General features: G+C 41.4%; 1 protein-coding gene and 1 pseudogene across 1 annotated transcript; one reads left to right on the top strand and one right to left on the bottom strand.

Annotated features, from left to right (window-relative positions):
* The first annotated feature begins 35,018 nt into the window (after positions 1 to 35,018).
* Insc (INSC spindle orientation adaptor protein) lies at positions 35,019 to 132,774 on the top strand. The gene is made up of 12 exons (XM_070032065.1): positions 35,019 to 35,151; positions 58,880 to 59,225; positions 60,137 to 60,189; positions 61,263 to 61,386; positions 70,030 to 70,143; positions 77,219 to 77,344; positions 109,222 to 109,393; positions 113,836 to 114,014; positions 121,659 to 121,725; positions 125,083 to 125,238; positions 126,294 to 126,370; positions 132,251 to 132,774. Exons 1-12 carry the CDS (start codon positions 35,096 to 35,098, stop codon positions 132,377 to 132,379), a joined length of 1,599 nt encoding a protein of 532 aa, XP_069888166.1. The 5' UTR covers positions 35,019 to 35,095; the 3' UTR covers positions 132,380 to 132,774.
* On the bottom strand, positions 89,960 to 90,348 carry LOC138834103 (small ribosomal subunit protein eS25 pseudogene; annotated as a pseudogene).
* Positions 132,775 to 144,179: the final 11,405 nt, after the last annotated feature.

Here is a 144,179-nt window from a genome sequence, read left to right as displayed (position 1 = left end):
AGCCATTCTAACTGGGGTGAGGTGATATCTCAATGTTGTTTTGATTTGCATTTCTTTTATGGCTAGAGAAGTTGAGCATTTCTTCATGTGTCCATTGGCCATCCTTCTTTCCTGTTCAGAGAAGTGTGTGGACTTCTTATCACTCAGTTCCCAGAGCTATGAACCAAGGGCCTAAACTGTTCTTCAGGAACTCATGAAAATGTTTGAGCTTATGAAATCTCTTTTATTGGTTACCAAATATGTACATGGTAAAACAGATACATATTTGTTTAAATGTTACATGTCCTTTGGTTTACTTTAATTCAAATACTATGTAGCTGCATAAAAAGCAAATGAGGTTTAAGTGCATTTAAAAATGATGTGCGGTGAGGATTTAAGAAATAAAAGTGCAGGGACTTGGCAGCTCCTTCAAATAAATCTTCTTTCCCCAGTCGGTCTGGTTGGTTGTTAAGCAGCTCTTTTTCCACCAGATGGCGCACCAACCAGAGCTTCAGCTTGCTTTACCAGGTTTCCTTTCCCTGTAGGGTTCCCAGGCAGGTCTCTCACATTCAACTTTTAATCCTGCCTTGTCCCTGAGCTTTGGTTTTCTGGTTTGTATATTAGAGGTAATGATGCCTTTCTCTCACAGAGGTGAGGCGGTTTCTTCTCAGAAGCACTCAGGATTTCAGGATGGGGGCTGGAGCCGATAGTAATCCTTAGGAAAGGAGGAGGCTTACCTGGAAGGCCTTGGCTGAGATGCCCAGGGACTGACAAAAAGAAGGGGCAGCCACAGTGAGATCCATTTATATTTTAGTCTCGATTTCCCTCCAAGGACAAAGGCTGGGGCAAAGATAGTGGAGCATAAAGAGCATGAATGAACTCCTGTATTTTAACATAATATTCCTCTTCTTCCTGTTTGTCTTTCTTAAGACTTATTATTTCAAATTATTGTATGAACTCAGAGAAATCTTACAGACCTCATGATTGGCGTTGGGGGATGAGCAAAGACAAAAAGAAAGTTTCTTATTATTGGTGGAAATGGAAATTAGTTTAACCACTGTGGATATCAGCATGGGTGTTCTTAGAAGACTCAAAATGGAACCACTATATGATCCAGCTATGCCACTCTTCAGTATTCATCTAAAGAAATTTTAAGGCACTATGAATTAGAGATGCCTACATGACTATGTTTATTGTGGAATTATTTACAATAGCCAAGTTATGGAATCAATCTAGGTGCCCATCAAATATGAATGGATAAAGAAAATGTGGTGTTTATAGACCACATTAAGCAATGTAAAAGAACAAAGGTATGTCCTTTGTGGGCCAAGTGGACAGAACTAGAGATCATTATGTTAAACATAATAAGCCAGACTCAAAAAGAAAAGAATGACACGTTTTCTATCATGTGTGAAAAAGTAGAAAAAAACGATTATTAGGGAAAAGGTTGGGGAGAGAGGAGAGTAAAGGAAAACTCTGAGGGGAAAATAAAAAAGGTTTAGTGAAGGAATAAGTATTAAGCTGAAGGTTGAAGGGTTGGTAAAGGGATTTGTTGTTGCTTGTTTTTAGTAAAAGATTTGTTTTTCTAACTATAAAGCAATACATTGTAGTAGAAGTATAAAAATGTAGAAAAATTTAAGAAAGCCAAAAGAGTGGATTTCTTAGGTATTCCACCATCTAGAGAATCTACCCTTAATAGTTTGGTGTAATTGTTGGGTAGAATGTAAATTTCTGCATCCATTATGGGAAATAATGAAGGCTTCTAAAAAATTAAAAATAAAGCTACCATATGCTCAAAAGAAATGAAATCGGTGTGTTCAAGAGTTATTTGTTTTCCCATATTTGTTGAACTACTATTCCCAATATCTACATTATGGAATCAACTTAGGTGTTCATCAATGCATGAAAGTGCATCAAATGAACAATTATTTAAAAAATTAAAATATCTTAGCAGCAGATTGAGACTTGCAGAAAGCATTTTGAGAGAAATAGTTTGGTGATTTTTTTCTTTTATATTTGAATAATAAAATGTACCACACCAAAATTACTTCTTTGAAATCTACATTTTCAGTGTAGATTTTTCTATTTCACATCACATTGAGTTAATCTACCAAAATTTATTTAATCAATACTATGCATGCATACAAGTAGTTTCTAGATTTGATTATCACAAAACACTACGATAATTATATTTAGACCCAAATTTTACAAAATATTCATTTTACTTCCTTAGGTGAAATGAAAATGGACACAATCAGTGATCATCTTAATTTTGTCACATGTGATATTACTTTTTATCCTTTCTGGGAATGGGTTTGTATAACCAAAAGGTAACTAGCAAGTGTTTTACATTTTGCATTTCTTTTTTAAAATGTTTTTATTGTGAAAATACTGTACAGAGGGGTTACAATTACATGAGCAAGGTAATGAGTACATTTCTTATCAAGCATTGTTGCCTCTCCTTTGTTCACATTTTGCATTTCTATCTGCTTGATGTAGGAGTTTTGTTTCTCACAACATCAACCATTGGATTCATTGTCACATTTCTGGATAACTTTTGGATGAGCAGGATGAAGGAAATATGGCAACATAAGCAATAAACACCAGAAACAGAACCTCAGGTTCAAATGCAGACAGAAGCAATAGAAATAAATGTCAACTCAACATAGAGAAACACGTTCTCAATCATGTCTATTTAAAGGTAGCATGGAGTCTTTTTACTTTTTAGATCTGCAACCAAGACTCAAACTTGGTATCTGCTGCTTTTAACTCATTGGTTAGTTGTCTACTAACTGAGCCATTCCTGCAACCCCCACATGGGGTGTTAGCAGTGATAGTCCAGCTGTCACTGGAAGTTTCGGTGACTACTTTCAGAATGTAGAAGAGAATGTTTTAGCACTAGTTTGGCATCTGCATCAAGCAGATGCAGATTTAAGACTGAGACAAGCACACAGTCATATTGTCTCATTAAAAAATTTCTGAATCCATGACTATGAGCTATAATTAGGTCTTATTGCTACTGGGAAACCATCTTATCATATTATATGACCCCTCTCCATTCATTTCCCCATTTACTTCCAGACTGATATTCATACTTTTCCTTCAGTGGCCTCACCTCTGTCACTATCAGTATTTTTGGTTTTTACTTGACGGAGAGAAAGGCGTCTATTAGAAGGGAGTCACATCAGATTTTCTCTAAACATCACTATACCTATTGGCATATGAACACTTTTTCTCTCACTGTTTGCCATCATTGATTTTTCTATGCTCTTGGCTACAGCCATTGCTTTTATTTCTGCGCCATATTTCATCCCCTTCCACTCAGGGACACTGTTCCAGCTATCTGTCTCTGTATTTATCTTCTCCCTCTCTATCACCGCCTTGTTCACTTTGTGTTACCTATTGATCTTTCTATTCTTGCTTAAAAATCTAGGCATACTTTTGCTTGAGAGCCTTGGCTTTCTTTGACTGCTTGCCTGTGTGTGTGTGGTGGTGGTGGTGGTGGTAGTGGTGGTGGAGTACTTTAATCACATACAACTATTTACATAAACATAATTCTCTCATGTCCAATTATTTGGATTGTAATTTTTAAAATGTCTTGGCTGTAGACTTTTCAAAAGCAATCTAAAACATAGGAATATAGATTGGACAACAATAAAGAATGAAAAACACTATGGCATGTGAACGTCAACCAAATGGTAACAGAGTTACATTAATTTTAAATAAATTCGACTTTAAGGCAAAAAGCAAAAAAGAGACAGTTCTGTCACATTTTAAGAATTCCAAATGTGTATGCATATATATACATTCTTATATATATATATAATATGTATAATAGTAAAGCAGAGATTTAGAATTACAGTGTTAACTTCTCTTGATATGTAGCTCTTTATGTGGAGTGGTCTATATCTTTCTCCACTACCAGGTAGTGAGCATCCTAAGGAATTCTAACTTAATTATAGTCATATCCTAAGTGATGTGTACCATGACAGACATGGGGTGACCTTCATTTATTAATGTTTGCTGAACTAAGTTATAATGTATAGGTTGTGTAGTGTATAGTGTATAGGTTACAGTGTAGTTCTGGTGAGGTCATCACGTTCTGGCATTGCATATTCTTTGGGTATGGTCTAACTCTTAGATTTAAGTGTTAACCTATCTCTCTCTGCTTTATATCCCTTACCCTCCATCCTAATGGGGTTTTGGCATGAACAAACTCTGGAAGCCAGAACTTTAAAACCATGGTAGTGTTAATAGCAGGCAATTTAAAATAAATCAATATCTTCTTTCGTACCACGTCCTGGACTGGATATGGTTTCTGTTACAAAGATCCTTTCTGGGCAATTGCCCATCCATTCTCAATAATGTATCCTGGGGTGGCATTAAAGCTTTTCAATTATTCAAATTGTAAGGTTTTTCCATCTTTCAGTGAAACTTTTCTGAGTACTTTCACTGTAGCTGTTACAAGTACTTGATAGAGCAGAAGCTTCTGTCTTGGCCAAACTCTTAGCTGGAAGTCTAGGTGTATCATTATGGAAATTGGGAAGCTTTCCAAAGAGTTCAGTACTTCTACAGGCAGATTAAAGAGGGAGGAAGCCGGTGGGAATTGAGAGAGTTTGTAGGCCTTGGTTTTTCTCTGGGTGCTGGTGTTATCCATGGTGCACTTTTTCCCGAAGCTTCTCTTTATATTGCAGAGACCACATCACCTGAACTCCGTTGTTCCTGGTTAGATTCAGACTCCCTTGTTCAGATTAGATTCAGAGTGCACTGGCTGGAAAACAAAGAGAGAAACAGCACATTTAGGGAATTTCTTCCCCACTTTCTTCATGCTGGGTAGCCAAGACTATAGCATCTATGGGGCAGCTTTTTCCATGGTTCTGGAGGTTGAGCCTACATTCATTTTTCTCCTTATAACCTTGTTTCTTCCTTCTTTTTTGTCCAGATTTTTACTTTTTGTGACAGGGTCTTTCTATATAGGCCAAGCCAGCCTTGAACTCAAGATCCTCCTGGTTCAGTTTCCTGAGTACTAGAATTAAAGGTATGCACCACCATGTCCACCTACAGGTATCTAGACCCATTGGATAGCTTGGCTATTGTGAGTAACACTGAATCACACTGCTTTAAAGATAATGTTCAGGTGTCTGTATGTTGACTTAGATTCCTTGTCACAAATAAAATATCTAGGTCTTCTTTTAAACTAAAAGACCCTCCATCTCTCATTTCCATAATGACTAGACATTCCCACCAATAATGTTTATGAGTTCCTGCCTGCCTCCACCCCATCATGTGCTATGGCATTAATCATTCTGATTGGAGTGAGATAGATTCTTAAGGTAGTTTTGATTTCCATTTCCTCTTTTCTAACATGGGGAGGGGGGCTAAGGGACTTTGGAGAATGAAATAGCATTGGTTACAAGATGTAACCAATGGAACAGATAGGAATAATAAGAGTCCAGGCTTAGAATAAAAACCATACATTTGAATGAAGCAAGGGAGATCAGTATACAGAAAGCAGTCCATAGTGACTTCAGATCTGACTCTGGCAACAAGGGCTGATCCAAAAGAGTATAGGGCCTGCAGATAAGTGATCAGGATGGGTACTTGGGTATCATCAAGGTAGCAAGAGCCTGTCAAGGGAAGAATTTTCATACTTGGGAAGTGAAACAACTCTGGAACTGCTTATAAATTTGAATAAAACAGGTCATTTAGTGCCATGACCTTGGTCTTGTTTATCCAAACAAAGACCTGAGTCATCTTTTCTTTCTCTTAGCTCACCATCCCTCTCTATCCATGTACAACAACCACTTGGCCATCTGTTTAACTTCAGATTTGTCTTTATAATTTCTCCCATTTCCTGTCTTTACTACTACCATCCTGGTCCTGTCTGTTATACCTGTCTGTTATACCTGGACCTCTATGTGGAATATCTGAACTAGCTACTCTGTCTCTATTTCTGCCCTCTGACTTCCATTAACTGCATGATGCCCTGAGTTAATCCTTTAGCAATGAGAATGAAATCTGGTCTTCCCTCAACCTAAAACTTTTCAACGGCTTATGATTGCACTTAGAATAAAAATAGCAACCCCTTTACTCTTGTTCATGAAACTCCCCATTAGATTTTCAGGTCACAGTGTCTTCCCTAGAGATATTTTTCCCTAGCCTGGAGAGAATACTCATCTGTCATTTTTCTGTGAATATCACTTGCTTGAGTATGTCCATATATTCACACATACATACATATGTACGTACATACATACATTCATATTCAACATGGGAAGTGATACTGGTATCTAGGAAGAAGTCAGTACATGTTAATGTTATTATGTTGTCTTTTTCTTTAAGACCTCTTTTCTTCTTTTGCCCTCAAATCCTACCTTTCTCCTTGAAGCTAGGGAGCATGGGAGATAGAGCAAGCGCTGGACTCGGGATGCTAAGGTGATTTCTAGAATCAGGCCGTTGGCAGGTCCCTTCCAGGACACCAGAAGCTACTTGAAGGCCCTGGGAAGGTTCACAGTCTCCCCCTTGCTTAAGCACCAAGGCAGTGTCAGAAATAGTATGGCCCTGCTGTCTTTGCTAAGATGCTCCTGCTCTTTTAGGAAAGGTATTGTCCTTGGCTTTGAAGAAGACTCTGTTTTAGCTCAGGATACATGCCCACCTCCCTTATAATAAATCAAAACTTGTTCAGGTCAGGAAGGAAAGGTCATGATGGTATAGCCCACACAGGCTGTGTGTTGAGTCATACTCCTTCCTGTCTACCTCCATGTTCCTGAAGAATCCCACAGACCAAGCAGCAGCCATCACTTTAGTTAAATATAACTTACTTGAGTTTCAAACTTCACAATCTGAGATGAGATCTGAGAATTTGCCTGTTCCCATAGGGTACTAGGTATTGCAGGAGCCGCTCCAAGACCACCCTGAAAACACTGCCCTGGAGCATTACGCATTTGCACAGTAGCCCTCCTTTGGCGTCCTGTCTGGGAAGGGCATGATGAAGGGAAAAAGAGAAAGACCGAAAATCTTGGATTCTTATTTTCACTCACATGCACTGTGATTGCAATTCTCAAGATTTTGGTTGCATGGGAAAATAATCTTGTTACTTCAAGACTGGGAATTCATTGTCATCATACTAGGGAATCTCTCAGAATTGAAGAAAGAAGTGAAGAGCCGGGTGCCTGTGGCTCAAGCTTGTAATTCCAGATACTCAGGAGGCTGAGATCTGAGGATCACATTTCAAAGCCAACCTGGGCAGGAAAGTCTGAGAGACTGCAATTAATCACAGAAAAAACTGGTAGTGGTGCTGTGGCTCAAGTGGTAGAGTGCTAGCCTAGAGCAAATGAGCCCAGGGACAAGGCCCAGATCCAGTGTTCAAGCCTCAGGACCAGCAAAAAAAAAAAAAAAAAAAAAAAAGAAAAAGAAAAAAAAAGAAAAAGAAAAAAGAAAGAAAAGAAAGATGAGAATAGTTTGGGGAAGGCAGGGCAGGTTCTCTGTATTAAGTATATCAGTCAGATGACTCATATTCTAAACGTTGATGAGAGATCATGTGTCCACAAGATTGTTCCCTACTAGCCAGCTCTAGTGTGATGGAGTGGATACAGGGAAGAGTCATGTAAGCAGACATGGATGCACCCACTCTCCTATAGCCTTGAATTGAGCATCCTTGATTGCTCAAAGGCCTACTGCAGTGACCTTAACCAATTCTTCCTCTTGCTAAGCCTTCGTTGCCTTATCAGAAGAGCTTGAGTTAAAATTTCACGACTAGATCATTCTCTCTTAAGGTAGGCCTCAAAATTGTTTGGGATGCTTGGCAATGGAGAACCATGGGTCCTATGCTGTGCTAGTAAATGGTTAGAGGCTTTCCAAAACAGAAAAGAACAGAATGAAACAAACCCCCTGATCCATAGTGTTTGTACAGTTTTTGTGATGTAAATAAATACTCTCACCCTGGCCAAGTTCAGGCCAACAATGAGAAGCTATTGAACTTGGCCTTGGAGAAAGAGGTATACATGGAATCCAGTATACCACCCACATGCCGATTCTGAGCCTCCAAGGGGGTCCTGGAACTCTGCATTTCCCCTTGGGTGATTCTAGTCAATACTAGCATTTCAGAATGTCGGTGCCCAGAGATCTCATAGGGACTTTGCATTTATCTATTTTAATTTTATTATAGGTTCTCACACAGGATCTGAGAGTTACAGAAAATTTCTGCAACTACAGAGCAAGGCTAAAGAGATGCAGGGATCATGGCCCAAGTGAGTCAATGGTGTATCTGTACCAGCATGTGACTAGATTCACTTTCTTCTGTCCTTACCAGGACCCTGTCCTTTCATAACTCCTAGAAGCAGGGCAGCATCTCAATGCACTCATCTCAGGGATACAGGATAGGTGAGGACATAAGGTTACAGCTTGGGGGGCCTGGGATCCTTGCCCATTTTACATCTCTCTGGGTGGGGCTGGCATTATGGCTCCTGTTATCATGACCTTCTGATCTGTTATCTCCACCCTGGGAACTGAGCCTGTCCAGTCTCCAGCTATTATGTGCATGTTTCTTATCATGTTTACTTTCTCTATGCAGGTGGAGGGCAAAGAGAAAGATGCTACTCCTTCCTTGAGGTATGCTGAGACAAGAAGTCACCCCAGAGCTTACAGGAGACCCACTAACACACAGCAGGGGCCAGTGGGTGGGAAGTACAGAGCTAAGAAGATGGCTGGGCAAAGGAAATAACAGACTGCCAACATGACTGGAATTTCTTTGGGGAACTTTTAGGAGAAACCATTTCTATTTGAAAGTTAGTTTGGAAATTTTGTTTCAAACTGGATTGACTCTTGACTTTTTCTTATTCTAGAAGGTCGTGAATCTCAAGTTTGATCTCCAGACCAATAGTATCATGTGGAAACTTCTTAGAAATGTAATTTCTCAGGCTGAGCAGTCTGTCTCCTACTTCGAGCCATTGTTGGAACCATCACGATTCTAAGTTCAACTGTGTGTATGGGAGGGGAGAAGGTGGGTTAAGCACTCTTCCCTCAAAAACTTCTTTTCCATCTTGTTGCCTTCTTGGCTGCCATGCTGAACTGTCCTTGGGCTTTCCAGTGCAGCATTCTTTTGGAAGGTGAATGCTGCTTGGAGATGCTTAGCATAGCGTAGACATTTTAAGCAGGGCCTAAGGTTCTAAACTGCTAAGCTCTTCTGATCTTGCCTTATGTGTGTCTCTTCTCTCAAATTCCTAAGTATTTGCATATTTTTATTTACTTATTTATTGTGATGTCAGGGTTTGAATTCAGGACTTTATGCTCTCTAGGTCAATATACTACCCAGGTATCTAAGCCCTTTTCATTCTTCTGATTTACTTTTTAGATAAGATCCCATTTTTTCCCTAGGGATTGCGTTGGATTGTAATACTCCTACCTATACCTCTTGAAAATTTGGGTTTATAGACATGGCCTGCCACATCGTGGCTTATTCTTTGAGATAGACTTTTGCTAACTTCTATGCTCAGCCTAGCCTCCAGCTGAGCTCCTCCCATCGTTGCCCCCTTTATTACTGGCATGTTCAATCATGCCTTGTTTCTCTCAACATTTCAAGGTCAGCTTATACTATGGCCCATATTACAGCCAGGGCCCTGCTCCTCCTATTCTACCAATGTCCTACCATCTGTCTGGTATTATTCTTCCCAGTGCTGGCCCTTTTGTGGCATTCCTTGTCCCATGGTTTCTGTCTAATCTCACCTGGGCCCAGAGGTCAGGACCTATGGAGGTCAGGATCTCCCTTTGGCTAGTTCTTGGGGGGTGGTCTCTCAGAGTCTCTGAAGTGTACTCTATATATTCTATACCCTATGTATGGTTTGTAAGTCATTGAGAAAGAGGTGGCTGAGTCTTTTTCTCAGGGAAAGCTGAATATGGTTGGGCAGGTAGAGGGGAGCAGCTCACAGATGGGCGCTGCAAGATCTAGAGTTGCTGTGACTGACACTGGAACCATGAGACAGCCCCTAGGAAGTTGGATTTGAGCTGAAGCAGGGGAGAGGAGAAGGAACTGATTCTAGCTTTGGCTCAATGGGCCATAAACCAGCAGGCTTCCCTCTATTAGACCTGAACTTGTCCTTGCTGAAGTGACATGAAGTTGGTGGATCAGAGATAAGCCTGAACTGAATTGAATTTGGCGCTCATACTTACTGGGTAAGAATGGCTATTGGGGAAGATAGGTCATGAACTGAGTCTGGAGACTGCTACAGATCTGGGCCATTTCCACACTCTTACTTTAGGTAGCTATTCACAGTTGCAACAGAGTGGGAACATGTGTCTCCTCACCTGTGTGTTTCCTTGTGCATCCATGAAGGGTCCCAGGCAAATCTGGGTAGTCTCCCTTCATCTCGTAAGCTGTGTGGCTACGTAGATGACCAAGAGCACATAGTAACAAGTTACAATGGTGGCAAAACGAAACAATGCTCACAGCTCCTATAGCCCATGAATGAGGATATTAATACCACATTTCATGGGAGTTAGTAAAGCTCCTCTCACCTCACTTTCCTCCTGTGCAAAAAGAATCCAGAAGCCACTGGCCCCCAAAGTGCTCAATACCATATGACTAGAATGCTGCTTATCTTTCATTTTCTGGGTAAAAATCTTTGTGTGTGTGTGTGTGTGTGTGTGTGTGTGTGTGTGTGTGTGTGTGTGTGTGTGTGTGTGTGTGTGTGTGTGTGTGTGTGTGTGTGTGTGTGTGTGTGATTATATGACCAGGCAGGCATCTTCTCTCTGGGTGGAGTTTGCTGTTGGCTCATGCCTGGACTTCCTGAGCCGGCTAGAGCCTGTTCTGGGGATGGAATTTCCATTAAGAATTAAGCAAGACAGCACCGAGGAAGCCAGGCAGGCCGAGAGGAGGGGGTCCAGGTGATGATGCTTCATCTCTGAGCAACTTGGGCTGCCTCAGTCCTGAACTGTATTGAAAGCCTCTGCCAGCTTTCTCTTGAATCACAGGCATTCCCAAGGCCATGGCCCGAAAGGGAGAGAGTTGTTGCTCACAACAGCCTCTGTAAGGAGAGCTGGAGTTGTTCTAGGCAAGACAGGAGCCATGAGGCGGCCCCCAGAAGAGGCTGCCAGGGAGGGTCCATGCGGCTGGGGCCTATGGAGGGTCCAGGAGTCCCGGAGGCTATGCTGTACTGTAGGTATCTATAGGTGTGTGTGTGTATGTGTGTGTGTGTGTGTGTGTGTGTGTGTGTGTGTGTGTGTGTGTGTTGGGTTATTGGGTGTGTAGGTCTGGGAAGGTGTGTGGGCATGTGTTTATTGTGTATGTGTGTATTGAGTGATAAGATTTTCAAGGGAAAATGTAGCACACCAAGTTGTTCTCTTATTCTGAATGCCACACACAGAATTTTGACCTAGACAGAAAAGACCATTGACATTTTTTCTTTCCTGCTAATGTTGCTACTGTTTATGACTTAAGATTTATTCCATTTCTGGCATACAAATACCAGCGTTCCTGGTAATTTTATATTCTTGAATTTATTTTATCTTTTTAAAATTTTATTTGTTTTGCCTGTCCTGGGGTTTGAACTCTGGATCTGGGTACTGTCCCCGAGCTTTTGTGCTCAAAGTTAGTGCTCTACCACTTAAGCTATAGCTCTACTTCCACTTTTGGTAGTTAATTGGAGATGAGTCATATGGACTTTTCTGCCCAGGTTGGCAGAATCCTCAAATCTCAACCTCCTGAGTAGCTAGGATTACAGATGTGAGCCACTAGCACCCATCTATTTCATACTTTTAAAACCTTAAGAACAGGCAAAGATTATTATGAGCTTGAATCTCAGAGAGGTTACATTCAGAGAGGTTGAGTGACTTGTCCAGGTCACACAGCTGTAAAGTTCTAAAGATAGGATGCAAAACCAGGTCCCTTGGAGGACAACAATCCAGACTATTGTTAATCAGACCAATGGACCTACCAGAAATAGATGAGAGAAGGTTCTATTCCTTTGAGTAGAATACCCACTAGATGTAGCCTCAAGGCTCCAGCTCTGTTACTAATCCCTATGGAGACAGGATTTGAACCCTGTTTCAATTAGTTGGGGGGAGGGTATAAAATCTGGCTGTCTAGAGGGAGGGAGGCTGAGTCAAAGCTGGCAGGGGAATGATGTGGCCAGTAGAACCTGGAAGAAGGAATCGGGAGCAGTAGCATCAAGGAAGAGAAAGCTGAGTGACACCTTGTAGTGGGCATGGTGCCACAGCAATGACACTGATCTCCATCCTGAACACAAAATGGGAGCAAATTGACATCTTTTGCTGGTGAGGGCTTTCGGTTAGCTGCTGGAGAGCTGCCTGCCATTGACAGGGTTCAGGCTTTGGAACAGAACCCGATGGAGGCCAGGGCTGACTTTTCTTGGTGATCTCCATGAACAGGTCCCATCCTGCAGAGGTTGCTAACAGTGGCGGAGGGTTTGGAGGGAATCGCCTCCAAGCTTCCTTTCAGTTTAAGAATGTAACATTTTGGATAGAAATCAGGCTCCTCTAGTCTTAGCTATTTGACATGAGTCTGGAGTTGGGGATGGGTATGTCTGATGTGCCTGTGATGGGAGTTGGTGCCACAGCCTCCTGTCTGTTTGGCAGGTCTGTGGTGCAGAGAGTGACTTCAATGGGTAACTCAGACTCCAAAGGGAAGCACCTGCAGCCCGTGAGCCCGGTCACATTCCTGGCATTTGGGGGCAGCTCCTTCCTTCTGCAGAGCATGTGAACTGCACCCAAATCCCTCCTTGTTTTGTTTCAGCTCCAAGTACATTCCCTGCCCCTCTCCAGATGTTGGCACGCAGGACCACATGTGGGGGCGCCCCGGCCCTGGCCGGCTGGCTCCATGGATCCTGGTGACTGCCAGCCCCCGACTCCTGCGCAGCCCAGGGGTGAGCCAGGTCTCTAATTCGGCCTGACCAAGTCTCCATTCCAGCGCTCCCACAGATGACAGCGCGCTGTTTCCAGGGCCAGACACACACGAAAATAGTTCTCTGGGCCCAGCTGAGATTCAGGGAGCAGTGCCTGACGCGCGGGACAGCGGTTTGGCCCGGAACTGCTGTGGGACTCTGCAGCAGGCCGGAGGAGGGGGAGGACCGGCCGGGGCGGGGGGAGGGGCAGGGGCAGTGCCGGCCTCAGCCGCCACTTTGCGCCCAGCCTCTGGAGCTCCAGCTGCACCGCCCTGCCACAGCTGGCACATCAGCTCATTCCTTCACAGAATAGGTAAGCAGACACACTCGTTCCTCTGACGGGACTCATGGGCCGGTGCTGGATCTGCTAACCTAGTTGAGGCCACAACAGGTTTGTGCGTACTTGGATAGTGTCAGTGTGTCCGTGTGGGTGCTTGTGAGTGACTGTGTGCGCCTGTGGGAGGGAGTGTCTGACCTGGGACAAAGTGGTTATAGAATGTTCTAGCGTGTACTCCAGGATGGATGTGTATAGGTGGATGAGTGTGTCAGTGTGAGCACACTCTCAGCTAGGTGTGTCTATGTGACACCTAACCACCCTAGGGTTGGCATCTCCGTCTCTGGAAGTGTCTTTGTGATGGGGGGAACATGGGCTCAGCCTGACCATGTGTGAAGGATAGATAGAGGAGGGTGAGTCCCAGAGTGCAGAAGATAGGAGATATTGTGATATCTGAATTCATGCTTTCTCTGGGTGTGACCTGATTTGTCCCCAGCTGGAGTGTCTTGTCTGTGGGTCAGATAGCTTTGGTTTCTCAGGGTTTGGAGCAGAGCTCAGAGTCCTCAGCCAATGCTGGGGTGAATGGGGTTCTGATGGACTCCATCTGACTGGACAAGAGTGTTGGGGACAGCTTGAAAAAGCCCACTTTGATGCCAGGAAAAGGGGCAAGAGGGGAGGGCACTCATGGGCTCTCAAAAGACACTTTCGCATTTGTGGGCTTGCAGCAGCTCAGGTATATGTCCTCCTGCCCTGTGTGTCTGTCCTGCACACATGTCCTTACAGGCAAACCATCTCACATGCCACACTTGCCCAATAGCGTAGGGATGGAAATGACACGTCCACAGAGATGCAGCTAGAGTGCAAAACACATATACAAAACCACATAGCCTTGGCTTGCCCTCTAACCCCTTTAAACTCCCTGTAGCCTTTATGTGGTTCCTCTAACAATGGGTCCAAGAAACTGACCTCAGTCGTGATTATCTTAAATTAGGGGCTTTAGCTGGGGGATGGAAGTAGTGGCCTGAAGGCTTTTGGATATCTCATTTTTCTACATGGAGGCTGTTCACAGAGCCCAGCAACATAGCACCTTTGGAGCCTTAAAGTCTAGTATTTAGAAGCAGTATATTTTCTTTCAGGGGTGAAAAGTTGTCTCATAAGGCTAATTAGTTTAGATAAGGATATGGAGCAGATTCAGCACCTGTAATTTACTCCAGACTCTCTCTGCTTCAGAGAAGCAGTGAGCCTTTGGGGCTCACTGGATGGGGATGGGGAGCCTTAGTAAATATTGCTCTTCTTTGGTTTCCATGGAACCTGTTGAGTCTCCCATCTGCAGCTGATGGAAGGTCAGCCTGCAGTCTACGCCTCTCTTCTTTCCCAGTGGTTATAGGATCTTCTCCTCCATAACTTTCTTCTCTTGGAGATCACTGGAGACACTGTAAACAGTGCTTGGGAAAATAGGTATCAATCGTTGGTGATGATTATTGTGTTGTTCCTCTTTTATTATGATTTCTAGACTTCTCTCATCCTGGTCATCCTCTTCTGGATAGGTTTATGTGAGGTGTCCTCCCTAAATGTGCTTCTTGAGCTAAGAGGTTAGAAAGACTTCTTTCTTAGTGTTGGTAGTTGGTCTAAAGATGTACCATTAACTCCCCTAATGGTCAGGGGAGCAAGTCAGATGTAATCACTTCCCAAGGGAAGTACTAAGGTCTATCTTTCTTGTTCTAATCCTAGACCTAATTCTTGTGGATGGTTAAAGGCAGGTGGTGGTCGGTCCAACAAGCTTCCTGAAGAGTGAAGATGAGGGGGAAGAAAGTATTTCCTTCTTGTGGTTTACTTCTCATTCTGGCTGCCAGGATGTTCTAGTGTATCAAATTTCTCCATTCTAGTAATTGTTGGAGCCATGACTTTGACCTTTAATTTCTACTTAACTTTATAGACTATATATCTTTAGCTGCAGGCTCTCTCGTCTGTTATAGAGGGAGATCAGAGCAAAGAAATGAGCAATCAGTAGCTAGGCATCCTGTTAGCATTTGAGCATTGGATGGATGCTTTTTAGGCATCCCCAATTTCAAACATTTCATCTAATTTTCAAACCATATGTCTCCATTGCAACTTTCATATGTTTAGTGACCCTGCTTGGTGACCATGTCTTGGACCTTTTTTCTTAGTGATCTGAAAGATAATGCCCATCTGTACTAACTAAACAATGGCGATTGTTGAGAATGAATGGAGCCATTGACCCACACCCCCAGCTCTGAGAGCTTCAGCTGCTAGCTCCCCTCTGTCTCAAAAGCTTAAGTGTCTGGATACCCAAAGGAGCTTGACCCTTGCCCTAAAACTAGCCTTAGCCCCAGTGCCACCCCTTGCTCATGTGACCCCACCTAATCAGGGGCCCTGTTGGAAGGTCTGTATGTCTTGGGCCTGAGTCTTGCCTCCCCTAACATTGACAACATTGTCTTTGGTTAAGACCTTGTGGTATCAAGTTTAGAATGAGGAGATTGGAGTTTAGGCACAGGAGGGGAAGTTCTGACTCCTTCCAATTATGTCCATTCAAAACCCCAATTATCACCTCTTAGGAACAGAGGTGCAGGACAGGACTCTAACCATATTGCAAAGTTGGCAAAACTTGTAAATAATTTATTCCAAAACATTATTTTATCCTACCAAAGTCATCCAGTGCTTGTAAAGGGTTTTGCAGGGAAACAATGCTTAGTTAGCCCTGAGTGATTACAGTATACTCAAGACAGGCTCACAGGCACTGCGTTGGGGACCTGCTTCTCTGTATGTACTAGGTCAATCCTAGCTGGTGGCGGTTGCCTGTCATTAAAGCTAATCCTTCCAGAATCATTTGACCACAAAACCAGGAAGTGGAAATGCCTAGGGCCTGTTACTGTGTGAGTGAGGAGTTAGTTTGCTCCTTCCTAGATAAAAGGGAACACTAAGTTTTGAATCACTGCTGCTGAGGATTCATTCTGTTTATAGTCTGGTTGTTTCCTGAACTTCTGATCCCATCACAAAGAAAACAGGCTTAATATCTAGCAAGAGCATCCACTGGACATTGGAACTCCATAGGAAAAAGCAGCTAATTTCCCTTACATTTATTTTGTATCTATTAAAGTATCCCTCCTCACTGTTCATTGCTCTTTGCATCATTTTCTCATGAAACGTCTATAACAACCTCTTGTAATAGATAATTATTTTAAACTCAAGGAAACTGAAGCATAGTGAGGACAAATATTAAGTGCAAGGTCAGCCCAAGTGACCATTCTGACTCCAGCATCCATGGTAGATGGCCATTGGCCACTGAAGGGGACTGGGAATGTCTCCAGTTTGAAAGCCTAGAAAGCAGGTTAAACCTACTCCTTTAACCAAACTAGGGACAAGGCTAAGAGCTCAACTTCTCTATCTGATTCCAGAACTTGACCTCATGGGCATCATTGGCTGGAAAGGCCTCATTGTCTTTGCCAGTGTCTGATGTGGATCATTGCTCCACAGAAAACAGGGATGGGTTGGAGGGCAAGGCAGGGAAGGCCTTGTGGGCTGGGCAGGGATTCTTCACCCAGCACTATAGGATGGGCAGTGTTGGACTTCTGAGGCTTCACTCTTCCCTGAAACAATCTCTGTCCTAAATACCCAGTCTTCACCACCCAGGCTCTGTGATCCAGCCAGCACAGCCTCCCCTCCTCCGGCTTCAGAGTCCCTTCAGTGCCAAGCTCTGGGGGAGTTCTGGATCCTCTAAGGACATCTCTGGGCAGACCAGTCTCTGTTCAGCATGATGCAGTGTCTGTGGGCGTCAGCAGTTTGGCTGGATAATTGTGTATAGTGTTCAGCCTGTGCTGGAGAAGTGGAGGTTTTTTCTTACAAACCAAATATACTGGTTTGGAAACCATGTGAAATGTGGCCTGTGGTCTGAGAGAGCAAGTTGCATTGTGGGCCGGTGTGCTGTGCCAGTTTAATGGACACTGTTGTGGGATGGAACATTCCATAAGGCCTCTAATGGAGGGTCAGAGGTGGCATTGCATTCTGGCACTGTGCAGAGGAGAGACATGGGCTTTGCAGACAGATGGATGTATCTAGGAAACCCCAGCTTTCTTGTCTGTAAATGAGGTTCCTCATAATATAATGGTGATGCTAGAAGCTGGAAATTTATTAGAAGTGTAGTTTCTGGCATAGAATAGACAAATCATGAAAGGAAACATCCTTCATTCCTTTCCCACTCATCTTTATTTCCAAGTTCTTTTGTTTCCTAGCTTTCTCCCTTATCTCCTCTTTCTTCTTTTTTCTTACTAAAGCCTTATGTCTATAATTAATTAAATGAGTTATATCAATTGCTCTCCTTATTTTATTTTGATGTTTACATTGTACCTGATTCAGTCAGTGGGAGGCTGTACTGGTTGGCTTCTGTGGCTTTCTGACTTGTCCTCATGATGCTCTGAGTTTGTCCTTATTAGCTGCTAGAGCAAGAAGTTGCAGGCTCACTTTGTTCTTTCCTTGACTCAGTCCAGGAATTAGATAGTTATCCAAATAGCCCTGGATTCTGTGAGGAAAATGGCATTTTGCAACCAAGATCTGGAGGCTTCTTATTATTGATCTGCCTTATAGTTATGCCCTCTTAACAGAGCTAGGACATACATATCTATCTACTTGTATAATGAATAGATATGACACATTGTCATTTCTTTTTATAAGAAACAGCCCAAATATCTGAAGAGAGAGAGAGAGTAATAGGGCAGGATATGTCATATGGGTGTAAGGTGCTAGTGAGGATCTATTTCAGGAGATGATATTTACAAAGAGTTAAAGTGGGAAATGGATAAATAAGAACAGAGAGCATGGAGATTGTTTTAGTTCCACAGGCAATAATTACAAGGACCCAAACTGAGTCAGGATGGGGAAGAAGTGGGGTCAATGGGACTGATCATTGCAGAAAGTTGGAGAAGTAGAGTGAAGGCAACTCTCAGGTTGACATCTCAAAGGTCTGCAAACTCAATGTATTCACTAGAGAATTCCTGGATGTCTTTCTTAGCACTCTCCTACTTATATATAGCTGGGTCTCATCAGAGGTATCTCAGACCTCACTGGATGGCTTTTCATCTGGGCACAAGTCAGAGAGATCTGGTAATCATCCTCAGCATCTCTGTCCTCCATGCTCAGGTCCAGCCATCTCCATGTCTTGTGGATGGAAGTTAGTGTGTCTCTTAGGCCCTTAGGATGTCTGCATCCTCCTAGTTCCAGGTACCATTTTCATCCTTCCAGAATATGTGGGCCTTTTAAGTGGGCCACATATATCCATGATGGATGCTCTCTAGTTTGTTTTCCATTTAGCTGCCAGACTACATTCTAAAACCTTACTCTGTTCATGTCACTTTCTTCTATGAAAATATTTCAGTGGCTATAAACTGATTTTCTAAAATAATTCAATAATTTCAAATTAGAATTATTATTATTAAATAGCTGTACAAAGGAGTTTCCTTTTAAAACGCAGTTTGTGAATGCAAAGTATTTTGATTAATGTCGCCCCTTTCAACAGCCTCACTCATCCCTTCCCTATCCATCCCTTCCCTCACTCATCTTAATTTTGTAAGCCTATACATTGGGTTCTTGTCTGCATCTCTCCCCTGTTTTCCTCATCATCTATTTACCCTTTTCCCTTTGACCTTCACCCTATCCTTTTTGAGTACCTGCTTCCTGGTGTTTTATTTTGACTAAACTTTGTTTTTGACTTTCTAACGAATTACACTATTTGAGATCTCCCTTGGGTACTGTATTTTAGCTAAATACATTTCTATACTCACCCAATGGATTTACTTAAGAGTTTATAAGCTAAATCTAGCTTCCACATAGAAGGAGAAGCATAAACATGAATCCTTCATCTCTTTGTGCCTGACTTACTTCACTTAATATATTTTCCCCAAGGAAATACAAATCAAAGCAACATTGAGATTCTGCCTCATCCCAGTTAGAATGGCCATTATCAAGAAAACAAACAACAGTTGCTGGCAAGGATGTGGTCAAAAGGGAAACCTAATATACCTGTTGGTAGAAAGCAGTTTGGAGGTTCCCAAAAACATTAAACATAGAACTAACCCATGATCCAGAAACTTCACTCCTGGGCATTTATCCAAAAGATGACAAACCAGGATACAGTAAAGCTACCAGTACAACTATGTTTATGGCAGCCAAGGTATAGAATCAGCCCAGATGCCCCTCAATGAGCATGAATGAATGGGTAAAGAAAATGTGGTATGAAGTTGTATAGTTCACACTCATCTGTGTCTCCTGAGCTCCACGGCTGCACTTTTTCCTCCTTTTCCCTCGAGTTCTGTACCCTCTCCCCAATCCTTCTGAAGATGAACACTGGAATACCATATATAAGGGGAAAAAAACAGAATGAATCAAAAACTAAAAACTAAAAGAATTAAGATGTAATAAAATAAAGAAAACAGAAAAAAAAAGAAAATGTGGTATGCATACACAATGGAATTTTACTCACATTAAAAAGAATGATGTTGTGCCATTTGTAGAGAAAGGGAAAGACTTCCAACTGATTTTAAGATGAAGATCACACTCTTGAATAAGTCCTGCGAGGTCTTGCTTGTCTGCCATGTTCATCCATCTTACATCTTCCCACGTACCCTCCCTCATCCATCCCTCAGGCTTATTGGACTGCTTCCTACCACAGGCCCTTGTGTCCCTCTTTCCTACAGTCCTTATAGTCCAGAAGCCTGGGTAAGGAACCATCAGCTCTGGGGGGGGGGTGCTCCTGAGGTGATTAAGGCCTGGGCCACATGGGATTGTGGGGTATTAGGAGGAAAATTGTTCAGCCAGAAGTTCAGTCCTTCTCGTTGCTTTCCTAGTCTCATTTTCATGAGAACTTGGGAGTTTGACTCCCCAAGGTGGTAGCTGGAGGGATAGAGTCTCAGGCCCCAAGGAGAGAAATTTTGCTCCCTTTGGACCTTACTGTGAAAATAAGATGCTTTTGTCTTCATTTTTGGCCACAATTACCCTTTAACCTCGTGGAATTTGTAAAGAGGCAGGAGGGAGGGTGGGAGAGCAGTGTTTTTAAATGTGGCATTTAGAAAGCATGCAGTGGGCTAATCTATCCCCACCCTGCAGAAGCTGCCCTTTAGTTTTCTGAGAGCTGTCATTTACAAAGAACTGCAGAAGGCATGCTGTCCATCTGCTGTGGCAGCAGACAGGGCTGGAACTGAGCAGACACAGGATAATGGGAACTGCATCAGATAAGTGCATCTTGGAAACATGCCTGAAGGTGCCAAGGGCCTCTGTTACAGACTCATTTATGCATTTGACAAATATCTTCTCAGTACCTACTATGTGCTGTGTATTGCATACAATGCATATATCAGAAAGCGAAGATGAACTCTGTATTCTTGTGACATTTGGTTTTTGACTTGAGAAGGCAGAACATAAGCAGTATCATGCATAGTATGCAAAACTGTGCTGAGTGTTATGGAGGAATATAAAGAATCCTATGGGAGCTTCAAGAGTGGGAAGGGTTTGCATGCTTATAAAACTTTCAGCAATGTAGATATTTAGGCAGAGGCCAGGAGTGAGTGGAAGAGTGAGCTATGTGGGCATTTGGAGAAAGAGAAGTCAAATAGAAGAGAGTAAAGACCAAGGCCCTGATGTGTGTTTGAATCATATGAATGGAATGAAGGGAGAGATGAGAAGAACAGAATGAGTTGAAGTCAGTACAATGGCAGGACAAAAATCATGAGGGCTCTGGTATGTTATTTGAAGACCTTTGACCTTAAGTCTGAGGGATATGGGTGAATATTAGAAGGTTTTTTTGAAGGTAGTATTGTGATTTGAACTCAGGGCCTCACACTTGCTAGGTAGGCACTCAACTACTTGAAAAATGAACTAAAATCTGGTTCTAAAGCCAGACTTGTATATGCTACAAGAAGAGACTCATAAAGAAATGGCCTCCAGCTCCAGGGAAACACAGGAACAGATAAGTAGTTCTAGGGAAGTCCCAAGAGGCCCAGCCTCTCCTATTGTCCCTTCAGCTGGGCAGTGGCTATTGTCTCTTTTAGTGGCATGGGGAGTAGGCACACCAGCCCTTCAAGACCCCCGCCCTCTTTCCCAGAAAGTATATTCCTGGCAGCAGGCTGCCTCTTCTTTTTTAGCCACCTAAGTTCATGATCACTTCTAAGTGATCACGGCCAAGGGCTGTGAGTATAACTGAGTGGAACTGGTAGTCACATCTGACCATGAATACAAAGGGACCCAGATCCATGCTTAGTCTCCACCCACAGGTCTCTTTTCTCATCCCACATCCTGCCTCTGTCAAGATCAAGAGGAAAGAGAGCATAGCCCTGTGGATTAGCCAGAGCAACTGCTCTGCTTTAAGCTATAGCTAGAAGATAAAGATGGAGATGGTTTAAGCAATTCTCTTCATAGCACGTCCTTTCCATTGACAGAGATGTGGAGATGTGTAAATGCGTAATTAAAAAACATTGCCCAGCGTGAGTGCAATAAGATTCTTGACCTTTCTCTGCTACGAGTAATTGCTCTATATGGCCTTAGGGAATTTATGCCTTGCTTAGGCCTCCAATTTCCCATCTGGCTGGATTAGCTGGGCTCCTACTCTAGATGTCAAGTTCCTATAATCCGATGAGCTCCTCCTCCATAAGCTTCTGAAAGAGTCACTCATAACCAGCAGCCAGACTAAACCTTTCTCCAGCCTGTTCTGCCAGAACCCAGGCTGTTCTGTATCCTTCGCTCAATGGCAGCTTTGAGTTGCAGGAGACATCTGTATTCTGTCCCACTGACAATCACTCACATCTGCTGACAGTGGCAGCTGCCATCTACATCACTGCATGCTTCGCTACCACACATCTAAAGGTCACCCCAACAAAACTCTTGCTTCAAGTCTGGGAGGGCTCACACAGGCCACTCCATTCCTGCCCTTCTTCAGGCTGATGTCAGTTTCATCCTCTTAAAGCACAATTCTCATCGAAACATCCTCTTAGAAGCCTGTCCTGTGTCCCTACTGGTCCAAGCAACTCAGTTTCAGCGTGACCCTGTACACTCTGTTCCCAGCACATGGGTCTCTTCTGTTCAAGCTTCAGAGGCATGCTCTACTATCCTTACAACTGACCTGTCTTCCTCTCATCCTCATCCTTCTCCTCACAATCTGTTATCGTCATAGTAGGCAGAACATCTTGTGTTTCAGCTAAAAATGTTCTAATAAAGCCTGGCACACACAGTGGCTCATGCCTGTAATCCAAGTTACTTGGGTGGTGGAGATTGGGAAAATGTCAGTTCGAGGCCAGCCCAAGCAGAATAAGCTGGACCTCCTTGTTCACAGCTGTAATCCCAGCTACATGGAAGGTAAACCTAGGAAGATTGTGTCTGAAGTTAGTTTCAGGCAAAACATAAGAATCTACATTAAAAATAACAATAACTAATGGCAGAAAAAGTGCTGGCAATATTGCTCAAGTGGTAGAGTGCCTACCTAGCAATTATAAGACCCTGAGTTCAAATTTTAATTCCATCTAAAAGGATTTAAAAACCTTCTAATATCCATGTACATCATTCAGATTAAAGGTCAAAGGTCTTCAGATAACATACCAGTGCCCTCATGATTTGATATCCATTATTGAACTGAACCGAGGTCCTAAATTTTACTCCAGGTGTTGATATCTAGGTCTGCACTTGACTTGAATTTGTTCATTTCTCATCAACTTTCTAAGCTTTATTATTAAAAAATAATTTATTTGTAGATACTTCTGGGTTTTCTACATAGATAAAAAGGGTGAATTGCTTGTTTGTACTTAATTCTTGTCAGAATTAGGGATACTTGGTGTGATCAGTAGAGCACAGGTCTTTACCTGGCAGACCCAGCCCTGTACAGGTATTAGGCTGGGTGAATTTAGCAGAGACTACTTTCAGCCTCCACTCACTCCCTTGACTATGCGGCTTGCATCGCTAGGAACATAATGACAATTTGGATTATTACCTTTCTTACATATTTCTTTCTATCTTCTCTATCCAGGATGTCTAATTGAATAATGTATAGAAAGAAGTTGGTAAAAACAAGGCATCATGCTCTGATCTCCCAGGAAATGCTTTAAATATGTCATTCAGTATGTTGTTTGTGGTAATTTTCTCTTTTTATATAGTAGATGCTGTTTAATTCATTTAAAGAGTTCATAAATTGGTCTGTTCTACTCCTAGTTTTCTTAAAGGTTTTATTGTGAATGACTGTTGAATTTTATTGAATTTTTCTTTATTGAGACAATAATAAACATTTTTCTACTTATAACTTTTTTTTTGTCAGTCATGGAGTTTGAACTCTGAGCCTGGACACTATCCCTCAGCTCTTCAGCTCAACACAAACGCTCTACCACTTGAGCCACACACCACTTTGAGTTTTCTGGTTTTCTGGTGTTTAATTGTAGATAAGAGTCTCATGGACTTTGAACTGTGATCCTCAGATCTCAGATCTCAGCTAAGATTACAGGTATGAGCCACTGGTGCCAGGTTGCTTATAACTTCTCAATGTTGTGGGTTTAATTAATTTACTTACTAATGTTAAAATAATTATGTGGTTTTAGTCTAAACCAAATGTGATCAAGCTGTATTATTTATTTATTTGTTTACTTAGCTGTACTATTTATTTATTTATTTACTTAGGCTGGTTCTGGGGCTTGAACTCACAGCCTGGGCGCCATTTCCATGCTTCTTTGTGCTCAGGCTAGTGCTCTACCACTTGAGCCACAGCTCTACTTCCAACTTTTTTGGAGTAGTTTATTGGAGATAAGAGTCCTTTGGATTTTCCTGCTCGGGCTGATTTTGGACCTTGATCCTCAGATCTCAGCCTCCTGAGTACCTTGGATTACAGATGTGAGCCACTAGTGTCCAACTGTGTAGCTGTATTATTCCCTTCCATATGTAGCTGGATTTTGTTTGCTAATATTTTGCATAATGAATTTTCCTCTATGTTCATATATATGATCATTCTGTGTAATTCCTTTCTTGTGTTTTTGTTGTCTAGTTTGAATATCAAAGTTATGATTGCCTCGTAAGATCAGTTTTTTCCTTATTCTCTAGAAGAATTTGGGGAACTCTATAATTCTTTGAATGACATAAATTCCTCTATGAACTTCTTTTGGCCTGGCATTTTCCTTATAGGAAGATTTTTCACTACTGATTAGTTTAACTATTTCTCCTTGAATCATCTTTGTTAAGTTGTAATTTTCTGGGAACTATCAAGTTCATTTAAGGTTTATGTTTTCAACGACATTCTCCTATTTATGTTTTCAATAATATTTTTATCTGCCTCATCTATAAAAATAAACCTCTTTCTTTGAGAATATTTTTGTTTTCTCTTTTCTTCTTTATCTTACTAAATGCTTGTCTAGCTTATTTGCATTTTCAAAAGCCAACTTTAACTCTATTGGTAATTTGTTTGCGTGTTTACATTTTGTTTTATTTCTCTCATAATTATCTTTCTTCTATTATTTTGAAATTATTTTATTCTTTTTAAAGTTTCTTTTATTAGTTGTTAAAATACTTCTGATTTTTAGAAGCTATAGAAGTGTAGTTTTTGCTCCAAATTCTACCTTATTGAGGTATTTTTAAAATGTGTATATTTTAAATATTTTGTAGTCAGTTTTGCTCTCGTTTCTGATATGATTTTTTTCTTTAGCCTATGACTTCTATGTGTAAAAAAATGTATGAGAATGTTTATGTGGGGGTAGAGATTGCAATCTGTAGAATCTGTAGAATGACATTTTTTCCTTTTTTTTTTTTTTTAGTTGTATTTGGGTATGTACTCAGGGCTTGGTCATTTTTAGGCAGACACTCACTTAAGTCACTCTAACAGCCCCTTTTTGGGTCTGTTGTTTCAGGATAGGATCTTACTTTATGCCAGGCCTAAACTGGACTTCTGTCTTCCTATTTGTACTTCCCTATGTTACTGGGACAACAGTCATGGCCAGTCATTGGTCTAGATGGAGTCTCTCAAACTTGTTTCTGCCCACACTGGTCTTGAATTATAATCCCCTGATCTCTGCCTTCTAAGGAAGGATCATAGGCTTGAGCCCCTGAGCCTGGCTGAGACTCTGTCAATCTTTTGATATTTATGAGACTTGCTTTAAGCTATTCCCCACCCCCCCCCATTCTCTTCATCCTCCTCTTATCTCTGTAATGCAGCACTAGTAATCTTTGCTCATAACTTACTGGTTTGGTTATGGTTACTATTATACATGGATGTATCTTTTTCTATACTTTCCTATTTCGGATTGATTTTTTTTCTTCTTAAATCATTTATTTTTCCCCTTGGAAGAAGTATTTCTTTCTCTATACTTAGGCTTTTACTTAGTTATCTTAGATATTATAAAATTAATTTAAAAAACCTAATAAGCTTAACATTAATTCACATCTCTATTTTTCTCCCCATGCAATACAGGAAATGTAGCACACTTACATTTATTTTAATTATGCCATTCTGAATTTATATACAATATTTAGACTTACTTTTTTCTTACCAATGAAATACTATAATGGTTTCTCATAGTCAAAGTTTACTTGGATTTATAGTTTTGGTTCATATAAATGATTTGTTTATTAGTGTGTGTGTGTGTGTGTGTGTGTGTGTGTGTGTGTGTGTGTGTGTGTGTGTGAGTTCCAGTCCTGGGGCTTGAACTCAGGGTTCAGGAGCACAGCCCAGAGCTGTGTTCTTTTGCTCAAGGCCAGTGCTATACTATATTAAGCCACAGCTTAATTTCCAGCTTTCTGGTGGTTAATTGGAGCTAAGATTCTCACAGATTCTCCTGCCCTGTCTAGCTTTGTACCTTAATCCTCAGATCTCAGCCTGAGTAGCTAAGATTATAGGCATGAGCCCTGAGCACCTGGCCATTATGTATTTTCCTATATCAAATCTTCTGTTTAAGATTGCATTCCTTTCTACTTAAAGAAAATCTTCCAGAATTTTTTAAAATAAGTTTTTTATTGTGAAAATACTGTACAGAAGGGTTACAATCACATGAGCAACAGAATTCCTTCTAGTGTGAAATTTTTTTTTTTGGTCAATCGTGGTGCTTGAACTCTGAGCCTGGGCACTGTCCCTCAGCTCTTCAGCTCAAGGCTAGCACTCTACCACTTGAGCCACAGCTCTACTTCCTCTAGTGTGAGATTTTAATTTTTCTAAAAATGCCTTATTTCATCTGTGTCCTCACAAAAGAAACAGAACTTCAGAACAATTATTTACAGCCATCAGTTATTTTCCTGATATTTGCTGAATTTCATGATTGCTATTTAGTAGTTATCACTCAGTTTAGTTTGCTTCATCCTTCGTAGGGTTTTCATTTTTTTCTGTCTTCAATGTTCTTCAGTCTCAGGAATTGTCTAGTATGTATATATGTTTTATTTTTATCTTGATAGTACTCATTGATTTTTGGCTTTGAAAGGTGTTCTGATTGAATATCACCTTCTTCCTATATTTTCTTTTATCTTCTTTGGAAATATGATACAATATTTGTTAGATTAATACTATGCTATATTCCTTGGTATTAGTTTTTTCATGTTTTGTCTCTCTTTATCAGAGAGAGGGCTAAATGTTGGGTGATTTCTTTTGTTCTGTCTTATACCAATCCATCTTTTTACTGTGGTTAATGTGCCCAAGGGTTTTTTTCATTTTAATTATTTTATTTTGATTTATAGAATTCTATTTGATCCTTTCTCACATTTTCATGGCTATATTTTACAATCTTTGTTCAGTGAAAATCTTTTCAAGACTCTCTTGCATTTCTTGACACTAAATTCTGTAACTGAAATATAAATTCAAGCCATGGCTTCTACAAGAGTCAGACAGTAGTTATCAATTCTCAGCTTTCCTTGGTGATACTCCAGGTAAAATGGTTCATTCGCCATTCACTTTTACCTTGAGCTTTTGGTCTTCTGGAGTCCTAGTTGATTCCTTACTTTTAGAAGTCCCTAGGTTTTTTTTTTTTTTGGAAGTCCCTAGGTTTTATCTCCTGTTCTCTCCCTACCCTCCTCTTTGTACATACATAAGACAAAAGCTTAGAAAATAGAGGATTCTACAGACATTCTCAGAGGAAAAACTGCCTTAACTCCCTGTGGTTGCTTCTGTTTGACTTTTGACCTCTTACATTTTTTTGTTAGTTCAGTGATATATTTTAAAAGCCAATAAATGCTTCTTTATGTTTTAAAGTTGTTCTGATGGAGAAATTTTGAAGTATCCAATCTACTATTGGATGGAAATAAGAATTCCATGTGACTTTTTTCTGTAAGGAGAGGACTTGGTTGTTGACATAAAATTAATGGCTGAAAAATAGTAAAGTGTGATAGATGATCTTAAGGAGGGGCTAGAATCTTCATGCTTAATTTATTCATCTACTCTCACTCTGGCTAACCATTTCCACATCTTTAAAATGAAGATACTAGTAGTACTAATTGTTTTAAACCTTTAAAAAGATAAATACATTCATGTATGTGAAATATGGCACATAGTTAAATGACTAATATCTTACTTCACTAACTTTAAGGTGCAATATATTGTAAGATGCCTTGATACTTCATAAAAAGAAAATGTTGTTCCATTTAAACTAATACACAGTACCAATATGCCATTGGTCGAAACACAATCTGTTAAAATATGCAACATACATTTTAGAATGACATGACTATAGTAAATTGTAGCTATTTTTATGAATGAGTACCTAAGAGTGAAGAAGGTAGTGGCTTAGAAACAGAATCTTACTCTTCAAAGTGATAAGGCTTTAATGCTCATGGATATTTATTCTAGTCCATCATCATACTTATTAAATGTCAACATTGATCTTTGGATCTTTTTTTTTGGGGGGGGGTCCGGTCGTGGGGCCTGAACTCTGGGCCTGGGAGCTGTCCCTCAGCTCTTCAGCTCAAGGCTAGCGCTCTACCACTTGAGCAACAGCACCACTTCCGGCTTTTTTCTTATGTGGTGCTGAGGAATCGAACCCAGGGCCTCGAGCATGTAAGGCAAGCACTCTACCACTGAGCCACCTTCCCAGCCCATGATCTTCGGATCTTTAGAACTCCTATTTTATTCCTTCCCTTGGGAAGTCTCTGGGCTTTATGTTCTGTTTTCCCTGTTCATAATACAGAACTCACAAATTACAGCATTCCGTGATATTCTCAGGGAGAAAATCTAGTCTGTTAGGGACTGTCCAAATGTTACTGTAAGACATTAACATACTAGATAAAAGATGAGTTTTAGTAGTGCAATGTTCTGTGAAGGGGCTGTTATTCATGTTTGATACACTTCCAAATAGTTCACTGAATAGCAAGATGTAGACCGTGTGGTCCTTGTGCCTGACACCTTCTCTCCCTCAACTTAAAGAATTCTTAAGCTGAGTGTGTTATGACAATTGCAATAAGATTTGTGGAAAATGATTGTGTTGTGTTGGGTTAGTCTGCTTATAACCCTAGAATGGATGGATTTTGTGCTGGCTTTGGTTTCTTTCATTAGTAAGCTAAGAAATCACCAATATTATGACTGAGACAAGATTCTGGTTCAGTTTGGATATGCCTTTGTATGTCCCAAATTCTTTGCCACACAAAATGTGTGCTGGAATGTCAGCTATTTTTTTAGATTGTTACTAATCATATAAAATGTGTTAGCTTTTTTGTCTGGGCTTATTGAAAACATGCTTTCATTCTTCATCTGTTTTGTGCTACTGTAACAAAATTCTACAGTGTCTATAACAAACATAAATTTATAGTCTATAACAAACATAAATTTATAGGCTCTCACTACTGTTGGTTAGGAACTCCAGTGTCAAAGTACCAGCAAGTTCTGTGTTTGGGAAGGCCCTTCTTCCAAATTAATGTCTGTATGTTGAATCCTCTGATGAGCAGGGAACCTGGATCCTTTCATGGTAGAAGGGAAAAGTGAATAAAGTTTAGGTCAGCCCTTTATATGATGGAATTCATCATAATATCTAAGTACAGAGTTTTATTTTTAAAATGATATATCCTATGTGGAAGACATTGCCTCTTTCCAATATATTCAATGCATTCTGCTTTCTTTCTTTCCAATATATTCTATTTTTTCTCTGATGACAAACAGCACTTTGAATCTGATATCTGGGTAAGATATGTACCCACATTAGGTGCAAAGAGGAATCTCCTGAAACTTCTTATATAGTATCATTAATTCACTTCCTGTGTTCTAGTAGCTTCTCATATTATTATTTGGCTTGTTTTGAAGATTCATAAGGCTACATAGCCTTCGATGGTTCTCACAATGCAAAATAGATTCTATCCCAATTTTACCAAGAAGCTCAAGGTTAGAAAGACCTAGTAAGAGGTGGAATTGTGACTGGAATGGCTTTTGGAGACCTCACTGCTATGCTACCTTCCCAATGTTACTGAGAAAGCTGCAGTTTTGGAGAATCTGGAGAGGAAATAAAATCAGAGAAGATTAGATTGTCATGGTTGTTGATGTAGCACTCTCATCTGCTCTTGGCTTTAGAAGTAAGAAAAAAATTATACTCATGAGATACAAGATATTTTTTATTCTTCCTCCTGTGTTCTTCAACCTGGGTTCTCGTCATGACTCAGAAGGAAATAGCTTGCCCAGTGTGACCTCTGAGTGTGATTTATGAAATAAGATGTATCCAAATTCTCACCACTTGGAGCTATTCAATTTTCTCTAATGGCCTTTATCTGAGAGTGATGTCTATTCATGGCAGTCAAAACCAGTAAGTCATTAGCTTAAAGGATAATGATTGTTAATTTTAGCCCTGTGGGACCTGGGCCCAGTGAGAAAAGTCTCTTGCTTTTGCAAATTGAAGCTATGGAACATTCCAGAAATTGGCTAACATTTCCATCAGGGAAAGTTAGAAAGCAAGAAGAGATTAAAATTTAAAGAGGAAAAATTAGTTGGAGTTGGAATTGAGAAACAGGCAGACTGGCCTCTGTCTGGCTCCCTCTCCACGGTTAGATGCTAGCCATTACCTAAAGAGAAATGGAACCAATCTGAATACCAACTACCAGTGTGCAGCCCTCCACATACATGATCTCAGGGACATGCATGGAATTCAATTCCAGTTTATTATTATTGTTATTATTTAGTCTATTTCACAAAGAAACCTGTCTAAGGTCATATATATATATATTCTAATAACAGATTTGAAACTGGGTAATTTGACTCCTGCATCTATACTCCCTTTTTATTTTATTTTTGTCAATCATAGAGCTGGAACTCAGGGCCTGGGTGCTGTCCCTGAACTCTAACTCAAATCTAGCGCTCTACCACTTTGAGTCACAGCTCCCCTTTCGTGTAAGAGTCTCACAGATTTTCCTGCCTAGGCTGGCTTTGAACCGCAATCCTCAGATCTCACCTTTCTGAGTAGCTAGGATCATAGGCATGAAGCACCAGTGCCTGGCCTGAATCTATACTCTCAATCAACAGGGTTCTGGTTGAAAGTACTAAAGGGCCTAGCCAGGTTCCTTTTATGAGGTTAGTCAGTCTACTTGTGGTCTTAAACGTCTGAGTAGCAATTACTTACCTTTGACCTTTAGAAACCCTCTAGCTCTGCAGCTTCCAGGATGCCAAGAACTACACTTCCTATTCAACTTCCCATGCCCAGGGGTTAGATCATCTATGGGCAGCTGGGCAGCGCAAGGTTCCTATGAGGTACCTCCTAAAACATACCTATGAGGTGGTTGAGCTTCTTCTGTCACAGAAGCTTCCAGAGAAAGCTGCTTGGTGGTGTAACTGGACAAGTTGGAGGCTTTTGGAAGACACATGTTTCTATAAATCAGGTACTGGGGCACATGGGCCTCAGTGAGATAGCCCAATCCTAGCTTTTCCCTCACACTGACTGGAGATTCATAGGCACTGATTAGTCAACCTGCCCATCCCATTCCAGGGATGACTTATCTAACAAGTACTCTGAATTTCCCTATCCTCTCTTTACTTGCATATACTGTGTGAGAACAGCAAAGGAGAAAAAGCACGGCAAGAAATTCCATCTTTATAGCTGGAGAAAGAGGCCCTGTTGATTTATGACGGACCACTGGGAGGCCCTGGTCTGTCTCTCTAGGCTTCTGCTAATCAAAGCTACCTTGGGCTTTCCCAGGGGATGAAGACTTATAGAAGTGACAAAGCTTGCATGTATGTCCCAAGTGTAACTCAGCTTGCTGTGTGATCTTGGGCAGTCTGTTTGCTTTGAATGTTTCTCTTCATCAGTCCGTGTTAACCTGTGTTCCATTTCCTCATGCAAGAAATTGGGACAACACTAGTATCCTACCTCACAGAGTTATTTTGATGACTAAATGTAAAGCATTCAGAACAATGCCTTCTACACAGTAAACACCCAATACATGTTTCTTCTTTTCTTCCTCTTCCTCCTCCTTGTTGCTATTGCTGTTGTCACAAGAAAGATAATCTCTGAGGCTCCTGAAAGTTGAATGCCCTAAATGTGTGATGTGTGCTCCTCCAAGAAAGCTGTCTGAATTACCCTGGGCACTATAGTATAACCTGTGTTAATGTTGTGTATTTTTATACCTGAGATTCCTATACTTGTCTTCTAGGGCAGGTCCAGAAGGTAGCTGATGTATCCAGATACTCAGGCACAGGCTTAAGTCCTTATCTGTGCTTTGCTGAGAATAGTTTGGGCTATGTGGCAAGAGTTTTCAATGCCCGAAGGGGATGAGATCTAGCTTTGTGAGACCTGAGGTCTGTTCTGCCTGTTCCCTGGACTCTGTCGCTTGACAGCTGTGAGGAGCTGTAGGGGCCTCCTCCGGGGAGCTAGAGCCCTCTATATTTCATGAGGCTCAGTCTATTGGGCAGGGCTTTGTGGCAGCTTGCTTGGTTTCTTGTACCTCCCCTGGGAATGAGAATTCTTAAAGGATCTGATTGCCACGGGATGCTAGCCTTCTCAGCTCGCAACATGGAATAGCCCTGATGTCTGTCACCACCTGCATTGCACAGGTCAAACAAAGGCCCAGGATTGGGGAGGCAGCTTAGTGTCATTACCTCCAAGAGCTCTTCATGTACTTTCTTTCTCCCCCACTGTCCTTACCAACTTGACATAATTCTAGTTAGCTAATATGACATCACTATTAAGTTCCATAGCGGGAGATATGGAGGGGTAGTATAATGAAGGCCTTGAAAAAATCCATAGATTAAGGAAAGCTGCCCCCACCCCCAAAGCATGGCTTTGTGGAAGCTTGGAAGGATCTTAGGGATACTTTGGAGAGAAGAGGTGGAGGTGAAGCTGTGGTGGGAGAAAGGACCGCTGTGAAGGTGGTTGGCAGGGAGAGGTGAGGATGCTAAGTGAATGAACAGCAGCCAGAATGTCTGGAGGGCTGAGGGTGACAAGCATAGAGGGTAGCAAGTAAGGCAGGGGCCAAATCAGTGTGAGACATGTAGACCATGCAGGGTCTGGCCTTTGTCTAGCAGTAGGAAGCCTTTGATTGGTGTTGTACTTCTAATCACTCTGGTATTTTTATGGAGAATGGTTTGGAAGGGATCAAGTGTTGAAGGGAAGAGACCATGAGGAAGCTCTTGCAGAAAAGTGAGAGCACCAGCGACCTGGGAGACGGCAATGGAGATGAAGGAATAAGGATGAGGGAAATGGATGAGTTGGGATAATTCTTAGGCTGAACATCCAGAATATAGCCTTGTAGACATCATTTCCATGTGTAGGGCCATTCCAAAGTGAAGGCTGCATGCTGGGTACAGAAGGACCTGATTCTCCTGCAGTCACATCAGGACCCAGAAAGAAATCTCCAGTTTCAAGCCCTTTGTACCTCATTGGTGAAACCTAGGTCAGGAGTATTTCTCAAATATAGGAAATAGGTTCATATCTTAAGAGGTCAGAAGCATATTTTACACATGAATTATCTTTTTTTGAGGGTGGTCTGGTTGTGGGGCCTGAACTCTGGGCCTGGGCGCTGTCCCTCAGCTCTTCAGCTCAAGGCTAGCACTCTACCACTTGAGCCACAGCGCCACTTCCAGCTTTTTTTTTTCTACTTATGTGGTGCTGAGGAATCAAACCCAGGGCTTCAAGCATGCAAGGCGAGCGCTCTACCACTGAGCCACTTTCCCAGCCCCACATGAATTATCTTAATGCCCACAATAATACAAGGTTGCCTATTCCCTCTTCCCCCATTTTGCAAATGAGGAAAATCCCCACTTTTTATCCAACGAAGCAGGACACCCAAGAGCTCTTTTAGCTCATTTATAATGATGGCTGGACCACTCTTTCACTCCTAGCTTTTGTACTCTCTGAAGCCTTGGAGAAAGGAATCAGAGCCATGGTGTTTGGTCCTCTCTGCTTCTCTCCTACTAGCTCCTCTTCCCTGGCCCTTCTCTAGCACTGCTGCTGCTGCTGCTGCTAAACTACTTTCTACAATATTTCCTGTCTCTCCTATGTCGATAGCCCTAATGGACTCTGAAAATTAAACAACCTAGCTGAGCCTTGAGCAGAGCCCATATTGGCCCATTAAATTATAGCAGAAAACACCATTGTTGTTAGTTCTAATTGAAAAATATGGCTGTAAATAGCCTGCATTTCCTGCACATGGCCTGTCTATTTTGCTAAATGGGAGTGAGCAAGGGCTGCCTTTAATGGGATACGGGAGTGGAACAGAGTTGTTCAGATGGAACTGTTGTTGCAACAGGTGTTGAATTAAATATGAAACAGTCAAGGCTTTAAGTCACTCAGAAACTAACTGCTCCTAGAGGAGACACAGCCTACTGTTCTAAAAAGCAAGCCTGAGCATCCATGGTGGAATTTTCACTACATTAAGACTTCCGGCAAGTGACAGAGAGTTTTCCTCTTCCTTGCTCATTTTCACCTCTCCTACTGAGCAAAGCCGCAGCCCTGCTCTGAAACAGATTTCTCAGCTCCTCCCAAGAGGAGGCAAGTGCCACTTTAGAAACTTCTTTGAGTACTGTTATCTGATTCTTGTGAAACTCCTGGTAAGTGTAATTGAGGAATACACTTTCACAAAGAAAGGGTGAGTTAGAGTTAAGACTTGAACCTTTCACACTCCCAAGTTCAAGTTTTTTTTCTTGCCCATCAGGGAGGACACAGGTATAGCCTTGAATGAATTCTTGGCTCCCTGACATGCTGCATAGCTCTGGAGGGGTTTTACTCTCTGAATCTCTGCTCAGCATGGTGAGTTAGACTCAGAGAAGTGGGATGGGGAGGAAAATGGGGCTTCACTACAGAGCTCCTCTGAGGGCTGTATGCTGGCAAAGGTCTCTCTATAAAAGCTGCTGACACTGAGACTCTAGCTGGGGCTAGAGTTGCTACTAGGGAATGAAGTCAGGCTGCTTCTTTGCAAGAGCTGGGAATATTTTGGTTGTTCGTTGCTGTCATTATGTTCATTTGGTGCTCTCTAATCCCAAAACTTGTATACTAGTGCTCCATTACTTAGTAGTATATACTATCATTTGTTACTATGAATTTCTTACTGAATTTTGGAGGTGTCATCTGTAACCAAGGGGTGATGATCATATTAAATAAATTAATACTATAAGAAGCATTTAGAACCGTGTCTGACAAATAGTATGTCATCCATAAATATTAGCTGTTGATCCAGTATATCCTATGCAGAATTTTCTGGCCTGTGTAGCCTAATAGTTGGTGCATACCAGAGTGAGTAAATATTTGGCAATGGAGTGAAAGGAAGAGGTTACCAGGGGTTACCGTGTTAGGGATTTACAACAAAGGTCAAATCTATTTTGCCTTATTTGTGCGAAGACAACAGAGTCTTGGTGCAAAAGAAGAGGAACATTGGTAGATCATTCCTGCATACCTGCCTCGATTCCTTCTGGCCAAAATCTGAGAGAGAAAGCAATGTGCGCTCTCTCTCAAGGTCCTCATTGACCCATCCTGCCCTGTGTTTTCAGGGTCCTGACCGCTGTGGGCAGGCCTTGCTGCAGATTGGGATCAACATGATGGCATTGCCTGGAGGCCGCCACCTGGACCCCACTCCCCTGCCAGGGCAGCGGTAAGTCCTACAGCTATTCTCAGGACTGGTGGAGAATAATAAGCACCACTTGAGTGTTACTTATTTGAATTTGACAGAGTGGGCAATGGGAAAGAAGGAAGTGCTTATAGTAAGCAGAAGTCCAAGCCCAGAGAAGGTGAAGAGAAAGGATTGGAAATGTTTTGTTTTAAAGAAGAGGGAGACTTGGGGCTACCAGAGATGCCTTCATACAGCCAAAGGTTTACATGGAGAGCCAAGTGCAGATCTGACCCAGTGAGTCCTAGACCTGACCAGAACAAGAGGTGGAAGTCCAGGGTGCCAGATCCGTGTTGGCCAACTCCTTAGGTTTGTCTGGAACTGTCGTGATTTGAAACGAAAGTTCTGTGCCCTTCTGGGAGCTCCACTGTCATGGGCAACCTAAACAGTTGGTCACTCTTAGCTGGTTTAGTCCTCAGAAGAGCTATGCAATATGAATGCTCAGTGCTTCTGCTCAGCTGTTTTCTCCGTTTTGGCTGAGTCATTTCGATGGGGCTGTTTTGAAATGTTGTCTTCTAAGTAACCTTCCTAATATTGTTGTTTTGTTTTATCCATTACCTACATCATTGCTATTTTACCTTTATTTGGTTCCTAACAGTTGACCTATAAACTTTAATCATTTCCATACGTGTTTGTGTGTGTGTGTGTGTGTGTGTGTGTGTGCGTGTGTGTGTGCGCGCCTGGTGTTAGGATATGAACTCAAGGCCTTGTATTTGCTAGGCAGGTTTTCTACCACTAGAGCCACACTTCTAGTCCCTTTAGATAATTATTTTTTAAACAGGGTCTTGTTTTTATGCCTAGGCTGGCCTGGACCCTAATCCTCCTATTTAAGATTCTCATGTATCTGAGATGACAAATGCATGCATTATATCCATCTTTTTATTGGTTGAGATGGGTCTTGTGAACTTTCTTTTGCCAGGATTGGCCTTGAATTGTGATCCTCCCAATCTCTGCCTTCTGAGTGGCTAGGATTACAAATGTGAGCTTTGTCTTTATTTTATTTTTATTTTTTTAGTGTGCGTTGGTTTGCATTTAGATTCAGAAAAAATATTTGCTAAACATTTACTGAAAGGGGGGCTCAAACTATATGATAGTACCATATGTCCCACAAAGCTATGATTAGAGAGAGGTTTGAGAATGAGACATATGCTACTAAATGTCCTGAAGGACTTAGCACCGTTACAAATGTGAAACATTTCCTGTGCAGTCGGAAGCTGACAATAAGGGATGACATGGGACCCATCATCTTGGAACACATTGTATCTAAAGTAAACTCAGAGATGATGTGTGTACTCAGATAGAGCTTGCCTTGGCCTAGCTGGTGGTGGCCTTTCCTGAGAGGAGCAAGAGTGGTTAGCTTTGGACCTATGACTGCCTGGCGTTCAAACATTCTACTTCTAGTTGTGTGGCTGGGGCAAGTTCCTGAGTTTCGTGCCCTCATGCCTCATGTCTGTGGCTGGTTGCAAGTTCCTGAATTCCTGTTCTCATGTCTAGGATAGGGCTAAAGGTGATACCTGCTACAGAGGGCTTCTATGAAGTTACATAGGCAAAGTGAACTTTGTCTAGTGCGTGCTGCATGACAGGATTGTTTCATGTAGGTGACCTTAGGGTACTTACTCTGCCCAGGTAGCCAGATGGGCAATTGCTCTGGCAATGGGTCTGGAGCTGTTCAGATCTCAGTATGTTCTAGGCATGGAGAACCATTTTAGAACAGTGGTTAAGAGTCCAACCTGTGTCAGTTTGATTCTTGGCTCTGCTATTTATTCAGTGTAACTAGGGGTTTCAATTTCTTTTTGTGTGAAGTGGGAATGATTCAAACTTACATTGTTGATGGTAATAAGAATATCAAATGGTATGTAGAAAACACTTGCCAACACATAGGAACTGCTCATTGCGAACCCATTCTTCAGATAAGAGGTGGGAACTCTGAGTAGAGCGTGTGGGTGAAGATCAGATCCTGAAAGAATTATAGGCACTCCTGGGAACTCCGGATCATTTTTCTCTTCAACTTCCAAAACCCTCAGAATTAGTTTTACAGGTAAAAGCAAACTAAACTGCATGAAAATGATAATAAGTAATTAAAAGATGATTGGGGGGCAGTTCTGGGCTTTTAACTCAGGATCTTCCATTTACTAGGCAAGTATTCAAGCACTTGAGCCACAAATAGCTTCAAACTTTTTCCCTGGACACATTTGGTTTATTATCCTCCTATTTATACATCCTGAATAGATGGGATGACAGGTGTGTGACACCTCACTCAGGTTTTTATTGATTGAGATGGGTGAACTTTTTGACTAGGCTAGCCTGGAACTGTGATCTTCCCAATCTCAGCCTCCCTGAGTAACTAGAATTACAAGCATGAGCATGCACCTGGATTTCAAATGATAGTTCTTTAAAGGCAGGATAGGATGTTTAATTCATCTTGCCTTGCAAATATCTTGGAAAGGAGAACTTCCAAGGAGTTTCTGGCTGACCATAAAAGTTGCAGTCCATAATAGATGAGACATAACATGTCTCATTCTTCCAATTCTGGCAGATCAAATGGGCTTCTGGGAGAGGACAAGGTATTCTTTCATAAGAAAGGTAACTACCAGGTCTAATCAGAATACTGGGGAAATACAAGATCTAGGCCTATAGACTTGTCCATTATCTGCATTCTAGATCATATACACAGACAGTGTTCTCATAAATACAGTGGGATTAAGTTGTTCAATTGTATGCCTAATAATATCAGACTATAGCAGCAGCTCTTTTTTCTTCAGTTCCAAGTATCAGAAACTTCTCTGGTAGAGAATAACACCACAGTTGTTGTCTACACATAAATGATTAACAAGGTGTAATTGACTTCTTTCTGTTATGTCCAACTGAAATGAAATTTTATTTGCAATGCCATTGTTCATGTCATTATATAAAATAAATACTACTGGCAAGTTACATGGGATCTTATCAAGCAGCCTGGATAGACCATATAGATTAGACCAGTGGTATTTGATTCCCTTAATTAAAAAAATTAAATAAAGGACCATTCTAGGTTCAGCCTTCTGGAAGAGAGGAGGGCAGGGAATAAAAGTCCCATAGGCCAGGGATTGTGCTAAACTGGCATGGTTCATGACAGATGGAATGATTCTGGTTCTCAACTCTGACTACATATAAATCTGCTGAAATGATTTTATCAGTAAAAACAATAAAATAAGCAAGAAAAAACAACAAAGAATCTTTTCCTAGAATCTTTAAGTGAGCCTAAATGGCTGAAAATACCTAGGACTTAGAATCTGACTTGAGTTCAACTTCCAGGTCTGTTTCTTACCAGCTCTTTGTAGCTATTTACTCTATTTGAGCACCAGGATTGTCTTGTGTACTACAGTGGCTGTGGTAAATATTTATTTATTTATTTATTTTGCTGGTCATAGGGCCTGAACTCTGGGTCTGGGTGCTGTCCCTCAGCTCTTCAGCTCAAAGCTAGCACTCTACCACTGGAGCCGCAGCGCCACTTCCGGCTTTTTCTGTTTATGTGGTGCTGAGGAATTGAACCCAGGGCCGTATGCTTGCAAGGCATGCACTCTACCGCTGAGCTACCTTCCCAGCCCTGTGGTAACTATTTATAAGGTTGTGTAAGTGATAACCTTCTGGAACGAAAGGCCTCAGTGTGCTTTGCAGTGTCCAACTCTTGCTTTCTCAAGCTATACTTACAATAGCAGTAAAAACAGAAGCACAGAAACAGTGGGACAAAGGATGAACCAATTTAGCAGTGAAACCTACTAGATAGTATGTTGGAAATGAACTATACAACTTCATGAGGAGGGAGGCCAGGATGGGAAAAGCTGGGAGAGAATGACAGAGGGGGTAACACTGCTCAAAAGGAAATATACTCACTACCTGAGTTATGTAACTGCAACTCCTCTATACATCACCTTTAAAATAATTTTTTAAGGGCTGGGAAGGTGGCTCAGTGGTAGAGCACTTGCCTTGCATGCATGAGGCTCTGGGTTCGATTCTTCAGCACCACATAAGCAAAAAGAAAAAAACCGGAAGAGGCGCTGTGGCTCAAGTGGTAAAGCGCTAGCCTTGAACTGAAGAGCTGAGGGACAGCGCCCAGGCCCAGAGTTCAGGCCCCACGACCGGACCCAAAAAAAAAAAATAATTTTTTAAGCTCAGGTCTAAGGACTACACTAAAGGATCAAGGATTAACTGGAGAGAGCAAATAGGGCTTCAGGGGGCTGTGGCTGTCACGCTTCTGGCTCATCTTCACGTGTTGCTTTGTCTCTGGGTACCATCATTGTGTTGACTCTCCTGTGGGATCTGAATGTGGTGGTGGTACTGCTGGGGCCTAGCCACAGTGGTCATCCATGGTGCTCATTGTATAGGCACCAATCTAAAGCTTGTGGAGTTATGCCCACCTGCCAGCCTGGCCCTAATTTTTTCTCTCAGGATCCTGATGTTCCAGTCCTTTGATTTAGCTGTCTCTGTGGGGCGGTTTGTGGTGGGGTAAGTTGGAAGCCAGGGTCTACATAGGGCCATCTCTACAAGTCTCCTTCCTTCCCATTCCTTCTTCTTTTGCCCACAGATTGAACTAGGACATCTTCACATTTATTTGTGTGTTTCTGCTCTTGTGAAGAAGCAATATCTCCACTATTACCAGAGGGCTGGCCTTTACTAGCCCCCAAGATAGGGTTGGCTGATACTCACAAGTACTTCCTATGGCATGGGTACTTGGAGACATAGCACTTACTTAGTCTTCTCTGTGGCCCACATATATCGTTATCTCTGCTTTGCAAATGAGAGCGTCACAGGTCAGGTTCTCTGAGAAGCAACCTTTGAAGTGGAGTTCAGAGTTTAGGGTAGTGATTGGGGAATCTCTTTGGGATCAATGTTGTGAAGGAAGAGACAGTAAGTAGAGCTAGGACGAAGGTGAATTTGAACTGCAGTGCTAGCCAAACCACAACTCAGCTGACCTCACAGGGAAATTTGCACTCAGAGTTATTCATTGGTAAAAACATCCATAGGCTTTAACTCTCACTTTCATTCGTTATTGGAAGGTATTAAAATCAGTTTATAGAAACCAGTGGGCTGGTACTGCAGCAAAATGTTAAGCAAAGTGGAGCACAATGTCCATAAGTTGAAAAAGGAAACCCAAGTACCCTCTAGCTTGAGTCTTTCTACTCTAAGCAGTAAAGAATAATTTTGTCTTCTTGAGTTCAACCTGAAATATAGCTCTATGGATCCCTTTTGCTTCTGAGTACGGCTAGACTCCGGAGTAGTTCTTTATTCACATAAATGCTGTGAAATGCATTTCTCTATTAACAAGTGGGCAGCGCCTAGAAGGTCATGGCTCTAGGCAAGGTAGCTTTGAGATCATATCTGGAGGTCTTGAGATCTGAAGACTATCATCCAATGGCATTTCAGAAGTTGAGTGACAAGTCCTTCTGTTATGAGGAATGATCAGAGCCGTTCTTTGCAATATACATCTCCTGGGGAAACTGAGTCTTAGGACAGTGAAATGAATTGCCCAAGAATAGAGCCAAGCCACTTTCTGTCTTTCCTGTGGTATTCTTGGGGGCACTACACAGACAAATAACTTATTCTTTTATTCATTAGGCCTCAACAAAAGTATTATACAAGTATTTACTGAATAAAGATCACACATCTTAAATGATATTGTATGCTTGAGGACATGTCAGTGACCTGGTTGGACATGGTCCCACCATCACAGAACTCATATTGTATCCCGGTCACTTCTTTCTTGGTCTGAGGAGATCTGGATTTGTGGCAAGTACACAGTTTGGGACTTTAATCTCTGACCTTGCACTGTGAGCTATTCCCTTTGTCACATGGTTTCTGTTTAACCAGGCTGAGATGAGCCAGAGCTGGGTGCTGTGGTAAGGTATGATGAGAGGCCTCCCGGGTTTCCTGGCGTGTCTGGGAGACATCCAGCTTCCCTGGGCCAGTGGGGGCCATTGCCGGCAAGCCTGTCTCCAAGTCAATAATGGCTTACATGTGTGCACCCCTGGTCTGTGGCTGGTTTTCTGCTGCTGGGTCATTTTCTATGTCTGTGGTGAAATGCTCAGACTATAATTGTCAATGGGATAATTGGCCATTTTTCTGTTGTTTAAGCCAAAAGGCAGGCCAATCAAAGCTAGAATTATACTCTTTCCCTTCTCCTATTTCCCAGGAGAAATCCACAGAAACTGAGTATGACCTTGAGAAGGCAGCTGATGATTCAATAGCTACTTTTAAGAAGAGAGGTTGTATTTAAGTTTCTCTACTGTGCTAGGACCTGGGATCATAGGGCAGGGAATGCTGTTGTGGACATTTCCTCAGAGCTCATCTGTGTCATCCCTTCATTTAAAGTGGGAAAACTGAGGCCCAGAGAAGGGGATGGAACTGTCATAGTATCCTTCAGGCCCTATTCCTGCTTTGCAGAGTTCTCTTACTTTGGGCTGTTTCCTAGGCTCATTCTCTCACTCATCCTCCAGGAATCTCCTGGAGCAGTGCTCTGTAATAGACAAAGAACTTCATTCATTCACTCATTCATTCAAGCAAGACTTAATTTGGACTAAGACTTTACTTTTGATCCAGGCCCCAGTGTGTTATCTTCTCTATTCCATAATTAATGTCCTGAGGACTGAATTTGTATCAGATCCATAGTGGTGTTGCTCTGATTAGAATGCACATTTTAGGAGTTCAATAAGTGGCTGTTGAATGAATAAATGTTTAACAAATGTTTGATGAATGAAGAACAGAATCTAGGGAGTCTCAAGGAAGTAGGGAAGATTAAACAGCTTGGATTCTGTTTCTTTCATTGAGATAGTCTTTGAACTCCAGAAAGCTATCCCTTCCCTATGCCTTCTGACAGAAAACTTCTGTTTAGAGAGAAAATGTACGTTAGGGATTTGTTTAGATTAAGATTTATCTTGAGGGGCTGGGAAGATAGCTCAGTGGTAGAGCGCTTGCCTTGCATACCTGAGGCTCTGGGTTCAATTCCTCAGCACCACATAAGCAAAAAGAAAAAAGCTGGAGTGGTGCTGTGGCTCAAGTGGTAGAGCTCTAGCCTTGAGCTGAAGAGCTGAGGGACAGCGCCCAGGCCCAGAGTTCAGGCCCCACACCGGACCCAAAAAAAAAAAAAGATTTATCTTGAATGGGGGCCACATTTAATTGTTTGAAGGAGTAACAGTTGAACCACTTTGTCCTTGTAAAGAAGAATAATTCAAAAATATGTTAGGTTTGCTTTTAAGTTCACTGGGGGGAAAAAGAAGTCTGTAGTTTCATCATGTCTCTTGTGGGAGACAATAATACAATGGGGAGCAAGGATTAGAAATCAAAGGCCCACCTTCCTCCAACCTGCTGTGCAACCTTGGTTAACTTTTCTCCCTCTCTGAATTTTAGTTCCTTCAGCTAAGGAAGAGGAGGTGAACCAGAGTCCCCACTTACCTTTCTAACTTGAGCATTCTAGGAGTCTATGAGTGAGTTTTGGATGTTCTTATCTCTTTGCTGGACAAAACTATCCCATTCGAATGCTGTGGATCTGAGAAAGCAATCCCAATGACTAGAACAAGATCTTCACATTCTGTATTGTGAGATGCACAGAAGAGTCTAGTACTTGTCCTGTACCTGATAGAACATTGTAGATACATGAATTTGGGAGTCCTGCCATCTGAGTATGAGTCCTGTTTTGGTTTTATGGATACCCTGTGGTACAGTCAGAAGTGCTCTGGGGGAGGTATTCTGCTTTGACGCAGTACAGTGTAGATAAGTCCATGGAGCCTTGTAATTCAACAGGCTTCAGGATTTGACCTGGCCACTTTCAACTTCACCTGTACCCACTCTGGCTACTATGTCTTCCCCTCATGATTCCATGCCTCCACTCCTTTGCTTGTGGTGTTTCTTCTGTGTGAGACTGTCCTCTTCTATAGGATGCCCAAAGGCATCCTATAAAGATCAGGCTCAGAAGCCTACTGAGTCTCCTTAGTGTGGGTTAAAAATACCTTGTTTCTGTGTTCCCAGCATAACTTAGGAGTGCCATGAATAGCAGAGTGAGCCGTAATTACTTCTTTTTTTTTTTTGTCGGTTGTGGGGCTTGAACTCTGGGGTTTGGCACTATCCCTCAGCTCTTCAGCTCAAGGCCAGCACTTTACTGCTTGAGCCACAGTGCCACTTCCAGTTTTCTAGTGGTTTTATTGGAGATAAGAGTCTCATGGACTTTCCTTGTCCAGGCTGGCTTTGAACTGTGATCCTCAGATCTCAGCCTCCTGAGTAGCTAGGATTACAGGCGTGAGCCACCAGCGCCCGGCTCATAATTACTTCTTTAACAAATTCCTACTCTGTAAATGTTTGTTGAACGAGCTACTATAGGTAGAAGGAATTTGTCAGTTGTCAATTAAAGGTGTCTCCTATATGGAAATAATATCTCAGCACCTCCATTGTATAATCAGCAATCAGCCTAATGCCTGACCCATTAGAGTGTCATGTTAAAATTTGAAGGCCATCTTTCAGTGTTTTGGGTATAATATGGCATTGCTTTATACAACGTGAACTTCACATAGCAGATGGCAAAGAGCAATAAATTAGCAGAGAAATCCATGTTCCAGAATTGTGATGAAAATAAATTAAAAAAACAAAGTGGGTATAGATTTCTACAAACTCTTGACTGTAAAGTTGGTGTGGAGGAACGATGCTGGATGCCAGACTACCAGCAGAAGCTGTGAATGAGAAACTAGTACGACTAGCTGGAGGCCAGGCCGGTTCTGCTGAGCTGAGAGAAGCATCCCTTTGGCATTTTAAAGGTCAACCATAGTCATCTTTGTCCAGTGGTGGGCTTTGAAGAATGAAGGGGACCATCCAACAGGCAAGGGCAAAGGCAGAGCAAGGCCAGCAAGGGGCTAGAAAGTCTTGTCTGAGTCCCCAGAGGGGTCACTTCCCTCATGTTATTGTCACATGTCGCATTCGTTTCCCTGCTCTGGGAATACATTTGCTGCAAATTCATCAGTGATCTGTGATAATGAGACTAGGTTCTGCAGCTCTGCCCTGATTTCAGCACACGTATTCTCTCTCAGACAGAGAGAAAGGCAAGGCTTTGAGAAATTACTAGACACACCATGGAATTTAAACAATCACAAGCTTCACAACAGCGGTAGTATACCCCAGAGTAGAAATAGCTCCAGCTTTGATCTGAGGGTTTGACTATCGGCTGAACTGCTGAAGACCAAACAATGAGCATAATAACTAAGAACAAGACTCAGGAGCTAGACATTTTGGTGGTTCATACCTGTAATCTCAGCACTCAAGAGGGTGAGATAGGAGAACTGCAAATTTGTGGCTAGCTGGACTATGTAGAGAGACCATGTTTCCAAAAAACAAAAAATAAAAACAAGACAGAGAAGTAAACTAAAAGGCTCTTAATTACACAGTACCTGGATTTTTGTTTTTATTATCCACTGTGTGATGTTGCTCAAGTCACTTAACCTACCCATTTGCAACTACCTTCATGGGACTGTTTTGAAGGGTCACTGAACAATTCAGATTGAACTGAGGACTAAACACTGTACCCAGAATATCTTACACTCTCAATCAGTTTTAGCTTTCTTATTGTTGTTCCCCGTGAGATCTTGGATGAGTTGTGCAATGGTGCTAAGCCTCAGTTTCTACATCTGTAAAATGGCCAATCTCCTACCATAAACTGTTGGGAGAGCTGAAGCAGAGGGAGTTAAGAATATAGAAGCAGCTCTATAATTGGTAATCTTTCCTGTTATATGTGGGCAATTAATTCCTTCTGACTTCAGAGCATTTCTGGGGAAATATCTTAAGCAGTTCATTGTTGTATGCTGATTCCTTGTAATGAGTTTGTATTACTCCTTTCCTATTCCACTTCCAGCCTGGATAGTTCTATTTAAAAAAACAATCATCCAACCAGTGGTCTAGTATGTGGAGCTGTTTGGAGCGACCCCTGGATTCATGTTTATAGTCCAGAATTCATGTTTATAGTCTAGACTCCAGAACGAGGGGCTGACCATTTCACTCCAGAACACTAGGAAAGTCTCCATTGGAGGGCAAAAAGCAGGGGAATTTGGGGAGCTGGCATCTGCTGCATTCTGAAGGCTCCTCTCCCTGCTCCCCAGGCCCAGGGGCCATTTTTTTTTATTGTGAAAATATGGTACAGAGGGGTTGCAATTAGATGAGCAAGGTCCAGGGGCCATTTTTCTAACAGGTTTCTGTTGTAGGTCACCATGGAGATGGAGGTAGTCAAACCCCAGTTCTGGCCCCGGTGCCCCTAGCTCCTTAGCCAGAGATCCTATAGGATCTTTTTGGTGATTTTCCACCATGAAGGGACTGTGACTCATTACTAGTCCATCTGTCTTGACCTCAATTTTCAATTCTCTTCCTCTGTGTGAGTAATAAGATCCACTGTCTGTACTTGCGAAGGACAGAACTCATGAGATGAGATGGCAGCTCAGAGTTCATGCCTGGGGACAGTTGAACTACTGGGAGTCGGGCTGGGCAGGGGTAGCAAGAGCCCCTGCCACATAGTTTGAACTGCCCTGTTTAATTAGATTTTCTTTTATGTTGGGGTCAGTCAGCAAATCCAATAGGGTGGAGCCCAGAGAAGCAGAGAGCTAATGACAGAGAGTCAGGCAAGCTATGCAATTATGGGATGTTTAGGGCTAACACAGTCCAAACCTTAATGAGCCACAGTCCCTAGACTCCAAAACTGAGAAGAGCAGTTTATTATGTGGCGGCACAGTGACCAAGGGTTGGGCCCATGGTGGGGCAACATGAGGTTCACCAAGCCTGCTCTTCTCCCTGGGAAATCCTAGAACCTCTTTGCTGTACGACTCTGCAGGGCCTGGACCTCATCACTTCTATAGTGGCCAGAATACCTCACTTGTCAAACAAAATGAAGACAAGCTCCTCTCTGGATGTCTTTCCTGTCTCAGCAAGAGCAAGTGCAATCTTCCAGACCTTGTACACAGAGGTCAATTTGGATCTTTTCTTCCCTCATTACACCTTTTACCTCCCTCCAAGTGCCCTATTTCTTCCCTTCCCACGTCACTCCCTTCGCTCTCTATTGATCATTATCATCTTTCAAGGAGTCCCCTCTGACTGGTATTTAACCCTGCTTAGCTATTCTCTCTTCCTACTGACTCACAACACCAATATGTCACTGCTGGGCTTGAAAATGCTTTCAGTAGCTCCAAATTGGCTTCAGGACTAACTCCAGTTTACCATACATGGCATTCAAGATATATAATCAGCCAGCCAGTCTCTTTTCAGACCCCTTCCTTGTCATCATCTCCTGTGCTCCTGATGTTTCAGTCTATGTTGAAATATGAAACTTCCTGCCATATTACTGTCTCTCAGGAGTAGGGCACCTCTGGCCCACTGTCTACAAAGACCTGCAAAAATCATATGGAATATGATGACAGACATCTAATGCTTTTCATTGGTTGTCTGATGCTTGTCTGCCTGTTGGATAACCCTTCATGAAGAAAGATTTCTTATGCCTGTGAGAGTTTGTACACAGTGTCCATTCTGTGAAGTTTCCTTGTCCTTGTCATCCTGACAAGCTCCTTTCTTCTAAGAAGCAGGGCGAATGTCATTTCCTTTATGTAAATATTCCCAGGAAAAGTTGGGCTTCGTCTTCTGTGATCCTGGGCTTCCCCACTCACAGTTTCTTGATGGAAGCATGGTGTTTCATTAAGCTCAGCCTCTGGAGCCTGGAGGCCTGGGTTTGCATGATGGATCAACCATGTTCTCACCATGAGACTCCTCGTTTGTAAATAGACATTGTAACAGCAGTTCTTTCACAGGGCTGTGGGAGGATAAAAGGATCCAATGGATGTAGAGGGCTTGGAACCTTAGTTGGCTTTCTGCTGAAACTCAGTACAGTAGCTACTTTTCTAATTCTTACCTGATTGGATTGTTGATGTTTTCTGGCCTGTTTGGGGTCTTGATGAACTTTGTAATGGGTGATACTATCTCCTGTTCAACTTTTTATCCCCAGATCCTAGAACATGGCTGGGTAGGGCAGACCCACAGAAAACACCAAGTTCTGTTTGTCCTGGCCTTGGTGAGGCAGCAACTTGTCCTGGCTGTAGCTTGTAGCCCTTTTGGAGGAGGGAGATGCCAGGGAGTCTATCTACACCTGAAGAGAGAGAATCTGTGTCAGGAGCCTGAAGCTTTCACCATGGAGGAAAAGAGTGCATGCAGTAGACAGTAAGCTGATGAGTTTTCTGGGGTCTGCAGATAATGCCGTGATGGGCTTGGGGACCACTCTACTGATGATTTCTATACTGTAAGTCCCCATAAATGTTCCACAGTGACAAGTGGAAAGCCATTTTAAGGCAGGGGGAAGAACAGAGCAGGAAAGACTCAGCTAACTCCTTTTCGGTATGCACATTAAGTTCCATAGGACCACCATGAAGGTTGAGCACACACTCAGGAACAGCTGGCTTTGTGCATGTGGAAACGCATGTAGTTTTACCTGGTAGTGCTAAACTTGATCTTGACACAGAGTGCAGCCTTTCATAATGAAGTTTAGACAGCATTTAAGAATACCGTGTAAAGTCTGAAGCAATGGTCTCAGAGACAAACTTGGCCATTTATGCTGTACAGTAGGCCATTTGACCTGGCTTAGTTTCATTTTCTTCATTTGTTTAAGTGAGAATGAGATACATTTGGAGCAGTCCATGTGATCATTGACACAGGGCCTCTCCTCAGGAAATGTTTCTATAATGAATATGGACGGTTCTTTCTGGCCTCTCACACCTCAATGAGACACACTGTACAACAACACACAGTCTATTGTCATTTCCATCTGGAAGATTTTAAAATGTAATTTCATTCCATAGCTACCCATTGGGTATATTCAGTATGTCACCTCAGTATTTGAGGTGCATGTAGGAGACACAAGCAGGTCCTGCAGATGGTGTAATAGATAAAACAGAGGTTGTAGGTAGTTAATCATTTAGTCCTGCCAGGGAATGACAGTGGACAAAGGGGGTGATGCAAACACATAGGACATATGAGACATAGCTAGAGCTAGAGGTAATTCTTTTAGAAGAAACTTTTAGGTCAAAACTTCAAGGATGTGTGAAAGTAAGCCAGATAAAGAGGAAGTGGGTGAGAGATGGATCAGCCTCTCTCACTGAAAGGCTGGGTCTCACAGCAGAGGGACGGAAAGAACTCAGTATGATTGAGACAGTGGTTGGAAGTGAGGAGGAATGGACAGGTGAGGGAGCCAAGGCTCAGAGTGGACAAGTGTCATATGTGAGGATAAATAGCTGTTGTGAGGAGGGAGCGGAAAGTGAGCACAGTTGATGGTGTCTAATCAGGTATTCTTGCTGCTGACATTATTTGCTGACACCCATACTTATTCTGACAGTGCCTATACCTATGTTCCCTTAGAACAGGTTAAGAAATAAGTTGCATATGAGTTATTGAAAAGCCATGGAGTGTTATATTTTGTCTTCTTTATATCAGAGGGCAACAAAAATGACAGTGTTGGACAGAGTCAACCAGATGGGGCTCTTTGTGACCAGAAAGAAGGCAGCTGTCAGGTGTCCACATTATCTCACTGGACTTGAAATAGATACTGCAGCCAGACTCAGCCTCGTTGGCTTTCTGGAACAGAAACTGCAAGGCCCCAGGTGGATGCTGGGCAAACTGGAGAGGAAGGTGGTGGTAGGAGAGGTCAGACTTCAGCATCAGATAGACTTGGCCTTAAATCTTAGCACTGTCATTGATCAGTCACAGAAGCCTCTCTGAACCTGGTTGTTCTCTTTTCTGTGAAATGAAGACAAGAAGTAGCTGTTGTAGCTTGGAGCAGAGGATCAATTCATGGGACAACACAAAAGTGCAGAGGACACGAGGCCATTTGCCCCATAATAGGTAGATGGAGGAGGCCTTATGCCATATCCATGGAAGTAGAGAGAGCCTCTACATTTCTAGTCCTGCTCAGATGCATCCATGACAAATTGGAAGCAATGCTGCTCTAGAAGTTCAGCATTGTTCACTGCCAAATGCTCTCTCTTAGCCAGTGAATTTAGAGTTGCTAGAGATGCAGTCTATCATTCACACAAAACTTCAGTGCAGCTCAGCCTGAGATTCAGAAGCAGATCAGAAGTAGGGCCATAGAAACACTAGAAAACTTTAATAAGATTAAGTAGCACCATTACTTTTAGTGTCACTTGGCTTGGACTTTCCCAATGCATCAGAACAGAGGAATTCAGAGTTATAGCCCTGACCACACTGTAAATTATTTATAGCTTGTTACATAAATAGTTATACTTACATACACTGCTTAATAAACACAGTATAGCTCCCTGAACAACACAGGTCATATCATTCCAAATTAATCTATGTGTTGTTTTTATAAAACCTTGAGAGTCTTCCGTATTGGATTGTAGAGAGGTTATAGACATCTGTGACAAGATTCCTTGGAGGATTAGGGCTTTTCTCTGTATACTCAGAGAAATCCAAACTGTTTACAGTGTCTGCCAAAGCTACCTGTGATCTGACTCAATCTTTTTTTCTATATTACTTTTTGTTGTTATTGTTGTTCATTGTGGGGCTTGAACTCAGGGGCTTAGATGTTGTCCCTGAGCTTTAGTGCTCAAAGTTAGTGCTCTACCACTTTGAGCCACCCTGCCACTTCTGATTTTCTGGTGGTTAATTGAAGATAAGAGTCTCACTGATTTTCTTGCCAGGGTTGGCTTCAGATTTTGATTCTCAGATCTCAGCCTCCTGAGTAGCTAGGATTATAGGCATGAGCCACCAGCCCTCTGCTTTATCTTGCTTTATAAAACATTTTTATATCTTTTATTTGTATCTTTAAGCAGTTGTACATAGGTGTTGCCATTCAACAAAGCAGTACATGAATACAATGAATCATTCTCCCCTATCCTTCCCACCCTACTCCTTCCCTCAGTTTTCTTAATTTTGTAAAATATACATTGAATTTTTTTTTTTTGGTCAGTCGTGAGGCCTGAACTCTGGGCCTGGGCACTGTCCCTCAGCTCTTCAGCTCAAGGCTAGCGCTCTACTACTTGAGCCATAGTGCCACTTCAGCTTTTTCTGCTTATGTGGTGTTGAGGAATAGAACCCAGGATCTCATGCATGCAAGGCAACCACTCAATCACTGAGCCAGCCACTGCATTGAATTTTATAAATGAAATTTCCCATTTCTCTCTTCATTTACCTTATCATCTCCCCTTCATCCCACTTCCTTATTTTTGAACATCCAATTCCTGGTGTTTATTTTGTTGGACTGTGAGTTAGTCTTTCTAAGGAATTACATCATTTGAGTTCTTCTCTGAGTCTACCATATTTCTGGTAATACACTTGCATATACTTGGTTGCCACCCCAAAGTGTATATTTATATATTTATAAATTAATTCTAGCCTTTTCTGCATATGTTCCTTCAATATGTCATTTTCTTGTCATTTTCTCTTAAATTTTTAATTTCATCTTTAAATCTTTTCTTCTGTTTACACTTGGTTTTCTTTGTGCATTAAATCTTATTTACTCTATTTCAAAATTTACTATTATTTCCAATTATTTCCTGAGTTAGGATATCTCCTTTGTGAGGACTTATGCCTTTGTTTTATGTTTTGCATAATTATCTTACAATCTTAAGCTTATATTGAAATAATAAGTTATAGTTTTTATCCATCTTGCAAAATACATTTTCCTGGCATTTTCTCAGTGTAAGTACAGTCTTATGTTCTCTGTTCTCTTTTGAACTATGTACAGGTTATGACATATAATTTTGCATTGCCCATTTTTATGTGAAATCAGTTTCTGTGGACTTTTGGAGACAGGCAGTTCAGTAAGGCTCTTTTGGCTTCATAGAGCTTCACTTTGCTTTGTTTTTGTATGAAGTCCCATTTGCCAATGTTCTTGAACAGATTGGTTATTTAGTTTATAAGATACACAGCAAATGGCAGAGCTGGAATTTGAAACCAAGTTAAAATTCATGCTCTTGGGAGAGCATGGATACCCAGCAGAAGCCCCAGTCTTGCTTAGTGGCAGTAGGATAGTAACTACAGAGGGTAGCAAAAAGAGAAGTGGCTGAGTTGCCATGTAAGGTTGGTTCACTCAGCATACCATAAACCAGAAGGAAGGGCAGTCATATGGGAAGCACATGGCTGGGAATAGCACTAGAGCACACCCAGTATAAGAGGCCTGAATGAACACAGGATGATAGATTCATCATAAGAAGGGGTTGATATATGAGATGACCTCTGAGAATGATCTCTTGGGAACACTTGAGGGCATTTTATGACCCCTCATGATGGCATAAAAGCAAAGCTGGGCTTTGTGTTTGTATCCGTCTCTTACATTAGATTGTGTGAACTTCCTACAAACAGAAGTTCCCAGGACAAGGTTTGATACACAGTTAGCATCAGTAGTGTTTCACTGAACCATGGTGGCCAGGATTGCCTGAGAGATAACCACTTACTATTTTAAACCTTGTAGAACTGGTTGAGAATACATTATGTTTGTTACTGGTATCATGTAGAGACAAGCACTTCCCCTGAGAGATCAGATGTCCCTTCAGGCCCTGCTTCTTAAGGACTTGAGTATATGTATCAAATCCCATTGGAGCATCATTTGCCTGTGAGTTTAGGGCAGATTCAGAGCATTGGGACAGTTGTTGCTAAGGGCACAAGTTCTATCTTACCAGATCTGGAATATTTATAAAAATGTCTTGTACCAAAGGTTCTTCTGATTCTATAAGACCTGCTTTAAGTCTTTCTATTAAAAAAATGTAATTATTCTGTCTTTTGTGGGATCTACTTACTTGCCCAAGTCTTTTTAGCAAAGGACAGGAAACTTATTCATTCTTTGTTCCTGTAAATTTAGAATATATTCTCAGCTGGCCTTGCAAGGTTTATCATCTATGTCTTCCTGGCTTACTTAATTAAATTGCATATTTTTTGATATTTACCATATGTCAATCCTTGTGCTGCTTGCTGATGACCTTGAGATGAATCAGGCATTACTTTCTCTTGAAGACACAGATTGGAAATTGTTCACTACAGCTGGGGGGTACATAGTCTCTGATCAGGTTGGCTATGTGAAGTTCTGGCTCTCTTAAGTCATATAATGCTCTTATGCCTTGGAATTTCATCTTTAAGATAGAGACAATAAGACAACTCACCTAGTCTGGCTGCTATAAGAATAAAAGAATGCATGGTAAGGGCATAGTCTTTGGGGAACTGTAAGGGTTTAATAAATGCTAGTTATTACTGGTGGCTTTTTTCTGATTTTCCTTTCCCTATGACTTTAGAACTATTTTTCCACCTAGCCCCTTCAAATTATACACCACTACATTATGAATCCAACTTGGGCAACTTGAGTGAAAAGCATTCTGGGAGAAGTCAGGCTGGGTTAGTGAGTCTTGAGCAACCAACTCATTTTGTTTTTCATCTGCTGAGGGGCCAGAAATTTCGGTATTCTCACTTTCCTGGTCTTCTCAGTATAGTCTACTTGGGGAGAATGAGTGCTAGTTTTCAAAAAATTCTCTGAAAAATATTTGAGAGTGTTCCTGTTTACTGACTTTCTCTAAGATGATTTACATCTTAGGTTTGTCACAACTAAGGAACCAGTACTCATCCATTACCATTGACTGAACTCCAGATGTAATTCACATTTTAATAGTTTCCCAAAACATGTCCCTTTTCTGTTTCAAGGTCCCACCTAGGATACCATATCATATGTAGTCATCACATCTCCTTAGTCTCTTCTTGTGTAAGACAGTTTCTCAGCCTTCCCATGGTTTTGGTGATTTGTCAGTTTGAGGGGAGTATGGGTCAGGCCAGTCTGTCAGCTTATTTAGTTTGGGTTTACCTGATATTTTTTATCATGTGATTGACACTGCATTTTTGGAGCAGAAAATTCTTCTTATTATATCAGTGGCACATGCTGTCAACATAACTTACCATTGTTAAGGTTAACCTTGATCACTTAAGGTAGTGCTAGCTTTCTCTTCTCTAAGGTTACTTTTTATTCCCCTTTCTTTGTCTTTTCTTTGGAATTGAGTCACTGACTGCCCATACTCAAGACCCATTTCCTCCATTTTTAATCATCAAGTTTATGTGAAGTGATACCTGTAAACATGCACAGGCTGATCTGAGTATTTATGCAGGCAGAGAAGCAAACCCACAACCAACACACGGATGTAAGTGTCTAGAAAATATAGACACCAAGATGAGTTCATCTCCACAAACACAGACACTCATAGGCACAGAACCGCATCTGCTGAAGAAATCAATAGTTTTGTTATTCTACTTTTCCTCTTAGCACAGTGATGAATCGACAAGGATTTAATTAACTTTCTGAAATCTCACTTGCTAATTCATATAGTTCTTAAAGAGCAAGAGCTGAGTGTGCTTCTTGTGGAGAATGAGGGTGAAGAACTGGATAAATATTTGATAGCAGGTCAGATTTAAGCAGCCCCCAGGGTGGGGCTGAGCCCTTTGGTAGGCTTGAAAACTTTTTTCTCCACTCTTGGCTTTTTCCTGAAAGCTGGGTTGGATGGTCTTTATCCTTGTTATAACTTGGAGGTTAAATATTCTCTGAAGGCTCAGATGTTGAAGGACTGATCCTGAAGTGCTGTTAGAAGGTGGTAGAATCTTCAGGAAGTGCTACCTAGTAGAAAAAAGTAAGATCACTGGGGCTGTACTCTTCAAGGGGATATTTGGACAATGGCCTTCCTGTTCTTTCACTTTCTTTTGTTCCCTGGTTATCGTGAGATGCACAGATTTCTCCAATCATAGATTCTGTGCTCTACATCTTCACCATAGGCCCTGAAGCAACAAGACCAAGCAACCATGGACTAAAACCTCCCAAACCAAGAATCAAAATAAATCTCTCCTCATAGGTTGATTATCTCAGGCATTTTGTCACAAGCATAGAAAGCTCCTCTAGGCCAGAGGTAAGGAATATGAATGTGTTCACTTGCAAAATCCCATAGCTTGCCTTCAGGAAGATGTGTTGAGGGTGGATTCCCCAGCACGTGGGTTTCCTTTGTGCATATGCTAGTTCTAGGTGCTATGATTTCGCTGTCTTATAAACCTCACCGCTGTTACATTGCTCTGTTACCCTTAAGTAGCTTCTTGGAGATTTCACTGTAAATGTTTGACCCCAGTCTGGTGTTCTTGACTTTTCAAGACCAGGAACACAGGCCATCACTCTGTTGTTCCTCCTAACTGCTCCTTTTCCTTCAAGATACAGATACTTATTCATTTATTCATTATCTCCCTGACTGACACATGTTGCCATGACATGTCTAAACTGCAGCTGGCTTCTAAAAACACCTTCTCAACTTCCATTGGAAGGAATAGTTTCCTCCCTTGAATTTTCAGAAGATGTATACTAGAAAGGGGTGTCACCAAATAATACTACAGACTTATTTGTGTACTTGTGGTTTAGAACAAGTTATTTGTGTCTACTGTCAACAGACATTAACTGTTGGATTATTTTTCTCTCCTTCAAATGATCCTAGAGTTCCTTTCTTATGGAGCCATGACATTTGCCTTCATTAACATGGCCAATGGACAACTCCAGTTTCTATGACTCTTGCTCCTAAGTGTTGAAATTTGGAGAGGAAATCAGATTTCTATAGCTTGATTCACAAGCTTTCCTCTAGATCAACCTCCACAGTGGCCATGAGTGTTTTCACTGAGCCAGACATGAATCCTGGCAGTATCCCTTAAACCTGGCCAAGAGATCTTGCCCTAAAAAGAGGAGGAAGCAGAAATAGTCTGCAGCCACCACAAGAGGTCACTAATAGAAGAAGGAAGAAAGAATGCTAGAAGAAAAAACAACAGATGTCCACTACAAAGTGTTTATGGAATGAATGAGTCATTGATTCATTCATTTTGTTGCCTCTTAAAAGCCCCAGGTTAGTTTGTCTCTCAGTTCTATATGTCTAGATCAGAATGCTTGTGTTTTTCCATGGTCTGTGTCTCTTTCCTCATCAGTTAGTCTTGGGGCACTCAGGGTGTTCTATGTGGGGGAGACACAGGAAGTCCTCTGCCTAAGTAGCATGTATAGCAATAAGTGCTTCACCTTCTGCCACTGAGTTGTTACCATACACGAGCTGAGTTACTAGTATACTCTGTGCACTGATAATGAGCCAGATACAAGGGGTTGTTCCTCAGATGACGTGGATAGTTCAGACAAACACCAATTACAGTATTGTCATTGGTGCTCCACTGTAGCATTCAGCAGCCCTCAGCAGGGACTCATGAGCTTTGGCTGAGAGTTTTTTTTAAGGAAGTAACATTAGAGGTCTTTGGGATAAATAGGACTTTTCCAGGTAGAGAAGAAGGAAAGGGGAGATTTAAGATTGTGTGTGGGGTGCTGAAATAGAAAAAGTGTAGGGGAAATAGGGAGGATGAACATGCTGAGGGTGTGTCTATGGGAGGAGTGCCAAGAATCGAGGAAAGACTGAAAAAGGAAGATGAATGGGGAGGGAAATGGGAAGCCAAACCATGGAAGCCTCCTGTCCTGTCCATGCAAGGTTTGAATTACTGGAGGGCATGACTCTGGGGGACACAGAGAATTTGAGTAGAGAGTTAACATATTTTAATATTTATACAGAAAGTTCTAATACATCGTTGGGAGAACGTGAAGCACTGTTGCTTTGGACACCAATATGATCATATCTATTGAATATAATTCTGCTGGACTGTGTTCCATAAAAATTAGGATACTGATATGTAATGACATATAAATGCAGATGTTTATTAATACGTTGTTTGTGGCAGTTAAGAACTAGAAGCAAAGTGGGTGCTCAGAGTGGCCAGTTAATTGCAATGAATGTGCAACACTGAATAATTAGACTTTGTAAAGAATGTTTCCAGACTTAATTGGAACACTTGAAGGAATTTCAGTGCTAAATAAGAAAATAAGAAAATGTAGCAAGATGTATTTATTTATAGTCATATTTAGGAAACAAACAGTGTAATAAACTAGATAACATAGATAGATATAGATATTAGTATAGCTATAGTTCTGGGTAGGATGTATGAATCTCATGAATGTGAAGACAAATATGGAATGCTACTTCTGAGGTTACCTTGGATTGGCCAAGATGGGAATGAGACAGGGGTGAGCAGGTATATAATAAAGTGTAGAAGATTAGGCACATCTATGATCACTATATGAGATCTGACTGCACTTACATAAATTAGAGGAGTTTAGGAAACAGAACGAGGATTGGAGCACTATGACTTCAAATGCCAGGACTCTCACATACATACACATACATGCAATTAGCTATATATTCAAATTCTTGACAAAATAAAATGTCTATTTTCATTAAGGGTAGGGGATAAAGAGAGGTCATTCATTGTGAGTTTCTTTTTTGTTTCTAGAAATTTGAAAGGCAATTTCCTATAGGAAACCACAAATACAGTTTCTATGGTTTCACACGATAAGCTTGTGGTTAAAAAATACATTTAAAAGCATTAAGTCAAATAGATGCATATCTCAGAAAGCCTTGCTTTTCTCATGAAAGAACTGTAAATGCAAAGATGATTTAACTTTGATACCTGGAAAGCATCCTTATTACTTTGCTTATATCTTTATATCTTTATATCCTTATATCTTTGCTTGAACAGGCTGGCTCCACTGGTGTCTTTAATTGCCAATATGAACAAAAATCAAAAGCCAGGAACATACCTGTTCTATACAGCCCTGCCCGCATCACATTTAACCCCTTACCTCCTCATTACTGTCTTCACCTTTCCATCCTTACTGATTCTTCACTACTCTGACATTCTTGCTGCTCCTCATATATCTCAAGGCATTTCTGACCCAGAACCTTTTTATTTACTGTTCTCTTGCCCTTGAACCATTTATCCTCAGATATACTATGGCTTTCTCCCTTATGTCCTTCAAGTCCTTGGACAAATGTCCTATTTGCAGTGAGTTGTCTCCAGTCCACTTATTATTTTTTTTGGGGGGGGGGTCCGGTCATGGGGCTTGAACTCTGGGCCTGGGCGCTGTCCCTCAGCTCGTCAGCTCAAGGCTAGCGCTCTACCACTTGAGCCACCGCGCCACTTCTGGCTTTTTTCTTTTTGCTTATGTGATGCTGAGGAATTGAACCCAGGGCCTCATGCATGCAAGGCAAGCGCTCTACCACTGAGCCACCTTCCCAGCCCACCAATCCACTTATTTTAATGCCAGTCCCCTCCTACCTTCTCAGCACTCTAGAATGTCTTTCCTCCTCTTTTTTCCTCCTAGCATCTACTACTTCCAACATAATTTATACCTTGTTCATTTATTTTGCAACTAGACTGTCCTGTCCCTTGGATAAGGAAATTGATTGTTATTTGTAGTTATAGCCCCATTCTTACCACATTGCTTAGCACAGGGAGGCACCAAATACATATTTGTAAGTGGGTGAGTGGATTGTGGCAGGTGGCTTGAGGCCTTCTCCTCGGAGACCAACAGGAGACTTTTAGAAGGCAGAGGGCTTTAAACTCATTGTAGGTGCCCAATTGTGCACATCTTCTTAGGCTATGCACTGATAGTGAAACTGGTCATTGTTTCATCCCACTTGCTTCTTAGGGCAGATCCAAAGCTCTTCGAGCATGGAGGTTTGATATCTTTGTGTCTGCTCTCACCACCCAGGGCCTGGAATTAAATATAAGACACATGTTTAACGCTTCATTATGTATCTGATATTACTGACTTGGGTGACTAAGTGAATTATAGAATGAATTTTATTTGATTAAGATCTTAGGATCTATCTAATCCATGTTCTTATGCTGTGGTACTAGAATGATATCCAGGCTCACCATATAAAATTTGGAAATCAGGCACTGTGGCACAAGCCTGTAATTCTACCTACATGGAAGACAGAGTTAGGGGGATCACTGTTCAAGGCTGGCCTAGGCCTCTTCCAAAAGAGTTCCCAGACTCCATGTCCACTAATAGCTTGGTATGGAGGTCTGTTTCTGTCATCCTCTAGTGACAGGGGAAAACAAATAGGGTGGTCACAGTGTAGGCCTGCCTGGGGAAAAAGCAAGATCCTATCTTGAAAATAACCAATACAAAAATGGGCTGGTGGAATGGCTCAAATGGTAGAACATCTACCTAGCAAGTGTGAGTGCTGATATCAAACCCTGGAGCAACAATAACAACAACAAAGGAAATTAGAGAAAAGTGTAATAAAAGAAGAAAAAAGAAATCTTTTAGTTTCCCAGTCCATAAAGTTCCTTCAGTTAAAATCTTTCCTTTAAATGCATTTTCTAGATACATTATCTTGCCATTGCATTTTCTAGATACACTCTTTTGCCATTATTGTCATAATTTTGTGTGTATTTGTATTTTTGCATTGTTGTCTTCCCCATTTTATGAGCACACATTTTTCTTTGCTATAAACTCTCTGTAGAGCATGATACAAAGTTAAGAGCATACTGTATCACTTTATGTATCAATACCCTGGCTCACTTATCATCACAGGATTTGATAGTTAGACTATACCAATTTCCTTTAAGGATCATCCACTGGCTACTGTCAAGCATCAGTGCTTGTTGCTTGTTAGTCTGGTCACTTGCTGCAAACTTCATGTCCATTAGCTGGAGATACGGAGGAATAACTGAGGATGACCTTCAGGAATTAGAGAAACATTGCTGAGGATATAGTAACTGCATAGTAAATGTCCAGTAGCCTGGGGTTAAACCCTTTGTTTCTGGGTTTCAGGCTGGGCCTAATGCAGGTAGACTCAGTCCAGCGCTGGATGGAGGACCTGAAGCTCATGACCGAGTGTGAATGCATGTGCATCTTGCAGGCTAAGCCCATCAGCCTGGAGGAGGATGCGCAGAGTGATCTCATTTTGGCAGGAGGTCCAGGGCCTGGGGACCCCCTGCAACTGCTGCTCAAGCGGGGCTGGGTCATCAGCACGGAGCTGCGCAGGATCGGGCAGAAGCTGGCACAGGACCGCTGGGCACGTGTGCACAGCATGAGTGTGCGTCTGACTTGCCACGCCCGCTCCATGGTCAGTGAGTACAGCGCAGCCAGCAGGAGCTCCTCGCAGGAAATGGGCCAGGTCAGTTGATCTGGGGTAGGACTGAGTGGGAGTTGGGAGTAGGTCTTCCTGAAGTATAGATCTGCATTGCATGGAGTCTGAATCTTTTGGTCAACAGTGTCCCTCCTCTTCTAATAAATCAGGGAAGACTAATAAAGATCTTAATATGTATGTACTGTATCATAGGTCAAACATATTGCACAAACATAACCTGCACAACTGTTGAGGGAGCCACCACCATTGTCAACAGCTGTACAGTAGTTGATGTAACAATTTTAATTCCAAACTTCCTGAGTTCAAATGTTAGCTTTGCTGTGACTTAACTTCTCTGCATACCATTTCCTGCATCCAAATAGACATAGGATCATGGATTTTACAGACTTCTTAGAGTTATTACATGTAAAACACTTAAAGTATTTAGTTAAAAATGTTAGAATCATTATCTTCACTTTGTACTTGAGGAAACAGAAGATCTAAAAGTTTAGCCACAGGTGGAGTAAGTGGGGCTCAACCTCATCTTTTGATTTCATAGCCCATTTGAATTTTCTTCCCACAACCCACAAGGAACCAATGAAAATTCTCCCCAGATGACCGCTCTCCTCTCACACTACTTACCTTAGTGCTTTACTCTATGTCTCAAACCTTTCCTTCCTCCACTGTGTAGATAGCAGGCTTCTACTTATCCACTGAAACCCAGCAAACATGCCCCTTCCTTGATTGAGAGCTTCCAGCCTCACCTGCCACTTGGTTGTACTTTTTTTGTGCTGTCAAAGCACTAGGTGTGATCACTTTTGCCACATATAATGCAGTGTAATAAAGTTTATGGGCTGGATTCCTTCATTCTTCACCTTTGTGCCTCTCAGTGCCTGATATGGCAGTTGGCTATCAATCAGTGTTGGTTGAATTCAATAGCAGAGTTCTCTTTTCTATAGGTGGAGAAGTTGCTAATGGAGAAGTGCTCAGAGCTCTCTGTGGTCACTGAGAGGTAAGTCTTCACTGAGAGGTAAGTCTGTCCTGGGAAGGGAAATAAAGGGGCTGGTATCTCTCCCAGCGGAAAAGTAGGAGTGCAGAGGCCTGGGGGTGGTCTTGAGTTATTTTTTCTGGCTTATATCAGAAACATTAAGAGATTTCCTTGGATTTTCTACCCTTAGGATCAGATAGCAGGTAGAAAAGAGGCCTTGGCACTGGAATAAAATTGACTAAGTGCTGGGAACAAGGAAAAGGGTTCCTACAACTTTGGAAAACCCCCCTTGGTGCTCTGCAAAGTTAAGGCAAGAGTCAAGACAAGGTGAAAGCAGACATGCACACTATACACACACATACACACACAATCACTTGTTATCCACAGAAATAAACACATTGTACAATACCAAAATCACAATCATACTCTCTTCCCTCCATTGCACATTCCTAAATATGCACCCATTCTCAGAAGTACACATACACTCAGCCTCATGCACACACACTTAGTGTATGTTGGCAATCCTTGCCCCTCCCGGCCTTGAGTGTCCTGGTCTTGGTACCCTGGGGCTTGGTGAGATTTCTTTCTTTCTCTGGGTGAATAAGAATTGGATCCCATTCTGGTCTTCCTGGCTTGGAAGAACATCCTCCAGGCTGCTCTCAGAACCCTACGGGAAGCCATTTCTGCTAGGGCCATGGACATTGCCTCATGCCCTCAGAATGAGCATGCCAGTGAACCTCTTCCCAGCCTTCTACGGCCTGCCATGACCCTGGACATCACTGAGACCCTAGACTTTAGTTGTAGTGATAACTGGCTCTCTACAAGACAAACCCCAAGAGCTATGTTTACTCAGATATGATGGCCTTATTTCCCAGTGTCAAAGCTTTTGATGTGTCCAGCACCTCTCTGCAAACTAAAGGACCAGGAAATAAGCCAGGTATAGAAATTTCATCTCTGACTTCCTTGGGACTGATGCCTTCCTCCTCATCTGTTCTTGCCACATGCCCAGCCTCATGCAGGTCATATCTGACCCCAGTAATGGTTCTGGGGAGCCAGGGGCCCCATTTCACAATGCTCCCCATGATTCTTCTTCCCAGGTGCCTGCAGGTGGAGAACGAGCATGTCTTGAAGTCGATGAAGGCCTGTGTGAGTGAGACCCTGAGCACGTTAGGGCAGCACTTTGGGCAGCTGCTGGAGCTGGCACTGACACGGGAGGTGCAGGTCAGTGCAGGCTGGTCTGGAGGGTGTCCATGAGAAGGGAAGAGCTAAGGAAGCAGACTGGAGAAAGCTGCCACCCGTCCTTTCTTGGGAGATATACTCTTCCAATCACCAAAGTTAACTCTATCATCTGTGAGACAGGAGTGTCTGAGCTTGAGAGAGGCTTCCTGAGCACTTAACCCAATTCTGCATTTTCCACTTATGCAGACTAGAATCCAGAGAGAGGAGACTTATTCTGGGTTGCATAACAGGATGGTGGCAAAAGCTGGCATCTCCCAACTACACTTTCAGCTTTGTTTGTACCACCCTGAATCTGTTGAGTTATTCTTCATGGGTCACATAAAGGATTTTTCCTATCATGACAGGCTTAAGGTACTTCTGGGAATAAAGCAATTCTGGAAGGCTTGGTCATAGAGAAGGTTTGAGAAAGGTCAAATGCAGTCTAGTTCCCCCACTTTAAGATACACTCAGGCTGGGTTCTAGAAAGAGGGAGGGCTTTTGGAGTCGGACAGATCTCCTTTCGAATTGTGGTTCACCATGAGATGCTTGTCAAGTTCCTTAACCTCTCCCAGCCTTGATTCCCTCATCTGCGAGGTGAGAAGCCTTCCCCAGAAGAAAAGTGAGAGGACCAGGCTCAACACAGGGAGGGGACCTAGCATAGGGGTTAAAGATATGTGACTTTCCCTTCCTTTGCTATTTTGAAAGCCTCCCAGAACAGCAGATTCCATGAGGTTTTCATTATGAAAGGTATTTACATGTTATTTATAGGTACAGAAATATTATGTTACATATTTGCCATTCTTTTCCCACCACCAAATAAAAGCTTCCCATAAATAACGAATCTCTTTCCAGGTCCCCTTTCTCTCTACACCCGACCTCTCTCCCGAGCACAGAGCTCAGAGATCCTCTTTATTTCTTTCCTATTTGTGGCTCATTTTGTGCAGGGCTTGGGCTCCTCTGGCCTGAATCACCTGCTGGTCTTGCCTAAGTCCATATTCCTTGGTCTCACAGGGGCTGGTCCCTCTGTCTTTGAATCCTTGAGGCCGCTCCATGTGCATAAATGTTACATTTGTTCATTAAGTCATTTAGCTTAAAATATTACATTTTCTTTAATAAGACTGATTGGAGAACTAAGCTCTGGCCCTGAGGATGACTTGTTAAAACTTTATATCCCAACTAAATGTCCCAGGGCAGAGATGGAAAGGCCTCAGCTGAGGAACAAACAACTATCTGATGACCAGGGTCACACCAGAGGAACTTTCTAACTGAAGGGAAGATGCTAAGCTGAACATACTCAGTTCTTTCTTCCACACTCATCCATCAGATGACTCATCCCTTCCCTCTCAGCAAAATAACTTAGAGAGGTAGGAAGCCAGGTAGAAGTGGCATTGCCTAGAGGAGAGGGGAGACAAGGAGAAGGGGAGAGAGGGGAGGAGGAAGGGAGAGAGGAGAGAGAAGGAGATTACTGCTGTCCAGATAACCTACATCAGTGATTTGTGCTTCAGTTTTGGAATTTCTGCAAGAGACTTGATTCCTCGTAGAAAGAAAGTGGGTCAAGACCTAGATGTCAGATGTTTTAAGCTAAGGCCAATCCATACCACAGGTTGTTCTTAATTTGATGTTTGGAGTTTTGTTACTGAATGCTATAATGAGAGTCTAGCAAACTTTCCTAGCCAGGCTGGTCTTGAACTGAGATCTTCCAGAGTAGACTACGGGTGACACAAGTATGGGCAGACAGGGATGTGATACAGTACACTTGGAAATGATTGTGGCTGGGCAGCACTGTGGTGGGAGAAGAGATCAGTTGTCTGTGGGATTGTCCATGTCCCCTGTCATGAAGCTATTACCTGCAACTAAAATAATATTTCTCCTTATGGCTCCTTTTGGAATCATGGCAGCCATCTAGATTTTCCTCTAGAGGATCAGAAACAGTTCCTAATTAACTCTAAGGTTATTCTGAAACTCCAGCTAAGTCAGTCACATTGTTCTGGGCCAAAGCTATATTCCTCAATCAATCTTGGTAAAGTAAGAGAGTGATATTTTAACAAAATAAACTAACATGGGCATTTGATACATTTTTATCTTTTTTGTAAAGTCAGAAATGTGCAACAATTTCACATGGACTTACTTGATCTGCATTCTTTCCCATTCTTTCATCATATTCAAATATCTTAATTTCTGGTTCCTTCTAAATGCTGTACTTATGCTACCCCTACATCGATTTGGATTTCGTGAAGTGACCTAGACCCGTGATCTTCAAACTGCTTCAAATACATTGCATTTCTCAGGTTCCCACAGATTTCTCAGGAGAAATAAAAAAATAATATTTTAAGGAAATCTATTTCTAGATCTTCAATTTTCATTTTCTTCTTTCCCAAAATGATCTTCCCAATAATACCCTGAGTTTTTGTTAGGCATTCTATTACTGCTCTGAAGAAAGGCATACTTGTCACTCACCCTATATCTTACAGTGCTCTACCCAGCCATCTAGAAAACTAGGTTAGGAATGGAAAATCAGGTAAAGCAGAAGCCTTCATTCAGGAAGCAAAAACCCCATAGGTCACCACAAATTGCTTCTTTTTTTCTCTCTCTTTTAAGTAAATTTCTGCTGAGAGGGGAATTAGAAAGTCTATATCTTCCTCAGTGAAACCAAATATATGGTAGAATATGAGGGTCTTTTTGAGAAAGGTTATGAAAGTTTCCAGTTATTGTATCTCTTCCAGTCACTTATTCTCATAGTATGTAGCTCTTAAGGGACAGTCCTGTTGGATTAAAGCAAAAAAAAAAAAAAAGAGGACTAGCAGGATACAAGTCCTAAAAATAGCTTGTTTTAGGCACACATTTAAATGAAAGCAATTCCTTTCAACTATATTTCATATTCATCCCTAGACTGTGACATTAGCTGGAAAGAAAAGTATCTTTGAAGAGCCAAAGACTCTAAAGGTTAATGATACCGATTATTCTAAATGTAACTGGAAATGTTTTTGAGGACACACGTTTTCAAGATATATTGGATAAAATGCACATATATTATATTTTTCAGAGTTGGGTCACATTATTTAAGAAAGCAATTCAAGTCTCTTGTCAAAATATTCTTAAAATATTTATATTGATTTTTATTTTATATCTTAAGAAATTAGTTGTGAAAAGCTAGACTAAGAAGATTTATTGTATAGAATATAAATTTTCCTTCTTAAACAAATTTGAACTGATACCTACCAAAATTAACTGAATTATTTCTAATTTTAAAAAATTTTAGTTATAGAAATGTACTCATTATCTTGCCCATGTAATTGTAACCCCTCTGTATAGTATTTTCACAATAAAAAAAGAAAAAAAATTAGTTATTACTTGATTTTTCCAAAAGTTGAATACCAATAGTTCAATATTTTTAAATCCATTTACTGAAAAAATGCTGTTTTTATGATATTCCTAGATTGTAATTAATTGTGTTAGCTATGTATTACTTTACATTAATACAAATTCAGTAAGATGTTTTAACATGACTTTATAATATATGCAAATAAGTCATTTTATTTTAGATGTTCCTTATTTTAGTATTGTCAGAGATTTATCAACATTTTTCTTAGAGAATTATCTTCATAATTACTTGACAGTAATTTTTTAGCATTTGAACAAATCAAAGCATTTTTTAGTTATTAAAAATGAATTCAGGGTGTTTAGGAATTATTAGGTTTTAGGTGTTATTAGGTGAGTGTTTGTAGTCAGATAAAACCATTATAGTTTTAAGGTTTTGATAAAACATACTTGATAGCTGGGAGCCAGTGGCTTACACCTGTAATCCTAGCTACTCCGGAGGCTGAGATCTGAGGATTGCAGTTCAAAGCCAGCCGGGAGAGAAAGTCTGTGAGACTCGAATCTCCAATTAACCACCAGAAAACAGGAAGTGGCACTGTGGCTCAAATGGTAGAGTGCTGGCCTCGAGCTGAAGAGCTGAGAGACAGCACCCAGGCCCAGAGTTCAAGACCCATGACTGACAAAAAATAAAATGAAATAAATAAAAATAAAATAAAACATATTTGAAGCACAGAAATATTCTTTTAAAATAGTTATTGAGATGAGCATTTTCCCAGTTCTTTCTGAATAAGCTGGGTACCCAAAGTGCTCTCAATGAAGAAGTGATAGATATAATTAATAGTTATTTGATAAGAACCTATGGAATTTCCCCAAGACATTGAAGAAGTGAATGCAAGACTCTTATAGTTGGGTAGCAAATGCTGTTGCAAGCCCAGTGATATGATTCTTTTACTAATTGAGAGGTGGAGCAAGTAAGGGAAGTTTTCAGGTGCCAGATTATTAAAAATAGCGTTGATGATGGGCAGATCTTATATAACTTAGTAAGTGCTCAAAGGATTGACCAATTGTGGTTATACAAATTCCTCCTGCTCCCTTCTCTAGATGAGATTTTTCAGAATTTACACCCAAAAACATAGCAATAAATCAATGTTAAATCATGGTCACATGAATGAATTATAATATCTAATAAAGATAAAAAGCTCCATTTACCATCTTTGATCTGTCAAATCTGCTTTCATCTTTATATACCTCCTTGGTACAGATGGGTGCTTTTCTGTGTCTAACTGTGGACTTTCCATCTAAAGACTCAGGGAGAGGCTTAACAATATTTTCCTGCCTCTTTCCAAGAGGTGCTAGTGTCTCATGCCTATAATCCTCTTCTCCCTTTTTCTGGATCTTATAAAGCTTATTATTACATTTATTTTATATGTGCCTGGTCTGATTTTAAGAAAACATTTGTTATTACACCTGTTTTCCTTTTGTCTTCAATATTTCACTACTCCTCTCATAATATATAGAAAAATAGATTTTGGGGGGGGGGAACTTCTATGGTTTCTCCTTGATTTCCTGAAAAGAAAAACCTTGGTTGTTTTAGAAATATGTTAGTGAGGAGACACTAAGGGAGATAGATACCCAATGCCTGAGGAGGAAGGGGAGGAAACACGTGAAGGCCTGGAAAGCCATGTCTTCAGTCTGACATGGAGGAAGGATTGAGAAGGGAAGAGAGGTTTAGACAGGGAATCAAGCTGGTAGTAGCTCAGGGAAATGTGGCCTTGGCCACAAATTAGTAGAAGATCTAGAGGGCAGCAGCTGAGGCTCCTTGTTACCCTGCCTCCTGTTGCAGGAGCTCTGGTGGTCTCACAGTGTTCCACCGCTGATCAGAAGCCAGGATGCAGGACCACACTCTTGCTGGTGAGAGCGGCTGAGTCTGCTTAGCATCCTTGCCTTTGCCTTTCAGCTTCACTAGTCCAGGTGAAGAACTACCCATGTAAGAGATATTGTTAGATATGGAACCAACCCAGATGCCCTCAGTAGATGAATGGATCAAGAAAATATGGTATATATACACAATGGAATTCTATGCCTCCATCAGAAAGAATGACATTGCCCCATTTGTTAGGAAATGAAAAGACTTGGAAAAATTATATTAAGTGAAGTAAGCCAGGCCCAAAGAAACATAGGTCCCATGGTTTCCTTTATTTGCAATAACTAGTATATGTGTGAGTCAAGCAAAAAAGGTCAGATCAGCTGATGTTGGGGGAATGAACCCCAAGATAAGTATTCAAATGGTTTTTTCCTTTCATGCAATTGTTTCTAACATATTTATAAGATGATTTCTTTGTTGCTTTGTATGTCCCTCCCCCATGGTATAACCCCTGCTTTCACTGTATTTGATGTTGGTATAATTTGTGGAGGAGAAGGGCAAAAACAAATCATTTAACTAGGGATACAGGTGGACCCATTGCAACAATGAGATGTACAAGTCGTTATGTCAAAAAACGAACTTTACAACTTTGGTGGGGGTGGGGGGAGGACCGGGTAGAGGGGTGGGGAGAGTATGGGAAGGGATGGGAAGGGGAAACAAAGAGGAGGCAACAAAGTTTGATAAGAAATGTACTCGTTATCTTGCCCATGTAATTGTAACTCCTCTGTATGGTATTCTCACAATTTAAAAAAAAAAGAGATATTGTTGCTGACCTGTGAAAATAGACAAACAGACTCACAGGGAACAAAGTCCAGCCTCCTCTGAACCACATGTGTGACCTTACTTAGATGTGTGTGTGTGGTGTGTGCATGTGTGTGTGTGTGGTGTGTGCATGTGTGTGTGTGTGGTGTGTGGTGTGTGTGTGTGTGTGTGTGTGTGTGTGTGTGTGTGTGTGTGTGCACGCACGCGCGCCTCAGTTTTCTCAATTGTAAAATATGGGTTAGATAAAAGGCCTTTCCAATCATTGCCTATTGTAATATTTAGGGTCTTGAAGATTCAATGCAGAGGAACAGATTTTCTCCTATATTTCCAAATTTATGCTGTGGAAAACATGCTTACAACTTTTCTTTGTAAGAGATCTGATTCACTGGAATATACCTGGGGTATAATTACTGTATATATGTATATAGATATTAGCATAAAATTATTCTCAGACATAAATGGTCTAATGTTAGTAGCTGATTGCCAAAGACATTGGGTTTGAATTGTTTAATGTAATGCTAATTTGTTTCAAGTGCAAACACTAATCAGGAACATTAGGTAATTATCATTTAGATATAAGACCCCAATATATGAGATCTGAATTTTCATTGGAGCCTTTGTATCACATTGTGGATACTGGATAACAATGGGGAAGGTTTCTAAGATGTATGCTCATTACAGAAATTTGTAGTGACAAATTTTGATTGTCAGTATTACCTTTTGTTGAATCTCTGACAAGAAGTCTCTATTAAGTCTTAGAGAATAATGTTTATATTTAATGTAGTTTGATTAAATTCACTAATCCAAAGCTTCTTTATGTAGAAATTAGTATGCTATGAATTTGAATAAAGGAACAAAAAATGAACCATTGAATTTGATCCTAAAACTACTTTAATTTCAATCATTTTGTAAGTGGGAAAACCAAGTCCCAACTGACCCAAGTTAAAAAAATAATAATTGCAACAATTTTATTTAATTTTTATCTATTAAAATTTGTGTTAGTTTATGTTAATTATACAAAACAATGGATGCCATTAGGACATTTTCATACATGTATAGAATGTACTTTGATTATATTCACCTCCATTATTGTCTCTTGGCCCTCTTGCTACTCCGACGTTTTCCTTTCTTCCCAATAGTTCCCCTTCTACTTTTGTGTTTTTATGTTTTTAATATAAATTCTGCATATGAGAGAAAATGTCATATTTGTCTTTCTGAGCCTGACTTATTTTGCTTAATTGCATTTTTTGCAAATGAGATAATTTCATTTTTCTTTATGGCTGAATAAAACTTCATTACATATATATAATACTTTCTAATCTTATAATTTGGCTATTGACAATTTTCTTTTGCTTCCATGTGCCAGGTACCTTTAGAAGTACTCAGTATATATTAGCAAACTTAAGAGATGGACAAAATCACCAGAAGAGACTGACTTTGCTGTTTCTAACATCTTATACTCAAGGAAACTAAGACAAAGAGGATAAATTGAATTGCATGCTTTAGGGGCCATAAGCAGAAGCAGAACAGTCAGGGTTCAAATCCAGACAGCTTGGCTCCACAGCCCATGCTTCCCCTCCTGCATTTTAACGTACACTCCAGCATTGTGTATGAAAGGCAGGCCAGGACTAGAGCTCAGATGTTTCTTATTCCCTTCCAAGTGTCTTTTCCATAACACAATGTTATAGAAACAAACCCATTGTAGTAAAAATAAACATGATCATTGAAACTGCACAAGGTGCTGCTCAGAGCACCCAGATCTGGAAGTCTTGGTCTCTATGAGGTCCTTAAAGGATCTGATTCCTGATCTCCATTTCCACTTCTCCCAGGGGAAACTTGAGCAACTGACATTAATTAGCAGGTAGAAATCATTTATAATCAATGAATCACATGCTACAAGGCTAATGGCTGGTTTTTAAGATTTATAAAGAGCTTTTTCCCAGAAATTAGCTACATTCTTCTAGGAATATATATAGTCTTCATATCTTATTTGCAAATGATTTTTCCATTTGCTTTCTAGCTTGGCCTTTTATTTGGTTATTTCCAGCCTCTTTCACCAGTACTCTAGAGGCTCCAGCCTGTATGATCAGTATGCATTACTCACTGAGTTATTCACTGGTTGACAGAATTCCCAATGTGGCTACTTGGGCATGGCTATACACCAATTCAAATGTCCACTAAGCAGTAAGCTACTGTAGAGTGCGTCTCTCAGCGTCACCCCTGAAGTCATTGCCTAGCTAGAGTTCACCAGTAGCCATCCAGACATTAGCAAACATTTTGGTCTTAGTTGCAGCAACTCTTTTTTTTTTCCCAACTTGATGTTTATTTAATGGTTTCTAATTGAGAGTCAGGAATACAATACTATGCTATTTGCTTAGCCCATCGGTATTGAGAGCTGATTTTCTTATGGATTAGAACAGGAAAAATGTGTTGCCTATATCCTAGTGCTTTGAAATGGTCCCACATTTCTGAAATGTAGCTATGGCCTCACTGAAGGATAGAACCTTGTTGCCCCAACAGTGGGCAAGTGGATAGATTAAGATTACAGATTCCGTGGGGGCTATTAGGAGCATTGGCCCACAGGTATTCCATAAATGACAAGTAAATGGGAGTCAATCAGCTGACTTTTCTCTCTCTCTTAGGCACTGGTGAGAAAAATTGATGCCTCGGACAACATCTACACCACAGAGACCACCACAGGGAACCTGTTCAGCCTGACCCAGGAGGGGGCTCCATTGTGTCGCATCATAGCCAAGGTGAACATGAGGGTTTCAGACCAGAGTGACAGGCCTGAGGAAAGGAGGAGACAACACAGTTGTTCAGTGTGTGGAAACAGCTGGCCTGGGAGCTCTGGCCTCAGCATTTGCTTGCTGTGTGCCTGTGGAAGAATCACCTCTTCTAACTGGCTCTTGGTGTTTCTATCTTTAATAGGTAGCTAGCCTCAGTTACTTTCTACTGGAGACACAAAGGCAGTGTCCCCAGAACCTCTACCATCTTTCTTTATGCTGTGTCTTTTATTTTTTTATTTTTGTTGTTTTTTATTAATAAGTTTTTTTTATTGTGAAAATACCGTACAGAGGGGTTGCAATTACATGAGCAAGGTAATGAGCACATTTCTTATCACGCATTGTTGCCCATCCCCCCCTGCTGTGTCTTTTATAAATATCAACCTCCCTTTTCTACTTTACCCAGCCTTCCCTAGTGTCCACAGGAAGATGTAATGAATACAAAGACTATCTGGCATGTAGCATATGGGAAGATCAATTAACTTTCTATGACCTCCTGGCATCATAAATGCAGGAAATGTAGTGTGTCTAACCCAGTTCAAAGAAAAGTTTTTAATATTGTCTTGTCTATAGGTTAATGCTCATCTATGTCTCCTAATCCTTTCATTATATAAATTTCTACCCCATAATAATTAGCAACAGGACAAATGGGAGACACAGGTTTCCAAACAAGACCTTTACTCAAATTCATGTGACTCATCCAAACATATCCCCTTACTCAGCCTCTTGGCTGGCTCCCAGAAATGCTTATAACAACCCCAATACTATGTGAGGCTTAGAGAAACTCAAAAAGGACATTGTTTTAATTAGTGCCATAGAGATTGCAATTCATTAGCTTCATGGCTGATTTGCCCTTGATTATAGCCAACAAAAACTTAGTAAATGTAGACAATTGATAATCCTAGAATGGTTTCATTCTTCTTTATCATTTTTTAAAAATTTTCTTTAAAAGTCATTTATTTTTGAGACAATGTCCATGGACAGCAGCATGGGGCCTAAAGGTGTTTTATGCTTTGGAAGAACAGGCCATAGAGTTTCTGGGGAAGGGGACTTTGCTGTGCCTAGGTTCTGAATGGGTGTTCTGTTCTAGAGCTGGGCACTCAAAGCCCAGGCTATGTGCTGCTTGAATGTCAACAGCTTCTCCTATTCCTTTTCTAGAAAAGCAGAGAGAGGACTTATATTTGGGTGTGAGCCAAAGACGGTGTCTGGCCTCCTGTAGATTTAATTTTCTCTGAGGACTGCGACTCACCTCTGGTTAAATATTGATCACAAACATTTCCAGTGGTAGAAAGTAGGGGAGAAAGGCCTGAGTGGGGATCAGTGGTAGCTCTTAGTACTGCCATTAGCACACCCCAGGAAGGTGGTCATGCCTCTGTGCATTAGCTTTCCCTTGGTAAACTATACAGTATTTTAGAGACTTTCCAAATCTACCATGCTGTCTGACTTTCTTTTTCAGGGTTTAAACTATAGCCTGGTATTTTTATTTATTTTTTTATGTGTGTGTGTGTGTGTGTGTGTGTGTGTGTGTGTGTGTGTGTGTGTGTGTGTGTGTGTGTGTGTGTGTGTGTGTGTGTGTGTACATGCATGCGTCCACATGTCAGTCCTGGGTCTTGAACTCAAGGTTTGGGTGCTATCCCTGATTTTTTTTAATAACTCAAGGCTAGCACTCTACCACTTGAGCCACAGCTCCATTTCTGGCTTTTTTTTTTGGTTGTTAATTAGAGATAAGGGTCTCTGAGACTTTTCTGCCTGCGTTGGCTTCAAACCTTGATCCTCAGATCTCTGCCTCCCAAGTAGCTAGGATTCCAGGTGTGAGTGGACAGCACCTGGTAGGTGTCTTTATTTTTTAAACAGAGGGCTAAGGTGAATTATTTCCTACATTTAGTCATCACTTCTGTCATTTCTCATCACAGGGTTCATATCTATTCTAGCCCTTCTCAGTGACTCAAATATGCCCAATGTGTGTAACTCTAGCCCTGAACAATCACGAACCATTGTTAAGTATTCAAAGATTTTTTTAAATGAAGACTAGGCATAGCAGTGCATGCCTGTAACTCCAACTCTGCAGGAGGCACAGGTAGGAGGAATGAGGTCCAGGCCAACCTGGGCAAAAACCACAAGATCCTATCCAAAACATAACTAAAGGATAAAGGACTGTGGTTGCGCTCAAACAGCAGAGGGCCTGTTTAGCAAATGCAAGAAGCAAAGTTCAGAAGCCTATTACCTTGAAAACAAACAAACAATAACAAAAAACAAAAACAGTTTGCACTGATCCTTTGAGTGTTACATAGGCCATAGGCCATGGCCCACCAAAGCCTGACCAATGGAAGACATGAGTCCTTTTGAATTTGAATAGCAACACTGGTTGCTGGTTATTCCCCAAATTCCCCTGTATTGGTACCTTTCTTTCTTCTTTTGGTTGTGCAGAGGATTGAACCCAGGGTCTTCCATGTGCTAAGCTGGTGTTCGCTGAGCTGTATCCCAAACCTTTGTACTGCTGCCATTTGCTTAGTTGTTGTATCTTGTCCACCTCCTTGCTTGTGAGATGGATATTAATGACCCTGTTGCACAGATAAAGACTCTAGGACTCACAGTGGTTGAATATCTTAAGCTTGGGACACTTGAAACCAGATTTGTCTTTGGAGCCAATACTCCTTGCATTTCACTAGTTCAACTGGCTGAAATCTAGAGTCCTTCCTTTTCCATGCTAACCCCTACATAGTACAACAACTCCGCTTCTGTCTTAATCAAGATTTCCTCTGTCTTTACTTCTGGTTCACTGCATAATGATTGATCTACACACTCCAGATGGGAGATTGAAAAAGGCTAGGACTGAGTGATGTTGGTAGGAGTGGGGAGAAATGGGGAAACTTGAGACTTCTAAAGGTGGAAGTGGTTCACTTTGATGATGGTGGTAATGATAGATGAACTAACAGTAGTAGTGGAAAGAAACCTCAATATTCTCAGAGCACTTAATTATGTGCCAGACAATGTTCTAAGTGATTTATATATGTTAATTTGTTTAAACCTCCTCTCAGGTCTGTTTAGTGGAGCTCCAGGGAGCTAAGATAGTGAGATCATACAGCTAGTAAATGACAGCTAGTAAATGTATCTAGCTACATACATGGAATCAAATGTGATGTTTTTGTTTGCTGTTTTGAACTGCCTTTCTGTAGCCCTTCCCTTCCCTCCTACCTTCCTTCCCTCTTGTCCTCTTCTTCCCTTTTCCCTCCTTCCGTACGGCTTTAAGTCTGTTACCTTTTCCATGCTCAAGCCCTTTTAACTTTCCATTCACTAGCTCATCCCATGCTCCAACAGAGTTTAGATGTGATAAAATAATTCTCACCTTTAAGATTAGGTAACAGCTGAGTATGCATATCTCCTGCCTATAATCCTAGCTACTCAGGAAGCTGAGATAGGAGGATCTTAGTTCAAAGCCAGTTTGGGCAGACAAATCTGAGAGATTCTTATCTCCAGGTACCACCAAAGAGTGGCAAATGATTGAAGTGGTAGGGTGTCAGCTCTGAGTGAAAATGCTAAGGGATGCCTCAGGGTCCCTGAGTTCAAGCCCTCCCCCACACAAGAGGGAACATACATGTTCAGAAAGAAGTTAAGTATCTTGTTCACAATTGTGCGCATTGAAACAGAGCTAGAATTTTAACCAAATGTACTTATTTCAATCTCCTTGGGCTACAGCAGACAGAAGGTTGAAGCAGAGAAAAGAGTCAGTGATGGCTCCCATCTTCCCAACATGGAAGAAAGCAAAATGAGCTCTTTCAGCAGACTCTGTGTGGAGATGTACAGTCCCAAAACATTGAAGATGCCGGGAGTCCCTGGCATTCCCTGCCCAACATCTTTACCTCAGAAGCTCAGTAAATGTGCCCAGCATTGTCCGTGGGAAGTCCCATAGACTTCCTTGTCCATGTCTTTGGGACTCACTGTGGTCTTTTGTTGGATTATCCATCTATCTGAGCTGTCTCCAGAAGAGAACTTGGCAGCCTGTCTGAGGTCTGTCTTCCCAGTCTCTTGGGATTCTCTGAAGACCAAGTGAAGAGCCCAGTTTTCCCTATAATGATGTGACAAACCCCATCCTATCCCAGAGCAGAGCACACACAACTCCCCTGTGCTTTGTTTAATTGCCCTCAGTTTCTCTGTTATTCTCCACCACCACCAGCTTGCACACTCCACAGTGGCCTTTGCCAGCTTTATGACAGCTCATCCCAACCCTGTCTGAATAATTCATACTGTTATGTAGCTGGGCTCAGAGCCCAGAGCTTTCTATAAAATTAACCAAGCTCCAGCCAGCAGTGTGATCTGCTAACTCAGGCAATCCTGTTTTGTTCTCCTAGCCTGATGGGGGCTTCAGCAAGGTCCATGAGATAATCCCTCAAAATTCCTCCAGGTCCTCCTGCCTCTTCTCCCTTTCACATCTTCCAGCCTGTGGTATATCTATCATGAGGATATTAAGTAAGTTTCCAACAAAAAGGCCTTTGCATTCTGAACCTCCAACTAATGCCCAGAAAGGGAGCACCAGGTCCTCCCACACACATTAACTCAGTTGCTCCCCCTACTGCTCAGACATGGAGCTGTCATGGCCAAAGCAGAGGTAGGATTTTAAAGAAAATTCTCCTTAAAATGTGACTCCAGGCATTTCCTCTTTCCTTTCCCAGTAACTGAAAATGCTAAGAAGGACATTTTTCATAGGTTTGGGAAACGATGTAATGAGAATGCAATGCAAATTCATGCAGGGGCTTAAATATAGTTGTGCTGGGCTCAGTGCCTTCTGAGCCAAACTGAGGCTGCCATATTCATCTTGGTTTTGGCTTCATGTTCTTTGACACCATATTATCATCATCTGCTCCACATGTACCTTCTATTAATCATCTAGCTATTGAAATAATGTTTATACAACTGAGATGATTCAATGCAAATAAATACACATATAAATATGCATTTCTTTTTTTATTGTGCATTTCTATGTAATGCTTATATATGTACATATATCTCTAGTGGTCAGTTAATGACCCAACAGGGGTGGTTGAAGAAAACGTGGGTCTACTATTTGTTCGCTTGTTCACTTTATAGAGTAACTTAATTTTGTTTCATTGACTCTATAAGTAGTCTTTATGTAGAACACATAGAGATGTCCCCTGAGAAAGCAGGAAGGCAAAGGTGTAAAGGATTATGGGACAAGAAATTACAAGAGTAGACACCTTATCTCATGCTTGACTTATTTTTATTAGAATAATGCATTTAAAACCAGGGTGCTTCTGTCCTGACCCTTCTACAAATCTATTCTAAATTGAGAGGCTCTGGTACTCTTTCCCCTCAGCCCTTCTTTAAGCACCAATTCATTGAACTTCTATCCAGCTTTGAACATAGTTTTAGAGTTTCCTGTCCTCCCTGCCAGGCTATGAATATAGTATGAGTAGGACAGTCTTGCTCAGTGTTCAGCAGAGTGTTTAGCAGCTAATAAGCTGTTACTATTTTTTGAATGCATGAATAATTTTTACCAGCCCTAAGGTATATATTCTTGTCCTAGCAAATCAACTACCCCAGAGGGAAATAGAGATGAAAAAGTTTGTGATCAGCCAACTGATTACAAATGTCAGATTTTATCAACTTTCCATCATTGTATACCTTCATCTTGGTCTCTGTAGTGAGCATCTGCAAAATTCTCAGAGTAAAAAGAGCCCATAGGCCTAACTTTATCAAATGGAAGGGAAGGAAAATCCAGTAATGAGTTATTTCAATGCACCTTCCTACCTTCTTTCCTTCTCTCCCTCTTCTTCCCTTTGTCCTCAAGCCTGTACCTACTGTGTCAGGCCCTGTTGCATATGCTAAGGATAAAATCGTGGATAGTCAAAAGGAATGAACAGGTAGAAAAAGCAATGGCCACGATAGCCCCTGGCAGGTGCACTGATGGCCAGACTTCTCCACAATCTGACAGTGTATTTTGCTAAATTTATCTGCTAATGACATTTTATTCATTTGAGGGAACAGGTGCAATGGCCTTAGTTAAACCCAGGAATGATGAGGTTCAAGGTGAGTGTCTTGAGGGCTCAGATCAGTTGATCATGCATTAATTGCTGTGACAACCTCTGGGCCTCTTCTAGTCCTCAAGGACAGAAAGTGGGAGGTACAAAGACTGATGGGGGGCCCCCAATTCTTCTCTGTAAGTGAAAGGCCACTATACCAGAGATGAGCTCATTGAGGAGTACCACTCCTTTGCTGGACATTGGGCTGACTGTCCTATTTTCTGGGGGTGCTTTCACTCATAGAATCATGGGGCTCCGGTGATGGTTACAGAGTAAGTGTGATCAGTTGGCAGGGTAGCTTGAGGATGAATGTCTCATGCCCAGATTTTTTTCCTGGAGGTACACATGCTATTGGGCAATCTCCAAGAGATATAAAAAAGTTTTCAGAAGGACAAGGAAAAAAGACACATTCATATTCAAGAGGTAGATAATTGTGATTAAAGGAATGTGTTTCTTTTACAAATAGGAGAACAAGGATTGCAAATGAAGATGCTATGGACTTAGGGTGGATTGCTTTACCCATCTGGACTTCTGTGCTTTCCATCTGAGTGGAAATATAACTGTAATATAAACAAAAACTTCTTTCTGTCTGCCTTCCACTGCAGTCAGAAGTAACATGGTGATTGATTGGTGGTAAAGGAGAAGTGGCAATGGGCTCCTATCTTCCCTTCTCTCTATATGCCTTCAATAGACTTCAGTCTATTCCCCAGGAGCTTCTCAGGAGGTGTTGAAGCATACTTGGAAAAGTATTGAACGGTGTTGATCTTTGGATCTAGAAAAACTTCACCCCCAGCTTCTTCCCCAAGTCCTAGAAGCATTTGAGGAATCCCATGACCAACTTGAACTATCAGGAGCCAGCACTTCACTGTGCATGTGTGTGAGTGTGTAAGTGTGAGAGGGTACGCATGCTGGGAAAAACACCTAAGAGCTTAACTGCTAAGCACCAGAGATGTCAGCCCAGGGAAGGTCACATGTAAGATCACGTGACATTTTCTTCTTCCTGGCAGGAAGGTGGGGTTGTAGCACTCTTCAAGGTCTGCAGACAGGACAGTTTCCGGCCCTTGTACCCCCAGGCGCTCCGTACACTGGCCTCCATCTGCTGTGTGGAAGAGGGTGTTCACCAGCTGGAGAAGGTAAGAATGGCTGGTTGGGGTGGGGCTGAGGTTCCTGATTCTCCTGAGCCACTCAGATGAAACTGTTGGGGGACACTATGAGGTTTAATGCAGAAGAAAAGGAGAGAAGACACTCAATACTTCATAGGTGGATGACCAATTGAAAGTTGAGTGGGTGGGACCGCAGAGGGCAGGCAAGTTGGTGTTGAGGTTTGGAGTGGCTGGTCCTTCACTCAAAGCAGGAAGGGGATCCAAACCAAGAACAGAAGGCACTGGGTACTACCTTAGCCACCTTTCTCCTGCTGTATATAATGAAATACTTGAGAAATTCAGTGTGAAGATGGGAAGATGTATTTGGGCTCAGAGTTTCAAAGGTTTTAATTCAAGGTTGGCTGGATCCAAATTTGAGTATGAGGTGAAGTAGAACATCATGATGGTAGAAGCATATGGTTTGCCTCATGGCAAACAGGAAGCCAAGAGAAAAGTAGAGGAGGTGGGGAAGAGAGGTAAGAGACAGAAACAGAGAAAGACAGAGGGAGACAGAGAAAGACCAGTGGGTGCCTTCCTTCTGCTTTTGTTCCATCTCAACTCCAGCCTATTAGATGGTGCTGCCCACTTTCAGGGTGGGTCCTCCCTCCTAAGTTGCTATCAACAATGCTAATTGTCTCTGGTAAACCCCTCATGGCCACACCCAGAAATATGCTTCACTCATCTCTTAGGTGTCTCTCAGTCCAATCAAGTTGTCACTCAAGATGTGCCCTTATAGGCTCATAAGCAAGCGAAGGTCCTCTTCATAGAGGACTGTAAGACTTGGATAGGGGTCAGTGTGGCACAGAGAAGCATGTGGTCACAGAAGCAATGTGGTTCTCTGTAGGCCCAAGGGACTTCTGTTGACTGAGTGGATATGAGTTTGCAGATAGGCCCTCAAGGGTGCTAGGAGGATTCTGGAGATGGTTGATGTTGGGAATTTTTTTTTTGCCAATAGACTTTGAAGAAAAGATACCAAATGCTCTTATGAAGGAGAAATGAAGGGCCCAAAATATCTCTGGGCAATTGTGATGCCTACAAGATTCAGGGCAGATGTTCTGCATGTGTTCCTGTGGTTAGGTCTAAATGGATAGGGTGTGATTAATTTTTGCTTTGTGTGTGAAATAATTCCCTCTCTTCTCCCATAAATCTTTTTTCTTGGATAACAGGCTAATGGCCAAACGAGTTGTGTTTCTCATCTAATTTAATGTCTGGTTGGCAGAGAAGATGGGAAGAAAATGTAGAAGGGGTTAGCATCACCAGTTCTCTAAAAGCAGTGAGTTGCTTGGCTTCAATGAGTCTGCAGCACAGCAAAATTTTCAAAGCAGGGAAGAAAAGCAGCAAAGACTTCTTGTTTAGAACTGAAACCTATGTAGCTGGGAAGTCTGGAGGCAATTTTTCCATCCATAGGATGCATGCTCAAATCCAGGATGCTTCAGCACATAAGCTGGTCTAGCTAGTGTCACCAGCTTACTGAAGGACAGAAGAAGGCGTAGAGATAAGGGACCTGGAAGGAGGCTTATTAGGTGCTAGGTGCAGGGATGATACTTCACACACTTTTCCATTAACACACCAGGGCCTTGTAAGATCATCACTATTAACATCTCTGTCCTAAAGACAAGGCAATGATGTCTCATGTAGTTTGCGTAAAACCACATAACTACTAAATAGGGAAGGCAGAATTTGAGCCTTGTCTGCCTACGTCCACGACCCAGGGCTATGTCCTCCTTGCCTTGCTGGCTCAGTGGACAACATTCTGAGAGCATTGAAAAGTTCCTGAGCCTTATCCCAAGTCATGTTACTGCTCTGGCCTGTTTCCTAACGCATTCCCAATGGCATAGGGGATGGCTTAGTGGGCCTACCGTTCTTCCATGTTAGGTAGCTGTGATATAAACATATGTGAGACAGTGCCTCTGGGCCAAGCTCTGAGTGAGCTGATCCTGAGGAGACCCTTCAGGTCAGAGCCCTCCACAGCAGCCCTAGAGCTTGCAAAGTGGCTCCATATGGATTTGAATTTCATGTGATGCTTGCCTCACATTTAAAGCATCCACTGTGCACATGAAGACACAGAGGCCCAGACAGATGAGACAACATCTTGCCCCAAATCACTGTACAATCTGTGTGCTCAGCAAATATTTGTTGAGGATCTGCACTGTTTTGGTGCCAGGAATACAGCAGTTGACACAGACAAAGCCCCTTGTGCTCACAGGAGTTATGTTCTAGTATAGGTAGCAAGAGATGGTTTGCTAGCCAAAGCCAGCCTTTTGTCTGTGTGTGTGTGTGTGTATGTGTGTGTGTGTGTGTGTGTGCGTGCGTGCATGCGCGTGCACGCATGTGTGTACTGAGGGGTTGGTTGCTTCCCTGAGCTCTTTTGCTCAAGGCAAGTGCTATCTCACTTGAGCCACAGGTCTACTTCTCCAAGACTTTCCTGCTTGTGCTGTCTTTGAACCACAAATCCTCAGATCTCACTATCCTGAAGAGCTAGGATTACAGGTGTGAGCTATTGGTGCCTGTCGGTTGTCTGTTTTAATGGGACCCATAAGCTAAGAATATGGCATTTCCACTCACTTTTAAATAGTTGAGAAAATCAGGAGAAACTTTTATGTCACATGAAAAATATGTAAACTTAAACTTGTAGTCTCTTAAATTTGTTTTTTTTTGTATTTTTTATGTATGTATGCACATGTGTAGTTCAATGGCTTGAACTCAGAGCCTTGTGATTATTAAATAGGTGCTTGACCACTTGCACTACGCATACACAGCCCTTTTTGCTTCGGTTGTTTTTCGGGTAGGGTCTTACATTTTTTTTGCCTGGGGCTGGCCTTGGACCTTGATCTTTCAAACCATATAGTAGGCAAGAACTATTACCATGAGCCATTGTGTCTAACTTATTGGTCTAATTTTTTGCTCAGGCTGGCCTTCCACTCTCCACCTCCCCAGTATCTGGGATTATAATTGTGAGACACCAATCCCTGGCTAGTCCACCAACTCCCATGGGCCACAGCCATGCTCTCTTGCTTATGGTTGACAGGCTATATGTCTATGTCTGTGTTTCCGTCCTAACTGTGTAATATCTGCTCGTACCTACAACAGCAGAGCTGAGTCACTGCAGCAGAGTTTCTGTGGTCTGCCAAACCAAGAACATTTACTTCCTTGCTATCCACACAAAACTTTCACCTACCCCAGTGCTGGCAGGTGATAGGTTGTCATGCCAATGGCGATGAGGATTATGACGGACGTCCTTGGAGCAAGTGTTTTCCTCTGCCCCATCTTAAGTCCCTGTCATAGACACATCCCCTTGGGGTTGCCATTGTCCCCACTGCTTAGAGAAGAAGGAAAGAAAACTCAAATGAGGCATCTCGCTTGATGGCATATAGCTACCAAATGCCTGGGTAGTAATTGAATTCCAGCTCTGCTGGGCCAGAGCCAGCCTGGGCTGTTAACTATTATGCAAAACCAGGAACCAAACCTGCTGTGATGGTGCCAACGTCTTCATTCTTTCCTAACATACCATGTTGTTTTCCAAAGTTATAGAGATGCCCATGAGGCCTTCTCCAGGTCCCTCTCTGGGTCCTGCTCACTCCTCCCCTCCCCTGTGATCAAGGCCCTTCAGTCCTGGCCTGAGGCTCCCATAAGGTATGCAGTGCAGTGTTTGGGCTGGAAGGTAGAGAAGCCAGCAACAGGAAGTACTGTGGAAGCCAGCCTGGCAGGTATGCGGAGAAGGGTGTGCTGGGGCACAGTCAGAGCAGTGACCTAATTAGATACTGTCACAGTCACGGCCTTCCCCTCTGGATTTACTGGTCTGTTGAAGACCAGTAAGTTCACTTGCTTGCTTAATTAATTGGCAATATGAAACCCAGTGGACATAGTGAAACCCATCTTTGTCATGGGGCTTCCCTGTCTATTTCCACACCTGATGAGGTTTTTGAAGTCCTGTGCAGGCCCAGAGGAGGTGTGGAGCCAGCCTTAACACAAGACACCTCCAGCCCTCCTGAGCGGTGTGAGGCCTGTGCCTTGTCAGATGCCCGGACTGATGAGCTCATAGATTTAGTTATGTCTCCTTCATTCATTTGCCTGAAGTTGCTTCATCTGTGCTTCTTCATTTCTTCTGGGGTCAAATACTCTGACACCCACTCGCTGGTTTCTCATGAGGTCTATCCTTGATGAGGGCTATAGATTCATGCTTCCTTCTCCAGCATACTGAGGAGCTTGTGGCCTTTGAAAGTCAGGCACTCCTAGGTTTGAACCTAATTCTCTGTACCTATGACCTTGGAGAAATCACAAGTTACCTGGGGGCAAAGGGGAGGGGACATTTTTGGAGCTTCTCAGAGGCATATTTTTCTTAATCAAATGGATATAATGAAATCTATCTCACAGAACTGTTGGTGGATTATGGGACTACAATGATGTGGCTTTTGGCACGCAGTAGGCACTGAGTAACTGCTAGCATCATTGTGGAAGGGACAGCGCTAATGGCTGGGGCTCTGGATCAGCAGTTTGGTAAGATTACTCTCCAATGGACAGGGCGGCCTAGCCCACTTGGAAGAAGGCTATCCTGGTAGAAGAGTCAGAGGAGCCAGAGGAGCAGTGCAGAGTGGCCGGGGGTGGCTGGAGCCCAAGTCCTCACAGCCTTTCCTCCTGTGTATAGACAAGGGAACTGAGGCTCCAGGATGGAGCCTCATAAATGTGTAGAACCTGTGGTCAGGCAAAAACTGAGCTGCTTCCAAGCTCTCGCTCTTTATTCTTCCGCCACCTGGGAAGAGCTGGTCTTTCGAGGTGGGGACCATGAGGGATGGGTTCCTGAGAGCCAGGTTCTGGGTGTTAACTTGGTCAGGAGGTAGATCTGGATACATGCAAGGCAGGGCTGGATGAGACATGATGTTAACATCCATAGGCCTCTTAGAAATGTAGGAAGGCCCTTCTAGGCTCTATTCTTTCTTTTCATAACAGCCCTTTGGAAGTTTGGCTCAATGGTGGATATAGTGGGGAGGCTATCCCATGGCCATCAGAGAACATGGGTAGGAGGCCCATCTTGGCTGGGGTTACTGGCGTAGGAGCTAGGCCCAGAAGGACCAAGGAGGCACTTAATGCTGCCCTGAAAAGAAGCAGGGAAATGTGGCATTGGAAGAGAAGAGGGATCCCTCAGTTGGCTAGTTAGCCTGTGGGGCTCTAAGTCTCTAAAAGAGCTCTGGGCTCAGTACACTTGTGAAGCTCTAAGTTGACTGAGTTCTGTATGCTACATTTGGGAGAAGACTGAATGAAGAAGTTGAGGGCCAAGGGTGGAGAGTGGGATCCAGAACTAGACTGGCAATAGGAGCACACAGACCCAATTGTTTGGTGGTAGACTGCTCAGGTGGGAACTGACATTACTAAGGGAGGGGACTGTAGGGTTGGGGAACAAACTACTTCTCTCACCCATGGCTTCCCTATGAGGGACAGTGCCTTGTCTGTAGGGTTGCTATGGTGACATAGAGCAACAATATGGTCAGTTTTCCAGCATGGTGCCTGCATGGAGGACACACTCTGATTATGTCTCCACCTTTTCAGGATGCTTTGGGTAGATTGCATTCCTCCTAAAGAGACTTAGTGTTAGGGAGTTTTCAGTGACCCTGGTAGACTTCCAGCATGGGTGAAAGGAAGGTTGGGCAGTTCTGATTCAGTGAATGGGACTGAGGGGGATGGGACTAGAGGTGGCCTGGGGTCTATGGTACAGATGAAGGACTGGGGTGTGGAGGGCACAAACTTATAGCTAGAACTATACGAGGTCAGGGGCTGGGGCATTTAAAGTCAACTACTCAGACAATCCCAGCTATCTACCCAGACAGTTCTAGAAATTGCTTTTTGTAGCCTTAGACCACAGAAAAACTCAATTTCAAAAAGTGCCCTTTTATCCTATCCCCTCCCTTTTGTTTTATTTTATTTCAAATAAGGAGTTAATTTACCCTGTGCTGTAGCCAAGGGGAGAGTTTAATGAAAATCAATGAAGAAATTAAAGATGAGCGGAAGAGAGGAGGAGGACGCAATATCAAGTCCAAGAAGAAAATTCCCCGGGATGAGTGACAGGCGGGAGTATTGCCGTCTCTCTCTGTGTAGCTCCTCACCACTCACTCTCCTTGAGAGATGGAGGCAGGAACGCCTGGGCCCAGCTTTCAAAACTTCAGCAACCCTGGGCAGGAGGGAGTGGGCTGCAAGGGGACTGTAGAGAGGCTACACAGTTTGGCAGGATTTGACAGGGTTCGCCCTGCACATTCAGGAGAAGATCACAAATGGCTCATTTCTACTCCACCCCAAAACCTTTGCCCACACTCCCTCATCCCCTTGCCTGCTTGAATACCTCGTGGTCCTTCTGCAAGGAAGGCAGGGATACTCATCACCTGCATCCCATTTTATAGATGAACAAATAGAGTATAGAATGGATGGACATCGGAAGACCTCGAGCCTTCACTGAATCCCATTCATAGGTTTTCTCCTCTCTTCCATTGGCCAAAAGAGGTCATTGTCTGCTGACCCAAGGTCAAGGCAGTGCCTCGATCCTGTTAGGATCAGTTCTAGTATTTAGGGAAGGTAAGTGGGGGAGAGTCAGATAATAAATATCTGTTAAGGAAGCAGTTGATTTTGACTTGTAACCCTTCTTTTCCTTGGAGTAACTCCCAGAGAGAAAGAGAGAATGCTCAGGATGGAGGTCCCAAATGGTCATTTCACCTTTTGGGAACTCTTCTATACCCCACACCCCTCTCATTGGCCTTTAACTTCTCTGAAAATAGGCTGAGGATGTCTAGAGAGCCTCAGGACCCCAGGTGAGCTCTCTCTGACAGGCAGAGAGGAGGAGGGACTGACAACTCACCTTTGGCGAGTCTCTCACTGTAACATCCCACAGGGAATGTGGAAGTATGCCAAGTTTCCTGTCTGTCTGTGTCAAGGCTAGGGGCAGAGGTGCTTGGGAGAGCCAGGATGTGAAAAGGCAGGAGCAAATTCAGGCACACTGCTTTCCACACTTTGCAAGAGATTATAGGCAAGTACTGTCTGTTACAAAGAGCAGAGCTGCATGCTCCCTGACAGTTCTAAACTGAGTGTGGAGAAGGGATGGAGCTGCTACACAGTTTGAGTGCCTAAATACAACAGTGTGTTTTCAAGAGCAGGCTCCAGCCTCGCTGACTCTGCAGGACCCCATGCACTGTGCAAGAGCGGCCCCTGGTGGACAAGAATACTAGTGACAACCCTGTCAGCCTGAGGCTGCCTTCTCTGTACTTTTCTTCTTTTTTTAAATCTATGTATTTATTATAAAGATACTGTACAGAAGGGTTACAGTTACATGAGTAAGGTAATGAATACACTTCCTATCGAGCATTGTTACCCCCTCCTTTTTCTACATAGTGTCTTCTACATCTCATTGTTACAATGGGTCAACCTGTATACTTGTTTCAGCATTCTGTTATTTCTTTTCCCCTCCCCAAATTAGAAAAATGTATATACAAGATGCAGGGCACTGGAATCAAATACACTGAAAACAGGGGTTATACCATGGGAGCAGAACATATGAAATAACCAAAAAGATCACATAGTACATTATATATATATTAAAAACAACAGCAACAAAGATAAAATCTTGCATGTCCCTATCTTGGGGTTCATTTTACTTAGTACCATCTTATACGGTCATATGTACACTTTTGGGCATTTACTCAAAAGATCACAAACAAGGCCATACTAAAGCTACCAGCACAACTATGTTTATTGCAACATTATTCACCATAGCTAAGATGTGGAACCAACCCAGATGTCCCTCAGTAGATAAATGAATCAAGAAAATGTGATACACACACAGACACACAGACACACAGACACACAGACACACAGACACACACACACACACACACACACACACACACACACACACACACACACACACACACAATGGAATTCTATGCCTCCATCAGAAAGAATGACACTGCCCAATTTGTTAGGAAATGGAAAGCTGGAAACAATTATATTAAATGAAGTAAGACAGACCCAAAGAAACATAGGTCCCATAGTTTCCCTTATTTTCAATAATTAGTATACATCTAGGATAATCTTACCAGACAAGCAGAAAAGCTCAAAAGCTGAGGCTGCCTTCTCTTAGAGCTGCTGAAGCTGGTGGACTCTGGACCAGAAGTCGGGTCCAGAATGATATCTTTGAGAGAAGCAAGAGGGGAAAGAATTTTCATGTTAAGGAAACAGGACATCTTCCCAGAGTCAGCCTTGTTCAGGAGCAGGATGTAGACAAATATTGCACGCGATCTAATATGGGCCCCAAATCCTAGCTCCTTCAGAATTTGCCCCATGCCTTCTTGGAGAAAAAACTTCCTGGACCCTCAATTTCTACCTGATAAAATCCACCCCCACCCCCACCACCACCACCCCCACAACCCCCACTCCCACCGGCCCCGGACCCATGCCTTGCCAGCCTAGCACCTAAGTGCTATCTAAGCACAATGCTTCAGGTCTGAGTGTGCTGTCCAGCATCTCCAGTTATTATGTGACCTTGTGCTCTTCTGAGCCCATTTCACTGGGTAAATGTAGAATGATAATAGATTGCTGCTTTGCAGACTGGGCCCATGGAATGAATCAGCACTCCATAGAATTAAGTTACCTTACCCTTATCTCTGCTCCACTATGGGCCTCCTGGCTTTCTTTGGAGACTGAGCTATCTTGACCAGAGTGACAGTTGCTCTCACCTCCTCCCTGACTGCTACCCCTTTCCAACTTTAGTGCTCACTCTGTATGCAAGTGTCATTCCTACACATATCTCACAATGCCTGCTCCAGGATTCTGCCTCCTCCTCCCCACTGTGAGACGCTATCATGTTCCCATTCTAGTTGCTCTTGTCAGGGAAGTGGCTTACACACACACACACACACACACACACACACACACACACACACACACACACACAGCTGATCCATATTTGGTGCACTATTGAATAAATGTCCTTCACAACTGAGAGAATAGAGGATTGGGGCTGCAGGTGGCATGCATACCCACAATGCTTCTGCTGCCAGCCACAGAGCTGAGACCAGAGCACAAGATGGCTAACTCCACTCACCACAGTCTAAGAGGCCTTCTCCAGCAGTTCCAGGCCCCTGTGTGAGGTGAGATTGGTGGTGGAAGTGAGGGAGGGGATCATAAGCCTTGTGAGCTACCTTGCAAGGGTGGCAGGCTGCATGGCTAAAAATACTTCTGTTGAATTTTCTCTGCTCATCCTTTGTCACTACCTAGCCATGCATCACATTTTCCTCTCCCTCCATCCAACTCCTTTCTCCGAGTGCAAGTCCTCAGATCTCAAAGCTGACTTCAAAGGCTAGTGGACCAGGATGAGCTTGGTGGCTCAACCTGAAATAGGTAAGGTGGATATGAGCAGTTGAGTCTGGCCTTGCCTCCTCAGTGGAGGCTGGGGGTTAGTGGAGAGGCTCTGGAACCTCTCTTTGCTACTGGTGTGCTGATGGGCCAGGAGGAAGATTCCTAATCCTGAGGAGCCTTGCTTTTTCTTATGTGAGAAAAAAAGGTTCTTCTGGTATCATATGACGTGTGAAGTGACTTTTGTAAGATGTAATGTTAGAATGAAAGAAGGTGATGAGTTGGCTGATCGGGGAATTCTGGTGCCTGTTCCTGGGACTGATATATATATGATGAAGGAGATGTTCTTCTAGAGTCCATAGAAGAGAACTCTCTCTCTCTCTCTCTCTCTCTCTCTCTCTCTCTCTCTCTCTCTCTCTCTCTCTCTCTCTCTCTCTCTCTCTCTCTCTCTCTCTCTGTAAATTTGTAGAGTAAAATGTTAGTGTGCGTTTTCTGGTTGAACCCCCAATAATCTTGTGAAAAATAAAAATCACATGTAAACATGTCAAGGAGAAGGGAACTTGTGACACCGAGGAAGCTGGGTCATGCAGGGGTCCAGAGAGGTGGCACTCTGCCTACCCCCTCCCTTTGGAAGAAAGGAGGTTCCTGGGGACAGTAAGAAGAAACAGGATGTTGAAAAGACTCATGGAGGTGCAGGTTAGGAGCAGAATATGCTAGGGAAGACTTCTGTTTGTGGGAGTCGTCTGGCACTGACAATGGCAGTGGGAATAACAGTCAACCCTGAAGTCATGGAGCAGGAATGAGCATTGCAGTCCTTTGGTGGGTCCTCTGAGCATCTAGGGAGATAAAGGCAGACAGGAGCGAGAAGGACTATGAGAAAGAGGACAGATTTACAGAGAAAGAGGAGTAGGTGATAGAAGCATACCCACTCAGACAGAGACAGAGACAGAGAGATGAGGGACAAGAGAGAGGAGAAAGGGGAGGGAGGAGAGAACACATACAATTTCTAAAAGAGCATTTTAATCTATTGTTGGAATGCATAATAATGTAAGTCAAGTTGTTTGTAGATTTGTGACAGCTAGACATAAAGTCCCTTGCCTATGAATCCTTGGGTGTATTGTTACCACTCGTTATTTTTCAGATAGGATCTGACTTTGAGCATTGTTTCATATTCTTCTTGTCCACTTGCTTGTCTTCTTTCATGAAAGGTTGGAGATTTTTATTTTTAAACATTGGGTCTTTGTCTTTGCTTTATTGATTTATACATTTAAAATGTATTCTAAACACAAACCCCTTCGTCAAGATATGTAGGGTGACAATATATATTGTCAGCCTGTGGCTTGCTTTTTTATCTCTTAATGTTGTCTTTTGATAAGTGGTAATTCTTAACTTTATTAGAGTCAAACGAATTGTTCTTGTCTTTTAAAAGTTAGTGTTGCTTGTATCCATTTAAGAAATCTTTTTATTCTCCCAAATCATAAAGGTCTTCTTTTGTATTTTATTTGAGGAGTTTTATTGTTTCACCTTTCACATTTGGCTTGTAATTTATTTTAAATTAATTTATAAATGGTTTCCAAGGTTTAGTGTTTTTCCACATGGATATTCAGTCGAGCTAAGGCCATTTATTGAAAAGACTATCCTTGTTGGTGCTGGTGGCTCATGCTTGTAATCCTAGAAACTCAGGAGGCTGAGATCAGAGAAGCATGGCTCAAAGCCAGCCCAGAAAAGTCCATCACACTCTTATCTTCAATTATCCACCAAAAAGCCAGAAGTAGAGCTGTGCTTCAAGTGGTAGAGAGCTAGCTTTGAGCAAAAACAAAGCTCATGGACAACATCCAGGCCCTGAGTTAAAGCTCCAGGATTGGTACAAAAATAAAAAATTAAAATTAAAGTTAAAGCAATGATTTTACGTTCTCTTATATTGAAATAATGTCTTTATTATAAGTAAAGTGATAATACACAGATACACAGTCTAAGTCTGCTTTGGGACTTTAATGTCTCTGTTCTATTTTTTTTCTCCATCCATGCCAATATGACACTGAGTCCCAGTAGTTTAATAAATTTTGACATTTAATTGTGTAAATCTTTCAACTTTGTTCCTTAAGGTCAAAAGAGTCTTGACAATTATTAATATCCTTGCATTTCTATATGCATTTTATAATCAGCATGTTAATGTCCACAAAAATGCCTGCTAATTTTCTTTTCTTTCTTTCTTTTTTTTTTTTGGTCAAGGGTTTGAACTCTGGGCCTGGGCACTGTGCTGCCCCTGAACTCTTCAGCTCAAGGCCACTTGAGCCACAGCACCACTTGCCCTGCTAATGTTTTGACGAGGATTTCTTTTATATTTCTTCTCTGTCTCTGTCTCTGTCTTTGTGTCTCTCTCTCTGTCTCTGTCTCTCTCCTCTTGTGGTGATAGAGATTGAATTCAGACACCTTTATGCTGAGCTAGGCCTTCAACCCTTTTAGGCACTGGTTATATTTGAGATAGGGACTGGCTGCTTGTATAGGTGTGCATTTGGACTGTGATCTGACTATTTTAGTCTTCCTGTCAGAGCTGGGATGACAAGTACATTCCATTGAGATAGAGCCATGTGAACTTTTCTCCCTCTAGGGCTGCACTGAAACCACAGTCTTCCCAATATCAGCCTTCAGTGAAGGAGGGATAACAGGCCCATGTCACAATGCACAACTATGGGTTGAAAAGGGGTCTTGTGAACTTTATTTCCTGTCTGGCTTCAAACCACAGTCCTCGCATTTTCAGTCTCTAGAATAGCTCGAATTACAGGCTTGGGACATAAATAAAAACCTGGAGTAGGATTCCTTTAAGTTTCTCAATAAATTTTTGGGCAATTGACATCTCAAGCAATATAGTATTTCAGAGAGTGAGCATAGTACATCTTTCCACTTTACATAGATTGTCTTTTATTTCAGCAAGGTTTTGAGTTTTCAGTGTTGATATCTTTTAAAAAAATGTTTTCTTCAACTAGTTGTACAAAGGATTTGCCATTTGACAGTGCAGTTTATGAATATAGAACTTCTTGATCACAATGTCATTGCTTTGAACATTCTCAAACACCCCTCCCACCCAACTCCTTACCTCAATTTTCTTAATTTTAGATTATGTATTGAATTTTTGCCATTTAACAAAGCAATTTATGTATACAAAGCATCTTGGTTGGTCATCCTTCCAACATTTCCCTGCCCTTCTATTCACTCCTTCCCTTATTTTTCTCCATTCTGTGGCATATAAAATGCATTCTTGCCTGCATTAATTTAATAAAGTGCTATTTTTCCAAATATACAGCTGGTTGGACCTGTTCGTGCATCTTCACTAGCAGCTGGGACATCTCCACCTTTATTATTTTTAGTATAACTTATTTGAGCTTTGTACTTTAAAAGTAATTTGATAAGTTCCCTACTAAGGAGCTCCTGAAGTGCTGGCCTGGCCAGGGAGTCATGAATCTTCAGCCTCAGAAGTCACAGCAGTTGGGAGCTTCTTTACACAATTTGTTGTAGGTGGCTTTGTCAAACAGGACTGGGTGGTTGAGCTTGTCCTGAACTTTGCCTTTGGACCACTTCTTAGTTTTGCCCCTAGACTTACTTACTGGTTCTTGTCTTTGCCAGCTTCCAACATCTTTCTTCTTGTCATCCTTTAGTGGCATCGTGAAGCCTAGAGAGCGGTAGCTACCAACCACTGTGGCCTCATCAAGGTGTCAGACAGAAAGAGAGTTATTGCCTTGCACTTTCTTTTAGCTTGATTTCTAGCTGTGTTTGATGGTCATGTGTCACTTGCAGATCTTTTTGTTGTTGCTAACACATAGAAGATACAGTTTAGATATTGTCTACAATGGTATTCCCACCCCCCCCCAATTCTCCCCCTTCCCTCCCGTCCCCCCCTGCACCAAAGTTGTAAAGTTCATTTTCAACATAATGACTTGTACATCTCATTGTTGCAATGGGTCTACCTGTATCCCTATTTAAATGATTTGTTTTTCCCCTTCCCCTCCACAAATTATACCGACATCAAATACAGTGAAAGGAGGGGTTATACTGTGGGGAAGGGACATACAAAGCAATAAAGAAATAATCTTAGAAATGTGTTAGAAACAATCGCATGAAAGAAAAAAAAACATTTGAATACATATCTTAGCGTTCATTTCCCTAACATCAACTTATCTGACCTTTTCTACTTGACTCAGACATGTACTAGATATTGCAAATAAGGGAAACCAGGGGACCTATGTTTTTTGGGGCCTGCTTACTTCACTTAATATAATTTTTTCCAAGTCTTTCCATTTCCTAACAAATGGGGCAATGTCATTCTTTCTGATGGAGGCATAGAATTCCATTGTGTATATATACCACATTTTCTTGATTCATCTACTGAGGGGCATCTGGGTTGGTTCCATATCTTAGCTATGGTAAATAATGCTGCGATAAACATAGTCATGCTGGTAGCTTTAGTATGGTCTTGTTTGTGAACATTTGGGTAAATGCCCAAAAGTGGGATTGCTGGGTCATAGGGGAGCTCTATGTGGAGTCTTTTTTTCAGGGTTTCTATATACACAATCATGGGATCTATAAAGGCTGACAGTTTTGTTTCTTTTCTCATCCTTATATATTACTATTTCTTCTTTGTGTGTGATAGCATTGACCACACACATTAAATAGCAGTCTGATGATATATGTCTTTGTCTTGTTCCTGCTCTCATATGGGATGCTGCCAATATCTCATTCACTCTCTCATTGTTGAGTATGATATCATTTTAATGCTTAGAAAACTGAGGCTTAAAGAACATAAATAACAAAGTTTGCAAATAGCCAAGCTCTTTCCATTCCAGGGATTCTGTAACTTCCTTGTACCACAGGTATTTTTAGGATACCAGTGCTAAGCCCTAAATGTCCATTAGACTTACATGAATGATGGTTAAAAATAAAAAAAATTCTAAGACTCCATTATAAACTACTTAAATCCAGGTTTCTGGTAGTAAAGTTCAGATATTAATATATTAAAACCTTTCACAGATGTTTGGAATCCTCTGAAAGCCAATGATCTGGAAGCACTTTGGGTATAATTCAAGTCCCAGCATTGCTTTGCTGAAAATTGGATGTTTTTATATCAACATGTTTAGTAATCCTGACCCAAAGGGGAACTATCCCAGTGCTTTCAGATCACCTGCCTGAAATGTACTCTAAGTAAAATGGTTTGCTAACAGAGGACTTATTTTCTATTTATACTCTTGAGTGATACAAGGAATCATATCTCTCCACCAAAATAACTTATCTCTGCTTTCTCTGCCTCTGTACCTTCCTCTCCTTTGCTTTATTAACTTGATTACATAATCATTTTCTCCTATTGTTCCATTCCCTATTACACATCAAAATTTGTACCTATCCACTTTATCACTTAGTTTTTAACCTAAAGTTCTTATTTGAAACAGCAATACAGGTTGAATGGAGTCGGAGTTATGTTGAGTTAATGAAGGATGTTATGTTATGAAGGCCTGTTTAATTCTGTAACTTTCTATTGAAATGCCAGCTGTAGTACCATTCCATGAAACAAATACTTAATTTAATTTTTTACCATTTTATTTATTTAATTATTTTGTACCTTGAACTCATATTTTGAGCTTGAACTCAGGATCATGCACTTTTATTTGGCCTTTTCACTCAAAGTGGAAGCTTTATTGCTTGAGCTACTCTTCACTTCCTTCTTTTTGCTAGGTAACTGGAGATTAAAGTCTCATGAACTTTTCTGCCCAAGCTGGCTTTAAACTATGATTCTTGGATCTCAGCCTCCTGAATAGCTAAGATGAAAAAATCTGCTCTTATAAAGGGAGCCTTGCCTCTACCTGTTCAAATTCTACATTCAGTTTCTGCATCTGACCTGAGGGCTCATTATCCCATCAAAGGCCGTGCTCTGTCCCTTGACTCTTCCTTGGTCTCAATTCCCTCTCTGACTACAAATGAATATTATTTTGGCTATACCCTGGACAACCTGACCTACTTTGTCTGACCCCATAAACAGAATTCTAGTTGCTTTACTATTACCAAATGTAGTGTGTGTGTGTGTGTGTGTGTGTGTGTGTGTGTGTGTGTGTGTGTGTGTGTGTGTGTGTGTGTTTCCCAATCCTTAAGTGGACAGAAAGGTGAAAGAAAAAATTAGGAGTCTACTGGTCATTTTCTGTCTCCCGTGGATGATTTTTTTTACTGCAATTACATAATTTTGTTTGTTATAAATTAGTAACCAACTTCTCTGTCTTTCCCTAAAAACTAAACACATACCCCAAAACTAATAAATGTAGATCAGTACTAGTGATGTACAATGACCCTGTGTAGACGAGCTTGTGTCCCTTTAATATTTGCATAAAAGCCACCACTGACACTTTTTCAAAAAGCAGGAGGAGAAGAACACTGCTTATAAATCTGACAAGGTTTATAAGTTGCATGGGTTTATCTGTTGCATGGCTTCCAGGCTTCTCTTACTCCCTAAGGAGAACCTCAGCATTTGCCAGCTTTTCCCTGTGTCCACATTCCAGCTGCACTGGCCCTGCTGCCCAGGTAATGACCAGGCCAGACCATCTTCCTTGCCACTTGTATACTCACCCATGAGGAAAGTTTGGCCTCACTCCCAGGCCCATCCCATTCCATATGAAAGCTAATTATCTATAAGTGCTTCTAGCAGCAATTCCTTTATAAGGATACACAAGTGGTTTGATTAGATTGCTCTCTTGGCATCAAGTTTATGACTCGGGATGGGAAATGGATGGTTTGGAGATGGGGAATTTCCTGAAATGGGACTACAGTTTGAGGGAACTGGCTTCAGGCTGGGCTACTCCTGGGTCAATCACAGCTGAGCATTCCTAGCTAACCTGGCCTGCACCTAGTTACTCTCTTTCTTCCTTAATGGCCCCACTGAGGGAGGCACAGGATAAAGAGTTGAAAAGCAAGGCTTAGAGTCCCAGTCTGACCCTGGCATTAACCTGTCATGGAGCCTGAGCAATCTCCTTGCCTCTCTGGGTCTCTGTTTCTTCATTATTTAGCCTGCACTTTAGTCAACTGCTGTATGCCGAATGCTGAAGACCAAGATTCACATAACAGCTGCTTGGAGAGAGAGGTTGGAATCTAGTCAGGTGATGGGCATATAACCTGATCAAATCAATGGGTTGAATATCTTTATAGATGAGGTATTAAACCAGGGTGGTATGGCAGCAGAAAGGACAAAGAAGTTTACTTAATTATTAATAAAAGGAACTTTGCTGGGTGCTGGTGGCTCACATCTGTAATCCCAGCTAATTAAGAGGCTGAGATCTGAGAATGGAGCTCAGGGACAGGAAAGTCAGTGAGACTCTTAAAAGCTAGAAATAGAGGTATGGTAGAACACTAGCCTTGAGGAAAAAACCTCAGGGATAGCTCCCAGGATGAGTTCAAGCCCCAGGACTGTCATTAAATAAACAGATAAGTGAAATTTCTATCAAATATACTTAACAATCCTTGATGTTTATGTACCAAATTTCATTGTGCTCAACTTGGTTAAATAGACACATCTGGTCTTAAAAACATACAGACCTCAACACAATAATAGTAGAAGACTTTAACATCCATTCTGAAGATTATATAGATCATCCATGCCAAAAATAAGCAAACAAACCTTAGACTTAAATGACACTATAAACCATTTGGACCTAACAGACATCTATAGAATATTTCATCCAGCAGCTGTACAATATACATTCTACTTGTGAGCCATGGAACTTTCTCTAAAATAGGTCATTTTCCAGGACAGAAAGCAAGTCTCAGCAAGTATAAAAAAAATTGAAATGATTTCCATTGTGCTGTCAGACTGTAATGCAATAAAGCTAGAGTTTAACATGAAATAAACTAAGAAAATACTCAAAGCATGGAGACTGAACAATACATTGTCAAAAAACCAGTAGGTCATAGAAAAAATAAGAGAGGAAATAAGAGAGTTTCCAGAATATAATGAAAATGAAACAACAACCTTCCATAACATCTAGGATATAGCAAAGGCAATTCCAAGAGGCAAGTTCATAGCCATGAGCACACACTTCAAATTAATACTCTAATGATACATCTTAAGCTCCTGGACAAAAAGAACAAACTAAACCCCAAATCAAGAGAAGGAACAAAATAATCAAGATTAGGGCAACGATCTATTAGAGACTTTAAAAATCTATACCAAAAACATCTTTATCTCTGAAAAGATAAAATTGATAAGTATTTAGCCAACATGATTGAAAGTGAAGGAAAATGACTCAAATAAATAAAATGAGAGAGAAGAATGAGAATATCATGACAGATACAAATGAAATACAGAAGATTAAATCAAAAGATTACATCAAAAATATTTATTCAAATGAACTGAAAAATCATGTAGAAATAGATGCATTTCTAGATAACCTTAACTTAGCAAGAGGACATTAAAACATCTAAATAGATGTATAACAAGCAATGAAATTAAAATAGTAGTAAAAACCTTCCAACGAAGCAAAACCCAGGGGCAAAGGATTCATAGCTAAATTCTATACTATCTTAAAGAAACAGCAATACTCTTCAAATGGCCCCACAAATTAGAAAGGGAAAGAACATTATGTATTTTATTCTATGGTGATATTAATCTTAAAACAATCCAGTCACAGTTTGGAAATGTGGATATGGATCTCGAGAAAGAACGTCAAGGCTGGTACATCATAGTGAGTCATCAAGGCCAGTTGGACTTGAGTCCATTTACTGAATATGGTGCAAACTAGGCTGGGAGAAACACCTTGTGTAGTGCTAGTTTAGGTGGAAAGCACAAGAGGAGAGGATAAGAAAGCAGGTAGCGAGAAGCAGCTAGCCAGGAGGGGATGATCTCCCAGAGTATAGTATCCTGGTGTTCTAGGAGGAGAAATGGCCAAGATACAGTTCCTAGCAGATGTAAGGGCTATAGGGTGGTCAAGTAGAAGGGAACGAGAGGCTGGAGTTTGCTTTACATAATTTCTTTTTTTTTTTATTGTAAAGATACTATACAGAGGGTTACAGTTACATGAGTGAGGTAATGAGTACACTTCCTCTTGAACATTGTTACCCCCTCCATTGTTTTCCCCCTACCATCCCCTCCCTTCCTCCCTTCCCCGAGGTTCTTTTTTTTTTTTTTTTGATTGTGATTAAGTGATTACATAATTTCCGGAAATTCACAGTATTGTGGAATAATGATGCTCATTTAAAGTCACAAGTTCATTCTAACTTTCCTGGAGCAAATTGTCTATCACAGTCTGTAATATATAACGGTGCTCACATGTTATATACCATATATGTGATCAGCAGCATGGGGATATTTAGTAGTGGTTCAACCAGATGAGTGGGAGTTCTTTGTTTCTTAAGTCTTGTTAGTTTTGTCATATCACCTAACATTTTGGATTTAGCATCCACTTATCAGGGAGACCATGTACCGTTTGTCTCTTCGTTCTTGGCTTACCTCGCTCAACATGATTCCTTCTAGCTCCATCCATTTCCCTGCAAATGCCATTATTTTGTCATTTCTAATGGCTGCATAATATTCCATTGTGTATAGATACCACAATTTTTGGATCCATTCATCTGTGGTGGGGCATCTAGGTTGTTTCCATATCCTAGCTATTGTGAACAGTGCTGCAATAAACATGGAGGTGCACGTGTCCTTGTATATTGGTTTCTGTTGTTCAGGGTAGATGCCTAGAAGTGGTATGACTGGGTCGTAAGGGAGGTCAATCTTTAGCTTTCTAAGGACCCTCCAGACTGCTTTCCAAAGTGATTGTATAAGTGTACATTCCCACCAGCAGTATAATAGGGTTCCTCTTTCTCCACATCCCCTCCAGCATTTGTCGTTGGCTGATTTGTGGATGTGGGACATTCTGACTGGGGTAAGGTGGTATCTCAGGGTTGTCTTTATTTGCATTTCCTTCACCACCAGGGATGATGAACATTTCCTCATGTGTTTCTTTGCCATTTTTATTTCTTCATTTGAGAAGTCCCTCTTTAGTTCCCTTGCCCATTTAGTAATTGGTTTGTTAGGTTTGGGAGGGATTAGTTTCTTGAGTTCCCTGTATATACAGGATGTTAACCCCTTGTCTGATATATTGCTGGTAAATATTTTTTCCCAATTAGTTGGTTGTCTTTCTAGCTTGGTTGCGATAGATTTAGCTGTGCAGAAGCTTTTTATTTTAAGGTAGTCCCATTTGTTGAGTCTCTCTCCAACTTGTTGTGACCCTGGGACTCTGTTCAGGAAGTTCCTTCCTGTGCCTGTTAGTTCAAGTGTCTCTCCTACTCTGTCCTGCAGTAGTTTCAGAGATTCAGGTTTAATGTTAAGGTCTTTAATCCATTTTGAGTTGATGTTGGTGCATGGTGATAGGCTGGGGTCCACTTTTAGTTTTCTGCATGTGGCTGCCCAGTTTTCCCAGCACCAGCGGTTGAAGAGGCTGTGTTTCTTCCATTGTATGTCTTTGGCTCCTTTGTTGAATATCAGCTGGCTGTAGGCCTGTGGATTTATTTCTGGATCTTCTATTCTGTTCCATTGGTCTTCTGGTCTGTTTTTGTGCCAGTACCATGCTGTCTTTGTTATTATAGCTCTGTAGTAGAGTTTGAAGTTCGGCATGGATAGCCCTCCCATATTGTCTTTATCCCCTAGAATTGTTTTGGCTATTCTAGGTCTTTTGTTGTTCCATATGAATTTTTGGACTGTTTTCTGTATTTCAGTGATGTATGTCATTGGGATTTTAATAGGAATTGCATTGAATTTGTATATTAGTTTTGGAAGTATTACCATCTTTACTATATTAAGTCGGCCTATCCAGGAGCATGGGAGGTCTTTCCATTTCCTAGTGTCTTCTGCAATTTCTTTCTTTAACTTTTTATAGTTCTCATTAAATAGTTCTTTTACATCTTTGGTTAGGTTAATTCCTAAATATTTTATTTTTTGGGAGGTTATTGTGAATGGGGTTGCTCCCTTTATTTCCCTCTCTTCCTGTACATTATCAGTGTATAGGAAGGCAACTGATTTTTGTGGGTTTATTTTGTATCCTGCTATTTTGCCGAAGTGATTTATGATTTCTAAGAGTTTGGGGATGGAGTTTTTGGGATCGTGGAGGTATAGTATCATGTCGTCTGCAAAAAGGGATAGTTTAACTTCTTCTTTCCCTATGCGGATCCCTTTAATGTCTTTTTCTTGCCTTATTGCCCTGGCTAAGGGTTCTAGGAGTGAAGACAGTGGGCAACCTTGCCTTGTTCCTGATTTTAGGAGAATTGGTTGTAGCTTTTCCCCATTAAGTATAATATTGGCTATTGATCTGTCATAAATGGCTTTTATTGTTTTTAGAAATGTTCCTTCTATTCCTATTTTCTCCAGAGCTTTTAGCATGAATGAATGTTGAATTTTATCAAAGGCCTTTTCTGCATCTGTGGCGATAATCATGTGATTCTTGACCTTGGCTCTGTTGATATGTTGGATTACATTTATTGACTTACGTATGTTAAACCAGCCCTGTGTCTCTGGGATGAAGCCTACCTGGTCATAGTGTATTATTTTTTTATGTGTTTCTGGATTCTGTTAGCTAGAATCTTGTTAAGGATCTTTGCATCTGTGTTCATCAAGGAAATTGGCCTGTAATTCTCCTTTTTGGTTGGGACTTTGTCTGGTTTGGGGATGAGTGTGATATTGGCTTCGTAGAATGAGTTTGGGATAGCTCCCTCCTTCTCTGTTTCTCTGAAGAGCTTGAGGAGTATGGGTATTAGTTCTTGTTTAAAAGTCTTATAGAATTCTGCTGTGAATCCATCTGGTCCTGGGCTTTTTTTTGTTGGAAAACTTTTGATAGCTTCCTGTATCTCATTATAGGATATTGGCTTATTTAATTGGTTTACTTCTTCTTTGCTCAGTTTGGGCAACTTGTATTTCTCTAAAAATGCATCCATTTCTGCCCGATTTTCTTCCTTTAGAGAGTATAGCTTTTGAAAGTGGTCTGTTAGAATTGTTTGGATATCTTGGGTACGTGTTGTGATGTTTCCCGTGGCATCCCTAATCCTATTAATATGGGTTTCCTCTCTTCTTTTTTTAATTAATCTAGCCAACGGGCCATCAATTTTGTTTATTTTTTCAAAGAACCAGCTTTTTGTTTGGTTTATTTTGGTTATGGTTTTCTGATTTTCTAATTGGTTAATCTCTGCTCTTAATTTGGTTATCTGGCTTCATCTAGTAGCTTTAGGTCCCATTTTTTCTTGTTTTTCTAGCTGTTTTAATTGCAACATGAGATTATTTACTTGGTCTGTCTCCATTCTCTTGATGTGGGCACTGAGGGCAATAAATTTGCCCCTCAGGACTGCTTTTGCTGTGTCCCACAAGTTTCTTTGTGAGGTGTTTTCATTTTCATTGAGTTGTAGGAAATGCTTTATTTCTTCTCTGATCTCTTCTGTACCCAGGCATTGTTAAGGAGTGTGCTGTTCAATTTCCATGTATTAGAGAAATTTCTGCGGTATGCTTTGTTATTGAGAGCTAGCTTGATTCCACTGTGGTCAGATAGGATACAGGGGATTATGTCGATCCCTTTGTATTTGCTTAAGTTCCTTGCATGAACTATGATATGGTCTATTTTGGAGAAAGTTCCGTGAGCCGCTGAGAAGAATGTGTACTGTGTTGTTTTGGGGTGAAATACTCGGTAGATGTCAGTTAATTCCACTTGAAGTATGGCCTCTCTTAATTTGGTAGCTTCTTTGCCAATTCTCTGGTTGGTAGACCTGTCTTTTGGTGAGAGTGGTGTGTTAAAGTCTCCTAGTATTATCGTATTGGGATCTATTTTATTCTGTAAGTTTGAGAGCATTTGTTTGACATATCTGGGTGCACCAATATTTGGGGCATATAAGTTGATGATGGTTATATCCTCCTCTTGGATTGTTCCCTTTATTAATATGTAGTGTCCGTCCTTGTCTTTCTGTGCTGATTTTAATGAAAAGTTTATTTTGTCAGATATCAGGATAGCTACACCTGCTTTCTTACTGGGGGCATTTGATTGGTAGATCCTTTTCCACCCCTTCACTCTGAGTTTGTTTGTATGTTTGGCTGAGAGGTGGGTCTCCTGAAGGCAACAGATGGATGGGTCTTGTTTTCTGATCCAGTCCTCAGTTCGTTTTTTTTTAATTGGTGAATTCAGCCCATTTATATTAAGAGAAAGTATAGAGAGATGCATTGTTGTCCCTGCCATTCCATTTTCCTAAGTTTTTCTTCTTTCCTTTCCTCCTGTGCTTGCTCAGTTAGACTTTGAGTAATGCCTGTTTGGGGCAGGTCCCAGTTCCTGGTTGCTTTCTTCAGGTTGTGTCCCCTCTCTTAGAATTCTTTGTAATGCTGGCTTAATGTTTATGTATTCATTTAGTTTTTCTTTGCTATTAAAAGTTTTCAGTTCTCCATCGAATGTGAATGCTAGCTTTGCCGGGTATATTAGTCTGGGTTGGCAGTTATTGGCTCTCAGGGCTCGTATGGTGCTTTCCCAGGCTTTTCTTGCATTCATTGTTTGTGTGGAGAGATCTGCAGTGATTCTAATTTTTTTCCCGTTGTAGTATAGCTCCTTCTTCATTTTTGCTGCATGCAGGATTGTTTCCTTATTATTCAGATCTATCATTTTTACTATAATGTGTCTAGAAGTGTTTCTCCTGGGATCTTGCTTGTTGGGTGTTCGATAAGCTTCTGTGATGTAGTTAAGATGGTTGTTTTTGAGGTGGGGAAAATTTTCATTGATTATCTTGTTAAATAGGTGTTGCATTCCCTTGCTCTGGAATTCCTCACCTTTGTCCACTCCGATTATGCGAAGGTTAAATTTCTTGGCATTATCTGCTTGCTCTTGAATTTCCCTTTGGTTTAATTTGAGTGATTTTTCCATATCTGTCACTTTTTGGTCCAGTTGGTGTATTCTGTCTTCTGTATCTGACACTCTACCTTCCATTTCATTCACTCTGTTGACCGTGGCTTCTATTGTGGTTTGCATGGAGGAAATGGATCCCTTTATGGAGTCAATGTTGGTTCTCAGAGTACTGATCTCACCTCTCAATTACATAATTTCTTAAATATTTTTTTAACTATGGCTACCCTATCAATTCTACCTTGTCCAACCGCAATTCTCTCTCTCTCTCTCTCTCTCTCTCTCTCTCTCTCTCTCTCTCTCTCTCTCTCTCTCTCTAGTGCCATCTTTCTGTCCTTCTCTGACTCTACAGCATTTATTTCTATTTCATCTCTACATCAGTACCTAGCTCAGCATATGATGTATTAAATATCTGTTGAACAACAGAAATGCAAGAATGGTACCAATTTTTTACTCTATTCTTTTTTTTGTGTGTGTGGGTCATGGGGCTGGGCACTGTCCTTGTGCTGTTCAGCTCAAGGCGAGTACCCTACCACTTGAGCCACAGTGCGACTTCTGGTTTTCTAGTGGTTTATTGGAAATAAGAGTCTCATGGACTTTCCTGCCCAGGTTGGCTTTGAACCATGATCCTCAGATCTCAGCCTCCTGAGTAGCTAGGATTACAGGCATGAGCCACCGGCACCTGGCTTACTCTATTTGTTAAAGAATTCTAATTACTTATTTTATTATTCTGAGCCAGTTAGCATTTTCCTCTCATTAAAAAATTCCAGTTCTGGTTGGCATGATCAGAACATGTTCAAAGAAGTGAGTCAAACTTGTGAATCCCTTGTGTTATGGTTTGGATTATAAATATTCCCAAAGCTGTGTATAAGTTAAAACCATACGTAGCTAAATATTCCCTCACAATAAATAAATCCAGAGTGTTTCTAAGACAACAACAGTAACAACAACAAATCTTCCCAAAGGCCCCAAAGAAAACGTTTCATGCCATACCTGTAGCATAATTAGGAGTTAAAAACCTTTAGGAGGTGGGATCTAGTGGGAGGAACTTAGATCACTGGGGAATGTCCTCGAAGGGGATCTGGGGGACCCTGCTCCCTCATCACTGTCAATACTCCCTAGCTGTAGTGAGGTGAACAAGACTTCTCTGCCACATGCTCCTACCATGATACACTGTGCTGCCACAGACCTAAAGCAAGAAGGCCAAGTGACCATGAACCATAAAACCTCGGAAGCAATGAGCTAAAGTATGATTTTCTCAGGTACTTTGCCACAGTGATAGAAAGCTGACTAATATATTATCCCAAAGCCTGAGACTCTCTGTTGGAGCTCAGATCAAGAAAAATCTGCAAAGCAGATGGAAGAGAAGAGAGCTAAGGTTAGGGACACCAAGTTTAGGAGAGATGACCGCAAGCCACTTGTGGGTGGAATGATGGTGGCAGGTGCTGCACACACAGCCTCTCATTTAATGATTTGAATAGTCCTCTGGTGTTGCTAGTATAAAAAACAAAACAAAACCTTTTTTTTTCTTTTTGTCGGTCATGGGGCTTGAACTCTGGTCCTAGGCGCTGTCCCTCAGCTCTTCAGCTCAAGGCGAGTGCTCTACCACTTGAGCTACAGCGCCACTTCCGGTTTTCTAGTGGTTTATTGGAGATAGGAGTCTCACGGTCTCTCCTGCCCGGGCTGGCTTTGAACTGCGATCCTCAGATCTCAGCCTCCTGAGTAGCTAGGATTATAGGCATGAGCCACCAGGGCCCGGCACAAAACCATTTTATAAGAAAAAAAAATCTCAGGCTGGGAAGTTGGCTCAGTGGTAGAGTGCTTGCTTTGCATGCATGTGGCCCTGGATTTGATTCCTCAGCACCACATAAGCAGAAAAAAGCCAGAAGTGGGGCTGTGGCACAAGTGGTAGAGTGCTAGACTTGAGCTGAAGAGCTGAGGGACAGTGCCCAGGCGCAGAGTTCAGCCTCGACAAAAAAAGAAAAACAAAAAGAAAAAAATCTCTATAAGATTGATATTGTTATACTCTTTTTTAAAGATAAAATTTCAATGTAGGTAAAAACATTGTTCAACTAATGAACAATACCAAAATAACAATACCAAAAATTAATATGAGTATGAAGTGATCTATTTTTTCTTTAAGCCAATACCAGGATTTGAACTCATGGCCTTGAACTTGCTTGTTCTGCTGCTGATCTACCATTGAATCATACCTTCAATCAAGTTTTTGCTTTTGTTGCAGTTCGGGGGGTTGAACAATGGGCCTGGGCACTGTCCCTGAGCTTCTTTTGCTCAAGGCTAGTGCTCTACCACTTGACCCACAGTACCACTTCTGGCTTTTCTCTGTGATTAATTAGAAGAGTCTCACAGGCTTCCCTGCCTGGGCTGGCCTTGAACTGCAAACCTCCTCAGATCTCAGTCTCCTGAGTGGCTAGGATTACAAACACCTGGTAGACTGGTTATTTTGGAGTAGTTCCTAGGATTTTTCTGCCTGTGTTAACCTCAAACCACAATCCTCTGCATGGATTTCTGAGTAGCTAGGATTATAGTTGTGAGCCATTACTGCCCAGGGAAGGAGTTAATCTTACACATTGCTAAAGAGTATATAAACTGCTACAACTATGCTACAAAACAATTTAGCTGCACTGACAAAGCTAAAGATGTCCAAATTCTATTCCTGAATAATTTTCTTTCTATATTAAGACCCCTAGGGAAGCTTACACATAATCCTTGAAGACATTCAGAAGAACATTTATAGTGGTACTGTTCAGTATAGCAAAAACTCAGAAACCACTCAAATGCTCATTGACAGGAGGATTCATACGTTAATTGCAGATGATTTATACTTTGAGTCACCATAACAGCAGTGAAAATAAAAGGACTATAGCCACATGCAACCACAGGAGGAGTTTCCATAAATATAATGCTGCCTGGAGAAGGAAGCATATTCCTAAGTACCCAATCCCATTTATATCAAATAGAAATTCTTGTAAAACCAAACAGCATACAGGTGAGATAACTTTAAAGGAAACAAAGTATGGGCACAAAACACAAGGTAATGGCCCACCAGAGAAAATCATGGGCATTAAAGTAAAGAAAGTATGTAGGGAATTAGTTTGGTTTAATTTTAGTTCTAAGATTAGAATTTCTGAATATTTGGCATATAAATATATACAAGTAGGTGTTCCCATTTATTGTTATCCCTTGTAACTTTTCTCTGTATACATATGCTCTTTTGAAATGATAACATTTTTTTCACAAGCAGCTCACTACCAGAAGAAATCTGAAGCACAATTAGCAAAATAGAAGAAAATCAAGACAGTGAGAAGTTAGTAATTGCATAGTGAAAGCTGTATAGATCCTTTAAGAAACCAGAAAGGAATCATGGTTCACAGTAGATGGGAGTGACTTTCTTGGGGTCAAGAATATGTGGAATTTAAGGGCTGGGAAGGTGGCTCAGTGGTACAGTGCTTGCCTTGCATGCATGAGGCCCTGGGTTTGATTCCTCAGCACCACAAATATGCCAGATACTTTGAACACAACTTTATTGCCGGGCGCCGGTGGCTCACGCCTGTAATCCTAGCTACTCAGGAGGCTGAGATCTGAGGATCGCAGTTCAAAGCCAGCCCGGGCAGGAGAGACCGTGAGACTCCTATCTCCAATAAACCACTAGAAAACCGGAAGTGGTGCTGTGGCTCAAGCAGTAGAGCACTCGCCTTGAGCTGAAGAGCTGAGGGACAGCGCCCAGGCCCAGAGTTCAAGCCCCATTATGGACAAAAAAAAAAAAAAAAAAAAAAAAAAAAAAGAATATATGGAATTTATGTTCTTGTGCTTGCTGTTTCACTTGGATTTTTTTGTTATTATAAAGATGATGTGCAGAGGGACTACAGTTACACAAATCTGGTAAAGAATACATTTCTTTTTGGACAGTGTCACCTCTTTCCTGGCCCCTATCCCGGCTTGTTTCTTTAGTGCTCTACTTTCCCCTATCTGCCTTTGCTCACAACGCCTCCCATCTACTACACTATTCCTCTTCTTTCACTAGTCTTCAGGAACACCTCAAATCTATGTTGGTTCCTGAGGCTTAGGTCCAATTTACTTTCTTGCATTTATTACCTATTTACTGAAAGCCCAATGTATGCCAGTCCTGGAACAGCCAAAATGAACAAAGCTGTGGGCCCAGGCTTGCAAAGTGGCTGGTGAAGAGAAGAGCCAGACAGACAAAGGGACAGAGAATGATAATCTCCAAATTGTTGGAGAATGAATGTAAGCTGTAGACCTGTTAAGAAAGCAGATTCTCAGGCCTCTCCTGAGATTCTGATAGAATGGGTTTGGTTGGGGCACTGAAATTTCTTTCAAATGATTTACAAGTGGATATGATACAGTCAGGCCAGATATCTGGCTTGGAGAAGCAGTCTTTTAGTGTTAAAATGAGATGAAGACAGAGGAGCCCAAAGGGGCTCCCTCAGCTGGAATGTGTGCCCTTAAGTCCAGAGTGGCTCCAGGTTCTCCAAGTAGAGCATTTTTATTGGAGGACACTCTGCATGATGGTTCTCTGTGGATATGAGTCACCTTTCCCACTGCAGAGGGTCACTTATCCCTGGGTTCCTATTACTACAGCACAAATTCTGGCACATAGTAAGCGCTCAGGTTTACAAAGCTGTATCCTGGGATAGGGAGCTAGTTTGAGGGTCCTGGACCATCAGTTCTTTGGCCTTTATGGTGTGTTCAGATTGGCTTATTTAAGCTTGTGTTTGGGAGCAGTAAAGGACACTGGTTTGGGTTTGACTGTTGTTACCAGTCTCTGAATCAGGCATTTGGGTATCAACTTCATCAGCATGAGATTAAGGAGAGTGGATCAATTGAGATGTTTTCTCCTTAGAGACTGTGAAGTTTCTTAGCAACAGGCTTGATTCATGCTTGAAGGAGGAAAGGGGACAGGGCCAAACGATTAAGAGGCTTCTTGTGCTGGCAATAAGACTGCTTCCTGTTTCTAGGCCCAAAGAAGCCCCCCTTTCCTTCCTTGGGCCCATTGAGGCCCCTCTAAGGACCTGTTAGTTAAACATCTGGCATGAATCCAGTTCTGCCAGGGGCAGGCTAGCTGCTGTTTGTTCCCTTTTATTAAGCACATCTAGGTGAGTTTTATTGCGGACAGTTCCCTGGGCTCCTGTTTCCACATTTGTCTCCTTTGAGTCTGAGATTGCCAAAGGCTTTCACAGCTAATGGACCTTACAGCTCCCAAGAGCCATTTAGGGGAGGCACAGAGCTCAAGGGTGGTAATTAGTCAAAGGAAATGCAGACCTCAGGACACCCACTGGAGCTGAGTGGCAAAATGTGAAGATGTAGGGATAGGAGGCTCAGGCCTGTGGCAGGTGTAGAGAGCTTCAGCTCAGTCTTCTTCCTGTCCCCTGCCCCATCTCCACTTCCTATTCTTCACCAGGAAGGCCTTGTTGGTGCTAGGTGATAGTGTCCTAAGGCTTGTATTCTGGAGCATCTGAAAGGCTTCAGGAACACTACTGAGCTGCCATGACAAGCTACTGCTTCCTTTTATCCAAGTCTCACTTTTTGATTACTTTTTATTTTTAAAAATGTTATCTTTAGGCAGTTGTACAAATGGATTTGACTTCAATATATCAGTTTATGAGTACAGTATATCTTGATCAATATTATCCCTTTCATCATCTCCCCCATCTCTCCCAACTGAGCCCATCCCCTCAAATTACATAGTTGCATTAATATATATGTGTGTGTGTATATATATATATACATATATATGTATATATATATATATATAATGACTGTATTTTCCCACTCTTTCTTCTTCCATTCATCTGCCCCACTATCCTTTACCTCCCTCTTCCTGACCACGTTTCTGTTTCTTAGTATTTATTTTGTTAAACTTTTAGTTACTTGTTCAGAGAAGTTACACCATGGCAAACATATCTTGCATATACCATACTTTAGACAGTATGTTTTTATATGTATGAATAGGACCTTGCATACGTTTTCATATGTGTTTATAATTTAGATCTAACTTCCACATAAGAGTGAAAATATGTGTCCTTTGTCCCTGAGTCTGACTTAATACTATTATTAAGTCTATGCATTTTCTTATGACATATTATTCTTCCTGATGGATGAGTAAAATTCATATGTGTATATATATATATATATATATATATATATTCATATACACACATCACTTTTGTTGAGCCATTCACCTGTTGTAGGACATCTGGGCTGTTTCCATATCTTGGCTGCATTGAATAGAATAATACAGTAATGAACCTGACTGTGTAAGTATAAGAATATTAGAACTTTCTGACAGAGGCAGAAACTTCTTGAGTAGAATTCTGAGGGGTCAGCAAATAGGAGAAAAAAATTGGCGAATAGGATTGTTTAAAGCTAAAAAATCTGCACAATAAAGGACATAGTTTTTAGAGTAAAAAGACAGCTTACAGAATGAGAGGTCTTTGCCAGCTATATTTGACAAAGGCCTGCTACCCAGAATATACAAGGAGCTCAATTCTAAATTCCTAAAGAATCAATAATTTAACTAATATATAATATAAATCATAGAGATTTATATTAGATATTTCTCAGAAGAAATAAAAATGGCCATGAATGGTACATGAAGAAATGTATAGCATCTTTGTCAATAAAGGACATGTGAATCAAAACAACACTAGATTCCATCTCTCTCTAGTAAAGATGGACATCATCCAGAATAAAAACAATAAATGCTGCTGGGGATATGGGAAAAAGGAACTCTATTACACTATTTGTGAGAATGTGAGCTAGTATAACCACTATGGTAGACAGTTTTGAGATTTCTCAAAAAATGAAAAATAGAAGAGTGAGGGAAGGGGTGACATGGTACAAAAGGAAACGTACCCTTTACCTGACTTATGCAACTATTACCCCTCTGTATATCACTTTTGTCATAACAATAAAAATTCTTTTTTAATATTTTATTGTATTTGTAAACATACTGTACAGAGAGGTTACAATTACATGGGCAGGATAATGCATACAGTTCTTACCAAGCACAATAAAATTTCTTGAAATAAAAATAATTAAACATAGAACTAGCCAATGATCAATGATGCCAGTGTTGGGCATTTATCCAAAAGTTACAAGTTAGGATACAATAAAGACACTGGTACAACCTGTTGATTCTTGATAAGTTTTGAGATCATGTTCCACTCTCAAGAGGAGGTAAGATGTTCTATTAAAACCTATGCCCTTAGGTGGGAAGGTGGCTTAGTGGTAGAGTGCTTGCCTTGCATGCATGAGGTCCTGGGTTCAATTCCTCATCACCACATAAGCAGAAAAAGCCGGGAGTGGTGCTGTGGCTCAAGTGGTAGAGCGCTAGCCTTGAGCTGAAGAGCTAAGGGACAGCACCCAGGCCCAGAGTTCAGGCCCATGACTGACAAAAATAAATAAATAAATAAATAAATAAATAAATAAATAAATAAATAAATAAAACCTATGCCCTGGGGCTGGGAAGGTGGCTCAGTGGAGAGTGCTTGCCTCATATGCATGAGGCCCTGGGTTTGATTCCTCAGTATCACATAAGAAGAAAAAACTGTGGCACTGTAGCTCAAGTGGTAGAGCACTCCCCTTGAGCTGAAGAGCTGAGGGACAGAGCCCAGGCCCAGAGTTCAATTCCCATGACCGGCAAAGAACAAACAAATAAACAAACAAAAGCCTATGCCTTGAAGCAAGACAGATCCATTGGTACAAATTCCAAAGGCAAGACTTATGGAGTTAATCATCTAAGCTAAGTCAACAAACTTTTGTTGCCATTTTCCCTTTTGGAGAATGAGGATAATAATTCTAACCTCAGAGGGTTGTTGTAATGGACCAGTGGTGTAGTCTCATATGTACTCTTCTTAGTTTGGAGCCTGGTACCCTATAAGCACTCACTAACCAGAATCTGTTAGTATCAAAAGGGATCTGACAGGGGCAGAGCTGGAAAATGGAAGTCTTTGTCTGATATTTGTGTACACACCAAGCTTGTATGTCTCTGGGAGAGAGCAAGGTTTTTATAGTAGCAGCTCTTTTTCTATGGGGGAGATGGTGGAGGATAAGATGGGAAAAGAAAAATCGTTGAGCTCAGATTGCTGCTAAAACCAAATATGTGAAGAGGAAGTCAACATTTTGGGGGCATGTCTTCTAGATAAGGCAGTACCTTCTCTATCTCCTTTACTTCCCTCAACATCTTGCTGATGTGTGAGGGAATCATCTCAGAGAGACTAAGTGACTAATGCTAAGTCATAGGGCATTGAAGAAGGAGCCAGAATTAGAGCTCAGGTTGTGATAACTCTAAGAGATTGTCCTTTGTATGACATTTGGCTGTGGCAGATGATTAAGGTTAGGCTCTGGACACCTGGTTTGACATCTGCTATGTAAAAAGGCCAAGAGAGGTTGCTGATCTCTGCTGGAGTCAAAATCAAGGCCCTCTACTTCCCAGTGTAGGTAATTTGGGGGATAGGGACTCATCAAATTGTCTCTAGCTCCACAAGGAGCCTGAGGTATTTTGAGAAGCCACAACTGGCTGTGTGGTGGTGGGTTTCTAGGGTTTAATCTTATTACTGTCACAAACGGTGGTACCCTCTCAGGATGCACCAAGCTCTTTCTCTCCCTCTGCAGGTGGATGGTGTTTTGTGCTTAGCTGACATTTTGACCGATGACAGCCACTCAGAGGCCACTCGGGCTGAGGCTGCAGCTGTGGTAGCCCAAGTCACCTCCCCACACCTGGCCTTTACTCAGCACCTCAGTAGCTTCCTGGAGAGCATGGAAGAGATTGTGACAGCCCTTGTCAGTGAGTCACCCTGGGTGGGTGGGACCCTTGGTTGAGAGGACTGCCAAATAGTTGAAGGCCCAAAAGGTCTTCCTGTCTTGCTGTTCACCAAACCCATAATCTATGTAAGTTATCACACTAGCTGAAACACTACCATTATTGGATCAGAGTCAGGATTTAGAGCTTTATTGTCAAGAGAGTGCTATTAAAATGCATGTAGCCATCTGAAAAGCAACTTGAATTGAGTTTGGATTGAGATTAAATGAACTTTTGGAAGGAGTTTAGGATAGGGGATTCTAGGATAGAATTAAATGACCTTTCTGAAGGAGTCTAAGATAAGGGAGTCTAGGGAGGAATGAAGCCCCAAAGATTCTAAGGTCTCAACTATCAAGAATCAGAGCATTAATGACTAGAGAGATGATTTCTACAGCTTATCACAATCTCCAGTGGAAAATCCCACCATTGACATTTCCACATTATGGAGTCATAAAATCATTGATTCTTCTGAAGCCCCTCTATTCAGACATATGTACTCTGGGCCAAAAAACAAACAAAAATCATAGTTTGATGTCTAGAATATATTCTTTTTTTCTGGTTTCCTTGTGATAAATTGCAGAAACTAGAAGGATTTGACTGGATAATAACCCTTAGGAAACTTATTTTTAAAGTCACGTCCTTTCTTTAAAAATACCAGTAGTGCTCTGCTGAGCACTGGTGGCTCATGCCTGTAATCCTAGCTACTTAGGAGGCTGAGTTCTGAGGACTGCAGTTCAAAGCCAGCCTGGGCAGCAAAGTCCATGAGATTCTTCTCTCCAGTTAATTACCAAGAAAGACACAAGTGGAGCTGTGGCTCAGGTGATAGAGTACTAGATTAGAGCATAAAAGCTCAGAGACAGTGCCCAGCTCCTGAGTTTAAGTCCCAGGATGGGTACACATATACTCAAAAAGTATTGGTAGTGACCTGCTTTTAGTTCTATTTCTATCTTTGCCCTCATCTCTATATCTACATCTTAACAAAACTGGATGAAAGAAAACTTAGGGTTCGCTCTTAGAGTCACCATGCCAGGAGATACTAGGAACAGTTTTCACTGAAGGGCAGCAGAGACCACTGGACTAGGAGCTAGAACATTTGCGTTTAGGTTCATCCATTCAGCAAATACCTATTGACTAGTGACCCCAGAGGGGCCTTGTTTGGGATTTTGTCATGCACCACATGACATTGTAAGACTGACCTGACAATTTTCCTGATATATACAATAAGAGATCACAGCTAATTTCCTCAAGGGACTTCTAGCTCTTGGATTTTCCATCTGCAAGTACTTTACACATGGGAGATGCTAGTTAAGTTGACTTTATGGATGATTCTGGCCACAGAGACAGTGGCACTCACAGGCTAAGCTAGGATAAATTGTCCTTCCAATCTCCACATTGATTCAAAACCAAGAAACCATGGAAGCCAATTGTAGAGATCCTCAGCTGGAGGGTGCTCAGGAGCCTTAGGCTATAAGAGAAGCTTAGGGCAAGAGAGGTAGAGGAATGATCTTAAGACTCCACAGTAGTTTTAAGATTCACCATGCCAGGAGTCTTGTACCACCGGAGCCTGGCAGGAACAAATGAGTTGAAGAAAGCCCAGAGGAAGACCACAGTAAGAGAATTTGTGTCCTATTTTCAACTGACAAGCAAATGTACTGATGAAAGGAACAGTCACTAATAAACCCCAGTTGGTTGTTGCTATGTAAGAAACACCTAGAACTCAAATTCTAGATTATACTGGAAAATCTCTCAAATGAAAAATACTATCAAATAATAAAGCAAGTGAACCCAAATCTGAATAGTCCAAAATGACCTATATCTATTGCCCTATGTCTACCCATGCTTCCTTGCCCAAGCTGGCTTTCTCTCCGGAAAAGTGAACTATTCTGTTCTTATTTATTTCATACTGGTGAAGATTCATTGTAGAGTCCCCTATGAGATTCAGCAGATGGAATATATCTTCTGGGCAGGAAGCCAGACCTCTTGTTCTTTGGTGGGAAATAGCCCTCCGATTTCTTGCCATTCCCTGGAAACATTTATAAATGAGTCACTGGAATCCTTAATTTAATCTTCCTAACACATCCCAGGTGACTCAGACCATAGTTCAAATAAATGTGCAGCAAAATTAAAAGGCACTTAGATGCTTGTACTAATAATTGCTGTGTCGGCAGCAATGGCAACTGCATGAAAATGAGGGGGAATGTTTGGACCTAGAAGAAGTCTTGCAGCAAAGTGGGCTGTTGAATTCTATAGTCCATACCAAGGCCTGACTATAAAGAAGTTAGACTGGGAGAGGTTGGATGAACCTGGTGGTTCCCTCCAAATCAGGAGATGGGGTGATCATTGGATATGAGGAATCATAGAATTCTTAATTCCTTGGCTATGCTATCGTTCCAGCCCTAGGTGGTTAGATCAAGGTTCTAAGTTGCTTAGTGGAAGACATGTCTGGGCTGTGGAAAACATCGCTGAGCAGTGGTAAGCATTATTTCCTTGATAGACCTAAGTCTGTGGGAGGATAAAAAATGGGTTGAAATAAGAGGCAGCCTGGAACAGAAAAAAGAACAGGAATTTAGGAATCAGGCAAATCTTCTTTTGATCCTAGCCTCCAAAAATTTCCTACTGCACAGAAGACCTCACCAAAAAGCTTATCATTTAAACTCTCAGTTCTTTCACTTGTAAAATTTTCATAAACACTAGATTATTATAAGGATTTAAAACATATACAGCACTGTCTGGAAAGAACAGATAACACTCAACAAATGTTACCTGCTGCTGCTAGCTTCTCTGAGACTACAGTACCACATCTGTAAATAGTAATAGTAATTTTCTACTTTGAGGATGTTCAGAATTTAATGTCTCAGTGCAAGATGCACTGCAAATGTTTAACCAATGTTGTTGTCTTATCATTTTTAGATAGTGACCAATAATTGCATTCACTAAAAAGTGCCAAGCAGTACCAGTGGCAATATCAGAACCCTGAAGCACAGACTGTGAAGACCAGAACTTGGTACCAGGATGAATACAGTTCAACTCTGTCTCTTGAGCTTTCTTCCTCTCCTGATGGCTGTTTTCTGACTCATGGCTTTTCCTCCTGTGATTTTATAGCAGAATTGTCAGGAGGAGAGCCCTGGGACTGATGCACATGGATTGGTGATCAAGTTTGAGATGAGAGTCAGAAATCAGGTCCTTTGGGATGGGCCAAGTCCATTGGAAGTTCTGAGGCTCGTGGAGATGTGATAGGTGATTGAGGGATAGAAATTGTCCCACTCAAAGACCCTAGTACAAATAAAATAGTAAATAGGGACATATGGTTAGAACTGAGCTGGTGCCAACTACCATTCAGGGAATGGATGCAAGACTTTCTTGACCAAGAGGAAATACTCAGGCTCTACAGCTAGAAGCTGGAAGGGTAGAGTCTCTGTTTTAACTTTAGCCTCTTTGTTGAGACAGATTTAGTAACAATATAGGGCACATTATTGGGAAGACAAATGAACTGAAAATTCTTTCCTGCTTCACAGCTTTTATACATGCTGTTCTTTTGGCATAGAACAGTCCCTTCTCCAAATATTTCATGACTGGTCCCTTTCCTCCCTTGAGGTCTCAGCTGTAGCATTGTATTAGTAGGGACACATTTCTTATATATCCCAGTAGATCTCTCTCTCTCTCTCTCTCTCTCTCTCTCTCTCTCTCTCTCTCTCTCTATATATATATATATATATATATATATATATATATGTATATATATTATATATACACATATATACATATTATAATTTGCATATATATCAGTTTTTTTCTGTCAGTCATGGGGCTTGAACTTAGGGCCTGAACACTGTCCCTGAGCTCTAGAGTGTTCAAGGCTAGCACTTGACCAATTTGAGCTATAGCACTATTTCCAGTTTTCTAATGGTTAATTGGAGAGAAGAGTGTCACAGACTTTCCTGCCTGGGCTGGTTTTGAACCATGATCCTCAGATATCAGCTTCCTGAATAGCTAGGATGGTATAATTATATATTATATAATAAATATATGTGTGTGTGTGTGTGTGTGTGTGTGTGTGTGTGTGTGTGTGTGTGTGTGTGTTTCAAGCTCTTTTTCTCTTCCCTACTAATAGAGTATAAATCATCTGACATGGTCAGGACATGATCTAGTTTGTTCATCATCCCATCCCAAGAGAGCAGGGGTATCTGCCACATGGTGTTCAGTGGTCCCTGTTGGTGGAGCAGTGAATAGGAGTCATACAGTAGGTTTCCTCACAGCTCTGCAACCTGTATAGACAGGTACATTTCCCTCCCTAGTAATATTTTTTATCTATAAAATTGATATTATAGCACCACCCAAATTATCTCCCAGAGCTATGGGAAGCAAAGGAGATCACTGGTGGGAAAGCCCTTGACCTGGAAGCTTTCTTTTTCCCCTTTACCATCCAGAATTGTGCCAAGAGGCCTCATCTGGGGAAGTCTTCCTGCTGGCCTCTGCGGCCCTTGCCAACATCACCTTCTTTGACACAATGGCCAGTGAGGTGCTTCTGCAGCTGAATGCCATTCGCATCCTCTTGGAAGCCTGCAGTGACAAGCAGAGGGTGGACACACCTTATACCCGGGATCAGGTAAGACGCTCAGGAGGGCCCAGACCACATACCTGTACACTGGGAGGAAGCTAGAACTCAAGTTTCTTGGGCGGAGGGTTGATTGCATGGCCTGACATCCCATGGTCAGTCCTATTAGTGACTTTTCTGACATACTGAGCCTTGCATTCTGTAGGAGAGTAAAAGAATAATCTCCTAACATCTCTTATTGACTTTGCTGTCTCTTTAGGACTTCCCAAACCACTTTGTTCAGTCAGCCATTACAGGGTCTTTCTCTGTCTCCATTCATATTACCCACTCAGAGGCAGAAAAACCTGCAGCCAGGTCCCGGAACGCCTGTGTTTCAGGCATGTTGATACCTATCTGACATTGCACCATCACTCTGAAATTCTGAGATTTTATCCCATCCTGCCCCTATCTACCCTTGGCCTTCTCTCTCCCCATCAACGGTATCATGGTAGTGAAACAGGTTATATATAAAGTCTGAAATGTTGCCAGATACCCAGGTTATAAGTTAGATGATCTCTCTACTCAACCCAGCTCACCCTGCCAGGATATAGTATTCCAGTCCCATCTGTTTCTTACAGACTCCTCTCTTAGCTGAAGTTGTCTCTGTTAATAGTCTATCTGTTTCCCCAGCAGCTTAAGGAAAGGCTTCAGCTCTCTGTAATTGCCTCCTTTTCGGAGAGTCCATACCTCCTAATGAAATGCTGACTGATCTAGGATATACTTACTCCTCCTTATATCTTATATAAAATTCTCCCTAAAGGCAGGGACCATGTTCTGTACTTCTCTGGGATTCCTTCAGCATTCTAGTCACACCTCTGGACTTGCCTCTGAGCTAGGCTCTGTTTCTCAGCTTCAGGTATTTTTGAGATCTCTCCTGGGAACTCAGAGATCCTTTCAAGCTTCTCTATTCACAGCTGATGCTTTCTTCTTCAGGCAGTGAATTTTATTGACATCATCTCAACCTCCATCTATTTGAGCTGATAGCCTTGGTGAAGTACCCTAAATTACACACATGAAGGGAAGAAGCAGGATGGTACTTTATCAGTTGTTTCTTACTCTTAGAATTCGTTGTGGGAAAGGCAGATCTACACAAAGTTCCAATTCAGAGAAAATCTTCTAGTAGGGCAGCATTTGTCAGTGAGTGTCTAGTAATACTGTGCTGATGATCTTTGTTCCATTTTATAGCTAGGAAAAGCTTAAGAGGATGGTCCTCAAATGCTATGGTTGGCAAATAGCATTTCAATTCTACCCTAACTTAGACCTTGATTATTGGACTTTAAATAGCAGCCATCTCTGGAAATAAAAGGAATGAGGCAGCACAGCTATGGAATCAGAGTATTTGCAGTTCCTGGATGTACTATTTATTCTTTGGGTGAGTTTGAGTAAGTCTACAGCCTCTTGGGTGTGGACTTTTTCATCTAGTTTTATGAATTTAATGACAATTACTTTTCTAGGCTTTTGTGAAACTGAGGTAATGTATGCAAGGACTTATTAAAATGTCTAGCTCCAAGTAAGTTCTTAATAAATAGTAATATCATTCTTTGTCAAACCCAATACTCTAAGAAAGATAAACAAGAATGAATTGTCCAACATCCTCAACCTGGACTTCCAAATCAATGCCTAATATGCTTTCTTTCTTGTTTCATTTGTCACACGGATTTAATAGGGCCCCAGAAAGACAAGGTATGAAAGTGTGAACAGATAAATTGGAGCCACTAGCCTGGCTGATTCCCAAGGGATGGGGGCTGGTCTGGAGAGATCAGTCTGTGTTCTTCCTTAATCTCATTGTTTCTTCAACTAGATTCCTCCATTTGCTCGGTCTCACCTATCTAATATGCTTTCGAGGCCCTTCACGTTCACATGTCTCTCCTGTGACTGAGTCTGGTCATATGAGATCCAGAGGTGAAGTTATAACAACAGAGATTTTGGAGCCAGATGACCTGTGTGCAAAGCATGTCTGCTACTATAAATCATGCTATTTAGGACAATTTATCCAAGTCTTTTTCCACTTATGAAATGGGAATGAACAATGCATATTTTACAAAGTTGATATAAAAATTGGAGGTAACAATGCTTGGTAGGAAATGTACTCATTACCTTGCTCATGTAACTGTAGCACCTCAGTATTCTTACAATAAAAAAGTATAAAAAATTGGATAAACTAGTGAATAGAGGTTCTTGGTACATATCTTGCCATGTAGAGGCTATGCTGAAAATGGCAGTGATGTTGCTTATAATGTTACTGCACACAGCCCTGAGTTGGCACCTGCCCACATCTGGGCAAGTCCTGTGGCTCTACACACCCCTCACTTACTTCTGCTCATGGCCCCCGCTTGAAGCCTCACTGATCCCAAGCAAGAAGAGAGTCCAGGTAGGGAGAGAGAGCAGTCAGGCTATAAGCAGATAGCAAGTCTTTCTGCATCTGGAAGAAGTTTTTTCTATCTCTCTGTCTGAGCCAGGCACATCTTCACTGTCCTCAGGATGGCTTCACCTTCTGCCCTGGCTCTGTGCAACCACTTAGCTAGTGAGAGCAGCACCCATTAAAGAAACAAATGGCTCTTCCTATGGCAGAGGGAGGATTAAGGTGATCAGAGGGCTCTCTGTAATGAAGACAAAGAAGATGAATTAGGCTTTGAAGTGCTCTCCACCCCCTAAAATACTTAGGAGATTAAATGCCCCATGAGGCTTCCCGTAATGAATCTGCCAGTGACGCCAATGCTGCACTGAACCTCTTGGGCTTAGATCTGTACTTTGTCCACCTCTGTTTGGACAGTGAGAACCTTTCCATCATCCTAGTAAACAGTGTCTATTTAAATTGTCCAACAGAAGTCTCACAGGACATGCCTAGCCTGTACCCACCCTTTCAGTGTGGACAGTAGTTAAGCACAGCTTAGACTTGGGCTTTTCCTTCCTTTTCTGCTGATCTAGAGTAGATGGTGTGGACTGTAGCTGATATGATCACATATCATGTCAGCCTGTCTTATAAGTCATTTGTATGATCCTGTTTTCATGCCCAGGAGGTGTTTCCTAGGGACTGTGCTTCCTGGGGATATAGCTATCAGCAGGATGGGAATGAGACTGCCTCTTGACCCTGCCTGTCCATCAGTGGTCACTTGGGATCGAAAGACCTGGTTATCATGTGTAACTCACAACAGTGACCTTCTGAGCATAACTTTCAGGACCTTGTGAAACTGTTTTTACTGCGGAGCTGTGTATGCTTCCCAGGGAAATCCATTGCCTAATTCACATATTAGAATGATCAGATTTTGTGGCATTTCTGGGACTTCACTGTGGATACCATTTAGCAAGAGTCCATTTATCAGAAATGCTAGTTATTAGGGATTGTACTTTGGCTGGTATTTCACAAGGCCTCTATAGTTTATGAAGTAGGGAGATTGGGTCTGGCTGGCACCGTCTTGAATTCATGGTGGGAGAGCATGAAGCCCCCACCTCCCAGGGTAGAGGCATGCCTGAATCCCTGGAGGCAGTGGTAGGGACTTGGATGATAGGTTACTAAACCTCTCAGTCCAGTGCCTGGGGCTCAGTTTCCTGTGACCCTGCCCCTTGACGACCCTATTTAGGGCCTGATCAGCTATGACACTATGCCATGTGAGTCTCCATGTTCGTGTCTGGTCTCCTGTCTGCTGGCTCTTCTCTGGTCACCATGACATCCCAGGTCAGCTCTCCATTGGAGCTGAATTGGTTGGTTGGTATTGTTTTCATTCTTTCTTTCCTTTCTGGCCTTCATGGCTCCGTTTCCTAACAGTATTAAGTGTATTTGCTAGCTTCTTGTCTTTGAGACAGGAGTCTACAATGCAGTGTTGGCCTTTTAAAATTAAGACTCCAGATTCAATTTTTCAAAGTGTGGCTTCTCCATTTTCCTGCCATACAACAATAGAGGCCTTATGGCTACATATAACATAGTAGAAATAACATAACCTGAAATGTTTCCCCCTACTAGTTTTAATGTTTCAGATCTCCCATAAAAGTCTTTTATCCATTTCATTAATTATTGAACAAGGACAAGAGATAGGGATTTATAAATAGATGTCCAACATTCCCAGCATCATTTGTTGAAGACTCTGTCTTTTCTCCAACATATTTTTTTAATATCTTTGTCAAAAACAATGAGATGATTATTGCAGTATGGATTTATTTCTGGCTCCTGTATTATATTCTACTGCTTTACATAACTGATTCTGTGCCTGCCACTATGCTATATTAGTTACTATGTCTCCATTGTATAATTTGAAGTTAGGAATTATACCTCCAGCTCATGATTTCTTTGGCTATTTAGGAACTTTTATGTTTCTTATAAAATTTTGGCATTTTTTTCTATTGCTGTGAAGAATATCACTTGAATTTTGATGCAAATCTGTAAATCAGTTTGGTAATATGGCTATTTTCTCATTACTAATCTTGCTGCTCCATGAACAAAGAAAGTTTTTTAAACTTTTAGTATCTTCTTCAATGTCTTTCTTCAGTGTTTTAGCATTTATATTATAGAAGCCTTTTACCTCCTTACTCAGTTTTACTCCTAGGTATTTTTTAGGCTACTGTGAATAGGATTGTTTTATAATACCTATTTATTGTTGGTATATAGAAAACTTCTGATTTTTGTATCTTGTTACTTTGCTGAAATCATCTATCAGATCTAAGACATTTCTATGGAGTGCTTAGAGTTGAATATGAAACAGTGTCAACTGTTTTAAAAGGGATACTATGACTTCTTCCTGTGCACTCTGTGTCCCTTTTATTCTTTCTCTTGCTTTATTGCTCTGGCTGAGAATTCAAGCACTATAGTGAATAGGAGTGGAGAGTTTATATTAAATGCTTTCAACATTTCCCCAGTTAGTATAATGTTAAATACATTTTCACCTGTAGCCTTTATTTTGTAGGGCTAGGAGCCTTCTGTTCTTAGTTTCTTCAGGAATTTTATCATGGGTATGTTTTAAATTTTTTTCTATGGACTCTTCTTAGTGGGAAGCTTTCTCTTGGGGCCAAAATCCCCACTACTAATCAGAAGAGAAAAACGAGATAGCAATACAAAAAAATAAAAAATAAGTCAGATAAAAATATTGGAAACATCAATTACACCCCCAATAAGTTTAGAAAACAGAGGAGTTAAACTATAAGTTTGAATAAGTATTAAAGCTAAAAATACTAACAACTATATTAATAAAAAAGGAGAAATGGGGAAAAGGAAAAAGAGAAGGAAGATAGCAAAAGTATATAAGATGTAACTATGATAAATAATTGGGGCACGAGTGGGTCACCATTGGCTGAGATCCAGAGGATCATGGCTCAAAAACAACCATGGCAAAAAATGTCTGTGAGATTCCATCTATAAAAGTAACCAACAAAAATTTGTGCTGGCGATGGAGCTTAAGTGGTAGAGTGCCAGCTAAGTGAATAAGCCAAAAATGCATAAGCCCCTGAGTTCAAACTTTGCTACCAGAAAAACAAAACAATGATGGAGAACCTAATAACATAAATAGGCATTTATACTATAAATATGCATAAATACTATATCAAGTCAGGTAAACCAGTTGTCCCTAAAATCCCAGCTGTGGGCCTGGATGCACAAAAACATGTTGCCCCCTTTCCCCTTTACATCACAGTGCATACAAGCATGTTTCAAAAAGGAGACTCAAAGCAGGGTGTAATTGGCATTTATTCAAATTGTGCTTAATTGACTACTTCATCTGCACCTCAGAAAACCACATGGGGTACAGGCTCTGTAAAGAGGAAGTAATTTTCATTAACAGGATCTAAATTAGTCTGACACAAAGACCTACCTGGTGCCTGTGACACAGCTAGTAATTGCCATGTAATGAAGCTGCAGACAAAGGCTTTCTTTTCTTCCTTTTTTACTTTCTTCCTTTCCTCTCACTCTTCCTTCCTCCCTTCCTTCCTCTTCTCCCTTCCTTCATGAATCTGCATATCAAGCAAATGTCTGTTCAGAGAGGCCAAGTTGGTGGTGATTGGAGCGTAGCCACAAACAGCACGGATAACTCAAAAAAAACCTATAATCTGACATGGATTTGGCCTTATGTCTTTCCCTCTTAAGACCACACACTTTATGCATCTTAGGGAACCTTCAGTATATTTGAGGCCTCTTTTCCCTTTGACTCCTTCTACCCAGCCCACAAACACAATCCAAAAATGAGGAGGGGAGCAGAAAAGAATCCTCTAAGAACTGAAACTCTGTTAATTCAATTAGCTTTCTAAAATGCAAATTGTGAGCTTGCTACTCCATTCATAGAGTACTCACTGTTGCAGACTTGACTTCAGGATAATTTCCAGATCTTCCCCCTCTCCTTCTCTTGGCAGTGAACTCTAGTTATACCTACCCACTCTACTGGGGCTGAGTTGGAAGGGCCTGAGCTGGAAAGGGCTGACACACAGAGATGCTGCAGCACCTGGCAAAAGTGGATCTGTCTTCAACCTGTATCTAAGGGAAAACAGAGATAAATGTTCTATTAAGATGACAACCTTTTTCCTTTCCATTTATAAGAAGAAATTATGGATAGTTTATTATCCAGAATGATATGCCAATCTAAAACCAGTTAAAACACAAGACACGTTCTTTCACGGGAAGCATTTCAGTGCTCTCCAGCTTCAGAATTGTCCTCTTGGAGACAGTTACTTGCTGTCTCATCGGTGGAAGCGTGGCTCCCACTTATACCATTCCACAAGCTTGGAGGGAAGTTCTCAGGAATGCAGGTCTGCACCAAGGACAAGTGATTTTATTTTATAATTTTAATGACAATTGTGCATGCTATCTGCTTCTGGGAAGGTGAGTAGTTTTCATACTGAAGCTTGTTTCAGGGCAAGTGTCATGGGTAGTAGTGGTGCTTGGGCGCCCTTTAGAGTCTTGATCCTTTGCTGTTACATTCCATAGTCCCCTTCTATACTATGATGTTGCTGAGCTTCCTGGTATAGTTTATGATACTATAACAAAGGCTGACTGTCCACCTTCTGTCTGTATCCCACTACTGAAGACCCAGTACTTCAATGATAACTGACAAATGATGTGCTTCTATACCACAAGCTTGTAAAGGGCAGCAGAGTAGGTTCTTTCTCATCAGATTCCATATGATACTTGATGCTTGGGGTATAAATCTGCCTCTTATGCATGTTTTCTACTGTGATTTTAGCATGCATTAATTTTGAGTTGGAAGTAAGTATGTGTCAGTATGTATAGGGATGGGGTGGGGGATACGTGTCATAGAGAAAATCTGGAATGAGGAAGCCTCATCCAGAGCTGGGGCAAACTTCCAGGTGGTTATGCCGGCACAGAGGAGCTAGAGGCCTCAGGGTTCTGCCAATTCTCTCTGCATTCAAGGGCTGGGGACATGGCGGGGGGAGGGTGCTACATATATAAATACAGCTGGGCTCCCAAATTCACCAGAGAGATATTGATCTCTCCAATAAGATCCTGGGGTTAGAAGAGGCCCACATCCTAGAACCATGTGCTGACACAAGTCTCTGGGAACTACGCCTGGGTAGCCTGTGAGGATGGAAGAAAATACCATTAAAGCATAGGCAGAAGGACAGTAAGACATGGTGTAGCTCCTAGCTGGCCTGTGTGTAGAGAATAACATATGGATTGTGATACTCATTTTCTGTGTTTATCACTTCTTTTTTTTCCAGATTGTGACTATCTTAGCAAACATGTCTGTTCTGGATCAGTGTGCCTCCGATATCATTCAGGAGAACGGTATGTCTTGAAGGCAGCTCACCATATGGAACATCAAAGTTTAGGGGACTCTGTGACCTAGCGTTTATGGAAACACCTGTGTGTATGTAAATAAGTACATGTGTCTTCGTGTTTTCATGAGAATATCTGTGTGTGCACCTGCATGCGTGCACATGCTTCTGTGCGCACTGAGCCATATATACATGTTTGGTTTCCTGGGCTTAAGTTCTAGTGGGAGACAGCCTATGAAGAAGATAGAGACAGGCTGGGAAGGTGGCTCAGTGGTAGAGCGCTTGCCTCGCATGCATGAGGCCCTGGGTTTGATTCCTCAGCACCACATAAACAGAAAAAGCTGGAAGTGGCGCTGTGGCTCAAGTGGTAGAGTGCTAGCCTTGAGCTGAATTGCCCAGGCCAGAGTTCAAGACCCGTGACTGACAAAAGAAAAAGAAAGAAAGAAAAAGAAAAAAAAAGAAGATAGAGAAGGTCAGATGGGGAAAATAGAGCAGAGAAAGAGGTAACATGTCCAGGGGTGTGTGTGTGTGTGTGTGTGTGTGTGTATGTGTGTGTGTGTGTGTGTGTGTGTATGTGTGTGTGTGTGTGTGTGCACGTGTGTGTGCGTGTGTGTGTGTGTGTGTGTGTGTGTGTGTGTGTGTGTGTGTGTGTGTGTGTGTGATTTTTCGGGTTATAAAGAGAAGGCCAATATTTCATTGTGATCCAAAAAGTAAAAATCTATTCCTACTAAGGCATGCATTCCAGCTTTAAATCATTCCGTTCTTTTTCAATCAGGCCTCAATGGGAAGCTAAAGTGTGTAGAAAAGGGTGAGAGCGAGAGCCGAACAAGGGAGCCTGAGCACCCCAACCTCCTCCTGACAGCATCTCTTTTCCCACTGCTCCCTTGCGTTCCCTTTGTGCTAGGAGTGTTACCAAGGTCCAGGGGAGGTTAGGGACAGGGTTGTTGGCCTGAAAGCTGATCTCACTGGTATCAGTCAGAGGACAAGTTGGCTGCCAGGCAGCTGGGAATAGACCTGGTGTGGTGAGGGCTTCCTGTGATTGGGAAATAAGGGAGCAATTAGCAACCGGTTGGAGACCAGGGACACTAATGAAGCAGAGTGAGGTGGGAGGCTGCCTCTGCTCCTATGATCCCCCCTTCTCTCAGGCTGCCCTGCTATCTTAACAAACATGCACTTCCCCAGCCCCCATCACTCTAGGACTAATTGAAAGACATCATTTTGTGTTAATTTCATGTGATTGAACTAATAATGAGAAACTGCAATGAGCCAGCTGAGGCCACGTGGAGAGGCTGTGTGGTACCATTTGTGTGCTCCTTCTCGAGTGGCTGATAAGAGCAGGTCTCCACTAGCCTGTGTGTCTGATGTTGGAATGTCTGGCATCTGTAGAGGGCTTTATGGTTACAAAGTGCTATTGACTGATTCACTCAGTCCACAGTTACTGACATGTATTGTGTGCCTGGCATTGTGCTGAACAGTAAGGACATAGAGTTAAATAGGTCCCTGCCTTTGGTCCACAGGGTTTCCTGGTCTAGACAGAGAGACTGCCTTGGTGAAAGTGGTACTGTAGTAGCAGGGTAACACTGACAATGGAGGAATGCCAATGAGGGAGAATGGCTTGGTGGCTAAGAGTGTGAAAAGCAGAACTTTGTTGTATGTCCTGGTTCTGATTTTTGCTAATAGCAAGGCTTCTTATCCTTTTCTATCTGTAAAATGAGAACTAGCTCAATGCCTGCCTGACAGGGATGATAGGAGGATGACCACAAAACCTGTTAGGTGTGTCTGTCAAGAATAAGCCCTTTGAGCACACGTGTGAGTGTGCATGCATGCATATATGTGTGCTGGGGCTTGAATTCAGGGCCTATGGTGCACTGTCTCTTAACACTTTCATTCAAGGCTGGCACTCTACTACTTGAGCCACAGCTCTACTTCTGGCTTTTTTGGGGGGGGGGTTACTTAATTGGAAATGTATCTCCTAGACTTCCTTCTCTATGCTGGTTTTGGACCTCAATCCTCAAATTTCAGTCTCCTCAGTAGCTAGGATTACTGGTGTGAGCCATTGACACCTGGCAGAAACAATACAGTCTTTTAAGCATTTAACTGAAGGGAATTTCATGAAGGAACTACTTATAACTATTTATAAAAGTGGGGCAGGATTTGAAGAATCAACAGTGTTGGTGACAGAGCTACTAGAAGCCAGTAGTACTTGGACTGGACAGGGCCAGCCCTGTTGTACAAGTGGACTTCAAGAGCTCATGGTTTGTGTCCCAGGTTGCAAACCTAGATGCTTACCAGATCCAGTCTGATGAAACAGAAAGGGATAAGAAGGACTCAAGCAGGGACAAGACTCATTTCATTAAAAATCATAAGCTTATGCTTCTTAAAGCACAGAAGTATGAGTTGCATGTTTATTAAATATGAGCCTACTTTAATTTAGAAAGTAGTTGTATAGAAATCAGAAAGCTAGATTTTTATGGAAGTCTCCAAACTTGCAGACAACAAAAATTTAATTTTTTAAAAAAGTAATGTGCGGTTTAAAAAAAGCAAACATATCTTTGGGTTATGGTTTAAATTTGGCAGGTACCACTGAGTCCTTAGAATGGCTCACACAGAACAGAACTGGACTTTTGCTATAAACCCTCAGAAATGGAACCACTTAGACCAATGAGAGCAAAGGACATCCCTTGCAGAAAGAAAGGGCAGGCAAAGGCTGCCCTTGGCTATGGTATGTGGACTAACTGGAGGACAGGTCTGGTTTGGAGAGACATGGTGGTAAGCTTCTCAGCAAACTGAATTCAAACCTCAATCTACATTCTTGAGTCACTCTAAAGCATTTGATTTAGTAGTGGTCCAACTTGGGCATTAGGGTTACCTTTGTCCATGGGACTCATCCCCTCTGGAACTATAAAGTATCATCAGAGCATCAGAGGCAAAGAGGTGATGGGTGGTACCCAGTTCTCTGAGTGCCAGTACCAGCTCCCACCCATTGTGGCACAGGGAAAAAATGCTTTCCCTCTCACTGAGTCTCAACATGGATTTATAACAGTAGTACCTACTTCTTGAGGTTATTAGGAGGTTTGAGAAGTTGTGCATTTATTGGGCATTTAGCACAGCAACCACCACACATATAAAATAAATAACAGCATTAGAAAATGAGGATGTGTTCCAGATGTCTTCTCCAAGTATGGTGTATGAAATAAGACACACAAAATGGAGTAGAAGAAAAGAGGTGGCCTTGTCCAGTTTATATTCCCTTGAATGGGATCTCTTCTAAGGCTTTTCTTGACCCCTGTGGGCATCTGTCCAGCTAGCCCCAGGGGTAAGTCTCTTTGTTGAAGTGGACACCAATTGTTCATTGTTTTCTGCTCAGGGGTCCAGCTCATCATGGGTATGCTCTCTGAGAAGCCAAGGTCTGGAACACCTGCTGAAGTAGCAGCTTGCGAGAGAGTCCAGCAGAAAGCTGCAGTGACCCTGGCCCGTCTCAGCCGAGACCCAGCTGTGGCCCAGGAAGCCGTGCGCCTCAGCTGTAAGTGATGCTAGCTGTGGTTGAGTGGAGTGGGGAGCTTCTGGATGGTAGCAGCTCTAGACTGGCTCTGGACATAGGGCTGGCTGGGGTGAACTCCGTTCTCTGAGTGCTGAGAAAATTCTGGTTTAGAGGGTCTAGTTTGTAACCTGGGGCTGAGGAAAGAGAGGCCTAGAGAGGTAAAAGTTGGCCATAACAATGACTCACTTTCAGCTTCCTTGTTAATTTGGACCCCGTTCTTTCCTTCCTGCTTTTTATTTATTTATTCACTTATGCAGCGAATTTATCTCCTCAGCTATTTACTTATTTACTCATCTGTTCATTTACTCATTAAAGAATTCATTATGTTTACTGTCTGTTATTTTATTCACTAATTCAATCATTAACCATTAGTCACTTTTTACCCCACAAATATTTTCAAGGCACTCACTTAATGCTAGTTTCTTTACAGTATCAGGTATATAACAGACTCATTGGGATGACGATATGGAAAAACAATATCTGCACTTGAGTATCATACAAATGATACTCAAAGCACTTTTGGCAGACAAGAAAAGTAGATCATGTTACTCTAAGTGGTCAGAGAATATTTTAACAATTCTTCACTCTGGTTGGTGGTAACCTTTTCTCAGTAAAGCCCTAGAAAACATTACTAGAGTCTGTCATTAACTATAATTTTAGCTCCAATATATTTTCTGACTGAAATAGGCAATCAATATATTATACACAATATATTTTATTAATGTATTAATATGATATGTAAATATGTATCTGTCATGTGCTGGTAAAATTAAAATACTAACTAGAAGTTCCTTTTTAGAGAGATAGCCTATATCTCTACTGTGACTTATCAAAGTTTTTGTCAATGCCACTTGTGGATTTGGTTTTGATGCTCTAGCTCTTCCTGCCCTTGATTAGATTCTTTTCACAGCTGAGTAAGTAGAAAATCACTACCATGTACTCCTCAGAATGATTGGGGGACGATGCAGGTCTTGTGTGTAAGACAGGGCGTGTGCTTCCCCTACCCAGGCCTGAAACTCTTGCTGTGTCTTGCACAGGTATGTCCCGTCTTATTGAGCTCTGCAGATCCCCATCAGAGAGAAACAGCAGCGATGCTGTGCTTGTGGCCTGCCTGGTGAGTTTCTCGGTCTGCCCCCCGGCTTTCCAATGGCCTTTGACATTACAGAGCAGAGGCTGGGAGAGCTGGCTATGCTCTAGTTGGCTTTGGTATACTTCAACCACTCTCTGAATGTTTTAACCTGCATCTTTAAGATGGTGAGTATTACAGTGCTTCTTTCTCCTAATTAATAAAATTGTGACAAAAACTATATGAGGTCATATATGTGAAAGATGAGGATTGAGAGACTGTCTCACGATCCTACCACTACAATTTTAGTAAACTTTTCTGTTCTGGGGAATCTTATCAACACAGCACAGTCAGAGTTGTTAGCTTTGAGATGCTGCTAGATGGTGAACTGGCATTTTGAACCTTACAGGACATAGGAACCAGAGAACATGGGATCCAGCATATAGCTATCTCCTGCCTAGCCTAAAGTGGATATTGTAAGAAAAACCTCCTTTTTCTCCTAGGAGAAACCTCTGTACTGGGTTCTCCCAGCATTGCATAGCTCTATCACCTTTTGTGGGCTAAGAGGGGAAGGAACTTGCCAGGATGGGGAAGATTATTCAACTGTTCACTGGGATTTTTACCTTGAACCTAAGCAAATGCATCCTGAGAGGTTCCCACCCAACTTCCGGATGGTAGGAGTCCCCCAGGAACTAATCAACAGTATGTCTATATACTTCTCCTTATGGGACTGTACGGAGTACCCGAGCAGAACATCTGAGTAGCCTCTATCAAGTAGCAGGGAATTCATTGGATAAACAGGGCTGTTGAACTTTCAGAAGAGAGTACCAGATCATTTGTCTTCATTGGACACAGGAAGAGGTAATGAATCTCAAGGTCTTTCCAGCTGTGTCACAGTAAAGCCTTCTCCTCATCTTACTTTAATTGAGCTCATTTTATTTATGGGAGTTTCTGATGGCGCTTGTAGAAACAACAGGCATCACACACACACACACACACACACACACACACACACACACACACACACACACACACACACACACACACACACACACACACACACAGACCTGTCCTGGTTTTACATTAGTGAGCTGTGTGACATAGAGCAAGGTAAAGTGTTATACATTTTATTCAGTAAGCATTTACTGGATGACTTTATTCGTCAGTTATGCTTCTAAGCTATGGGGATGTGGCTATGGAAAAAATGTCAGACTAGTTGGTTAGTGGCTTTCATTCTGGGAAATATAGGATGATCTTAACATGTTTTGTGCCTTTAGACCTCTGGTGAAGTTGATGGACTTCTCAGAATTTTTTTTTTTTGGGTCCGATTGTGGGGCCTGAACTCCGGGCCTGCGCTCTGTCCTTCAGCTCTTCAGCTCAAGGCTAGTGCTCTCTACCACTTGAGCTATAGCGCCACATCCAGCTTTTTTCTTTTTGCTTATGTGGTGCTGAGGAATTGAACTCAGGGCCTCATGCATGCAAGGCAAGCGCTCTACCACTGAGCCACCTTCCCAGCCCCTCAGAATATTTTTTAAATGCATGAAATAAAATAGGTAGAACTAAATAAAAAAGGAATCTGGTTATATTAACACAAATTTTCAAATATTTAAACACATGACATTTTTAACATGTGCTCTTTTTAATGGCTGTAAATGATATTTGTATGTTCAATGTGTGTGATGGGATATGAAAATATTTGTGACATCTGCTAACAAGGCCAGAGGCTGCTAAACGTTCATGGTATGCTGCTACATTCACGATGGAAGAAAATGCTAAGTTTCAATTTGAAGTTAGCGAAGATAAAGATGGAATTTCTTCTCATTCAAGATCAGTGAAATATAGGGAAATCTGTAGCTGACAAAATTGTGATTGTTTGCCCTGACTGCCATTATTTTCACCACTCTGGCACACACAGATACTTATGGGTAGACTGAGGAATGCCAGTGGCTTGGAAAGTACTTGGGAAACTTGAACTTCTTTTTAGATGCGAGATTCTTATGGTGGTCATTTACAGTTAGTTTGACGATGAGCACACAGTAGGATTACAGTTAGTTTGACGATGAGCACACAGTAGGATTCAGCCCCTATATTGAATCACTGGAGGGACTTCCCAGGGAAAGGGGATGCCATTTATCCTAGTAGCTGAGTTGGCAGATGCTGAAGAGAGCCCCTTCCTTCCTAATGCATCCTCCATGTGGCTGCTAGAATCTTCCATGTTCCCCACTATCTTCAAGTTGCTATCTACCCACTTAGCCCTCCCCCACAGAGTGGCTGTGGTCTTTTCCTGAAGTCTGAAGGCCTGACCAATATGCCTAGCTCCTGTCCCACTCTGTCAGGCTACAGGTTTTCTACATAACACCTTCTCCCTTCATACAAGAAATGTCTTCATACAACTCCGTTTTTTAAAACCCTACTCATCCTTCATGGGTGAGACCCAAATCCATGAACGAGTTTTCCAGAATTCCTGTTTGGTGCAGACAAGGAGTTCAGAGTACTTACCTGGTTCCTTTGCTTCTAGATTTTGTCTTACCTATCTATATATATCTTCGAGGCTCTTAGAATTCAAACACATTCAGCTATTCAACTCTGGAGACTTGAGCATTTTGACCAGACCGTCTTTGTTTCGTGCCATAGTCTTTTTTTTTTTTCCTGTTTTCTCATTGCTCCATCTCACTATTTTGACTCATGATGGAGGATTTATTTCCTTTCAAGTTCTAGCTTGGAAACTTCTGAGGTTCCAAGAGATTCCTTCTTTCAAATTCTAGCTGGGAACCTTCCTAGCTCTTTGGAGTTCCATAGTAACTTAAATGTGATCACTGCCTGATCTTGGGATTCTCAGAGTTGGCCCCTGCTTCTGGACACCAGTGTTGACTTGGGGGTGGGGGGCGGAGGTGTCTATGGTGTAGCCCAGAAGTAATCCAACACTGGCAGGTAGTTTCTAGGCTGATGACAAGGGTGCCGCTTGTGGCCTGGCAGATGGAGTTGGGAGCTGCCTTTTGTGCTTTTTTTCCAGGCCTTTTCACAGTCTCAAAGGCTGTCTTCAGGTGGGGGTAGGGCATTTCAATTATTGTCTCCTGTGTCTGGGAAAGTGGCAGTGCAGATTGCCTCTCGCAAACAGAATTGATTTTTCCTTAATGAAGCAGCTGTCAGTGTGGTAGTGGGCTGTTTAATACTTGGGTGTTTTGGACTGTCTTAGGAATGAGATTCTGAGATGACTGTCTGTTAACCCTCCCAGCAAAGTGGAGAGAACAAGGCTTTGGAATAATACAGAGTTGGGACATTGAATCTGGGGTGCTTTGAGTTGACTGGGGTTCATGTTAAGAAGACTTTCTGGGGATCCTGGGAAGATGTAAGCAACTATTCCCTTTCTGTTTCTTTCTTCCCTCCTCATCTTCCCTCCTTCTCTTCTTTCCTTCTTCCCTCTCTCCTCCCTTCCTCCCTTCCTTCTTCTCTTTCTTCCCATCCTTCTTTCTGGGATTATTTCCTCTTTTAGGTTGCTCTTGTTTTCTTCCTCTCCTTCTTCTTATGTTTCTCATATGTCTCTCCCCACCTCTACTTCTTCCTTTCCTCCCTTCTTCTTCTCCTCCCTCTCTTCTAGCACCCATCCTCCCTAAGACCGTGTTCTCTCTCTCCTTGTCAGTACTTTTCTTTTTACTTCTCCATCTCCCTTGTATGCCTGATTTCTTTCACTAGGTTCATCTCTGTCTCCATTTTAATATCTTCTTCCTGTTTGGTTCCTATATTTTTGCTCTTTTTCTATGTACTCTCTGTCTGCCTGTTTTTATCTGTCTCTGTCTCTCTTTGTCTCTCTCTATATATCTGTCTGTCTGTCTGTCTGTCTGTCTCTCTCTCTCTCTCTCTCTCTCTCTCAGTAGTACTACAGTATCTCAGAGCCTCACATTTTCTGGGCAGGTACTCTACTTTTACCTCACACCTCCAGTCCCTTTTGCATGTTGTTTATTTTTTTGCTAGGATCCTTTTTTTTCCACTTGAGGGCATCAGACATTGATCTTCTACCTGTGCCTCCCATGTACCTAGGATAAAAGCTGTATGCCATCACGCTTGGCCTCAGTTGCTCTCTTGATAGACCTAGTTTCTATTTTTTAAAGCTCTTTTTGTACTTCTCCACTTTACTTTTACCCATGATTATGCAAAATGCATGGACATCCTTTGTAGTCTTATGTTCAGAATGCTACTGATTCCATTTTCACTTTGACTTCTCAGGGAAAATAGGATTATTGTCTTCAGCTGGGGCCAAGAGAAATCAGAAAGTTCTATGGAGTTCAGCCTCTGTTGGCCTTGGTATAAGTCAGGCCCCAAGAGAAGCAAGACATACTAGTCTAACAATCAGGGGAAGCTACTTCTTGTCATGAATGTCTCATACCTGCTCATGTACACAGAGACACATGATCTTTGTCCTTGATCTAGGTTAGATATGACACCTATGATTCCAAAACCACCTCAAACAATGCTCTCTTTCACTTCCTTAGCCTGATTTCTCTTGCTTTGTTCTCAATAAAACATTAGCTCATGTTCTAGGATTGTAACATCCTTTCTAGGTAGGGATGGTTGCTCTGGAGGTAAATGCAGGACTACTTTCTCTTTTCTGAGCCTGTTTTCTTATCTATAAAGTGTGGAGATCATGATACCCTTTAGCATCAAGTAGGGATTGAATTGAGATACTATGTGGCATTCTCTTCTTTGTTCTGCCATTCTAGATATTCTACCAAACGTTCTTTTTTTCTATGGTGGGCAAGGAAGGGGCTGCCCATCTCCTGTTGTGTGTTTCAGGAAGAGAGAAGGAATTCATGTCCATCCAGTGCTTCTTTTGTTTTGACTCACTTTACTGCTGTATAGTGCTAGGCAGCTGGCAGCTCCAATTTATAGTTTCAGATACTTGGCTTCAGGTTTAAAGCACATCATTTTTTCATTTCTTTTTGGAAAGTGGGTTGACACCTGTGCTGCATGTTATAGATATAGAGACATATGAAATAAAATTTCTACCTTTGAGAAGCTCGAAGTCTAGTCTGAGAAAAACCTTACAGCCAGTTACAACAAAGTGTGAGAAAGTTGAGGTCAGTCCAGGAACTCTGGGTATAGGTAGGGTGAAGGTCAGACTTTCTCTGTATCCAGAGAAGGCTTTTCAGGGGGAGTGACAATGAATGAATGCATCTGCTAGCTAGAAAAGTGTAGGGGGTGTTTCTTTTTCCCTAGGAAGTGTCAGGGCACATGGGAATTAACTATTAGGGTGGGCAGGAAAGATGTTCATTTTGCTCTTACCTCTCTGCTTTTCAGCAGCCTTTGTTGGATTTGAATTTCTCATTGGCAGAATCCCTATATATCTGTCTCTGTGTTCTCCATTTCTTCTTTCCTTTATATCCTATAGTTCACTGTACAAGGCCTTGCTGCATTTATAAATGGAATAATGAATAAATATAATAATATAATGAATACAAATAATAAGTAGTTGAATCAGTGAAAAACCCCTGGTGCTCCAAGTTCATTTCAGAGACTAGGAAGTAGTAATGTCATTTCATAGATGTTTCTAGAAGTCCCAGTTTCTAGGAAGAACATATTTTTGACTTCCATATGTCATTAAGTTGATGAGATCCTTAAAATGATAGATCTTTAAAATGACCAGTTTCCTAAAATGACTGAAAAACCAAGACAACAAAACAGTTAATAAGGAACTTTTTGGTGACATCTGTCATAGTGAGTGACCAAAATGCAAATGAAACGAAGTAACCATGTGATAGGTTAAACAGGTGACTGAAATGGTCACTTAGGTATCATGTGACCAAGATGGTCAGTCAGCTCAAATTGTCTGGTTAATGCCCAACTTCGTAAAATGTCTCTTAGGGCACTGAAGGAAATACATGCCTCTCAGTCGGTGGGACCGACTTGTGTTCTCTTGTGTTCTCTCTCTAGGCTGCTCTGCGGCGATTGGCTGGGGTCTGCCCTGAAGGCCTCCAGGACTCTGACTTCCAGCAGTTGGTCCAGCCTCGCCTTGTGGACTCCTTCTTACTCTGCAGCAACATGGAGGAGAGTTTTGTGTAGTGAATGTAGGATAGGAAAGGCACTCAGTTCTCTGTACTCGGGTACCCTCTGAGCATACACCTGTGCACACCTTTGATCTCACACCAGCTCCTTATTTATATGTAACTTATTTTTACACAAGAGAAATCTATCAACATCATGAAATAGTAAGTGGTCCTTGGGAATCTTTTCTGTTTTTCTTTTTGACTTCTGTGGCTTTTCAGTTGCAGATGTTGAAATGCATAATAGCTAATATGACAGATTGTCATGGGTGATTTCACTTCATCTTGTTTTCTCTGCTCTCACTATATAATCTTGCCTGATTTTTAAAAAATTTTCAACCAGAATATTTTAACTGCCCAGCATTTTTTAAAAGTTAGACTTGTTTTTTTTCTAAGTATTTAAAATGAATTTCACAGTTGGACAGAATATAAATATAAAAGGAAAGGTTTTTCTTTCTTTAATAAAGGGAATAATGCAAAATGTGTCTTGGGTCTTTCTGATTAACTTGTATCTTTAACTTCTTGATTTCCAAGGTTTCATGCATCAAACATGTTTCCATTTATTAAAAGTGCATAGAGCATTGTCATTTTTAATGGTTGTGTAAATGGGGCTCGTTCTGAGTGATTTAATGAGAAATCAGGATGCGTTCAAAACGTGTTTTCAGAAATACCAGAAACTCAGCTTCTTTTGGCTCCTTTGCCCTGTGTAGAATCTTAAGATAAGGCTTTGTTGAATGATTCCTCTGCAGCAGGTAAGTTTGGAAGCTGGCATGTGCTGGATGGAGCTGGCTCATTAAGGGCAAGTTTTTATTCCACCTCTGTCTAGTGATCTCATGTTGGTAGCTCGAAGTTGGTGTTAGTGAGAGTATTTATTATTAATAGGCAGGTACTACAGTCAGGGCTTTTTAAAATTTCTTCAGAAAGCTGGTTTTCCAGTATCACTGCTTGGAAGTATCACAGATCTATGAACTCTTCTAAGAGTTTTAATGCCATTGTACTGTGATACGGTCTTCTATAATCCAGGATATATTTCTTGAGTTCCTAAGTACCTATCTAAATAAATTAACCTAATGTATCTGGTCCTGAGGTAAGTATCTAACATATTATCTTACCTATTTCTTATTATAACATGATAACTAATATAGTCAAATATATTGCTATCTGTGATCATAATACTAAATCACTGGATGAAGGTCATGAGCTAGTAGTACTAGGACCTAAACTTGGCAAGATCTATTACCAGGTCCCTTACTCTGCAGTCCTACATGGAAAAGTAACGATGATAATAATGATAGAAGACAGTTGTATGGCTGTATTCACCACATTGTGCACTTGTTTTTTAATCCTCTTATATATTGACCTATGAATATACAATAATGCTTAATACCATATATTATTTATTCAGTTCTTTTACTTCTCTATGAGTTAGCTATCATCCATTTCACAAATTTACTTCTTCAAGTTGCTAAAATGGCAGGTGCACACCACCAGACCCAGATATTGTGTTTTCCTAGCAGCAGGCACACAGTACTGCATCCAGCCATTGGTTACAATAAGTTCTCCAATCTTTTTATTTTCCTCCTCAGGCTGGTCTTGGACCATGATGCCTTGATTTCCAGCTCTCTACTAGAATTATAGGCCTGAGGCACTATGCCTAGCTTTTTTGCTTTTTCAATTTTTTTTCAATAATGTCTCATGGTTTTACCTAGAATATCTTCAGTGATGATCTTTCTGCTTATACCTTACCCCTCCATGTAGCTGGAATCACAGGTACATATTATCATACTCAGCTCTTCTTACCTTTTTTTCCCCAACCAGTGCTTCTCATTAGCTAATCATCAACTCAATGATGGAATCCTTAGGAAACAACTCCTTTATGGGATAGTAGAAGATAAGAGAAGAGAGCCTATCTGAGTGTGTGTTAGCATCTGTCAGTCCTCATTTACCAACTACTCACCACTCTCATGTAAATGAGGCAACGAGGCATCTAGAGCTCAACGTATACCCTCCTGACTTCACCTTTCACGTCTATAACTGTGCCAGCCCCCAGTTATGACAGAGCAGTGTCCTCAGTGATGGCAAGTGCTAGAATCCGAAGGTTGATCGGACAATTATCACTCAATTTTAACTTCAAGGAGGAAGCATTTAAAAGGGAAACTAAAGAAAATGCCCGTTACTCAGCAAAAGAGACCATATTTCTTGCTTAAATTTCCATGCCCTTTGAGATTTCTGCATAGATTAAGGAGATCTTGGAACACTAGTTATTAAAAAAAAACAATTTTCTCTTTAGTTTTTAATAAAGAATAGACAAGGAATATCTGTCTGTGGGAGCCAAGAGTCTATTCAAAAGCACGGGGACATAAAATGATGTCACTTCAACTTCCATTGTCAGATCCTCAGAGAGATGGTCCTGTCCTCTGAGGACCTGTAGCCTCCTCTTGTCTTGTCTGCACCTGTGTTAGGCCTCAGAATAATGACCATCCCCTCAACAATGTCTTTTTGTAATACCCATAAATGCACAGCACAAAGAGATGATGTTACACCTAAAGGAAAATCTATTAATAAAAGGAAGTGAACAAGAAAAGGGAATTGGACACACAATGGACTCGGGGAAAGGTTTAAAGGGCCTTTTCAAAAATGAAATTTTTTTTCAGTAAAGCAGAACTTGTGATTCAGTTTAAAGAAGGAACAAAAGGATGATGTCAGACTCTGGATAGCATTTACAGTTATAGTCCACAAAAGATGGGAACATATCCCCTTTTCTTTCTCAGGCTGGGCTAAATAGAGCCTTGCAGGATGACACAAGTCAGCCTTCATTGGGGAAACTGTCAAAGTTCCACTAATTTTAAAATGGCCTTGGAGCATAGAGTGCATGCATGCTACATAGATGAGCACCTTCTGGGCTTCTGGGATGATGAGACAGGAAGTCAAAACAGAGATTCTGGAATAATGCATCTCCTCTGGGACTCAGAACAAGGGAGACTTGAAGCAGCTATTCCTGAATTCAGTGATTCTGAATGGAACCATTTTCCCTGTAATACTTCTCATTCACACCCTTGTTCATTGGGTAACATTGCCACTGACACTCTCCATTACAGATGAGGGAATTGAGGTTTGGCCAAGTTAAGTAATATTCCCAAAAGTAAACAGTTAATTTGCATTAGGGATTATACTCACATCTTTGTCATTACAGGCTAATTAGGGAGAATGCAGGAACTTAGTACCAGACATTTACTAGAAGGTAGACAGAGCTCAAGGCCTTTGTAGAGCCATCATCCTCCAGCAAACGTGGCTATTTGCTGTTTTCTTGAGAAAGAAAGGTAAAAAAAAGGAGTGGGCACTGAGATTATCTCTGATTTTAGACTGGAAGGTGATGAGTTAGTGTTGGAGCCCATAAAAACTGTGTATCATAGTAAGGAAAGCTGCAAATTGAATCCTAGCCTACCACTTACTGTGTGATCTTGAGCCTATCTCACTGTTCCTTGGTTGTCTTGTCTCTAACATGGCATGATGATAGTGGTTTTGTCAGAGTTGCTATGAGAATTAAATGTGTTAATACCCGGAAAAGGCTTAGAGTAGTGCTTAATGGCAAGTGCTTGATGAATATGGCTCAATTCAAGTCCAACAAATGATACCTTTGCATCTATTCAGATCAGTTCTGTGAGGAATTTTCAGAGCATCTTGACTCATCTGTACATCCAATACCTAGGGGTAGAAAGACAGCTTAAAATTCATGAGCAGGGCAACGTTTGTCCAAGAATAAAAAGTTACTGTCAGTATAGCTGCGGTATTTGAGTCCTCACTGTGCCGGGCCCTAAAACAAGTACCTATAACAATACTGCCAAGAGCTTATTACTTATCCCTTTGGGCAAAGAAAGAAACTGAGGCTCAGAGAGACTATATCTTTCCCAAGATCACACAGCTAGTAGTAGGGGACAGGATTGGGCCAGAGCCCAGGCACTTGGTACATTGACATTTCACTGGATTTATGTGCAGATAACCTCAAATATCATGTGTAATCTTATTTTACAAGATCTTTAAGTAGTTGTACAAAAGCGTTTTAATTTCAATGTATTAGTGCAATGTACCTTAATCAATGCCACCCCTTTCATTCTGTGTAATCTTTTCATTAGGTCAATATTTCATTCCCAGAGAAATTCAGAATAATTCCTAGTCAACACCAGTAAAGTATCTAAGTTAGGCATGTATTATTCTGGTTTCAGGGTTAATCACTAAAAAAATCAAAGTGGATGCCAGAAAACATTGGTTCCATTTTAAAAGCACCAATGGCCTGGCAGAGCAATTGTGCTAAAATTTCTCTTTGTTAAAGATTTCCAGGGATCCCTTCGTAGAGGTTCTATTTATGTCCATCATTTTGTTGTTACCTTCACTGTAATTTTTATTCAGATTTCTTTAAAATTTTATTAATAAAGTTTTTTATTATGAAAATATCATGCAGAAGGGTTACAATTACATGAGCAAGGTAATGAGTACATTTCTTATCAAGCCTTGTTGCCTCCTCCTTTGTTTCTCCTTACCAACCCTGCCCTCCCATCTCCTCCCCACAACTCTCCCTACCCGCCAAAGATGTAAAGTTCATTTTTTGCCATAACGTCTTGTACATCTCATTGTTGCAATGGGTCAACCTGTATCCCTATTTAAACATTTTGTTTTCTTTTTTGAATTTTAATTTTTTTATTGTGAAAATACTGTACAGAGGGATTACAATTACATGGGCAAGATAATGAGTACATTTCCTATCAAGCATTGTAGCCTCCTCCTTTGTTTCCCCTTCCCATCCTCCCTCACCCCCCACCAAAGTTGTAAAGTTTGTTTTCAACATAACAATATGGAACCAACCCAGATGCCCCTCAGTAGATGAATGGATCAAGAAAATGTGGGATATATACACAATGGAATTCTATGCTTCCATCAGAAAGAATGACATTGCCCCACTTGTTAGGAAATGGAAAGGCTTGGAAAAAATTATATTAAGTGAAGTAAGCCAAGCCCCCCAAAAAATAGGTCCCATGGTTTTCCCTTATTTGCAATATCTAGTATATGTCTGAGTCAAGCAGAAAAGGTCAGATAATGTGATGTTAGGGAAATGAACCCTAAGATATGTACTCAAATGTTTTTTTCCTTTCATGCGATTGTTTCTAACACATTTATAAGATTATTTCTTTGTTGCTTTGTATGTCCCTCCCCCATAGTATAACCCCTGCTTTCACTATATTTGATGTCGGTATAATTTGTGGAGGGGAAGGGGAAAAACAAGTCGTTTAAATTGGGATACAGGTGGACCCATTGCCACAATGAGAAACATTTTGTTTTCTTATATAGATTCAGCAATGCTGCATGATTGCTGAAAGCAGAAATTAGAGGATACTTTTATTTGTATATGATTGTGTGTGTGTGTGTGTGTGTGTGTGTGTGTGTGTGTGTGTGTGTGTGTGTAGGAAGGGAGGGAGGGAGAGTGAGAGGAAAAGAGAGAAAGAGCAAGAGACAGATTGAGATTTGGGTCCCTCAGAGAAAAACAATGGAATCCAGTAGAAATCCACAGAAATATCCATAAAAATCGATTTCCTTATTTCACAATTTTGATATCAGACAGAAATAAGAATCTTGTCAGTTTTCCTACGCAGTTATCGTGGCATTTTCTTTAGGTTCCTTGTTCTCCCTTCTGTATTGTCATAGCTTACCATCAACAATTGAATAGACAGTTATCTTTTTGGTACAGGCCATGGTATCTGTGGCTAGCAGCTTGGCGTCACTTTGCTAGTAGATGCGATCTCTAGATTTCTGCCCTTAGCGAAGGCTATAAAAAGAGCCCCACTCTGCAGGTGTGTCTGGTCCCACTGCCATCATCTTGTTGGTGTTTTCATTGAAGCCACACATGCCTTGAAAAACAGGGCAGGGAACGGATGCTAATTTTAATGGATTTATTTATTTTTTTCTTTTTAAGACCTCACCACGTTAAAACTTAGCAATGAATCTATCTATACCCCTGAAGAACTTCTGAAGTTCCAAGACTATCGTGGGAGTTCCATTGAGGTGATTTGTCTGGAGAACACATCACAGTATCCAGCATTTTGGCACTTTCGCGGGGCGGCTCTGGAGAAAATTCCTAAATCTGAGTAAGATGTTAACAGTTCTATGACACAGGCAAAGAAAGTGGAGGTCTCGCCTTAAAATTCACATCCAACTTCCTTTTCCTACTTCCAGAAAGCAAATCTCTGACTTTCCTACGTAGCGGTCAACCTCTTCCTCCAGGATTGCTCCTCAGGAAGGCCCCTTGCACCCTCCATGCTGAGAGTGCTGTCAGTCTTTACTTTCTCTTAGAACTTTCCAGGGAGGCCATTTCCTTGGTTCTTTGATGGCACCTGAGTTTGATGCCTTGCAGAGTCTTCGGATGTGCTGCTGAGTCTTCCTCTCCTCTCCACATGAGTCCATACCTTCTGCCTCAAAGATCAAGACTTCTATCACTTTGCCAACTGTCAGGACGACCATGGCTGAAATTCTGCGCAGGGAGACTAGATGAGCAGATGAAGCTGCTGGCTACTCACTGCAGGAGGTACTGAGAACCTTCCAGCAGCCTTCAGGTTATTCTTTAGCTGTCATTTGTAGGTTGGCTGCTCACAGTGAATCTGGATCAAAGGACAGAGGGCTCGGTCTCCTCAAAGACCAGTCCAAGAGAGCCTGAGAGAGGGTCCCATACCTGCTTCCTAATGGCTTTTCACTCTAGCTTAGCATATTCAGCTATCGTGCCGAACTGAAATTTTAAAACTTATTCATTAATTAAAACATCTTCCTGTCTTTGTTGTTTAGCAATATCTTATCATCAAGTGTAACTTTTCTTGCTTCCTGGAATGTCCAAAGCAATGAACCTGCTAAGGCCTGAAATCATGAAAACGCAAATCAGAAAATGTAATGATGACAAGAGCTAGAACCAGAGATTGTATATAGTTTAAGCCCAAGGTGTGTGCTATCTGTTACTATTTGCTAATTGGGTAGCATTTTTGAAGCTTGTGGGTATCTTAAATTTTACTATAGAAAAGACTCATATTGGTAACTTCATATAGTAAACTATTATGAATAAACTAAAATTTTGTTATTTGGATACACATTATTTGGTAAAAAGAAGAGATGTCATTCATTAAAATGTTGATTATATATAAAGTTATATAACCATTGTAAAAATCAATGTCATTTATACAAAAGTAGAATATACACAAAATCTACAATATGTTCATGGAAAAATCATATCTAGTGAGATAATTGATACATATGTGGCATTATGAATTGAGGTGGTTTTTTTTTTAAGATTTGCATGTTCTAACCCTAGATTTCTGAGACTCTGACCTTATTTGGAATTACTGCAGATATAATTAGTTAATTTGAAGTCATACTAGAATATTTTGCCTCTAATCTAACAGGACTAATGTCTTTATTAAAAAAAATGAAAGGGGGGGTGGGAGCGGGGCAACATTTGTCCACAGACACACACACACACGCGCGCGCGCGCACACACACACACACACGCACACACACTCACACACACACATGCACACACATGTAGAAAATGCTAGGAAAAGCTGTGAGTTTGCTGTCCAAGTCAAGGAACTATCAGAAGCATGGAAGGAGGCTGGAATAGATCCACCTTAGCGCCTTCTTGTAACTGTTCAATAGGCATGGCCCCTGTGAACTCATTCACACCAACTTCCAGCCTCCAAAACAGTGTGACAATATATTTCTGTTGTTTAAGATATTCAGTTGGTGGTGCATCATTATAGAAGTCCCAGAAAATGAATACAGGTAGAATACCCACGAATTTCATAATAATGTCTATCCCTGGTGAAAGAACAAAAGAAATGGGGATGGGACTAAAAATAAAACAGACATGTAGCCTACAAGGTAAAATGTCAGTAGTTGTTAACTGTAGGTGATAGACATATAGGTATTTGTTATATTTTTTCTATACTTTTCTTAATATATAAAGAAAAGATGGCATTCCCAAAATGAATTAGAAAGACATTCAGAGGAGGGTATCTGCACATTTAAAGTGGCATGTTGTCTGGGCACTGGTGGCTTATGCCTGTAATCCTAGCTTCTCAGGAGTCTGGGATCTGAGGATTGTAGTTAGAAGCCAGCCTGGGCAGGAAAGTCCATGAGACTCCAATCTCCAATTAACCACCAGAAAACCAGAAGTGGTGCTGTAGTTCAAAGTGGTAGAACATTAACCTTGAACAAAAAGAGCTCAGGGGCAGTGTCCAGGCCCTGAGTTCAAGCCCCATAGCCCACATAAATAAATATGTCAATAAATAAGTAAATAAAAAATTAAAAAGCAGCATGACAATGCCACCTCTGTTTCTGTAATCAGTCTAAAGTCCTGCCTCTTTTTGGATAAGAAGACATAGCTTCCTGGGTCAGTCTAAGGTTGTAAAAATCATTCCAGATGGGCTATGCAGAGGAAACCAGATAGTGGGCATAGACAGACTTATTTTTAGTCACCTTGTTCATTTGTCACATTCATTGAAGTTTCATTGTAATTGCAACTGTACTACTCATCTGCTTTGAGGGTGAGCTGTAAGGTTGGGCTTTTAACCAATTAGAGTAGGTCCCTATGGAAAATAATGGTCTCAAGCTAATGTTCATGTAGTCTAAAGACAGATGTCCGGGACAGTGGGTGATGTAATTAGATCCGTTAATACTCAGCCTGAAGAGACTCTAGATTTCATACTGACATCTGCTGGACCCTTTGGATACTTTTTAGTCTAAGATAGAAGGAAGGATTCTGGAGCAAGAACTCCCAGCAGCCCTTTAGGAGCTCCCTGACCTGGGGCGGATCTGGCAGCATACTGAGATATGCAACTTGAAATCAAATTTAAGATCTTTTGCTCATTGCACACATTTAGCATAATACACCCATGGCAGAATGAGGCAGGACATCTAGGGTGTAATTAACAATCACTATTCTATGACAGTCTCAGCAACACAAATGCCAATTTGCTTGTCAAATTCCAAAGAGAGAGGAAGGGGCCATGTGGTAACCATACAAAACAAAGCCCTTGTTTTCAGGGTCTGTCTCAGCAATTGTTCTGTCCTTTGTATAGCAGAAAAGAGAAATCTTTCAGGTCCTAGTCTACTGAGCCCTAGTTGCAAGTTTACTATCTGAATATCTTTTCAGAATCAAATTCCAATTCCACTGGGTTCTTTGTTATGATGTAAATACAGTGCTGTGTGCCAGGAGGAAGCAGTTTGGAGAGCTAAGACATCAAATTCCTTTGCTTGGGGTATACTGCGTACACACTTGCCAAAACTTCAAGAACTCTAGTAGCCATTAGACCCTACTGGTGCTTAATAAAAGATATAAAGTAAATTGTTTCTTAGTAACTATAGATGATGTGGCAGGACACATTTTACTGTGTGTGAGTATCTTAAAAATAGTTCAAAATATTTCTGTGATATAAAACGTTGGGATATTATAGAGATAACAAAATTGCATTTTCTTCTGATAATACAATGAGGTTTTTATCTTGTCTATCTTATATTCCTCCAATATATGTTGGAATTGCATGATTTGGGGTAAAAGTGGATTTTTAAGCAACTTATATTGTACATTGTCTGTTGTCAGTGGGATTCTCTGATTCTTCCTGTTCTGGACACTGGATGCGGGAAGCGGATATACACAGAATAGAAGTACTAGATAATCTACTTGTGTCATTACATTTCATTCTTGTAGATACTATTACACTTACTTTATAGAAGAGAAATTTTACCTTAAAGCAGTTGAGTATTTTGCCCCAACTTTCAGATGAGGGCCCAGTTTTGTCTGACTCCAAAGTCAATGCCTACATCCATATAATCCTGGTGTTTAGACTTGAACCACCTCTCTGTACTCTGATGCAAAACTCAGAAGAGGAAATGATCAGCAGCCAAAAGAGAAGGCCAACTAGATGGTGCTTTGATTTTGGACAAGGTAGGCATAGTCCAATAGCCATAAGGCAGTAGAGAGAAATCTTCCCAGCCCAGCCTGACTGAGGAAGGCCAACTCAAAGTCCAAAGGCTTGGGTTCTGCTCAGTTTCTATTAGATGCCTGAGGACAGTTCCAAGTAGCTTTGCTTTCCCTAGACACAGGAGAGTGGCTGAAAATGTCATCTGTGCTCTTGACTAGGTTCTTTAAAAGACAACAGTAGAACTCAGTTGAGAGGCACTCTCATGATGATGTATATAACATGATTTATTTATGACATAAATGTTTAGTGTCTTTTCTTGCAGGCATAAAACAGGGTACAGAATACATCTAGATTTGGATGGAAATTCCATTTAAATTCCATTTAACTTAAAACTATTATTTAACACCTGGACACCTTAACTATAAAAATGAGGGGAAAAATACAGCTCACATGGCTGATTTAAGAATTAGAAATAGGGGGCTAGCACTTGCCTTGCATGCCAGAGGCCCTGGGTTTGATTCCTCAGCACCACATAATTAAAAAGAAAAAAGCCGGAAGTGGCGCTGTGGCTCAAGTGGCAGAGCACTAGCCTTGAGCTGAAGAGCTGAGGGACAGCACCCAGGCCCAGAGTTCAGGACCCATGACCGGACTCCCCCCCCCAAAAAAAAGAATTAGAAATAGTTCATGGTATATAGCTATTGCAGACATTAAAAATAGAAAACAAAATTTTAGTGTGTATTGTTTTGTATTTATTGCTTTTATTGTTTTGTCTACTCAAATGATCATTGTGTGATAGAACTGAGGATAAATAAAAACTTTCCTTGCTTTGGAAAAAATTACACCTCATCTTGAAGCCAGACATATAGATGTGTAAGGATGAAAGAATGAGAAAAGGCCCATAACTAAGGTGAGGGAAAACAGCTCCTGGAACCTTATGTAGTTTATTACACATTGGACTTAAACATAATTACAGAAAGCCGCTACAATGAACATAGGATCTAAAGTCCCTGTGTGTTCATTGCCTCCACCAGTACTTCAGAGTAAGACCCTAAGCTAGTACTCTCTTGGCCAAAGATGGAAAATAGATTCCATTTTATATGATAACACTTAGGATTGATGTGGCTTCCTATAAGACTCTGGTTGTAGGAATTCTGATGGGAACTGGAGGCTAACTCTTTGGAAACAGTATTGGAAAGTGACTAAGGGTTTGCTTTCTGGAACTAGATTGTTTTGCCATTTGCTTAAACAAGTTTTTTTAACTCTTTTATGTTCACCATCTGAAGAATCTTAATAACAGCAATATCTACATCATGATGTTAGTCTTAGGATATATGTTAATTTATTAAAGAACTTAAAATAGCATCAAACTTAGCTTTTATTATTATTTTAATGTGTGTGTGTGTGTGTGTGTGTGTGTGTGTGTGTGTGTGTGTGTGTGTGTGTGTGTGTGTGTGTTTGTGTCCTGGGGCTTAAACTCAGGGCCTGGGTGCTATCCAGGTCCATGAGCTTTTATTTTTAAGGCTGGTTCTCTACTACTTGAATCACAACTCTACTCTGGCTTTTTTGGTGGTTAATTGTAGATAAGCGGCTCATGGACTTTCTTACCCATGCTGGCTTTGAACCACAATCCTCAGATCTCAGGCTCCTGAGTAGATAGCATTATAGACAAGAACCAACCACCAGTACCTGGCTTCTTAATTTTCATTTTTTATTATAATAAATAGTCATTTCCATCAGCCATAAGAAGGGAAACAAAGTATAAGAAGGGACAGTCACTATTTTTTCCTATAGGAGTGTTTGCCTGGTTCTTACCCAAGCTCTTTTCTTTTGTACTTCAAGGTTCCACATCCTAATCTGTACCAG

The sequence above is a fragment of the Dipodomys merriami genome, unplaced genomic scaffold (genome assembly GCF_024711535.1).
Source record: "Dipodomys merriami isolate MVZ:Mamm:240054 unplaced genomic scaffold, mDipMer1.0.p SCAF_21, whole genome shotgun sequence".
NCBI classification, from domain to species: Eukaryota; Metazoa; Chordata; class Mammalia; order Rodentia; family Heteromyidae; genus Dipodomys; species Dipodomys merriami.
This window is presented reverse-complemented; position numbering and strand designations above follow the sequence as displayed.

Excerpts from the sequence above, each read along its gene's own strand:
- Insc (XM_070032065.1), top strand. The coding sequence starts at position 35,096 with ATGATGGCATTGCCTGGAGGCCGCCACCTGGACCCCACTCCCCTGCCA. Across the intron at positions 59,226-60,136 it reads CCTCGCAGGAAATGGGCCAG|GTGGAGAAGTTGCTAATGGA; the intron begins GTCAGTTGATCT and ends TCTTTTCTATAG. Across the intron at positions 70,144-77,218 it reads TGTGTCGCATCATAGCCAAG|GAAGGTGGGGTTGTAGCACT; the intron begins GTGAACATGAGG and ends TCTTCCTGGCAG.